Below are 144,179 nucleotides of genomic sequence, written 5' to 3' on the forward strand. Positions count from 1 at the left end.
CATAGGAAAGCACCTGCTGCAGAAGGGAGTTGTATTGGCCAGGTGTTTCTTTTGTAAATGATGATATCTGTTAAGCACATTGCTCTTCCTTCATCCTCCCCCTGCTACCCTTTGCCTGGGACTCTTTTTCTTCCTGAGCTCAGCTCCTTGCATTTCTGTCAGCAGGATGGAGCATTTTAGGCTCAACAGAGGTGCACCAGGAAGCCCTTGTAAAGTGCTTCTGCCAGCAAAGACAGCAATAAGCAGTAAGTGGCAGAAAAGTCTTCAAACAGCCCAGTGTAGCATGGGAGATGATGTCTACTGTGTGCTGAGTTGAGTTAGCTAATGGTGTACACACACAGCAATGTGAGCACTGATTTTGAGGAATTAAGAGTGAGTGAGGGTTTAGTGTGATTTGGGCTGGATTTAAGATTAGCCAGAAATTAAAAGCATGCATTGGGATCTGTGTAGTTTTATCTGTAGTGCCTGAACATCATAGGCTTCCTCCTGCTCATGTGTATGTGACCTTGGCTGACAGTGCTGTTCCAGCAAAAGCCCATTGTACAGGCGCAGTCAAAAGTATAAAACTTTTGTTTTACTACTTGAGTCAAATTTATTTACATAGTGGCCTTACTGCCACGGTACAAAGCTCAGTTTTACTGACAAAGCTGTGCCCCCTGAAGGAGTACTTCAAGCTCAGTATGAATATACCATTGCTCTTACATTAGTGCCACTCTCATAGCGTGAATGTGGCTGGAAGCTTTTCAAGGACCAGACTGTTGTTTGGGTTTTTCAGATGAGAACTGTAAAAACTGACAAGTGTAAACCACGTGGTTAGCGTCCTATTGAGCATGATCAGATAAGCTCTCTCAGTATACTCCAGGGATGCAGATACTGCACACCATTAGACATGTCTTGGATGGCCAGAAGGATATGATACTACAACCAGGCTCCTCTACCACTTGAAAACACAGTTAGCAGTGAGAATAGGCCCCCCACAGTGTTAATAACAAACCGTCAGTCTGGAGCTGGTCGGATGGCAGCTGTATGCAGAGATACGGACAGTCCAGCACAAGGGGGAGCTCCACAGTGGCTCATCATCAGCAGCTGGCACTTGGAGCATTTGTCTGTGGCTGGATCAGAAGCTGCTTTCCCCTCACATAGCCTTTTTGGTGATGGTGACATCTCTTGTGCATTCCAAACTGGAAAAAAAAGAAAAAAAAAAAAGAAAAACAAAAGAAGGCAAACACTGAAAAAAAAAGCCAATACAATGTTCAGCCCAGTTAACAATGACGTAATAAATCAACTTGGACTACTGGAAACATTTTGAGATATGTTAAAACTTTTGCTCTAGTTTCTAGTTGAATGAATGATTTCTTTGAAAGTTGTTTCAATGCAAAAGGTCTAGGACTGTTTACTTATACATACATGTAAGCAAATGGGGACTTTTAATACTTTTTCAGCAAATTTCCCAGCTTAGAAGACAATATTTGAAAAAACATGCCAAATGTGCTTCTTTTACCAGCAGTTTCAGTGTTGTCAATGCAGCCTTTTTTTTTGAAGTTTACTTTTATTTTATTTTTCCAGCAGAGAAGCTGTTTTATTGGAAAATTCCTGCTAAGGTGCAGTAATGCGATTTGTCTGCATCAGTAGGTTTTTGGGCCAGAATTCCAGCTGGTATTTTGATATTTGATCCTGCTTGGTTTATGTTAGGGCCCATCTGGTTGCTAAGGTAAGAAGTTTACTGTTAGTAGGATCAGTGCTGGGGCCAGTTATGCTGCTGGGTTGGAGTGTTGGGGCTGATCCTGTTGCCAGAAGAAGTGTTTGTTGTCTCAGGGTGATAATGCAGAGGTTTCAAGAAGTGAGAGCATTAAGCAAAGGGCTTCTCCATCTCCCTTTACAGTCCAATCTGGCCCAGCCTGAGGGACTGCTCAGGACTCACCAACTGCACAATCTTTAGCAAGAGGAGTCTATGTGAGGGCTACCACTCTCTCTTCCAGCAGGAAAGATGGAGGTGTTGGGGCATTCCAGGTACACTGCCAGTGTGTGCAGGAGTATGGGAAGAGGCAAACATTTGTTTCCCCAGGCAAGTGGAACATGCCAAGAGTATATGGGAGGCCCAGGGGAAAATGGAGCTCCCTTGGGGCCAACCTGCAAGTAACAGGATATGAAGATTGACAGGTGGGAGATGCAAAGGACAGTTCAAGTGCACCGTTTAGATCACATCCAGACACTTCAGCAGAACATGAATATTTTATCTGTAATTATATGTACACATGCAGAGATACCTAGATACATCTCTATATAGACACACATCCATGTATGAATGTAATACCAGTAACATAGTCTTATATTATAATGCAGTATGACATCTTCCTTTCATTTCTGTCTGATTTTTCCTTTTGGAAAGTTCACAAAGCCACAGCCAATTTTGGTTTGGAATCATTCTGCGATATTTCCGTCCACATTCCAGGGGAAGGGACACAGGCTTGGGAGACCTGATCCAGGCAAGCAGTGCTTGCCAGCAGAAACCAGTTCTGCCAACAGACTTTCATCGACCTCAGTGCCATCAAGAAAGGGTCTCTCCTGGGCCAGATGCACTTCACATCCTCTGCAGCTTATCAGTGTTTGTAATAGAAAGAAGGATTACTATTTATCTCAGAGTCTGTCTGCCACGCGTGGCCTGTCAATGTCAGGAAGATCGTGAAGAAAGCCATGTTAGCTCACGAAATACTTCATGTTGCTGGTGGCAACACTGGCATTTCTGCCATAGCAAAAAAGCATCGTGCCCATTTTTGTGTGCTCTGAATGCTGCAATTCCCTAGGACAGTTTTAAGTAACTGGAGGGGCAGCTGTGCAAAGTTGAGGCTCTGACACTGAATGTCAGTGGTCTTGAGCATGATCACACCAGGGAGCTCCAGGACAAGGGAGTCCAAACCAGAGTAGGGTAGAATTAGCCAGTTAGGCAGCTTGACTTTGGCAAGCCTGGGCTTTTCAAAGTATATCTCTAGCTTTGAACATGTTTTACTTTTTTTCTGGAGTTCAACCTCTTTCAATTGTTAGAAGGATTTTAAAATTTGTCCCTGCTTCTCACAGAGTCTTCCCACTCTTCTTCTTTCTAAGTACCCCACGTCTCAATTTATTCAATATGGACTTCGACATGGGAAAATGCTTATCAAGTTGCTTCCCCAAAGACTTGAGTCAAATCTGCTTTAATAAAAACACAGAGCTTTAGGCAATTGGGACATAAATGATTTCTCTTCCACACTATTGAAACGTTGCTTTCAAAGTATGTTCAATAACATATTAGAAACAAGTCTCTAATTGGTCATAGAGTACCAAGACCTGACTATCTAATGTAAAAAAACCAACATCATGAAAATTTCGAGAATATCAAAAAGCAGCAGGGTAAGAACACAGGTCATTTTCAGCCATTCCCTGCCCATTTAAACCCCATAATTACAATATTGTATTTAACATCAGGAGACAGTGGTGAATGTAAGATCATCATCAGACCAAGATAATAATCCTAAAGACAAAACAAATTAATCATTGGCCTCTGCTGTTATAATGAGCATTTCACAAAAAAAAAAACCAAACAGATTGAAGTTCAATTTACTCAAGTGTTCCATGTTATTTCTATCTCCTATAAGGCTCTGAAGCAGAGTTTCTTTAATAAAAATGACTGATGTACACCACTTGCTCTAAATTACATGTTCGTGTGTATCTCCTAAAGCTCATGTAACCCATCATGTACAGCACCACCTTCTTCTGATGCTGCTTTTGAGTGAGACAGAGGATCAAAGTTGGAATTCTTTAGTTACTCAGAAAATAAACAGAGTATATCCCCCAAATACAGATATGCAAATCTGTCAATGTATTTCTGGTAAAAAACTAGCTAGACAGCTTTTCTGTTTATGATTTGTTATATTCAAATTGCAGCAGCACTTTCGCTGCCAGGAAGAACTGCCTGACTAGTCAGGGATCGAAGTGGAGCACATCTAAATATGATTGCCAGTCTGGATAACTACTGAGCCAAAATCACTTTGAGAAGAGTCTACACTCTGCTTCATAATGCAATAGACAATAAGAGAAACTGAGGAGAAATGCAAAATCATCACTGACAAGACTTTGGAGATTACACAGACTCTGGAGGACTTCTTAGTAAAGAAAAAGACAAGTTACACAAAGGTACACATCTCGTAATTTGCCCCAGGTTGTTGGGGCAATGGGAATGCAAAGGCCCTGATGTCCTCTGGGTGGTGGCAAGAAGATCATCTTCCAGTGCTGCTGGACTGGGTGCTGGCATCACATCCCCAGGGTTCTCTGGCCAGACCGCTGCTCTTGCACACCAAGGAGGGGTGGGAATGATTGCAGGAGTCCTGGGCCAAAGGTGTTTCTGCCCAGCCTCCTGTTCCCTCTCTTTAGGAGGGGTAGGAAGAGGGACAAAGCCCTACATCAAATTACCTCCTAGATCTTTTAATTGTGTACCACACATATGCACACACAAACACACTTCATGTTGTTGACTTTTTCTGCTGGCATAACTGGAGAGAAAATTATAATGGGACATTATTACAATGAAAAAGCTGGCTAGAAGTCATTCCAATATTGTAAAACAAGTCCCATTTATTTTGTTTATGAATTAATAAATAATTACTTATTTGCAAATACAGTTGTGAATGTGCTGATGACATGCATTTTTTTGGACAGATGACTCAGGAAGGCACCAAACACCCAAGGAGTAGTTGATAAAAATCCACTCATGTAGGCCATTTCAATTCAGCTGCATTCTCTAAAACAAATCCAGTATTTTGCACAAGGAAATTTGAGCTCTTGGGACAGAGCCGAGTCTGCTGTGTGACAACCCAACTGGAAGACATTGCAGTTGCCCCAGAAGGAGCAGCAGGTTCAAAGTGAGGTGGTTGTGTCCCTAGACCCGAAGACTAGATAAACCAGGTTCAGCCTTAGGCACATCTGCTGAAATAGAACCACCACTAAATGAGCCTCAGGGCACCAAGAAATGCAACATGCAAGGAAGGGCCTGTGCAGGAGGAGAAGAGAGCAATGAAAGCGATGGCCCTCTGTTCCCTTCAGCGTGCTGTGCTTCTGCGCATGTGAAGAGCCTGCTGTGATCTTTAGTCCCAATCACCAGCTGCTGGCAAGGCAGAATGCAGCTTAGTTTTTCTCAACACCTCTTTAATCTATGATTTAATGTCACTGTACCACGAAACAGTACTTTCCTTCAATTGCTTCCATGACTATTGCACATTTCCCATAGCCATGCCCACCCTTCCCCTGCCCCCCAAAAAAAGGTCAGTTCATAGCTGTCATTTTGTCTAAAAACTTTTTCCATTCTAGTTTCTCACAGCAGCAATGGAAAAACAACAATAACAACAAAACCCCAAACAACAACCAAAAAACTGCACCAATGAACACAAACAGAAAAGGGCAAGGAAAAAAAATATTTGTTATTTGAAAAGGTGTCATTTGGCTTCCTTTTAATACACAAACATTTTGTGTTCACCATCACAGGTATTACTGCTGTCATATAATGATATGCAACTGGACATTTTATAGGTATATTTTATATATATATATAGTATTTTTATAGATAGGGTTGTTTATGCATATGCATGTGTGTGTTTGTACGCACTCCCATGGCCTAGCAAGAAGTTGGTCAACAGTGTGGTCTAGGCTAGAAACAGGTTTGCTGATGGGTTCATACTCTAATGGAGTCAATACCAGGCTGAGACCTGGAGCAACACTTCTATAATGCACTCACTCCCTGTGGCAAAGTGCTCTAAGGAGAGCTCTGGATACGTGATGAGAACCACTTGCATACTTGTTTTCAAAACTCCCCAGTTCTGTTTCACTTACCTACAAATTCTCTCAGTCAAAACTCCCTCTGGACATGTGTCTGTCTAGAGACAGTGGCTTCAGTGAATGCATCTCCCTCAAGCTGGCAGAAAGTATTGGCCGAAACAAAGAAGTCCTACCTGAAATATATTTTATCCAAATTAGGACTGACTCCTTTTCAGATGTCCACATTTCAGTTTGCCTTCACAGTAGAGTGAAAAAATATACTGCACTTTACTTGCATATCTAGAAGTAGTATATTGGAGGATCACATTCTCTACAATAAGAGTTTAAGAAGGACCTCAAGAAAAAGGTGTAGAAGGTGTGCACATCTATAAAACAAATGGCAGTTAATCAAGCAAAAGGGATTATTTTTTTAAATCCAGTTGTAGCTTTTGCTTAGAAAATTACAATTTCTTTTACAGCTGTGCACAGATCCTTTGTATCCACAGTTTCCCCTTGGAAAGCACGTCTTTATCCTGTCCTCTGAGAGCCTGCCTGCTTCTTGACTAGTAAATGTTAAGGGCATTTGATTTCATAATATCAAACAAAAAAATGGCTTGTGCACTCCACTAGGCTTTCAGATTACATAGGTTCTGCCTAAATGTACCATGGAAAACTTTAATAGATCTATTTATCTGTATTTTAGCTTGTAGATGACATTCTGCTTCATACTGGAGAGACATTATGCTGTATACAATGACAGCAACAGAGAAGTGCAACATGAATGGCACCATGCCAATTTAGCAAAATATTTGTGATCACAAAATATTCATAATAGGAGCCATTTCCCTTAATTCAACAACTTGAAAATTGATCCTTGTTCCTGAAACAATCTTCTTTTTTAAATAATTTTTACTTTTTTTGAAACGAGCCCTTTCCCAGGGGAAACTATTTTCTGAGTGTCAATTCAAAGTTGGTTTAAAAAAAATTATGTTTGCAGAATAGGGTCATAGGATAATTCAGGCTACAAGAGATCTCACGAGATCTCTGGATGAACCTCCTGCTCAAGGAGGGTGAGCTCTGAGGCCAGCCTGGGTCATTTAGGGCTTTATCCAGTCAGGTGTTGAAAACCTTCAAGGGTGGAGATTGAACAACAAATGTTTATCCAAATATGGGCAATTTGGCTGAATTTGCTCAAAATCCAAACCAAACCAGTACAAGCTTCTGTATTTCCACCACACACCTCTGCTGCAATTGTCCCTGTCAAAACACAAAATGAAAAATATGACACAACTCTGCATAACAGGTGAAATGAACCTTAGAAAATCATTAAAGGCCAAATACGAACCCCACCAAAATCAATGAAGAAATGCCCTTAGCATCTGTCTAGCCTCTCTGAGTTAAATGTTCTAGTGATTAGTACTGACAAAAGGAAGTTTCTGATGGGATCAAGACAGGTTCTGAATATATGGCTCTTGTCAGGGATGGAGGAAGGCTGGAAGCTGAGTTCAGGTTAGGGAAGGAGCCAAACCACCAGGTTTGGGTCTGTGTCCGGAAAGAACCTCAGTACCGAGAAATTAAGAATTTACTAAAGAAAATTTCTCTTGTAAATATTAAAACTGGTAGAGTGGGGCAGTGCCTGTGTCCCAACTTCACGTAGTATTTATTAGCAAAATGCCTGATTCTTCCCTTTCTTTCCAGCAAGTCAACAGTCACTTCACTGAAAACAATCCTGTACAAATAGCCTGAGATGTGAATCAGCCTGAAAGTAACGGATGTAATTCTTCTTTATAGTTCCTGCATTTCAGTTTTCATTGGGAAAAATTGTATAAAAATGAGACAGAGAAAAAGGAAACCAATACCCAAATACAGATGTTTATAAGCAGGCATATTTCATTCAATTTTCCCGTCTTTTCACCAAGGTTCTCTCATTCTCTATGATGATAGAAAGCTTACACAAGGATGAGTGATATTTTGATACAGATCTTTTAAGGAAGAGTGGCAATTCAAAGAAACACTTTTCTAGAAATGAATACTTTGGATGTTTTAGATCTCTCTCTCTTTTTTTTTTTTCTTTTTTTTTTTTTTCAACAATCACAGAATTCACAAGACCAAAATTAAATATAATGTTTTTCAGGTTTTAAAAGTTAGCACTGTATTTCAGTGGGAGCCTGGAAACAAACCAAAATAATTTCAATTATAATAACCAAAGGTCTCCTCAGCCTAACAAAACAATAAATACAGTTATGAGATTTCATCCAACCTTTCTCTGTACCAAAGTATTTCAGGCCAAGTATCAACATAAGTTGAGGTTTTAAGCTGCATTATAAATAACCCCTGACTCTAAGAGAACTTATTTGGAGATCATGAAGAAAGACAAAGAATTCAGCAGCATGTTGGTGGATACCGCAGAAGTTTATGAGAAGTCTAGAGCAGCTGCCACTGTTTTCTGGTTCTTTAAAGGTTTTTTGACATGGCTGTTGTATTGTCCATCTGGTACACAATCTTCTTATCAATAACATCTGGGCAATCAATTTGTGTAAAAAATGAATCTTGGGTTTGGGATACATTTGTAGCCATATGCTTTCTACCTGTCAATATAGTTCAAAGGCAGTGACTGAGGAGACTTCAGTAGATGTGGCATCTGTCCGAGGTCTCATACGACGGACATGATGGTCTCATAGGTTTTGGTTTTTCTTTGTGTCATTTATCATGCAACACATCTGGGCAAAAGGACACTTGCTTTAGCAATCCCAGCCATCATAATGGCAAAGCAGCAGCAGCAGCAAGCAGTGGCTTCATACTGTTGTATTTGCTCGTTTAGCTGGCATTGCCCCTTCATCTCACTGATAATTTAGTGCTTACTCAGTTTCACACTTCTTCAGAGTGATCATCACCTCACATTTCTCAATGTGGCCAGCTTTCATTTTCCTTCCTAACCGAACCACAATGAGATTCAGACATAAAGTGTTGTACAAACATAAAATATGCGTGTGCTTTTTTGTGTCTGTCCGAATGGTTCTTAAAAACACTAGCTGGTATACTTTGTTATTTCAGTTTTCAAGACACTCCTTCAGCAGCAAAGTCATCTAAACCAGTGAGGGACACTATGTCAGTATCTGGGCTTGGGCTCATGCCCTTTCGTAAGTGAACGTGAGTTTCTTCAGCATCTTGACTGTAGGAGTAAGAGACTGGCTCAATATAAGGCTGAGTATCCACAGTCTCAGCATATCTGTAGTCCTGCTGGCCATCTTCAGGTAGTTCAGCTGGTTCTCCTGGTACAGCTGACATTAACTGAGTAGGTTCGGAGAGCTGAGAAGGTGACTTCAGCACTGCTACAGATGAAGCTGGTAAAGGCAGCACTCTAGGGTAGGAGGAATAGGGCGAATTCATAATTTCTGAAGAAGGGGGCTGGTATAAGTTCCCTTCTGAGGAAGGGACTGAGACTTGAACATATTTTCCAGTTTCTGGGTCATAAAATGTCTTTAAATTTACTTCAGCTGGTAAATCAACTACATAATATTGGCCAGAGTCTGGGTCTTGGAGGAGTTTACGCTGGGTTGAAGAGGGTGAAGGGCTTACTGCTGATGCACCACTGAGTCTTCCTGTACTGGTTTCTGTGGGAGTAAAAGTTGAGTGAGGGGCAGGATGGAGAGGAGAATATCCTAAGGGTGAGGAAGACGCTAGCATCTGTCCAGAATTAGAAGACTTTCTTCCTATAGCATCTGTATGCTCAGTCTGATGTTTTTTCTGCTGCTCTTGAATTTTCTTTCTCCTGCTTGCCAGCTTTTTGGCCCGTCGCAGAGCCTTTTCCGTTTTGGGTGGCACAGCAGGAGGCTTGCCCGCTGCTTTCTCCCCAAGTCCCTTGAGCTCCAGTCTCCCAGCATCTCCTGCAGAATCAGAATGCAGATTGCTCTGCACTGAATCAAGTATCGCTTCTGCAGACGTACCAGCGTGGCTCTTTAGTGCCTTGTTTAGCAAGTCAGGGTTCATAACATCTTCTGTCTCTCTAAGGCCAGAAATCATTGGTTTCTCTGATGATGAACTTGCAGCAAGAGAGTGCATGGTGCTGCCTGATCTGGGGCTTGTAACAGCAGAGCATGCAAGACTGTCTAACACAACTGGTGCACCTTCCATATGCAGGAAATCCTCTAAAGCTTCATAGGCTACAGGAGAAAATGTGTGGTCCTCTGAGATGGAGCCAGTCACAGGGGAAATTGTATTCCTAGTGATTATTTTTTTTGCACAAGAGCCACCTCTGCGATTAGATAGATGAGGTTTCTTGAAGTAATTCATCTTTCTTTCTGCAGGATAGATGGGGTTGTTCTGTGCCCAGTCATTTTCCAGACTTAAATTTGGCTGTGTTAAGCTGTGCCTTGCCTTCCTAATCTTGGGCTTCTCTTCTCTTCTGCAGACACTTTCCTCATTCATTGTTCCAACTTTATTTAACACAGCACAAGTCTCTTCATCATCTTCTGTCACCTTCCCTAATGAAAAGCTCTCTGTATCCTCCAGAAGACTAGGATCCAGTGTTACTGAAGATCCAGGCTCACTGGACTCCTTCCCTCTGTCGGTTGCTCCATTCCTCACATTCTGCTGCTCTCTGTGCCTCAATGCCGACCAGCTTAAATCCTGGGCACGCAACATGTTTTGGTGTTGCTTGTTGTGCTCTGCTGGGGGCACAACCCTACTTTCCATTTCCTTGTAACTGCTGCTCACTGTATCGTCCAGGGAAAAGGACCTCAACAGTGGCAGTTTGACAGCCCTTATTACCTGAGGTGACCTGACTGTGTTATCTTTAATCATAAACAGCTTGGGTTTGGTTGAGCTTGAAGATGGAGGTGTTTGTGGTTCCTCAGATCTGGGGGCAGACGTGTCCCTTATACTATCAGAAGCAGAATCCATGCTGTTGGCTTCTTCCCTTTTCTCACTCTTTAGTTTCTCTTTCACCAGGCTGCTTTGTTCATTCTCAGTAACCTTCCCCTCCCTCTTCTCTGCTGCACTATCACTAGAGCTGATACAAGCATAATATTGCAGTTGATCTTCCTCAACCTCTTTCCCTCTCTCCTTGTGGTTTTTCTTGCTGCCTGCATCCATTTCACTCTTAGTCTTCTGGCTCTCTTGAAGACCTGCCTTTTGCATCAGGGGCACTTGTGGAAAAGGCTCCTCCTGAAGTGGTTGCTCTACCGTGGAGATGAAAGATTGCTCCGAAGAACTAGTGCTTCTTTTGCCTTGTGTTTCATGACCAAGTACCACCACACTGTTTTGTGTGTCATTGTAAGGCACATCCTCTGCTGGTGAGAGCTGGTTTGGGAGTGGTTTGAAGGTAAAATTTTCATTCTGAATAGCAGCCTGTCTATCATCTACCTCACCCTGGACACTGGGATTTTGTACAGGCTGCTCAGCTGGTGCATCTGTATTGTCTCTGCTGAATGGTTTCAGTGCTGGATACTGCACACGTTTTCTTAAATCAGATTTATTTGATTCATGTCTGAAAAATGAGAAGTTTTCATCACCCCTTGTGTTTTTAACCAGACCTTCACATTTTGAATCATCTTGCTGTAAGTTGTCTCCAGTTTGGTAAACTAAAAGATCTGCTGTTGTCTGGGGTGAACTCAAAGTCAGGTAATTGTCTGTAAAGCGTCCAGTTAAATCAGTTTTATTGTCCTTTTCATGCATACTGCCAGACAATATGGAGGTTATATCACTCAATTCATCTTTCTGTGCAATCTTTTTGTTACTTTTTTCTTGTAAAGTCAACAGTGAGGCATTCATTTTTGTACTCTCCTGTATATTTTCCCTAGTTTTATTTCTTTCCTCCAAAGCCCTTAACAGAGGAGAAGGGGTATAAGTACTTTTAACACGTCTACGCACATCCTTCAAGTTGAATAACAGACTCGATGCTTTTGATTTGTAACTATCCCGAGACCTGTAATCACCAAATGCATTCCCCTCATGGTCTATTGCTGTTGTGTTCTCGGTGGGAGGAGGTGTCAGTGGGATCAGCTCACTTTCCACAGGGTCCACCTCCTGTTTTGGTGGTATGATGGGTGTTAAGAGTTCAGTGATGTTGAAGGAGGGACTGATCGATCCAGGGGAGTTTACCTGTTTAGCCAGAGGAGTGGCATCCAAACCAGGTTCAGCACCAGTCAACTTTTCAGACAATGAGCATGTCTCATCGCTGGCTATGAACTTCTCCTTGGAAGTCTGTGTCCTCTGTGCTGCCCCTTTTGTAGCCTTCTGTCTCCTCCAGGGTGGGCAGGTATTGTCCAGTGGGGGACTCAGGGCCTCCTCTTCAGTTAAGGTGGCCAGGGGTCTTCGTGGTGGTGGGCTAGATGCCTGGGACATGGGTGAGGGTGAAACTGTCCTGTAGCACACGGACTGAGGTGAGACAGAAGCTTGGGACATGGGAGGGGGGGAAAGTTGAGCTGGCATTGGGGGTGGTGGCATTGGGGGTGGTGGCACAGGGGGGGCTTCAGGGATGGGAGGTGTTAGAAGATGACCCTCCTGGGTGGGGGATGGAAGAGGAAGTGCCTGTGGGACAGGGGGTGGCCGAGGAGGACCCTGGTGCATGTGGATCCTGGGCGGAGGAGTGGGAGGAAGAGCAGCAGGAAATTTAGTTTCTGAAGAAAGGGAGCCCTGAGGTATATGTACAGCTGGGAGAGGGATGCTGAAATCAACTTCTGGTGGAGCTGGCTCCATCTGAAAATCTTCCTCCTGCTCCTTAACAACAGTGGTCTTGGCAGGTGGCAATTTATGTTCAAGTGTGTAGGATTCCTTAATAAATGGTGCTTCTTCCAGGTATATAAGACCTTCTTTTTTCATTTCCATATCAACAAATTCCTTTGTTTCAGTCAGTTTTTTATGATGAACATTCCATGATTCAAAAGCACTATTCTCACTGTGAAGAAAATTACCTTTTTTTGCTGGCTCATTAACTTTCACATTTCTGCTTTTTAAAGCCTTTTTAGATGAACGGGAAAAATTTGACCTGGCTACTTTCGACATCTCAATCAGCACAGGATAATAACCATCAGAGCCACAGTGACTCAGGTTCATTTTATTAGGTCTTTTCTCTGGCTCATGTTTACCGATGAGACAGTGGCTACCTTGACTAGCCTCAGAAAATTCAGAAAGTTCCTTGTGGATGTTTAGAATGTCTGTGTCATCCCAGAAAGCCATATCATTTCCATGATTTAATTTACATTTTTGAAAGCTATTCTTAATGGGCTGCTTAATGGCTATCAGGGAACCTCCTGACCCCTGGTCTGCAGTCTTATCAAATGTCTTAATCAACGAGGACACTTTTGAAACATGTTTATTGTTCCTTGAACCAGGGACTGGCAAATTCAGCTTTTTCCTTTCTGTGGCAAAAGTGTTATTTTTATCCATCCTTTTCTCCTCTGGAGCATACTTTGGTAACTGCTGGAATGTGGAAGCCCATACTGTATGTTCATTGTTTCTCGCTGTTAGCTTGTTACAGATGTTGCTTTTCTTGATGGCATGATTTAATGTCCCTGGGTGAAATTTAGCAGGGAACTGGAGGGTGAAGTCGGGTGAAATGGCAAGATCCGGTTCACTGTGAGAGTCTTCGAGTTCTGCCACACACAAACTTTTGAAAGCTCTATCTGTGAGGCTGCTCACCTCTCTGTCTGTGTCATCCAGAAGACTCCCGATACTTGAGGAGTCACTGTGTCCTTCTGTATGCTTCTTATTTCCCTGCATTGTTCTTAGGAATCATGAATGAATTATCCAAAGGATTAATTTCAGGTGTCAAATAGGCAGATGACTGTGTTGCGTGGTTCCAGCTGTTTGCAATTCACAAGCACAAAGCGATTCCTCCAAACGGTGCTGCTGCACATCAATTCATCTTATGGAATAGCTGAAGGAAACTTTCTTCTCTGCAAAGCCAAAAATTATAAATTATCATTTTTCTATATTAACACTATTAGAGAGCATTTTCCAGATATATCAGTCACTGACTAATTTGCTCCTACACGTGTTCTAAACACGATGCTAACAACACAATAAACAACATGAAAAATAATTATTATTTTGGTCAATTCAAGTAGCCTATGGTAGATAGTTTAATTTCTAGAAAGTCTTATTAAAAATGTAATTTCACCTCAAATTCCTTAGTTGGTCTCTTAAACAAGCATATAAGAGCCAAATTTCAGGTACCTCTCTTTCCATATCTCCAACCATAAGCACTTTCAGGTGCTGTGCATGTATTTAGCTAAGAAAGCCATTTTTTGGTCACGAAGAATTAGTAATAAAAAGGCAAAAATCTTGAAAAAAAATGACATTGGGTACATCACTTCACACTATGTCAAAAATGAAATAAAAGTTAATAAAACTTACTTGGCAAGACATCATAATTAGAATTTAAAATATTTTGTAAAAAATAAAGTTATTATAGAAGTTTCTATTCTCACTTGTCTGTTAGCTCATGACTGTGGAAAATGAAGTCTACAGAGGTGAACGTGCTTGTATCAGGCTGGAGCTTTGCTGTGACAATTACCCTGAGCAGAACCCTTGTTTAATAAAGCAGAATGGTACCACAGGTAGAGGATTTACAGTGCATTAGCATGTTCCAAGCAAATATTGCTGGGGTAAAATCCTTTAGACACCTATATCCAGATGTGATTGGGTTCGTATTTTGAAACCGAAGAGGCTGCTAATATCAGCTTAGCCAGCAGAAGGCAGGAGTGCCTAGGGGACTCTAGCAGACCCACTAAAGGAGTACAGGGAACGTTCAGTTTCAGTTCTAGGACTGATGAGAGCAAATGGTAACCCATTCAACAGAATTATAAAATATAACAGCCTTACATTAATCCCTGATTACGATGCAAAGTAAGAGACCACAGCATTGTGTTTTTTGTCTGTCTCCACATCAGACTGAAGACAGGATAGGGGAATCCTTGGATGGAATAAGTTTAAGCAAAATACACCTTTCAGCTGTACTTGAAACATATACACTAAAACTCTTTAAATTTTATTCCGTATGCTCTTTAGATATTTACTCTCAAATTCAAGGGCCTGAGCAGGGTATTAACTAAATTACAGTGAGACACAGTTTAAAAGTATATTCAAGAACTAGCTAAACCCACCCCTTAAAGACAGTCTGATGTTTATCTCCAAGTACAATTGCATCACTGACTTGTGATGAGGTGAAACACTACAGTTCACATCTACAGCAGCCTCCAGCTTCTACACAAGCAGAGACTGTCCCCATCTCAAGCTTGGATCCACTCTAGAACTGAGTAATGAAATCCAGATCCAGATTTCAGCCCCACCAGCTGTCCAAATCTATGGTTCTACTTTGGCCCATCTCAGTGAGACTCTTGGAAAAGGCATGTTTTTCCCTATAATGACTCAGTGCTGGTCAAAGTATGAAAAGTCAGAGGAACTGGGCTTAATCAGCTGAGTTACTCAGGCTCAGTTGATTCTTTAAATGAAAACACTCCTCACCTTCCTTTTCTATTTAAAAAAACCTCAGCCAACCTATTTTTAGATTCAAAATGTCACAGGGAATCTTGATTCTGTCCTTCCAGCCATACAATTCCAATGACTTATGCAAAACTACAATAGATTTATACCAGAAATAAACCAAGCTTAATAGAGCTTCTCCTCTTTACTTTGTACAAAGAATTTTCAGAATTGAGTTTCACACTCCCCCCGCCCTCCCCCGCCCCCCCCCCCCCCCATTTTCGTGTGTAATGCAGCAAGAAAAAAAGAGACAAATGAAAAAAAAAAAAAAGACAAATGAAAAGCCATCCCACTCTTGGTTTTGATTCTTAACTGTTATATGAGTGGATATGTCCAGGTACATACTTGCCACGTAATTTTGCTTCTCATCTTTAGAACTTCCTCTCATGCTTGTATTCAGCTCCATTTCTGACCATCTTTAGCGAGAAGATAAAAATAGTCCAATGATGTAGATTTGGCAGAAGTAGCATCCTGGGATGTTTCCGACCTTCAGCATTTTTTGATCTGTGAATTCTGCAATTTCAAAACAAAGACATTTGTTACCATGATATGAAGATTGTCTCATGCTGTATTCATTCATTTATTTGTTAATTCATATCTTTCAACTATGTTAGGAGTAATTTACAGGATTTCTTACCAAAAGAGACAGGTATCCATCCCTGAGTGATAATAACCACATGCCCTGACAATTTGGTAGCTTATGGAGAGCAGTCAGGGTTCTGGCAAGCAACTCTCACAACCTCCACCACTCTCTGGTAGCCCCACCAGGGCTGAGTGAGTAATGGTTTCCTGGCAGTCTGTTCATTGCACAGGCTGGGTGACATCTCCAGGATAAAAGAGGGTTGACTTTTTCCCTGTTGCTCTCTACATCCCTGCTGCACCACCCTTTCAGAGGGACTGCAGAGGAAGATGTGTGTCTCTGCTCCACCTGTATATAACTTTCTACTGCCAATGAGTATAGACAGATGTGTAGACTGGGAACTAATGCAGCTGATGTTTGAAAGTCCAGCCTTTTCACTGTCCCTGTTGTAAAGGAGATGAATGGTGGACAGCTGGGACAGTGAGGGGCAGTAAACAAAACATATTTTTGCTTCCATGCATGAACCAGAGCCAGCACATGCTAAAGGAAAGCTCAGCTATGGTGTACGTGCATTGCTGCTGCTCTTTTGCTGTGGACACCCCGGAGGTTCAGGCTAGTTTGTTTAATCTTTGCAAGAGCATCTCCATTTCCTACAAGGTGAACTGGCCCTGAGGTAATACAAATAGCACATAGGTGTAGATACAGTAGATTTTTCTGAAGCAAGGGTCTCCTCTAAGAAACTTTTGTGTCAGCATGTGGTATTCTAAACATAGTGGCAAAAGTGGCAACAAGGGCTTGCCCACTGGGATGGTCTCCTACATGTTACCTGAGGAAGGACAGTAGTCAGTGTTAGCTTTGGAACAAGCTTGTACCAATCAGCTTTTTGTGGTTTGTTTAAGATGTCTGATTAAAAAAAGGTAAAAGCAAAGATAAAAAACCCCAATACAATGTTTGTTTGCAGCCAGATGTAATAGGGCATCTTCATTGAAGAGATGTATGCTCACTTATCTCTGCTTAAGGGTTAAATTACAATTTTTCTGCTTCCATGGTACTGTGCAAAGCCAACACAGCCATTGGAGATTGTAATTATGCTGTGGTTCATTCATCAGTGGAGTTGTTGACTAAATTCCAGCAACAAATCGGTGGTGATGCCTGAACTAGGAGGAAGCTTGGTTTTCAGATCTCATGGACAGAGGTCTGAGGAAACATCTTGTCCCTTGTAAACTGAGAACATTTACTGAGAAGTGAGTAGGGTAACAATAAACATGGAGGTCATGATGTAATCTCAGCACTTATTTTCCTAGATGGAGTCATTGTTACAAAAACAACCCAGCGCTTCTGATTAAAAAAAGTATACTGATTATCACTGTCTCTGAAACCCTTGTGAAGATCCTTGTCTGTCTTGCCTGGCCATAACACTTGTACTTGAGCAGTGTAATGTTTCAAGTTGTAAAAGCTCTATCTTCACCAGCTGTTCAAGGTGCAGATCACTACTGGGACTGGATGGAAACAGGAGCACTGTATGGATCTAGCTATCCCTTGTATAGCTATGGTGGCAATGTCTGAACTTTAGACAAAGAAATTGCTCATGGTTGGTTTAGTAACCTGGTAAATTCTCATTTCTTCACTTTTTTGGACAAACATGGCAGCCAGCAAGCAAGGTGCAGAGTTTGAGCCTAGGTCAGGATTAAGCTAGTTCAAACATTTAAGGATGTCTGAATTTAGTCTGTTTTCAAGACAGAGGAAAGTAAGGCTGTGTGTTTGGAACTACTTGGGAAATGCCGAGAAACATGTAGAGGTGTTTGCAGTAGGCATCATCTGATATGAGCTACTGAAAAAGCTCGCATGAATGTACAGATTTCAAGGAGCTTAATCAGAAACCAGCCTTCCCTCTCTTTTAAACAGGAGGCTTTTTTTTCAGTGACTCTTTTAAGTGCCTAGCAAGTTGTGATGAGGAGGTTAAATTACAGAGACTATTCCTAGCCTGGCATAGACTGAATGTCAACTTTTCTTCACTAGACAGGAGCTGGGAAATCCAGCAACCTTGGCTGAAGCATGTGACATCACTGCTGCTGGGATATATAAAGGGCTGGTTGGTTCTCCCATCCCCCTTGAGCTGGTATTTGGCTGAAGTGTTGTGCCATGAGACATTGCAGTGGCATTTTGGCAGCGCCCTTGGAAGTTGCATAGCAGTCTGAAGTGAGCAGCACTGCACTCCCCTTGAGGATGGGAAGCGAGAGGGAGTAAATGTTTGTTTGTTTGTTTGTTTTTTAACCTTTGTGAGCTGGTTTCTTCATGTGGTGCTCCATCCGCAACTCCTGCCCAAAACTCAGAGCCCTGTGGTGACTGGTGGCTGATATTCATTCAGCAATGTGCTCTGCTTGCACACACACTGCTGCTTTGAGTTTCCAGGGCCTCATCATGACAACAAATAGTTATTGCTTCTTACCCTGGGAAATCAGTGAATCCCTAATGAATTGATGACTTTTTTACATAGGAGCATGTTTGTTCATGGCACACGTGGGAGCTCATAATCAAATCAAAGGGCTGGATGTAAGCAGGTCCTTCCAGCTATGTGCCACCAGGCTGAGACAGCGCTCCCAGCTGATGGCAGCTCCCCGCTTGCTTGAGCGAGGTGGCTCAGTGAGCTCTCTTGGGTATTGCCAGAAAATCCTGCATTGCAGCAGTGATTAGTACATGACTGGCTGTTGGGTGTGCTGCTCTTGGTCAATGATCACAATACCACTGTTTTCATTGCACTTTTAGGGAAACAGATAAAAAGATGTCAAGGAGTTAAAGGTCACCCTGTGAGTCCTCCTCAGAGACAAGGAGCCAGGAGGATGTCCAGCAGAAACAAAAAACCCCTGTAGTCTAGTATAGAATACCTGAAAATCCCTTGTGCTGGGCTGCTTGGACTGCTAAGGGTGCGCGAGTTGGTCATACTGGGCTACATCAGAGGAACATGGCCTCTCTGATCTGCCCTGCTGCCTGGGCTGCTCCAGGCACGCTGTCTCTCGGGACAACCTTTGTGGCACATGGACTGGAAGAAGGATCACAACACCCTCACCAAAGAGGGGAGGGCTACTTGGCAAGAAAGACAATGGTGCTCCAGCCACATTTCTCTGAAGTGTCAAGAAAGGAAACTTCTTGATTAAGATAGTCATAAGATGAAAGCTATTAGCGTGAGCCTCAATTTCCCTCATCCAACAAGGTCACTTTCACCTAGGCTTTGTGGCCATAAAAGGCAGCCAAATTGAATTCTCCCACTGGAGGAAAGGGGAACCACTTTGCTCAATTACTAATACCTGCTCCAGCTGATGGAGGGTGGAGTACTGGATCTGTCCATCTCAGAGTAAAGATCCCAAACACTGACAGAAATTACTAGCACAGAATAAGGTGGCCTCAGCTATTCCAGAATTGAGTCTTTGCTCATTGTGCTGGAAAGCAAGGTGAAGGCACCTTGTGTCTGAACAAAACCAGCATAGACTGGGTCCATTCCCCTTGAGGATTTGGCCCAGTAATTGTGTCTCGAACAGCTTGTTCTGGGCCAGGGAAGAGGAGAGACTGTTCTTGACTTTGAGCCAACTTCTGTTCTCAGTTACACTGGTATAAATCTAGAGTCACTTTACTGACGTCAGTAGAATAACTGAGAACAGAATTGTTGCCTCTCAATACATCTACTTCCTAAGCTGACATTGATGCACTATCCAGAAGGCTACATAAGCAACTGTAACCACAGTAAAGTGAAATCCAACATCTCTGAAGAGCCAAGCCTTACCCCCATGTGGTAGTAAAACCAACATGCGAAGGAAAGGGATTTGGAACCAATACCACATTGCTATGCCACTAAATCATGTACTCTGGGCAATTCTGATTTTCTAACCTGTATAACTCACCACTAACAATAGCAATGTTTTCTACAATGTTCACTAGAATTCCTAGACCTAAGAGTGGTGTAGTAGATGTTGTACAGTCCCAAACTGGACCAGCAGAGCTGGCTGCCAATCTGAATTGACATCGTGTGGTCAATATCAGCTTTTGGAAATGTGTTTGTCTGTGTGTGTATGTGTGCATGATGGGAGGATGTTCTAATTTAGATTGTTTCTGAAATTTCACATGGAATAAAGATACTGAAGATAAATTAAATTATAAATTTAAAATTTCATTCAGAATTTAAAAATATTTTCATTTTAGATCGTTCAACTATTTTTACACTATAGGCAAAGAGAAGTAGCATGTAATATACACCATAATAGTTAAAATAGTATGTTATTACTGTCCTTAAGTCAGAGAGGGTGTATGTTATTTAACATTAACTGAAACTTTCTATTGTATTTTCTATGTCAAACAGTACTCTGATGGTATTTCAACAGAGAGTGTGATCTTGTTTTGAAATTTCCCCAAGGAAATATTCCAAATGATAAAAAAAATAATTTCCAATTATCTTTCTCACAGAAATGTCATTAAAATGAATATGATTGGGATTTTATTTGTTTAATCAAATGTATTTTTTCTGGAGAAAAGACAGCTGAAGTCTTTTTCTCCCAGTGAGCTCTACTGAAGCTGGTGCATCTGTTGCCATGGGAGCTGGAACCTGGGACTCATCAGACTCACAGCTCAAGAAAGGTCAGTGCAACCTGTTTGAAGCATGAATGCAAGAAGGCAGCGTAACTGATGACCATGTGTAATGCATCCTGCTCTGTGTCCTTTCCCCAAAGGATGTGAACCTCTTCCAGGCCCCAGCTGGAACGCTTACCTCTTCAGCTCAGACCACAAAGCTTCAAGAACTGGGAGGTGAAGACCTCATGTGAAGAAAAATGGGAGGAACAGGGATTGCTTGCGACAGCTATGGAGAATCATGGCAAGTCTCTCTACCTTTCCCTTTCTGGTTCAATGGCAAAGACCCAACAGTTACTTCCAGCTGGTCTCCGGACTGCCTTTCCCAATGTCCTCCAAATGCCTCATCCTGCCAAGAGGCCTGTCAAGTCTGGAAGAAGGAGATGTCTCTCAGAAAGGGTTGTATCTAGACTGAAGCTTTCTTGCAACTCCTGTTCACTCCTTCCATTACCTGAGCCATGCCCACGGCCTTTGGAGAATCAGTTAAAAGCAGATATGATGGAGGATGTCAAAGGCACAGAGCACACGACTAACACAGGCAAAGAGCAGGTGCAGCACTTGACAAACAACACAAGTCTATGAGAACCACAAGGCAAAGGGATGGTGCTCCTCCCATGATCTGCAAGTCAGCTCAGACAAGTGACATTTAAGCAACTGAACCCAAACAGTGCATTTCTTGGCATTATATGTCTGACTGGAAAAGGCCACTGTCTATAACTAGGTCAGTCATTATACACTGAGATATTTATACAGCTCCCCAGTAATATGGTACATGAACACCTCATGGCTATTTATCCTTACAAACTCTCACTGCAAGTGGGATTTCTGTCTCATTTACAGATCAGCAGTTCAGGCCCAGCTTCAATTGAATGATTTGTCCAAGATCAAACAGGACATCTATGTCAGGGAACGGAACCAAGTCTATGTTTTCTGAATCACACAAGAAGAGCTTAACATTCGTCAGTTAAGGCAAAAATGTGCCTTCCCACTGCCCTTCACAGGGCATGGTACTTTACCACGAGCCTCTGCAAAAAAATCCCTTCAGATGAGTGTGGTGCTGTAGCTTGGCACCATATTGTATAGTGAAATCCATCCGGATTTGCCCGTGGCTGACTTACTGCAAAGATCTCCACAGCTCCACCTCAGGCTCGTGATACTTATACCTGTCTTTGGGATCATGAAGACTCAAGCCTTTCTCACTAGTTCAAGGTGACAACTGATATTGCATTGGTACAGCCCCCTCACTGAGCTCTGACAGGATTTTGGCTAATGAAACAGGTATTCATCTCCTTTCATTCAGTCTCAAGCAAGGCTCAGAGGATGAAAGCTTCTGAGTATTCACTTCCTGAGTGGGAGAAAGGAGATTTTGCCACAGTAGAGGGAAAGATGTAGACTACCACAGCATTGCAGTGTCTAGAGACAGGAGATAACAAAGGGGGAATAGAAGAAAAATACATGGACAAAAGCCCAAATCTAATGGTTTGGATGCCATGTAAAGGAGCATGCCAGACAGTCCCTGCTTCTGCCATGGGAAAATTGTAATGATAACAGCAAGTGCACTAGGCACAAGAAGGAAGCAGGTGTACTCTCCTCTGTGACCGACACAAGGAAATCTGCAGCTAGCAACCAGCCATGCCTCATTTCTCTTTCCAGGCTGGGGAATCTGAAACCATCCCCCACTTACACTGCCCTCCAATTCAGCCCCTGCACATTGAAACTGTCAAGTTTACACTTACACCATTTAAGCTTTTTGACAAGGAGAGTCTGACCCACACCCGCTCAACACAGGATACAGTCTCAGGAAATAACAGGCTTGCAGAAAACAAGCATTATTGTTTTACTGATAGTCTCACCTGCTCCTTTTCTTTATATCTTCTGAATGTTTCCAGGGTTTGAACAAGGATTTTGCTGAATCTGTTCTCTATGAAGAAAAGAATTCAAGCCATTTGTACATGCTGGGTTCAAAATTGTTTCAAGTTCTGAGTGGTTTTCTCACTCACTGAATTCCATGGGACTTAGAGACATGCAATATCCTGAAATACCAGTTGTATGTTACCAAAGACAAACAGGTAGCTGTACCAGAGGGGGAAAGAGAAGGTGGAGGATTTGGTTTTCAAGATTTTCTGCCTCAGGCTGCAGAAATAGAGATATTTCTCACTTATACCTTGCTATAGCTTTCAAATGCAGTCAAAAGAGCTCAGATCTTGAGCAAGCAGTGTGATAGGGAGGGAAATACACACTTATGTACATGCCAGAGCATATGACTTAAGCACACAACCATCCATTCACATAACATCTTTCCTCTGATGACAAAGTGCTCCTTAACCATTTGTGATTATAACAGAGCCATTCCAGTTGAAGGACAAAAAGCTGTGGATTGCTTTACTCCTGTCTGCTATCTGGCAGAGGGAGGACTTTAAGAGGGCAGGGTAGAGCCCACCCACCTTTACCCTTCATGTATATTATTATCTCTGGAAGTCATGCTATTTTCCTCCTTTTGAGGAGCAAAAGATAGGCAGTGGTCTTGTGCTGAGCAAGATGGAAGCTCCTTCCGGTTCCCTCTTCACTGTGCAACAGGAGGTTGGTGTTTTTTTGTGGTGTGGTGTTTCCCCAAGGCAATTCCTCATTCTTTCATAGTTAATGCACATGCTAAGGCATTTCTTGTGATTATTCTGTAAAGGACATATGCAAAAAACAGAAAGGAAAATGACAGGAGTTTTAAGCAGAATCCACACTTGCTCCCTAAGACAGGCCAGTAACTCTGGCTGAATCAGGCCCCCAGCAAAATCAGTGATATTGTAATCACAGTGCTTTTCCAGATCACCCAGAACCTCTGAAGAACTCTGCAGGCAAGCAACAGCATCACCCACAGCTCAGTGTTATCACCAGACACTTCTTCCCCGGTCCTTCTCCTCAATTTTCCCCTGCATGCCAAGTGGTGATTCTATCTACTTGTCTATGGTTTCATTCAATTCACAAACCTGAGCAAAGAATGATTTCTCAGTTTTGAAGAAACAAATTAAGTTCTAATGTCACTAATTCAAAGCTGATCAGCTAAAAGAGAGTCTCAGTGAACAACAATATCATGATCAGAAATACTGCCCTGCTGTCCCACTGGACCTGGATGCAGCTTGCAGGGTCCAGGTCTCTCTGAGCATATTGTTGCTTCTGCAACACCCCAAACAGTCCTGAGCACTCACTCCCATTTCTGCACAACAGAGCCCAGTGTTTTGAGACATGCAAATGATGGGGACAGTGACACACCTGAAATACATCTCAACAGAACAGAAGCCATCAGAAGTATGCAGAATCGTACAAGGGCCTATAATGAAGCTGACAGACAAGCCAAGTTGACCTTAGGGTATGACAGCTTATGTCTGATCCAGGTAAAGCTGATGGACAGAGGTACATCTGAGACTGAGGATCTGTAAACTGCCAGATACTGCTGTTTGCTGTCTCTTCATGTTAAGGTATAGCCAAATGTTAACTATTTGCACGGTTTTCAGAGATTTTTCAAAAATATTGCAGGGATTTTCATCTCTATCTTTTCCAAGTAGAAAGTATGAGTTAGGTGGCCTTCATGTACCTGAATGTCATAGGCCTGTCACAGTTCCCAAAACGGCCTCAGACTTAGCATGTAAGTAACAGGGAAAGCATCCCTGAAAATACTGGGATATAGGTATGTGAGAGACTCAAAATAAAGATGCATCACTACTTGACCTGCTTGGCTTGTAAGAAAATTGGTCTGACTGTTACCAGATGATTTAGATTAATCATTACTAGCTAATGCCTTTTTGTATATAATTATTTGCAAACACAGGAGATGGATGATGAAGAAACCTAGGACTATAATTAAGTATCTGCTTTCTATGCCTCTCCAAAGAGGATCGTTTGCCAGGGGAATCCAAAGGGGAGGGGAAATCTCACTTCTGGGGAAGGGTTGTCCTCTTATGGCTCCAATGCTGCCTCAGTTTCTTTGGGACTGCCAAGGATAAGGATCTCAGTGTCAGTCTGTTTCACCATATACAGCAACATGGTCACAAAACACCAAGCTTAATACAAACACACAAATGTATATAAGTATATATACACATATGCATGTATAAGCAATCACTGAGCGACCCCAATAGACATGCAGGCTTGACTGAAGAGGGACAAGCTTTTGTCAAGGATAAAGTTCTCCTATAAGTGCACACATGCAGCCCCCACTGTGTTCCTTTTCCCCACACACCCGTCAGTTGGCTTACAGATCATGGGTCCCAAAATGTGACACCACCTCAAGCAACACATGCTAACACTAAAGGCAATGGACTCACCCAGTTGCTTATAGTAGACAAAGATCTGTGTGACCTGGCACCCCGGCTGCAGGGAAGCCAGCACAGTGAAGCTTGGCAGCTAAAAAACGCTAGCAGAATTTGCCTCTGCCAGCAACTTTCTGCATGTATAAAATCAGCGAGGCTACAGAAATTATACAGGTGAATGGTATTTTCTCCCAACCTGGCTCGTATGGTTAGTTGGCTTTTTTCCTGGTCTTAAAGCAATTTATATTTTCATGGGCCTTTTGCACAGCTCTAGTAACGCAAGCACAGACAAGACAAACATTTCAGAGAAGCAGGCAGGAATAAGAGGCTACAGAGTGAAATTTCCCTGTGCTTTTGGTTTGCAGTGCATAGATGCAATTACACCTGCATACATCTACCCAGCCGTGGCCTTCAGTTTCACTGGTGAGTGTCTGTTACCACTGTTTTGGTTACTGAGCTGTAAATACATATGTAGATACTTTCCTAGTCACAAGTGTGGAAGGATTGAGAAATTCAGTTGTCTGGGGGCTACAGTGCACTGGGAATCTTTTATTTGTTAGCATTTTCCACAGGCCTTATCCTTCAAGCGTTTAGCTAAGGACATTTACTTTTTATATGGTCAGTTCCTTGAGGAAGTAAAGGAAAAGAGCCACGGACTTTGATCCTGTCCAGAAACCTTATTTCTCATTCTTATCTTTTCTCCCTTTTCCTTCTTCCCAGCCTCCCTCCCAGCAATGGCAAAAGACAAGTGAGGAACCCTCTAGCTGACACTGTACAAAGTCAGTGTGAACCAGTGCTGCTGGAAAACTTTTCCTTATTGAGATGTAATCACATTACCTCTTCACGACCAGCTAAAAAAAAAATAGCATAAACAGTTTGGCTTCTCAAGCTCAATTTTAATTACTTCTGTTCTTATTTTGCTGCTGAGTTCTGTAGCAAGGCTAATAAGATGCAGTTCCTTGGGATGGCAGATTAAGTTCTGCAACAACTGGACTTAGAAAAGCTTACACCGTTTAAAAATTTTTCCACTGATTAAAATTGGATACAAGTCATAGTCACAGTCACTTGTGGTGGCCTTTTAGCACTGCCTAGGTATTTGAACTATTTTGCTCTTTTCAGGCTCTGTAGCATACTAATTACTCTCTATAAGATATTTAAGTTATTCTCTTGTTCTGAAAAAGAAATAAAAATACCTTCAACCCCCTATGCAAATCACTAAGGTTTTTAAGGGTATCTTATCTGTAGGTAGGAAATCATCTGGAAAATGAAATCAATGTATATTTACCTAAAGCTGCTTACAGCACAATGCACAGGACAATTAAATGGAGCTTCATAGCAATTTAGTGCACTTTTAAAAAAGTCATACCCCTTTATCAAATAATTCTATGTTATAAACAGTAATCACTGCATACAAATCTATGTGCGTGTCTCTTTCCACACAGAGACTGTCACAGGCAATCCTGCGTTTTTCAGAGTAGAAAAAAAGCTGGACAAAATGAAAGGACTATCCACCTTTAATCACTGGAAAGAAGACATAAATGCTGTTTGATTTCTCTTATTTGATCAATTACACAACTGACCCTTGAGTGCACACACATTCACACACTCAGACACCACCATTCTCCACTGTTTCCCTGCTTTAAAAACACCCACGAAACACCCCCTTACCTTCTGTCCTCCAGCTTCCTGATCAGGGACAGTGCAGTGCTGTGCTTTCTTCCCTTAAGTCAAAGCCCCAGCACATTTTACAGCAGTCTGCTTACTATTAACACTTTCCATTATTCATGTGTTTCAGACTCTCTGAACATGGTTGTCTTAATAGAAACAACCACTGAAAAACAAATAAAACAACAAAAGTGGAGGAGCTAACCCTTGAGCCCTCGCAGACCTGCTCAGCCAGGTGAAGTGAAGTGAACAAGGAATCCAAAGTTAGTAAAATGTATTTAAATAGTTATCAGGCAAGGGGAAACCAAGCGGAGATCATGGTAGGGAAGAGGCAAACATACGTATTGGAATAACCATGCGGTGTCAAGTAACAGACAGATGAAACAAACAGTCATCAGCTATTTTTACATTCAGATTCGCAATTGGTAATGCTTCAGAGATAACTAATACAGAAAGTAATGCTGTGTGATTGGCTTGCTACTGCCAGTGATTCAAACCTTAAAGCACTGCATTTTTGTATCTACAGGTGGGAGTCAAAATGTTTATTAAGGTCACCATTAAAAATATAATGTAAGAAGTATGCACATGAGTAACACATTACTGTCCTACTGGTGCTTTTTCATAAATAGCTCATTTCATCATCAAGGCAGGACAAACGTATCCAGCGTTCTTGGAGTAAGGACCCCATTCCACTGTCCTTCCAAAGCAAACAAGACCAGACCCCCTCCTGGGAGGCACATGCCAGCATTGGATTTCATTTGGCGAACTGCAATAGGATGTCGAATAAAAGGGGAAATATACCATGAAGTCACCCAGCTATGTTTTGTATTGCAGATACAAACAATGGATTGCGTATCCTGTGCCATGATGAGAGCACAGAGCTCCCTACTGAAGTCATGGGGCTCTCTTGGGGCTCAGCATCATGCTGAACTTGAGCCACAGCCTGCAGCAAAATGAAGAGCAGAATCTCCTGCAATTACAGCCCAACTCCTGCTTCCATGGTGAAGCAGGACTCCACGTGAGCCCAGTGCTCATTTGCATTTTAAAAAAGAGCTGCTAATTATGTTGCTACAACATGAGCAAGGCAACAACCATGTGGTATCTGCTGCCTGACAATGTCCAAGCACCAGGAGGCTTGTGATGAACTAATCCCGCCTGTGATCGAAGAACAGTCTAAGCTTACCAGTCCTCGGAGAGACAACGACCCACCTTCTCCAAAACAATCTTCAGCTTTGAATTCCCCACCTGGGAGAGATGTATTATTCACTTTAGATCCCAGCAGGAAGATTTTGCAAAGCCCACTCTCCTGAACTCCTGGTCTGGGCTGCTGTTGCTCAAGTGCTTCTCCTAACTCATCCCAAACTGAATGCTGGTCTTGCCATACATCAGGGCACTTCTGCTAAGTTTGGCCCAAACTACACACTTCCAACAGCTACCCACAGCCTGCACCCATGAGAGCACTTATGCACAAAGATCTGGTGCACCATGAGTCATGGCACCTACAAATTAACACATCAGAGAGAACTGGCACACACTGAGGAAAAAAAATGTTTGGGATGAAAACAGTAGAAAAGTAGTTTTCAGGCACCTGCTGCCACTAATGTGGGCAAAACTGTCTGCATATGTGTTTCTGTCTCTCCCACACATTTCTAAAGAGGGGTGGAACGTATTTCTGGAATACTTGTGCTAAAAATAAACACATCCCTGCTGTCTATGAAGAGAGGCAGGTATAGCCCTGATTTCTGTAAGCTCATGAACTTATGAACTGCTTAGAGGTTGAATTGCAACTAGAAAGAGCCCTACAGAAATTGTAACTGCTAGTGCAGGAAGGGTGGCTGATTGCCTGGAAAACCCAAAACAGGCCTCTCGCATGAAAGCAGCTGGGGTTAACACTATTCATCATGATGAATGTGCTTTACAGGCTCCAGCTTTGAAAGGAGTCATATCTTGGGATAGGCATTATGCTTATTCAAATATGATGATAATAAATACATATATTTGCAAATTCAGTGCTCAGATGAGACTCTGGGATCAGATGGCCTGTCATCAAAATAAAACCACTTCAGGGGAAAATTACCAAATAACACACAACAAACACAACCCAGTGGCACTTAGATGTTGTTATCCTGCTCCCAGGAAATTTAAAAAGCAAAAATTCCTGCTGCTTCCTTTCAGTGAGTGTGGAACAATAACAGATCACATTGAACTTTTCTAGACAGCAATTTGGACTGAAATTCTCAATTTATATGAAAAGAGTGTGCAATTTGCACAAACACGCTAATGGAAAATGAATGTGTTAATGTATAATGAACTCCATCTTTAACACACACAGACGCGTGTGCGCATGCATTGAAACTTTTGTATGCTTAGCAAGGCTGAGAATACAGACATGAGAGCCTTATCCAAGAGCAGTAGTTCTCAGCCTTTTTTTTTTTTTTTTTGACTTGTATCCCACCGCTTGACACTTTTTTCAGGTAAATAAATGGAGTTTTGCCCTACTGAGTGAAATATTTTTTTTCCTTTGTTGCCTGAGTTGCAAATCCCAGAGAAGCAGTATGCAGACTCGAGGGGTCAATGGACCGGTCACATGCAAAAAGTCCCTGGTATCTGGAAATCTAACTGATTATAAACAGAAATGAAAGCATGCCACTCTAGACTAGGAAAATGCAAGCATCAAACTGCTTTGGTTGTAGAAAGTAAATGGTTTATAATTCTCTTGGCATTCGTGAGCACGGGGCCTATTTAATAACCCATGAGAGCAATATGACTATATTGAGCTTTCTGTTGCTTGTTTACAGCATTTTTTTGTCCAGCAGAGCAATTCAGGTTCAGTTCTTACTTGGCAGATCAAATGATTTGTTGACTGTTATCACAGTTAGTGCAATAACTTGATGCCTGGGCACCTGGCAAATAAGTGCAGAGCATCAGCCAAACAGAGCCACCCCAGGGTCATATGAGCTGAACAAAAGCCATGAACCAAGGATTAGATCATGTCCCACAACAGGACAACACCTTCCTACGGTCTGCTTATTGATCCCTACACTTTCAGGTAGATACTGCTGTGCCCCACCTGAAGCCTTGCAAGGCCTGCATTTCTCTGGGTGTGTTTATATCACCTGCATGTTTGCTCCTGGATGAGCCCAGGAGTCCAGCAGCAATATATCGCTGAACAAGGAGTCATAATACAAACCAGATGCTACTCCACCTGCCTCCTTGGAACAGCCCAAGCCCTTCACAGCTTATTTTCCAGCAAAGGGGCTCCACCTCCATGAGACCTGTCTGGATGGGGAAGTGGTTGTCAGTTCTATCTCCTTCATGCAGCATGTTAGCAACCTGGACCCAAATCCCTTTATTCCATTCTCAAGCTGATCTGAATGTACATCTCCTCTGATGATGGAAATGATTCCAGTTTCTGGGGAGGAGGTGTTTCACTTGTTCCTCCTCCCTCAGTCTCTGTATTTCACACCTTGATGAAAGAGAGAGAATGCCTGAAAATGAGTTGAGGTCTCCATTTTTTCCTTCTCCTCCAGGAAGGCATTGGACTTACCTGAACATCAGTATATATTCTACTAATTGTGAGAGCATCACTGCTTCCTCCTGCAGCTGGATTTTGTACAAAAGCTCTGGTCAGACCTAGCTCCCCTGACTTCAGAAGGCAGCAGAGACCTGAGGGTCAGAGGGAGGAAGATGTCCCAGTATTGCTATAGGTATTTTGTTACTCAAAGGTATCAGCGGAAATGACAAGCAGATCTCTGTCATATTCCTCTCTGCCTGTATCCTCTTCTGGGTCCAGCCTCAATACATATCCAAGTTTGAACAAACTTCTGCCCTGACAAACTCAGCTCAGCAGATGTAGGTGAGGACAGAAGGGTTCCCAGCACCTGAGCATCAGTAGCAGCCCTGCAGCCTCTTTCCTTGGGGGCCATTTCTCCATCTTGCTGGAAGGGCTGTTTTATCCACCTCTTGTGCAGATCTTGCGCAATGAGACAGGTGCAGGATTCATTCACAGCATCTCTCCAGGGCTACTCCTTAGGGCTCAGACCTTGCCAGTAGCTGGAGTTTATCAGTCCTAACTCCAGGGACTCCTAGAGCTCTGACAAACAATTGAAATTTCTCTCCTTAAGAGCTTGGAACTTTCTCTATTTGTCCTTATTGCAGCTTTGAATGAAGCCTGGCAAAGTAAAAATCCTCTGCAAAAGAAAGCTCTGGAAGGAATTTCAACATGTTTCAAGAAAAAAAAAAATCCTTGATTTCACCTTTCAGAATTTTAAAATATGGTGCTTCATGTAATACAATATCAAAATTATTTTCATCCTGCCCTCAGAAAGTAGTTAGAGATATTATTTTCCAATAAGCAAAATGCTATGATTCTTCTCTGAAATAAGATTTCTTATTAAACCAACAAACTTTGTTACATTTAATTTTTTGACTGCATTTATGATTTCTGGCAGATGGTTCCACCACCTTTTTTTACCATCTTTTTAGCTCTGCAATTATGACTTTAAATTCAATTTTAAAATAATTTCTACAGCCTGATCTGCTCTCCTTGCTGCTGCCCTGTCAATAGCACCCAGACTCAGCTGACTCAGAGATGACTCTTCCGGATTCCAGACCCAAATACTCATTCTAAACCTCCAAGAGGTGCCCAGCCATAGCACCAAACTGGGGCTCAGCAGCCCTTTTATGGCTTCCAGGGACAGAATGTAGGCTAGAAGGACTCTGAAGACACAGCCTTAATGACAGTTTTGGCAAGGACATCAGTCACAACCACATCCTACTGATTTCCCCCAAATTAAACTGACTCTTCAGTCAGGAGCAGTATTACTTTTACCAGTAAGACAGCCATCTCACATACACCGATCATATCTGCAGAACCTCAAAAATATGCTTTTGTGTAACTGTTTCACTATTAAACACTCTGCCAAGAGCGGAAGACAGATGTGGCAGAAAAGAAACCACAGGAAATGCTAAATATCAGAAGATGCCTAAATTATTCTGCAAGTAAAGCTTTCATCCTGCAAAGCACTGTCCTACCTGGGACAAATTTTCAAAGAGACAGTATTATCTAAAACAGCCAAAAAACATTTTAGGTACCTATGTGCCCACTAGGCACCAATTTACTTTGGAAATCTTTCTCTTCTGAGCCATAAGGAATTGTCAGTAAAATCAGTAGGAACTGACAGCACTCTCCAATTTGCAGGAGAGCTTCAGCCTGTCCCAGGACACACAATGAATCAACCTTTCAACTAAAGGTTAAGAAATTAGTATAGTTGTGACAGGTCAGATGAGGGAAAAATGCCTGTAAATAGTCTGAGTGATCTAAACATTAGTTTTCTTTAAAAACATTGTGTAGAGGTCAGTGACATTTGGAGATATTAGAACAAATGCATTTGGTATTTTACAAACATAGCTATAATCCAACTAATTTAAGGAAAAAGGTTGGCAGAATGTGGCATTACTGGCCTAGCATAAATATTTCCTATTTAAAAATCACAAAGCAAAAACAGGAGACCACAAGCTAATTAAAATAGCTGGACAGCAATGATGGGAAACATAAGGTGCTATTTTTAGGGGATCATATGAGAGCCCAAGCAGCAGAAGTCTAGTCAACCCAGAGGTGTCACATGGCTTCTCTCAGCGTCCTTTGCACTGTATCACCCCACCACAGACAAGGTGAACCAGCCAGTATGATTCTTATTCCAGCCCCCAACACCCTCATCCAGATTTCATGCAATACTTCACATTGTACACAACACCTTGGATGAATTTCCATGGAATTTTCCACAGAACCACTGGCCCTGTCCTGTGCCAGATTCCTTTGCAACTGAGAGATGGGTTCTGGGCAGTGTTTGCAGGGCTGACTTCCCCCAGATGTTGGGGAATACCAATGTTTTACGAGAAGAAATCGTGTTTGCTGCAGTATAGCTGGTACTGCAAAGGTAGCTGCGGTTCAAATGTGGGCTTATCTCTGGGTGGGGAGGGGTGAAGAGAGAAAAGATAAAACATTAAAACTTGTTACAGTTTCAATAAATTTGCCTGAATTACGTGAGTTTTAATTTTGTGGTTTTGCTGTGGGCCAAGAAGAGGAAACAGTGAAGCACAGCAGAAGAAAATATGAGAATTTTATTCCTCAGCAGTCACTGAAGTTTCAAAACATATCTGTATTATTGCAAAAACTCATAGCACTACAGAATGTGTTCAGAAAATACCAAGGTGCAAAATATCTGCTTGGATGGTTTTGTGCTGTAGCACTGGTGGGCAATGAGGGGAAGGCCATCTTCGCTTAGGAAAGAGGTTTCAGCCCAGATGTAAATCAGACAGGGAAGGAATTTAAATTTGCACTTCCTCCTTCTCAAACCAATGCTCTTCCTAGATCAAAACCCTTCCCAGAAAAGAAGCATTGGAAACCACGAAAGGTTTGCAAAAATATTTCATTTTTGCATATCTTGGCAGAAAAATGCCAGCCATTATAATACAAACCACAGCAAACAAAATCGCCTAACTTAATGTCCAGTCCAAGAGCAGATCAGATCACACCAGTTAACTGTGAGAAGCAACACAGCTTTTTGTCTTTTTCCTATTCCAGTAATCCGAAGAATTACAATACTGTATTTATAAAATTATATGACTTTAAGTCACATTTAAGAAGAGTAAGTAATCTAAAATTAGCATTCAGTAAAACAGGAAGCTCTAGAGAGAGAACTAGAAGTTTATGCCCAGCTTTTCAGAAAAAAAAAACCAACAATGTGTAATTGTTTGAGGTTTTGCTGAATGTCAGGAATGGAAGATTAACAAGCCAACGGATGGTGATGCACTAAGATTATCAGGGTTAGCGGGAGAAAATCACACAAACACAGAAAGGCCAAGAACAGCTAAAAACCTGGTCTGAAAGATAGCAAATGTGCTGCTATGCAGAGCAGTGCTAAATAATGACTGAGAAGAAAGGAGACAAATGAGGAAGAGAAAGCAGCCGCTGCAGAAAAGAAAGAAAACAAAAATGTGGCGATCAGAAACAGAGCTCAGTTGTGCAGATTCTCTGCAGAAATCAGGCCCAGCTCCTCCATTTCCAGTACACCTGGCTGCAAGGTCCTTGGCACAACCTGCCTAGGGAACTGGATGGGCAGGAAAATGAGGGACGGATCTTTTTCCTTTCCCTGTAACTGAATTTGGAGAATGGGGTCAGTAAGATATGTGGAGTAGACAGGAAGACAGCATCAGAGAATTCCCTAAGAATCTCCCCAGCCTAAAAACTATGTAACAATGCCTTATTGTGGGTTAACCAGATGACCAGGTAACCAAACACTACTCTTAGCTGTAAAGGGATTCCTGGGACTGAAATCCACTTTCATTGTCAAATATTCGAAAAAAAATACAATGGGAATTAAGATATAAATATTGTCTTAAAAAAAAAAAAAAGTCACAACTGGTTTCCTTTAAACTTTACAAAGTCATTTTAGGCAAAAAAGATAAACATAAAACAAATAATAAAATTATTACTGATGAAAATTCTAATCCTGCAAACACGTATGTGATTAATTATCTTCCTGCAGAGATCAGGGACCCTTATCTTAGGAACAAAACTAAACATGTTCACCAAAACAGCGCTCTAGGCAAATCCATAACATTCCTCATGCAGATATTCTCAGTGATTTCTAAGTGTTTACACACAACGTAGAGCAAAGACTAAAGCATTTAAGCCTTGCATGCTCAAAGTGCATCTTTATTACGATCTTTTTTGCTAGTGACAGAAAGTATTGTTGTTTCAAAACACAGCAGTAATTCCCAAATCCAAGGTGTATCTGAAATCCATTAAGAAAATGACCGTGTATGCAGGCAGCCCAAGGAGGAAAGGTTTGATGTCTCCACTGGTGACACTTTCAACTGTGTCCATGTCATTTGGGATCATGAGTCTCACTGATTTCAATATTCCAACCCTGTCAAGGGACAGTAGCCCCTCAGACATTTCAATGTGATGTATGGAAGTTGAATATTTTGGAAATTGATGTTGACTGCAGAAGCAGCCTGGCAGATGCAGCTGACACAACTCAAATCAACAGAAACCCTTCCAGAAACATGAGTGGGAGCTGGAACATTCTTTGTTTGCTTATTGCTCTGAAGATGGGCTTTGTGCTGTCCTCACAGAAGAGATGCTAATGAGACCTTGGACTAGTCTTTTTCAGCCTAGTTGAGCACAACAAGCATGAAGCATCTCACTAGAAAAAATATCTCTACCGATTCTGAAAGTCTTCAGATTTTTAGGAAAACAATTGAAGAAATAAATACAAAACTTCCATGTTAGTAACGTAAGACCAAAACATATGAAGAAAGCAGCAGACTGGTGGTGTAAATAGAAATGAGTAAAACTTAAATGTTATTTAAGGGGTTTCCACTATGGCCAGTACCAGAGTAAGCAAGCATCTAAACTTGCACTCAGAGAAGGTGTTCTATAAATCCAGGTACCACATACCAAGTCACATTGCTTAATCAAAAAAAACCCAACAAGTGTCAATTTGAATAAATCCACACTGCAAAACACATAGAGATTAATGTCAAATACTTCTATTGGAATGCTTTCCAGATCCCACCTTTAGTTAAACATCTACAACATGCTGTGTGAACATGTTAGATTCAGAGCAACTAAACCATATGCTCAAGGTTATAATGGGAACCAACAGAAAAGACAGGAAGAGATTCCAGTTCTCTCCTCTTCCAGAATAATGGACTATTCATCAGCTGAGTCCTAGATGGGAAAACCTCGAAGGGAGGATTTTTATTAGCACATTCTGCCTTCTGCAAATTACTGTGGTATGATCATAGTGCCTTTGCGCTTTTGTCTACCTACTGGTAGTATTTAGAAAGTGCCTCTTGCTCTTGAGTCTAGAGTTGCATAAACAACAACAATAATAATTAATAACTTTTTCAATTATCTTCTACCAAATGAAATCTCATCTTCAGCTTCAACTGGATACATTCATCTGTCTCAAGTTGTTGTCTAGGGTTGCTATGCACTATCTAACTGTTGGTATGTTCCATCCCAAAGGTGGCTTTTTGGAAACTCTGAAGCTCTATAAATAGAAATATTATTATTATCATTATTGGGAGAGGGCAGGAGTGCAACAATTCACCCTCAGGGATCAGAGACACTCAAGAACACTTGTTTCAGCATTTGAATGCATGGATGGTTCACAATTGGTGATGTGAGTGAAAGAAAAGCTCTAGCACAAACTATCCTGTATGAACAAAAAGATGAGATCCAGTGGAATGAATCCAGCACATCTAGTGCTGGTCTTTTATAAGTGTTAACCGGCCATCACTTTCTCATCAATGGAGGGTAGCAGACACCTCTGGGAGATGTGAAATGCCTTTCTTCCAACAGGAAGAATCGTGGTCTCAGGACATGGCCCTCCCTAGTGGATGAGAGAGGGAGCTTTCCTGGACAGCTGAGTCGGGGCACCAAGTGCTGGGACAGATAAAGAGAGGTGGCAGGACTCTGCCCCCCAGAAAGTGGACTGAAACCCAGCAATGGCTGGGATTCCCAGGGTGAGGAAATATAAATGAAACACGCACAAGAGGAGATGTACAGGGAGCACGGATACTGGGAATGTTCTACAAAAATTAGGAAAGGTTAAAGGAAAAACTAAGAGCAACAAAACAACCAAAGTAATGGTTTTTCTTCTAAACTTTGTTGGTCTGGTCCTATTTCTGTTCACTCTTTGTGAATTTTCCAGCAGAAAATATGAGTAGATTAAGATTTTATAGGATTAGTTCAAAGATGTCTAAATGAATTACACATTCTTCTTTAAATCCCTTCATTTCAGTCTTCCTAAGCAAAAGGCACTAAGCTGTCACTCTGCCTGAGAAGCCCTGTGGACCCTCCTGCTGAGCTCTCAGTGTCAGGCAAGCACCATATCCCCAGGCTGTCTTTGCCATAAGCTTTTGCCTTCAGACACAAGTGTCATTCTTGACCACTGCAATGGGATTTTAGAGTTAGGCTAAAAGAAGAAGAGAGAAGGTGTACACTGGAACCATTGGTAAATCTGAGCAACATGGGGTGTCATCTCTCACCAGTAAGTTCACATAGGGAAAGGGTGTTATATCTCACTTCAAAAGCAGTCAGGAAACAGTGTTTCACCCAGAAAGATGAACTAAAAAGATACGTACCCAGTCATCCTCACAGAGAAAATCTGCCTGTGGCAATGCCCTCCTTCCTTCCCTGTTAGCTAGGAGAGGGTGAAATGCCTGGGCTGCGGTGACATGCTCTGCACGAGTGAGGGCTGCTGAGCAGAGCTGGAGCGGTACCCCTAGGGGTGACACCCAACCTGCCTCCCCTTGCCTACATCCCACCAAGCGCTGAGGGTGTTGCAGCAGGATAACAGCCCTTCTACAAAATCAGCTGCCTGAAGGGCCTTTCAGGCAGAGCCCATGCTGCTGACAGGAGTAACATGCAAAGATTGCCTTTGCCTAAAAAGGCAGGTGCTGTTTTCCAGTTCCTGCTCCGGCAGGCAGATTGGGCTAGATGATCTTTTGAGGTCCCTTCCAATCCCTAACATTCTGTTTTTCTGTGAAATGAACCTTTAAATCTGTTTTCTTTCACTGTTCTCTACTCTACACCTTTTTGAGGTGACAGCAATTACCACAGACAGTATTCAGAATTGATTTACGTGGGAACACAATACTATTCTTGATTGCTTTCCCAGTCTTCTGTTTGCCTTTTTCACTGCTGAGCATGAAGCAGATGTTTAGGAGGCATGATCCTACCCTACCAGCACAGAGAGAAAGCCACCAAAGCCACCACAGTAACATGCTTAGCTTGTCCTTGATCTCCTTAACCACTCCTTTTCCCCATGCAGCTCAGGTGGTGGTGTTCACAGGTGCCTGCACCACACCCTGCACCATAGAGACACATTGCTGACAGCTGGAATCCCATGGGCTCATGAGACCTATGCCCACATATTGTGGCAAGACACCAAGGTAAACCTTTCCCTAGAAGTTCTTGCACATCTGTCATATTGCTAATCATTTTATCCCAAGCATGAGCTGTTTGCCTTGAAGTAAGAAATGTCTTCCATTTGTGGAGTTAATTCACAGTCTTAACAAAACTAGAAGGCAGGTTTTTGTGGTCAAATATATTGCCACATTAATGACTTCAGAATATTACATGAAGCACAAAAAGAAAAGAACAGAATAAATTAACAGAAGAAGCCTGCATGGCACACTAGAGAATTAAAGTGCCATTTTATTACACACACCTTAGAGTTAAAGTTTTAATTTTCTTTTAAAAGATAGCAATATATCATTTTCATCCTCCATGTTCAGAAACACTTAGAGAGGATGATTTGTTTTTCATTGTAATCTGCAGGACAAACAAAGCTGCAGTCAAGTGCTGTTGACCAAATACTTGCAATTTCACGGTGATAACAGAATTATTGTTATTGTTTGAATTAATTATTATTCTAATAAGGGATTTTTCTCTAAGGATCCTGATATACTTTAAATACAAATGAATGAGTCTTCTCTAATCCCTTGTGAGCTATTACACAGCTTTATTTTACAAAGGAGTTACAAAGGAGGACATTGAGGCAGAGAGGCGTTACTGGCTTTATTTTCACAGGAACTGACTTTGAAACAGTTCCTAGTTAGAGTTTTGGCTCAGGTCAAAGCTCTAGCTCTAGGTCAGAGGCACCTCCAGGAATTATTCCCATCCCCATGCTTAGGAGATGCCTCCCTGTCCAGATGTATGGCTGCCTACATTCATACAGTACAAATACAGTAAGCACTGCCATTTGCGGCTTTCATTTGCTCTGCTGAGCCGGCACTGAAGAGCTTTCAAAAGTGGAAAGGCATTCAGAGGCATCTTTTTCTTTTACAAGCTGCAGACATTACCCTCTTAGTGAAGAAGGTCACCAACCAGGCATAGAGATCTCGGTGGATATCACTGCAGCACAGTTTCCAAATGGCTCCTCGATCCAGCAGCTCTCCCCACTGCCTTATATTGCAGACCAGCAGAACTATATTTAGAGACAGATACAGGGGTTATGTTCCCAAGGGCCTCTGATGGAGTAAGTTCAGAGTGTGTTGTCATGATGGACATGCACACATGTGACCTAGCAGAGTAGAGGTCAGCCATCATTCACAAATGTGTGGAGACCACTTACAGTCTAGTTACAGCATATGCTAGTAACACGTGTTCCCCACCCACCCTGCTTTCTCCCTAGTAAGCTGCTACATTTTTAATGACTCCATTAGCTCTTGGAACAATTGACAGCTTCAAGTCTTGCCCTGCAATGAGCTCCAATGTGAAAACACCACACAGCTTTCAATCACAAGCCAAATGGCTAAAGATTTTGAGATGAGATTTCAATTCTAGAGAGGAAGAGTGCCCAGTCAACCCTACACCTCCAATATAATTATTAATTATTCATAAACAACTATAAATGCACCTAGCTCCTGCAGTACCATTTGTCTTTGGAAATGCCCTTGCTGAAATTACAGGTAGGTGCCTGGGCTTTTCTCTTTCAGTGCATCTGCACCTAAGACAAGGTTATTGGCTCTAATGCTTCTATTGAGAGTCAAAAGATTCAGTATGTAATGCAAACACATCAGCCTGTGCCCAGAACATACCCACTTTTACATTTCTTTTAGCATAAGAAATGATTATTTCATTGAAAGAGAGGACAGTGCAGTTAATAGTTTCTACGTAAGTCAGTCAGATCTCAATTCCCCCAAAACCACATAAATTCACATTTACAGCTGCACAAAAAAAGCCTGAAGCTGGCTGTCCTGCAGAGGTTCAAAGTGCCAATCAAATACGAATAATATAAACATCTACTCTTCTGAAATCTTATGTTTTTAAGAGATGATGTCAGCATCACCAGGCAGTGAAAGATGTGCTCTGGTATGAGATAAAACTATTTTTCTCTAAGTGCCATGTGATTTAGTCTGGGAGTAGAAAGTCACTGAAGGCTCTTAACTGAAACATCACTGACATTTACAATTTTGTTATCAAAAGTTGTCTCAGTTTTAGTAGAAATGCCCATCTATGGAGACACAAGCCTGTCCCCTATCAGGTGGTTTAGCTCTGCAGAGTTACCAGAAATAGGAAGAGGTAAAATCATACTTTTGTCACTGAAGGAAGCCATGCACACAGTTTGAAGACCAATTTAAATCAATTTAGAAAACAATTTTGTTAAAACAGATCCGTCCCTTGGTATAGTTACTTTGATTTTATCTTGACAGCACTATTTCAGCTAAGGAACTGACTGAAGAAAGAGCAAAGCAGGTCACTGAAGCTGCAATTACACATGCTGAGCTGATTGATGTCAAGCCAGTTAGGAGGTTAGTGCCCAGCAGTTTTCTGGCTTAACCTTACTGCCCCATCTTCCCACTCCGGATCTTACTGGTCCCTTTGGATTCCCCAGCTTGACTCTGAAGAAACAGTACAGACTGAAACTCCTCCCAGTAAGAACTTAAATGAAACTTCATTTTTCTGATGGAACTTGCTTAGGGAGAAACCACACATAATTATGTTGGCAGACCAGAGAGGACAATAAGCCCCTGGGTAAGTAAGCAGTGATAGGTAGTAACCCAGACACTGTAGGAAATCAGATCTCAATCTGAGCCCTATGTTATACTTACTGCTTAAAACTTTGTGTATTGTTTGACTTGGTTGAATCATTCATGACAAACCTTTGTTTAACATTCTAAACCTGCGGTCAAATGTACTCCTGTGACAAACTAGGTTACAAGTTTATGACTGCCACCACAAATCAGCTGAACCATGCTAACTAGCCACGGGCTCATTGCTGCAGCTCACAGCAAATATGATGTAAATTGTATTGGTTTGAATTCCAGTGAAATGATGACGATAAACTCCTTTAAGTCAAGCCACACTGATCTGTATGGACATGTTCTTATTGCCTGAAACTTTTCTGGTGTGCTTAACCATAAATACCGGTAGAAGCTAGAATACTCTGAGTTCAGTTTTAGCTAACAGACACATCCACCACGCATGCTGGTTTTGGCACACCACTTAATTTATGTGTTTGGTAGGCACCAATATGTTCCCAGAGGGGGAGAGATATTTACTGATAGGGAAAATAAACCAAGTAAGAGATATTTGTGTAGTAAGCTGTGACTAACTGGAAGTATTAAAAGATCTTACTAATTTTAATCTTGAACAACAGTTGCATTTGGAGTAAGAAATGTATCTAAACTGCCCATTTTCATACTGTGGTGCTGTCAGCTGCAGGAAGGCATTACAGGGAACTCTGGCTACGTGAAATCTTGGGGTAGTTATTTCCCTGTTGCTATTACGTTTTTTTTCGTGATCGTCCCCTTCCCAGCTAGGACACAGCCTGACAATAAGCTGTGCTTCCAGACCAGGGAGAGGGTCCTCCATCACGCCACGCATACTTATAGGTGCAGGCTGCATGGGTGTGATTCTGATACTGCTTTCAGTTCATGTGAGGTTTAGTTCGACTTTTTGCAGATGAGCAAGGAGACAGCATCCTTCCTTTCCCTGTCTCCTCCTCTCTCCCTTCTTCTCTCACAATTTCTGAAGCAATAACACATGTTCTTGCTTTTTCCCACTTCAGAGCAAACACGTCATTTACCTACAACTTCCCAGCAGGAGCACTTTGGACAAATAAATTTCAAAATGTTAATAATGTGCTTTTGTAGGTTACCACTCACAGTTCTACTCCAGTTCAACAAATGAATGACAAACTCTTCTTAACATGAAGGAAACTATAATGAAAGCACTACCAAAACCAGCTCACTGATATAAACCTTCAAAAAGCTTCTGCTGCAGAGAAAACGTTCTGGTAAAAAGCCCCACACATTGAAGCCTTTCCCCTGTGAGATCACAAAAGTTAAGAAAATGGCTTATGAATCCCATATCAGTCAAGATGCCCACCAACTTTTCAGTCAGCTAGGTAGACAGAAAAAAAAATATATTTAAACAGCTAGATGGAGTTGGGAAGTTTTATTTTTACAATCCTACGTAGCTGGAGAGAGCCCTGGGATCACTGAGTGAAGTCCTGAGCCTCAGTACCCAATCTGTCTCCTGGATGATTCTCTCAACACCAACAGCAGCCAGGGGAGACCTTGATGATGCAACTTCTTTCCTGCACTTACTGAGTTGCTTCAGTTTGCAAGTAAGTCTACAATACCATAAATGCTTGATTTAAGTATAGCAGCGAGTATTCAGCTCACATCTGACTTGATAACTACATGAAAGAAAATGCTGCATGAGGACACGCTTCTTTGAGAAGGGGTGATTTGGGGGCAGTGCATGAGGCAAGACCATCTACATCAGGATCTCAGGGCAGTGACTCTGGGTAAGACACTTCCAGCTCTCCACTCCCTGGGCCATGTGGCTGGAACTCTGCAATCAAGTCACTCATTGCTCTCTTGAACTTAGACCGTGCAGGCAGTGCCAAAGTAAGCAACCAGACATCCTTTATCGTCATGCTCACACTCCGAAGTCCTATTTTCCAAAACAATGTGATCACTTAGAACAGTACAACCCAATGAAAATGAGTCTTTGCAAGTAGAACTAGATCTCTTTGGCACTTTCAGAGTTGTATCTTGACCTCTGCTTATGCAGTATGGCCAGCAAAACCCTTTTATCCAGCTGCTGACAGCCTCTCTGCAGACCTTCTAGAAAACATTCATTTCTAGACTAGAAAAATACAAAACTGTCCAGATCTAGTGTTAGCAATATACCAGTGCTGAGCAGGAGACTCAGGAAGGAGAAGGTGCTGGCAAGACTCCACAGCAGTCCTTCAGCATGGGATTATCTAGTCCTTTCTAGCGTCCCCAGATTATCTACAACCCAATTTATTTCACTCTCTGCAAATCAGAATGAGTCCAGGAGCTGAAACACACCAGAAGGTGACAAAAAGACCCTCCTCTGAGCCTTACATATCGGGTATTTCAGAGGGAAATGCAAGATGCACCTATTCCATTGTGATGGGAGAAGACTTCGAGATGTATAGTCTTTAGATCTGTTCTGGGAAGGGCAGTGCATACCCTTCTCTTGAGGTAAAGAGAAAGAAGACAGTTTTGAGACATTTCTGCTGTAATACCATGGAGTTAAAGAGAGATTGTATGTGTGCTCAGGGGACAGAGCAAATCTCTGTAAATGTGGATAGACTGTAAATAGATAAATAAATGAAGTATTAATCATTACTGCTATCAAACTCTGCGACAAATCTATCTTTCTGCTATTTGGATGAAGGTCTGTCATTAGCTCAACCATGCCATTTTTAGAAATTATTAGAGTTTTATAGCAGATCTGAAACTCTATGCCAACGAGACTGTGATTCTAACGCATATTAATGGGACAAAGCGGGGAGGGGAAAGGAAGTTGGTGTGATTCCCTTATAGAGCAGAATGCTAAATAAGAAGATTCCAGCTGTGCAACAGGAAAGTTAAAATGGTTTGTTTGGATCATTAATATTGCAATGAAAACTAATTAAACCTGGAGCTACAAGGAGGAGCTCATTAGAGATTTGAATAGAGGCAGCACAGCACTCAGCAGCCTCCAGTTTTAGCAGTTTCTTTTATCACACCAAATGGGATAGCAAGAGTTCACTGAACGGACAGAGGAGAGTCTGAACAGCCAAGGCAAGATGGGTGCCCAGTCCAGGGGATGCAACTGCAAGATGTACCTGACTGCTACAGGCCTTCTTTGGAAAATCCTGTGTAAGTTTTGTAGCTCTGTAGACTGAGTCAAGCCCTTTTAGTGGGTCTGTGCTCAGACTAACATCACTGTGCTCAGACTAACATCACTGTGCTCTCTACCTTCACCTACAACTCCAGTCTTGCCTCCTGCAATGTTACAACTTCGAAGCTTGTGGTTTTACCTAAAATTTCATCAGACCAAGAGCCCCAAAAGCTGCTTTACAAGATATATTTACTTGGATAGCATTGGTCCCTCTATGCTCCACCCCACCAGCCACAGCACTTCATAGTAGTTTTAGTGTGATCCTCAGTTTTGCATTTCCTTTCTTCTTTACCATGTGGTGTGATGCCATGCCACCTTTGTTACAGCCAGAGGTGTAACAGAGTGCCTCTGTACTGTGAACATCAGTATCCTCCTACAGCTATTTAGTTCTTCGGACCTCTGATCCTGTCTTTCCCTTCCCCATGGCCTCTCTACACTCCATCCCTCAACAAAAACCCCCTCAAAGCTCCACGCAGGACCCCAGCGATACAGGACCCTATCAACCTCTTCTTTAGACATACGTCTCAAGAGTGAATAATGATCAGATTGGGCCTCACTAAGTCTTGCACCCTTGCAGTCTCAAGTAAACACAACCTCAACTAAGCTGCAATCAAGTGCTAAGTGCTGGTAAGTCTTTCATTTCACTCCAATAAAGCTGCAAGGATGAAAGGATGACCTCTTAATGCAGAGCATGAAGCACTTTTTGGGTGGAGGGTCCTCACAGATGAAAGACACCTTGAAATCTTCCTAATGTTACCTAAATCTTCCTGTATTTGGCTCTTGCTAGTAACCTGGGAAATTCAGAATAGTTTAGTCATAAAGAAAACAAAATAAGATACTAAAATACTAGGATACTTCTGTGCAGGCATTTAAGAGATGACAGATGCCTCCTGTCTGTTTAGCACTATGTAACAAAACAAGCTGAAATACTTTATAGAAAGGCTGCCAGGCAGAATCAGCCCCAGAGGCTGGAGTAGCAACATCTGTGTGAAGATCTTTCTTCCTGGAATCCCAGGAGTGGATGGTGGCATTTAAGGATACTTATAACCAAAGGCAGATGACTCTGATTTTCTGTGACCAATACGTACATATGTAGGTGTGATCTCTTCCTCAACCCTCACCCTGCAAGCTCTTGCTTTGCTGAACTCATGAAGAGACTTAGCGCCCACAGGCAGGTCTGGTTACAGCAAGTCCACAGAGAGAATAAAAGCCCAAGTGAGGTAAAAGTGTACTTCAGATTGCACTTCAACACGGGAGTCCCAATCTGAATTTAGATGCATGGATGTGCACTGGACCAGATTTATACAAACTGCAAAATTCACACCAAGAAACCTGAGCTAATGTTATCTGTACTGTTTCCACTTCTTCTCTGGGGCAGAAATAGGTGAGTTTGTGATAATGGCACTTCTACCTCCAATAGACTGCAATCCTGAGAACCTACATTGCACTTTCTGTTTTCCCCTCCCTGATGCTCCCCCTTCACCAAAGTCCTTAACAGCATAGTTTTGGAATGACAGATATTGCCCAGGCTTGAGTGACTGCAGTAACCTCACATTCCCTTTTCTGGTGCAGCTTGCATAGTACAAATTCCCATAGTTCAAAGTCAGCCCTTGAATACTTCACATGCTGGTTCTGTTCCTTCCTCTACTGACATCAACACCTTTAAGCAACCCTGTATTGCCCCTGAACTGGTCTGTCTGATATACTTTTGACTGGCAAACAAGGACAGTGACAAACAAGGGAGAAAGAAATCAAGAAACATGTTATGGCCAAGGGCTCGACTTCCACAGAGCAATGAAGATCACAGAATGCATTAACTTCACATAAGTTGTGATGAATAGCCGTCTCACATTTGCTGTACATCACATAAGGCTTTTAAGGACATCTTCAAATAAATCTAATTCAGAAGGTGCTCTCTATAAGGAGAGGCAGAGGAGTGGGAAACTGCAGGCTCAATGGAGATGGACGATGCAGTGAAATGACATCCACCTGAATCTGTGGTGCTTCAAAGATGTAGTGGGAAAAGCAGTCTTGTTTCAGATCCCTCCAATAAGATTAATTTATGTTGTGATGCAGACAGACGTGAGTAACATAGTCTTGGCTGTCACTCGATCATACATAGTGATGATTTTACTAGCAAACTGACTATGCACTGAGATGCTCTTCCTGCTAATTGCCCATCACCAACACCACCCCCCTAGGAGACACCTCAGGCCTGATCTTTCAGAAAGACAAATGTGGTTAGATTTTCTAACCTAAGTATCTTAAACCACAACATAGATGCTCAAATTCCTGCTGAAGGAGCTAACATAGATATTTATGTATCCATATGTAAGTGCTTAAAGAAAGCAGGAAGGTAACTAGAAACATATTTAAGTCTCTAACTTCGGGCATCCAAATTTGGATTTTTGTGTCCTACTTTCACTTCCATCTATTTCACCTATTCAGTCTCCTGACACCAGAATAATTAAAACAGCATAACACACACATGCAGACAAGAGCAAAGGACTAGGTCACCTCCACTACAACAACTGAAAGCAAGAGTGAATCTGTCAACTCTGGCACATTTTCTCCCACCCACCTCCCTTGATTCTTCTCTTCAAAGCCTAAACGATCCATTAAAAATAAATGTAATCACAGGTGGGCAATTTATTTTTACCATATTGTTATTATTCACCCTTAAAAAAAAAGGTTCCTTAGTACCTCTAAGAACTGTTAATATCCCAAATATCTTAAGCAGCTGTACAATTACAAGGCAAACACATCAAAAAAAGACAAAGCTGAAAAACAGGAACTGTGACTACACAGGTGTCCTGTCTTGTTCATTTCGTGTCCTGCTTTAAATTAGATACGTAGTAATCCATAAAAACATAAGTATTTTATAAAAACAACAATAGAAACATTTTGGTTTGGCTATGGTGCCATTACTTTCATATGGTTTGACTTTCTCATTTCTTTCATAAGCACCCTCAGGTTTACCATTATGTTCATATTCTTGTAATTTAACCATGAGCTAAAGATTGTGCTCCATTTCCTGAATTAGCAGTAAGATAAACAGGCTGATTTTCAGACATACAGAGCACCTGCAGCAAAGCAGAAAATGCTGCTGCTCAGTAACCTGACAGCAAGTAGCAGTGGGAGGAATCTAAGGTGAGCACAACACAGCCTGAGCACGGCTTGGATCTGCCTTCCAGTCCCAAACTTCTGCGAATTGCAAAACTCCAAACATCACCTGTGAAAAACAAATCCAACAACAAATCATCTGCCAAAACCCCCACGTATTTGCATTAGAATCACATGCTGTCTGTAGAGGGCTAAGCAAAACCTTGTGCCTTGCAGTAACTTCAAAATTTCTGATGGTTTAACTTCCTCTAAAGTATAACTCTAGCTCCAGATTTTTGGTCTCTGTTTTTTGTTTGTTTGTGGTTTTACTGGTTTTTTTTGGGTTTTTTTTGTTTTTTTCTTCATTGGTCACAATGCCCACGGAATGGATTACTCAATTTTACTGATATAAAATACTCACAGCAGCTTAACTTTGTTAAAGTCCAACATGCTTGTACAGAGTACAGATGGGCAGTGGATGCAGGAATATAAGATGAGAACTGGACATACTTTACTCCTTGTTTCTCTTGTTCTGAATTTTCCTGGGCCTTGCATTTTGCTGCACAACCACACATGTTCCCTTCAAAGAATAAACACCAGCCATTTTCAGAGGCCGCTTAGGAACTTTCTAAGTTATCATCATACACTTCAAAAGTATTTTAAGACACAGCTGAGTGTATCAGAATGTGCAACAATGACAAAGCCAGGCTGCCTGGGATATTTTGTTCATGCCGTATGAAAACATACATAGGAAAAATTCCAGCAGTGCTGCCTCAGTAAAGGAACTTTATCAACACAGAGCCCTCCAGTGACTGAGCCACTCGATAGTCAGAGGAGCAGACAATGTAATCTGGTGAGTATTGGAGCCTGCATTTAGGGTCACCCAGTCCTAAACTCACTGCTCAGATACTAGGATTAGAACAAGCTTGTTCTGTGTTTGGCACAGGGGGTGGGTAATAAATAACGCCTGTTAGTCCCACTGAATGATGGAAATAAAGAGATACATTGAATAACTGCCTTCTTCACTGTCTCAGTCATCATCTATTTCAGATGAGGTAAGGATCTGTTCTTGAAGTCAGCTGGAGACGAGACAGAGAGGACGGTCTACCATGCCATTCAAGCCTGTGCTATCATAGAAATATACAACGGGCTTAATTAACATATCTTATATCTGAAATTTCACATGGTAGCACAAAATAGGATTTCTAAAAACCTCATCCTAGTGCAATACAGTTCTCATAATGTTATTTTGGTAGTGTTTCCTAGGTGTGTGTTTTGGTTTTAAATAAATAAATAGTAATCCAAATTTGTTTCTCTGACGTTGTAACACCTGTTCAGGCATCAGCAGCAGAGTTAGACTACTGAATTTTCCATACTGTAATAGATATTTTCTACTCAGCACAAGAAATCCATCCATGCAATACAGAAGGACATGCAATCAAAACACCAATGAGTTATCAGCATGGGAGTATACACATTCTTCAGACAACCAAGACAAAAAATATGGCTGCATATTTCCAAGAGGCAGCGCAGGTGAGAGACCAGGAACCATAGGTTCTCTATGGCATGTTTCCCTACAGCAAAAAGGCTCATATGATCACACTGTCTTTGTGTGTGTTCCTCAGTCCTCACAAAGGTATATGAACAATTTCAACTAAATTTCCCAGAATGTTAAGAACTTTCCCGGTTGATGAAGTTTTTGTAATTTTAAAAGAAATTTCCCATCTGCTAGTCCTCTGAAAGACATCAGAGTGGAAAAACAATCCCTTTCAGGGATAAAACAAGTCAGATCAGATGGTCTCAATTTCCTACTAAAATCTGACCTGATTCTATTGAAAATAAAACAAGATCAAGCTACAAAATGAAACAGAGCCTCTATCCCTGTTGACTTTTATTTGCAACCTTGCTTTTGGAGGAACACAGGCCTAGTTCTCAGTCTTCTTAATTCCTTTTACTTGTTAAACTTCTGCTCCCACGCTTGCTTTCCCCCACTTTGCTTTACCACACTCATCCGTCCCAGTGACTCATGGACTACTATGTTTAAGGCAGGATATTGACCTTTTTCATGTTTCCTTAGCTCACTGAAACATTTCCCAGTCATTTCAAGCATGAAAACATCCTCCTACTTCTAGACTCTCCCAGCTAACTGACAGGTCAGATGGTGATTTTATGGGAAGCCTGGAAAAGTCTTTACTATTAATCTTTTTAACCTAAATAAACTATTTCATACTAGAAAATTTGTCTCCAACTTTAATAAACATTTAATACAACAGGATACAGATCAAACTATGGTTGTCTAGGACAAGACACGTACAATAAGATTACAAGTTTCTGTAAAACCATTCCTCTGACTGATGTTCTACAAATACATATGAGCCTGAGGTCTATGTTTAAGGGTCAGGAAAGGTAATCCTAAGAACATACCTACAAGCGTAAGTGCTCTAGCTGGAGATTGATTCCTCTCCTAGAAAATTTTAATCTGAAACCAGAAAGGAACTTAAATCCTCTGGTCTTAAAGAAGAGGAAGATGGGGAAAAAATGCTGCTATTGCTGATGCTCTCTGTATGCTATCAGGAATCCCATCCTGTAGGAAATTAACAGTAAAAGAAACAAGGAAAATGCTGGAGAGACACTTGCTGCAGCGGCCATGTAGCTCAAGGTCTCGACAGCAAAGAAAGATTTCCAATGGTTTATCACATGGCTAGCTCTAAACTGATCTCTGTCCCCCCACCAAACACATACACAGAGGAATAGTGAAAAAACACCACCCTGACCCTAAAATCACCTCACTGAAAGCCTTGTTATCCTGTGTGTAGGTGCCAAAGTTCTCCAGTTGAAGGGTATCAGTATGGGAAAGCACAGTGGAGAAGAGGAACCATGAACACTCCCATCATCTGTACTCATGTCTGAGCTATAAACTGTGTCATCAGGAGACCACCAGTAGATTCCCCAGGATCCCAGACCATGCCTATGGCACAGTGGCAAGAGTCTGAAACTCTTAGAATGAATTTGACTGTTTTCGTGCAAATACCAGACATGCAGCTTTCAAGCACACAGATTAGTCACATTTCCTACAAAAATATTTATTTTTCAACCCAAATTTATGTCTGATTACCTGCATTTCATCCCAACACATAATACACTGATTGCTATGTGTTAACCTGAAAGATATGCAGCTTTCTGAAGTGATGTGGAAGTGCTTTCCTTCACTGTGGAATAAATTGCCTCTTGTTATAATACGCTTTTTCTCTGCTGCAGCATAACACAGAATCAGTCTGGTTTAGAAATATAAAAAAATACTCTTCAGTGGGAAGTAAGAAATAATGACACATAGATGCAGACCACCTGAATGAATAATCCAAATACACTCTGTGTGAAAGGAGCTCAGTAAAAGTTGTAATATCCATGAGGGACACCACAGTTTTATAAACCTAAGAACAGAACAAGATCTGGGGTAGGACATCTGCAAATGAATAGATTGCTCAGCTGAATCATGGATTACTTTGGCATTTTCTTTCCTGATGTTGCAAGAAAGAGACTTGAGTACATATGTCCAAAGGCTTTTTTCTTTGCCTTTTTGCACCTAAGTTGGCAATAGAATCAAGCTATAGAGTTCCTCAAGTAAAATCAAGAAAACACATTTTTAAAATGTACCAGCATCTCTGTAAGATAACATACTCCTTCACATTGAAAAGGAAACAGAGATTGAGGTGGGGGTGGGGGGGGGGGATCAGGGGGGGCAGGCGGGGAAGAGCAAGACTGAAATATTGAATAGTTCCATAGTATTGCTTAATGTCAAGGGAGGAAGGTGTTAAATAACTGGTGCAGGCGTGTTTCCCTTTGTTAACATAACTGACATCTGTGATTGTGCTGCTCGCTGAGATGTGGAATCCCTCCCAGTTGTCCCAGCAGCTCAGAGTCCTGACAGAGGAGGAGATGGAGAAAATAGCAAAGGAAGAGCAGCTGTGAGTTTTCAAGCATAGTTTCCATTTGTTCCAGATGCCCATAGCAAAAGAACCTTGATTTTTGGCAGTAACCAGCCTGAACATGTTTTCTTCAATTTATTCCATGATGTTACGTGACATGTTAACAGAAGGCAACACATTCACACATGTCAGACTACCCTGAAGTTGCCTAATCTCTGTCAATATCCATTAAGCCAAGTGCACAAAATCTTTCCATCTTTTTTTCCAATAATATTTTTCAATCAGACTTCAGGACTTGCTTGGTCACACTCTGAAAGCATTTATTTGAACCAAAGGACTGGATTTATGTGATGATGAGCTCTCATCAAGACCTGTTAATGAAATAAAGGAAACGACTCCTTGGATCAGATCAATGACCTGTTTTACTCCATGTCTGCCTGCAGGGGCCAGTACAGGGGATGCTGGCAATAACTACAAAGATCAGCCAATAACACAACATCCTGGTCAGCCTAGATGTTTCCTTCTGTCTTCTCACTTTGGGACTGACATGCATCCCATTGCATTGGAGATGCCTCTTTCTTTTCAAACAGATTGGATTACCATTATTTAAAGAACTTTTTTGTTGTTTAATTTGTTAATGCTTGTTGTTTATAGTGCTGTTATGGTTCCTTATATTGTCAGCATGCTGAAAGTCATCTGAATTTCCTTCTCTCTACCCAGATCCTCAATTTGTTACATGCTTTGTCCTTTAAGGACATACACTCACAAAATCATGTGGATAGTCCTGGTTCAAGCAATTAACCCCAGTGAGAAAAGAGGCATGGCGATTTGGCTAAAGGCTTTGGAGAATGTGCTTCTTAATGTCCAAATCCCTTTTTTACTTAAGCAGTGTAAATCAGGCCATCTCCACAAGTACAAACCATGTTACACCAGTTAAATAAGAAATGGAACAAGAACTTATATATATACTCCCTCGGAATCTTTTAAGAGGATCTCCTTTCTGAACCCGCCACAACTATCCTGGGACCCCAGACAATCATTAGCTGCTGCACTGGTCTTCATTTTGTCCTGTTTAGTGCAGTTTGATTCCATTTTTTGCACATGGGACAAAATCCACAGAGATTCAAAGTTTGCCAGAAGGACAGATTTCTTTTGAACCTCAGATGGAAGATAAGGAAGAGCATTTTAGTGTGTCTCTAATTACAGCCACCATGACAGTTCATATGTGTAGCAATTAAAATAACCATAAACCTACCTAATCATTAAAGTAAAGCAAACAACCCCTCTCTGTATCATCATACACAGGTACTGGAGTTGCTAATAAACCAAGAAGAGCACTAAGGCACTGGAGGAGCATCTTTCCTATCTCCACAGTTTCTTAAACAACTTTAGAGGCATATTTTTATTAAGTACATGCAAGGCAGATGATCTTAAACCTCAAAAAGAGTCTGTATAATAATTGTGTGCTCTTCTAATGCTCTCCAAAGACCTATTCAGAGTCCATTCTGAAAGACAATAATATATCAAGAACTTCTGCAAACTTCCTCCTAATGAACACATGCCAATTTGAGACCAAGAATTCTGGCCTCGGAGGACAAAATAACCACTGCTCTTAGTCTCTGGGTGTTTTGCTACTTTATTTCAGAGTGATTCAAAATCTAATTAAATTTCTAAACTCTAATGAAATTACAGAAGAAAAATCATTTAGGATTATATTATATACAATTACTCACAGCTGAAAATTACAGTTAGCCTCTTTCACCAGGATAGGGTCTCTTGAGAAATCCTTGTTATTCATATAACGTATAAATCTGACATTGCTCCCACTATTTACAGGTCGAAGGTAAAAGCAGAATTAATTAAACATATATATCCTGCCCAGTGGTCAGCTGGTGAAGAGTAGGTAGTAAAGAAAAGGTTGATAATGATGGCTACACTTGAAACCATATTCCCCAGTTTGGTCAAGAATAAGAATAAACTCACTAAAAGCAGGATTTTAGTAAGCCTGTCTTATTCTGGTCAGTGTTTTTCCTCACTCGATGTATGCTGTGAATGTGGAGCATACGTAGTCAGCAGCGTGCGGTCAGCTAGCTGAGCTATCTGCAGTGTTCTTTGGAGAAATAGCAACAGAATAAACCAAGCAGCTTTAGAGAGTTCAGCCAAATACTCGGATGTTTAGTTGCTCCTCTGAAACACAAGATCCCTCTGAGGCCATTGACTTGGGCCAGGAGAAACAAAAAACGAAACAAAAAATCCCAACCCAACCAACCCATAAAACAAACAACCAAAACCCCCAAAACCCAAACAAACAAAAACACGGGGTGGGGGAACTAGAAAAAAAGAGAGACTTAACATTCATGTTATTCCTTCCACAAGAGGTTCTCAGGAATCTTGGAGCATGGGATCATTTGCAGACTGATCACATGAGAGTAGGAAAACATTGTGGGTTTCTTACAAGGATCCTGATCTTTTCTGTCCAGTTGGTGCAGAGATTTCTGTTTGCTGGTTTTAGTGTTTGCAACTCTTATCCCAGAAAGAACCAGGAACAGTGAAAGAGCAAACATGAATTATACACATGTGCATGTGTGCACATGAACACTCAAATAGGTCAAAGCAATAACAAATACTTTCTATCACATCTGCCACACTCAGTCAGTTCTACCTATACTTCATATAGTAAAATAAGCCAGAAGTTAAGGTCATCTCAGAGGGTATATCAGTCATCTTTATTTATATTGTTGGTGCGTCAGGAGTCTTATTTGTTGGCTAACACTGTGTTTTGCTTATCCCTTCGCAAACAGCTGGAAGCCATAAACACAATTTTTCACTCACAGTTTGTCAGAGCAACTAAACTTCTGTGAACATCTTGCTCATCTGCAGTCATTTTTCCACCAAGGTGGCCATACACATGCAGTCATCAGAATTCCTTATGGACTACAATGGTCCCATTAAAAATAGACTTCTGGAAGGAGGCCTTTACAACTATAATTTACCTAGCAAGACAACCTTAAGATGTAAGATTCTGCTGAGACCAAGTTGCTCAGACATTCCCTCACCAAAAGGAAGAAAAAGAGATATCCAAGAGAGCGTTTTGTCTTAAAACTCCTTGCTCAAGATGCATTTCAGGCTGTTTTGATTGGAGTATATAAGCATCTACCTGAGGTGAAGATAACAGACAGCAAAGGACGAACCTAAAGCAGAAAGGTACAACAAGAGTCAAGGGATAAAAGCAATACAGAGACCCTCCAGAGACTTCTGCTGCAAAAAAATTAGGCACATATTCTTGTGCCCTCCATCTCTGAAGGATGAAGCTGAAATGAGCTGAGAGGAATGGGTTCACTCAGCAAAAAGCAATAATATTTACTTGTATATTTTGCAGTCATTCAGTTTTGGAACACATTAACCTGTTTGAAAAGATGATTTTTCCTACAGAATAGAAAAATTTGGTTTTTTCACTGTGGTTCAAAGAATAAGTTTGCCTCCTATCAGAAGCATCATCTGGTAGTAAGTTCCTGCTTTCTAGTTCCTACTATGTCAAGACACTTTTCTTAGGTAAAGTTCCTTTCCAGGAACTGGCTTGCAATGGTTTTGCAGCCATGGTGAGTTCCTTCCACTCTGCTCCTGAAAAAGCTAAGTATGAAAGGAAAATGTAAAAATAAATGTTAGCATTTAAAGGTCCCTTAGAGAGCAAAACAGCTACACTAGGCTGTAACTGTTGGCAGTCCACCTTCTCTACAGAACATTTTCAAGCTGGGAGTTTATTTACGTATTGAACTCAAACCCCAAAAAGAGAACTTCTGTTTGCATATGTAACTACCCAGGATGTGACTGTAGTTTCCCAACATAGTCACATGATCTGCTTTAGCTTTTTTTTTTTCTTTTTAAAAATAAAGACACTCCAGAAGAGCTGAATTAGAAGAAATTTGGTGAAACCACACTGTTGTCAGAAGTTCACAATGACATTACAAACAAGCTGGATATCAGTCCTAATGGCATTTCTTCTTCTATTACGTAAGTCATCTATCATATTTCTTTTTCATCTTTTCTGAGAGATAATTTTTTTATGAGCTTAGTGGCATTATTTATTTCCCAGTCTGATTGTATGGATGTTGTTTAAAACTTTGCTTAGAACTTTGTTCCTTGTAAAAAGAACATTCACTGAGACAGTGGGGTATTTTGCTGAGTTTTCTAGCAAACACCTCCTAGACTGAGTGCTAAGGGGTCAGCTATGCACAATCCAGAAGACATCACGAAGTTAAATACCTGCATCTTTGCAGATATGACGGCAGACTGCTGAGTGTCCTGTTTGGCACTGTATAGAAAACAGAACTTCAGTGGAGTATAAGGAGAAAGTTGATCTGTGTGCACACTATCTGCAAGCTGCTTTTGATGTCTGTGACTCTCACAGGATGACTTTGATGCTCCTGACTCAGGCTGCTTCTCACATTTCCTCCGAGCCCAAAGCAGGGCTTTCTCCTCCTCACAACTTGCCTCTTACTTCACAGTTACCTCCACTTTGTGCAGGGAAAAGGTGAGGCTCACGGATAGAAGTGTCAGCAGGGTCCAATATTAACATTGGGACTAATGGGGAGGCAGCAGCTACTAAGACAGAAGTTTATCTGAGTTACTGTGGTCTCTGAGAGGTTCAGTAAGGGGGCAGACACCCTCTGGTAGCAAAAGCCTCATCCTTATCTGACAAACACTCCCTGCACTACCCTGCTTCATGCAAAAATTAATCGAAAATCATCATCTGCCCTTGGGGAATCCCACAAGGGCAGTTGGCCCCACCTGAGGCATGCAGACTGCTGCTCCAGCTTGCATCTACTGGATATCTACTTCTGCCTCGGATTCTGCAAGCAAAGCTATCCATAGGTCTACAACGGTGCTACATCCTCTTGCAGCTCCTCTCAGAGTATGCATAAGAATTTGTCACTCTCACTGTCCTTTTTTGTTGGCCCTTCAAGCTGTCTGCACCTTTCTATAGAGACTTCCAAGAGTCCAGAGGAAGGACATGGGTAACCAGCCATTCTTACAGATGTGAAGTCAGCAGTGGCTGCTATCTAGTTACTGACTAGTTATTACTCAGCAATTAAATGGCACAAGTCCCATTAATACCGTATAATTTGCTTATAGTGTAGAGATGCAGACTCAAGAGCAGAAAGACATGTTCCACAGCAAAAAAAGACTTTACGATAGATACAAGGAAAATGCATTAACCTGCCTCCAAGTGTCATAAGGAAAGGTGTACGCGATGGCCAATCTATAGGCCTTGGAGAAGAGGTGCCTGGATAGGACTAGAGCTCAAAAAATTCCTGCTGTCAAGTAGAAGTGACTCCTGTCCTCATTTATTAATACAAAGAATGATTTTGCCTCTAATTTGAAGTCTGAGGAATGACCCCATTTGTCTGGATGCCAATAGTGCCTATCTTATGAAATTCATGTATAACTGGGAACTTCGTTACACTAATACCAGACAATATTTTTGTGTGTGTGTTTTTTTTTGTTTTGTTTTTGTTTGTTTGTTTGTTTGTTTTTAATAATGGTTTTCAGGAATAGTTAACGGTAGAATCATTGCTTGTAAATACTTAGTTGTCATGGGCATTCTTTATTTGACTCTAGAGTTGCTCAGACACCCCCTGTGAGCCATTCCTTTTTTTTTTTCTACCTTATCTCTGGGTTTCCCAGATGTTTGCTTCATTTCCCATTTGCTGGCCCGAAGGTGAATGGCACTTAACCCCTGGCTACTTCATCACCACAGGACCAACCACTATCTGCTGCAATCAGAAGGAGAAACCTGAGATGTGGGAGGGAGAAGAAAGTCACATGGAAGCAGGAGGCAAGAGAAGGAAAGGGACTGAGGCAAGTGCTGTGCACTGAGAAAGAAAAGGCACATGTTGCTGTTTATCACTGCAGGTTATGGCTGTGAGTTGTTCACAATATCTCGTAAGATGAGGAAAGTGAGCTATTCCTGATCCCTGGTCTTATGTCCAAATTGCATCCTGCACCACTTTCCTCACCACACTGATGTATGGGCAAGGCACAGCGTGAGCACAGTTATGTAGCAGAGGACATAGGGGAACAGGACGTCCCTCGGTGTGGCTCAGAAGCTGTTTTCTGCTCAGCCCAGCTCTGTACACAGCAGGTCTGAGGGGGGCTAAGCCTGCCCAGAGGTACAGCAAGATCACAGACTGGGGCTCCCAGCCCACTCACAGCCTGGCGTATTGATTTGCAGGTCTGTCAGCTGCTCAGTATCTGTCCCTTGGGGGAAGTAACCACACTGGCAGAGGACTGTAACAGGCAATCAGAACCAAAAGCTTCCTCAGCTGCTGAGCCTGGCTCTTCAGGCTGGCTGCTGCAGCAGATTCACACTCACTCTTTCTCCGTCACCTCCCACCTCTAATGCAAGACCTGTCTAGTCTGCAAATTCATCTCCAGCCTCTCTGCCAACAACACACACATAAAAATGTTCCCCCACCAGTGGGAGGGAGACACAGCCCATGCCTCTCACCAGCCTCCCACTGCTGCTGAAGCCAGAGGGGGCACTTCTGTTACAGCTGCACGTTGCGCCTAAGCCCAGCACACAGGAGAGGTGACAAAGCACCATCAGTTGCTTCAAGACCCTTAGAAAAATTATTCATAAGTCACTGAAGTATAGATAACAAAGTCATTTGCAAGGCTGCTCCACGCAAAAGCAAATTTTTTTTCTCCAAGTCCAGAGGGTTTGTTCAAGACATGGGAGTTAGTCTAAACCTAGTATAGAGAGAGAAGTGGTGAGAAAGCCAGCACTGGGACTGGAGTGCTGCAGAATTTGAGGTGCCATTTCGCACCCCTTTGTATCAGGAGATTTGTGTACAACCCCTAAAGATCCGAAGATGGGATCTAGGTCAAACAGTGACACGTCTGTATTTAACTTGATCAGTTCACTTCCTTCCAGCTGAGGAGAAACCGAGACAAACAGAAGCTGGCTATCTAACACAGTCCTCAAAAGCAATCGGTATTTAAGAAGCATCCAGTAAATGATATTAAACCTTAATTAAAATCATGTTGAAAGTATGAATTGAAAATGTTCTCTCTAGTCCTGTGGGTTTTCAGAGACTTCCCTCCCTTTTTAAAAAGAAACTAATAATTTAATCTTAATATATTAAACTGACCTACATAAAATATTCCATGTAAAATATTATTTCTGCCATAAAACACATAATCTGTCACTGGTTTAATTCCATTAGAAAGCATACATTAGGGTCTATGTATTATGATCATCAGGATAATAAAAGTAATACAATATCACTTTTATTACATTTGAATTTAAAACATTCTTCATATGAGCACAAAATAATTAAGGAGATGGAAGAAAGGTGGGTTTTTTTAATTTATAATGAAATAAATTCACAGGCAAGAGCAAAGAGATTGGTTTTTAATCTGGAAAATCAGGAGCTATGCTTTTCATACCCACTATCTAATCTTAGACTTTTTTTTTTTTTTTAATCCTTTTATTTGTAACTTTTACTTTGGTAATTTAGAATAGCCAGGTTTGTGTTCATATCTACAACTGGATTCCCCACACATCCCAACTCCCTCCTCTGAGTGTCATGGAGGTTTTGGAGAGAAAACATTTCTGCTTTTATAAAATAAGTTTCCAGACATTTTAATAATGAAGAAAAGTTTGTCAAAAAAGGATTTTCAGATCAGATACATTTCCTTTAAAACTCAAGATTTTTTTAAGTTCATCTCCAGATTTTTGAAGCTTGGCTCATAATTTATGAAAAATTGGCATTAGAAGTGCAGTTGAGACCAGGAAATAAAACCAAATCTGTTATGAACTACCCAATATATCGGATTTTTCTGACACAACCACAAAAGCCCCAGAGTGCACACTCAGCTCAAGAGAGAGTTGCAGCCATCTGAAAAGTGGACAGAAGATGGATTTCTGTAAAGGTACCAAAATGACTGGTTTTGCAGTGAAAGGACTATGCCTTAAGTTTAAAAGCAATAATATTCTAGCATTCATTTTACTGGACAAGAAATGAAAGCACAGCCCCCAAAACCTCAACAAGGCAGAATTAGTTCTCCAGAAGAAGTGGAGGAGAGACAGGAGAGGTAAGATGGGACTTATAATGTTGGACACTTTAGCAGTAGGAAAACTGGGTGCATTTAAGACCTTAAAATCCTACTTGAGCTTCAGTCAATAACCCCCCACTGCCTGTGAAAAGACGATGATGTGTGCAAAGCAGCTGTGTTCCCACAAAGTCTCATATATACTGTCGCCCAGGCAGCCGATTGCCAAAGAATAGTAGCTGAAAGAGAGGACTTCACGTTCTGCCTGAGGCATGTACAGCAGGCAGAAATTTCATAGCATGCTTTTTTTAAAATGCAGGAGCCATACCTGCCTTTAAAACCCTCTCATGCTCAAGGCACCTCATGCAGTTATACATCAGTTATGTCATCTGGAGCTGTGTGAAAAGTGGAAATAGCCTTGCAAGTCCATCACCAAAAAAACCCCAGCATTTTGAGCATACATTTTTAGCAATTTTGTACTATAAGCAAGCAGCATTAAAACTAAAGATGACTTCTCTCCTTTTTCTTGACATTTCTTGTTGTTGTTTGGAAAATTTTGAATATGCTGCCTTCAGAAATTATGTGGGAATTAATTGCTTTCTTAAAAGCCACTTCCTTCTGGGGACCTCCATGCTCTGAGCATCAGGCAGCTGAGCTCAGTGTCTTTATAGAAAAGAGAAGGGCCAGCAGGGTGTCCTTTTGATGAACAGGGAACTTGCTGTGGGAGTCTCTGAGCAGGTGACTTCCAGCCTATAATGTTTTCTTGCAAAAGGAAAAGACTCTTTTTTCTTCCATCAATGTCACATTTTGAAGACTACAGACAGAATTGGGATGTGTGTTTTCTGGAGAGGGTGCTGAGGTGTGCCATATCATCTCCTGTTAGTGTGTCTTATAATCTTTACTGCATTTACAACTTTTTCATCTTGCTTACAGCTCACAGACTTGCAGTGAGGAATCTCTAGAATGGAAACAACTGAAAGTTTTAAAATCATAGTTTCCATTTGGTCCAAAACCTGGCATATAGTGGCCATTCCTAGACTGTCCTCATTAACTTGACTGATAATACTTCACTATTCCAGGAAGCCTCAAATCCTTTCTTATGCTTTACCAGCATCAACCATTTCCTTGGAAATAGCCAGATACAGCGTTCTCCTTTAATACAGAGCATTCTCCCTGATGTCCTAATAGGCTAAAATATTTCCTTTCCAGATTTTTGGAGAGCAAAGGTCTATGCTTCTGGAAACCCAGAGGAGGAAATAGGTGAGTTCATGGTGAGATTTTTGCTTCTAGACTGGAAGTTAGGGGCAAAGGAAATATAACATAAATGAATGTTCTTAAAAGAGTGTACATACTTCCAGCATGTAGAAGATAATAGTCTGTTTGTACTTTGCCTGACAGAAGAGTTCTGCTGTATGACTGGGACTATTAAATTACTTCTAAGTAAATACAATGAGCACAGGGAGGACAGAGCCTGGAACACAGATACCCTCCTGTCTGACAGACAAAGATAGACCTTTATGTACACATAGTAATGCAAATCACAATCTGGTTCACAGTTTACACTTTAAAATTATCCTGTTTTCTCTAAGCAAAGCCTTACAGGCAGATTAGTCAAGCAGGGCAGCAGGCTGGGGACTGGGTGGAGATGAAGCTGTGTGTGTGCAGCTATGGGAAGCAGGGACAAGAATTTGGCAGGATGCAGAATAGTGAGGGAGTGGGTATGGGAAATTTCACTTTGGAGGAAAAGTTAGAGGATTAGCTCTAGAACTCAGCTGAGACCTGTACACAGAAGATAAACTTGTTCATTATCATAAAATGGCATTGAGCCCTTAGCCATGGGTTCACATGGTTTCATCATGTGCAGTGTGTTGGGAGCAGTCTAGTATGTGACTCTTCTCACCTGTTCTGTCTCAGCATTATCAGGCCCTTCTGAAGAATAAATATGAAGACTTTTTTAAGGGGGGGTGTATTTTAACTTTGGAAACTTTGCGTTACCACATTTGAAACGCAGAGCTGTGTTTACCACTTAATTGTGTACACTCACTGGTTTGTTTTACATTTTTGCAGATCTCACATATGTTATTATTGGAGTTACTCTGGGAACATTTCTAGCAATCAGTTTTGTAGCAGTAATAATCTGCATGATCAAAAAACAAATGCTTGACAATGTCTTTGGAGGTAAGAAAAAATACTCCTGATTTCTTATCCAGAGATCTAGATCTCCTTAAATTCTGATACAGCAGATTTGAGTTTCAGTGTTAGCAATTGTGTACATATGACAGCTCAGATTTTCCTTTGAAGAACTATTTTTAAAATGTCTGAAGTGCTGGAGTCCCTAGAACTGTATATTTATATTTCACTCTAACCAGCTCTCTTTAGCCTTACAAGAGAAACAGAATTTTCTTCAGCTTACTGCCTGGGTACCCTTTTGAATAATTAATTTTTAAAACAAAATTCTGCCTATTCAACGTAAGTTAAACATCCCATTGAATCTTCAGGATGGGCAGGAGGTTCGTTCACACTTCCTAGCCAAACTTACTATTTATTTCACTGATTCTGGACTACTTCTTTAAGTGCAACTGTCTGACTGCTAGATATGAAGTTTCAATCAGAGTACATAATAAAAACTCCCTATAACTTTTCCATTGTGATTAGTTTTCAGGATGCCACAGGAAAGCACGTTTTTAATCTGAAACAGGCAAAAAAGTTCAGTAGACAGAGGTTAGTGACAGGTAGCCTCATGGACCTGTCCAGAGTTTGTGGCCCTCCATCCTCTGCGCAGAGCCTCTCCTGCCTGACAGGACTCCAAAGTCCTTCACAGAACACTGCACAGAAAATATTGTGATGATTTCTTCCACTGCTGAAATACAACTGTTGTCTGTGGAATGAGAAAACAGCCCACAATAACACTTAACTTCAGTTAAGAGCTAGAAATAAAAAAGCACAGTAAATACAATAATAACAGACAGGGGCAAATAAGGAAATGCAAAGCACTAACAGTTTGACTGGAACATCAGTGTAAGATGTTATTTTTTTTCAAAAAAGAGTCCTGGGACTTTGCAAAGACAATCCTTTGCAACCTAAGTTTTGCTTGTCAAGAGAGGTCTATACTCCTAGTAGCACATGAAAATTTGGCTTGGAAAGAAACCATAGCAGAAATGGAAGTAGTGAGGCAATCTCATGAAATATGTCAGGAAATGATCCTTACTGAAATAATTGCTCTGTATGGCATCTCCATGATGAATTTTAAAAAGCACCTATGCAGCTCTGGTTGCTTACAGAGTGCCAGGTCTCACAGTCCACTTTTAAAAACAAAGAAATTCTCACAAATGTGACCAGTTTCTACCCTGAAAATAAGCCAGACATTATATAAGGAAAATGCAATGAAAGGGCTTAGTCATGTTGCTACAGCTCAGGACTGGGAGCTGCTTGTCCATCTATCGTGTCCAGAACTGCTTGTTTCTGTGGCCAGATCTCTGCATTAACCTGTGTGCAACAAATGAGAGCTGATTTGTCGGCATCCAGAACTGTCTAACCCTACTAATTCAGCAGTGCACCATGACACATAACTTCAACAGTGGTCACAGACTCTTGCTTAGCAAAAGGAGAGCAGAGAGGTCTTAACTATTAAGTTTGGAGTGAAGTAAACTGAGTAATCTGGGCCCACTACTGTTCTGTGAGCTCAACGAATCAGTCATGACCTGATTCCATCCTATTGACAGTTAACACCAGTCTTTTAAAGGGTAATTTTGCAGACTCCCCACCTACCCCACAAAGAAACAAACGACAATGTAATGCCACTTCCTGAAAGACAAAGGGTTGGATGCTTTTGTTAGTAGCACTACACAGAACTCCTAAAGGGAAACTACTTCCATTCTCATCAAGTATCTGGCCTCAAAGTTGTTCCTCATGATGCTCTGGGAATGTGCTGCAATCAAATTCAAAAGAGCCCAAATATTAGCAAAGATACAGCTCTGAGAAAACTGACAGGATATATTTCAGATGAAAAAACCAAGAAAGGCTTTAGAAAGGTTGCATGACACTACTAATATCACAGAGTTTTGCCTCAGAAAGGATGGCTGGATTTTTACTAGCAGTAATTACATTCTCCTGATTGCATTCTCACAACTTCTAAACAGCTCTATCACCACTCTGTTCCTGGTTCCCTAACTAACCACGTTTTCCTGTTCTTTCTTTAGAGTCAGATGGCAAAATGGATAGAAGGTAAGAGTCATTGTCCCATGTGTTTTCTGAGGTGTTGTGATACACAAACTGCAATGTTTAACTCCTCTCTCTATGCATGATGCTTCCCTACAATTGTGATTTGAATGCTATCACGTAACACACAAACTTCTAGAGGACCATGATACACAGCACACCTAGGGAATCTGCATGGAAAAAGGAAATTATTTGTAACAGGGTTTTGACATTTCTGAAATAGGAGAGAAATTCCAGCAGACTGAGATTCTTTTTAAAAGGAAAAATCTTTCAAACAATTAATTAAGCTTTTTTAAAAAAATATTTTAGTTTGTACTACATATTATAATAGCAAACACATTTTTTAAAAGGAGCATTTTTAAAGGGATGAAATCCAAAAGCCTTGTTTCAAAAGTGCTGAAGTTGGATGTTCTTTGACATTGCTAGAACTATTCCATACTTTCTCTGAAACAAAGCTTTTATTATCTTGTCATACAGTCACAAGCCCTTCAGATTTAAAAAACAAACGATAATAGAAAAAAAAAAGAAATATATATATATATGTAAACTAGGGTAAACGGATTCATCAAAACTTTCCCAGTTACTGTGTTTGAACCTCAGTTCTGAGAACTTCCTTCACTCCAGGCTCTTACAGGTCAAAGACATGCAGTGATCATTCCTGCTGGAAGGGATGCATTTCTGCCCTTCACCCTCCTCCTCTTCACCAAGAAACAGTAAGATCATTTTAGATTTTGAGCACCTGACAGGTTCACAGGCAGAAGAGGCAGTGCTAGACTGCTTAAGTCATGACCACTCTGCATCTCCTCCAAGGACAGGAGATGTATGGGAGCAGAGACACCAGACTGCAAGTTGTCTGTTGGCTCAGGACAATCTACAGTATAGACACTATTTTGTGCCCCTTTGAGACATATTATAAGTGACTAAAAAACCCCAAACATTAATTAATCAGAATTCTCATGAACTGGAGGCAACAGCTGTACTCAATGACCTAAGAAGTGGCTTTTGGCCTCTCTCAGAGAGCCAGATAGAAGCATGTCCTCATCACAGTTGTTCGTTATAAAGAGAGTACAGCATATGTAAACACTCAGTCAAAGATGAAAGGAAGGGCACCCCTTGCAGCAAGTACTTCAATGTTTTGCCTGTCCAGCAGAGAAGGGGCCCAACTGTGGAACATCTGTTATTTCTCCAGGGGCACACTTCCAGAGGCTAAGACAGCTAACTGTCATAACATATTTCATTCCTAGTAACGCGCTATTCTCTTACAATACACTCACAATTTCTGTGTATTAATCTAAAATAAATTAGGACTACTATATGGCTAGAAGAACGAACATAGAATACCTGGTAAACCTTCTGGTGTATTAAGGACAGTGTAGACAGAGCAACAAAAGGGAAGGGTATGAAAAAAGAGCTGAAGTGAAACAGAAAAGCCAGAGACCAGAGTCAAGAGAAACGGGAACAAAGAGAGGCGAGGGATAAAGACGAGACGCAGAAGGCAGTGAATTTACTGCCTGGATGAAATTCAGATGGCGTGATCTATGAACTGCTCCACATTGGACTTTTCAACCCTCCACCCCACTTGCTGTTTATTATATGCAATATTTTCCTTCACAGACAGTTTGAATATCAATTATATCATCATCTGATCTTTCTAGGGGAAATGAATGACTTTGTCATGACAGCAAAATTTAACATCTTTAATGATGACCTTATGTTGACCCCTTTGATGATTCTTTTCCCAGTCTACAAGCATTTGATCAAAGGTAGAGTGAAGTTCCCAGTTTCATGTCAAAATTCTGGTCTTAAGGCTGGAAATATGACACAATACACATACTCATTGCCTTAGAGACACTGACCAGTGAGAGAAGCAGTAATTCCACAATATTTGGGGGCAAAACTGGGTATGTTAAAGATTACTTTTTTTGATTAAGCAGAAAACAACTATAAATCCACTGTTGCTTCTTGATCAGTTGTACTTTTCAGTTCTACTGTGGCAGTGAGTAATTTACTAACAAATCTTTGTTCTCATTTACTTCAGGGCATCTATGTATTATTCCTTGGTGGCTCATTAAGGAATCCTATAATGCAATTTTTAATCTGAGGAAGCAAAATAGCATTCTAGTGGTCTTGATGAAATCTTTGGCAGTAAAAATACTACCAGATCCATAGCAAACATTTTAAAATGTCCCTATCAACTAATCCTTAGTAGGATTAGTGAAATGCAGATATCCCTGAGATAGCACCAATTTTTAGCAAGGAAATATATAAGGCAGGTTTTTTTTTATACAAAGCTATACTTTGCCATCTTAGATGGTTGATTCAGGACTAGCTTTGTTGTGTTTGCACCATCATTCTGCAACCCAAGTAATCTACTCACAGGAAAGCAAATGGAAATACAGCATACAGGATGCAATGTACTTTTTCATCTTTTCTCTTAACCTTCTTCAGGGCAGGGCCTTTCCAGATGGCAGAGTTTGTGTTGACACGTTAAACTGGCTTGTGCCTAATGGGAATATCTTAAAAGTTGGAACTGGACTTCTATAGCACAAGTAATGTCTGAAGTATGTGGTAACCTTCCAAAGGACTCTTATCTATGTTGCTATCTCTTTGTTGTAGGACCAAAATTGACCCAAAGAACACAGTTATATGCCATGTTTTGGATTCCTAAATTCTTCATCTAACTCGGATGTTCATTTTAATCTGATTTATTTTTCCCCACAGGTCATAGGGATAGTTTCCCATTTATTCAGGTCACCAGGGACACATGATAATTAAGTCTAAACTGATTATAACTACATGCTTCAGTTCCCTGGGGATTCTAATTCATGGCATTTTTAGGTCAGTGGCAACTCCTGGAAAACTTTTTGATAAAGTCCATTATATGAAATGACCTGGTTCTAGATTTACTCCAGCCAACTATACAGCCATCTTGAATACCTCAGTGATAAGCAAGATATCACCCCGTTAGGATCACAGAGAGCTAGCATATCTTCTGCAGATAATTTCAGTTTCTGCTTGACCAGTGATGATTATTCGTGTTTGTTCAGGGAAAAAAACCCCTTAATCTGACTGATAAGAGTAGTCACTGCATTCACCTCTTGCCAAATTTTGTTTTAGACTTCACATCATTATTCCCACAAGTATCTCAGGCCTTGCAACAATTTCTCTTCCTAGCTGGGACATCCGCTGTGTGGGTGTCACCCAGCACAGGTCCATCATAGTTGATGGAGCTGCTCAGCCTCAATGCTGAGTATCTTCTTTTGTGCCAGAACTCTGACCAGCTGTTACTGAAGGTAACCAACACATTGCAAGAATGGGTTTCCACTAAAATCAGGAAGCATTGGGATGTGTCCCTTTTAGTACTTCCCCAAACACTTAAACCAGAAGTGTTTCTGCATCCACATGGCACTGACAGCTCATTGTGAAATAATTAACAGCATTTACCACTTTATTAAGTCAGGTATATAACACTAAGATTTAAACAGTCAATTCACAATGGGATGCCCTTAAACTCAATGGGATATTTACTAACACTTGAGAAGAGAAAAAGGCTCGAGGCAAGCTGCTGTCAGCTAACAAAACAGTAATTTAGATGTCATCTGACAATTATTTAATGTCCTATTTTTAAATTAATAGCTCACGTCAGTTTCAAATGCCATCTTGGTGTAGCTTGGTAAATTATAATGCCTAAAGTTTCATGCAAGTTTAATGTATTAATAAAAATGTCTGGGCACATTTAATGTTAGCAATATTTTGAGTTAACTACAGTGCATGGCTGACAGATTTATTTTGACAGAAGGAGACAAAGAAAGAGGCATACGGACACAAGGAGAAGGATGGACAGAGAATGTTTACTGAAAAGGCAAAGGTATATACTTTAAACCTGCTGCAACAGCAAAAAGGAATCTGTTGCCTCAACATGTCCTGGGCAACAGAAAACACCAAAATTGCCCATGCCATTCACAGGGGTTCTACAGGCCTCCATGTAGATCACTCAGCAGGAGATCAGATTTTAAATGCAATACACAAGTCATTCTGATGTTTGGTGGAGGAGGAGCTTGGGAGTTGCACATGCCACGTGCCAAGCTTATCAGTGATTTTCTTTTGCTATCCAAAGCAGCATCTAAGTGTTCTTTTGTATTTTCCCACTCCACTACTTCTAAGAGAATGACTTCTCCTCCTTTTGCTAGACTATGGTTGCAAAACACAAGGTACTCTTGAGAATTACATTGTTCCTTATGTGAGTGGAGGTGGGCTTGGAATGTCATTGAATCTTACAAGCCCGCAGTCTTCCCATTGTCTTAAAACAGTGCCATGGATTAGACAGGAGGTGAAATCATCCACTCAGAAAATAAAAACATCAGAGATAGATGGCACAGCATAGACTAGGTTTGAGCAATCATATCCAAGTTTGAATGTGGAGCTGCAGTTTCTTCCAACTAGCAGAACTGTCTCAGCCTAAACATTTGACTTAAGTACCTTCTTCCTACCACTTTGTCATATTTGGGTCTGTAGCCAGCTGCACTGACAAGCAGAAATACTGAATGTAAGAGGACCTGATCGAACAATTTCAGATCCTTTGAATAGGTTTAGAGTCAGAGAGAAAGAAATCCTCCTTTATTTTGAGAGAACAGTTCTTATTTTTCTTCTGATCTAAATAGTACAAATGGGTCTGTAATACTGTGAATTGCAAAATGCATCAGTTACCAAAGAGGAAGCCAATCAAGTAGGTATGAGTCATATCACTGATACTATCAGCTGCAAATAAGAGAGACAACCTGTATAATCACTGGACTCTGAGCTCACAAATAAACTTCACCAAAGATGTAGTTTTGATGCTAGGGTACTTGACAAAGCCACAAATGCGAGTCCCTTGGGAAATGGGCCCCAAATTTACAAATCAAAATGCATAAGTAAATACACATTGAAAGGAAAGAGACCTTGGCATTGCCTGAATGTGTCACTGGAAGTGTGGTGCACAAGGAAAAAGGATCAAGATCTGGAGCACAGTTTGTACAGGATGCTGGGCATTCACACGTAACACTACACATTCAGGCTGCAGCCGGGCAGCAATACTGTCTTAGCCACTCTGCTATCCGTTGAAAACATACCTGCTTAGGATGCAAGCACATACTGCTGCTTTACTATAGGCAAGTCCAATGGCAAAAATACTTGAAACAGCATGATGCCAAAAAATAAAACTGCAAAGGAATTATCTTTATCCAGTTCCTAATTAAAGTGACTAAGATGTCTTCTCCACAAGACATTTTTATACAAAGAGAGCAGGAAACAGGGACTGGTACAAGTTGTTATAAGCCATACTACAGTAACTTTTGTGAATTTTAATTACTTTTCAATGAAGTAATTATCTCCTGTGGAAATACATCAGCCTTGGAGACAGAGGTTTTCCTTGCAATGATCTGACTTTAAGAGGACATGTTTTCCAGTAGTAAGGTGTCTCACTTCTCTGTCTGGAGATACCTGGAATAAGGCTAGTTCATTCGCTACATTTCATTCAAGCTGTGGCCCTTGTCCTAAGACTCCTGTTAAGAAGTTAACATAGGATTTATTCTGACATCTTTACCGAGAGAGATTAAATCAGTGACTCATTACATTGCATATGTGACCACTGAATTGTCTGTCACTACAAAACACTACAAAACTTTGTCAACTGTAAATGGATATGAAGGAGAAAAGGTATTAACAACAAGACAAACTCAAGACTATGAGGAGATGTTCAGTTTAAGTAAAAAATGTATATTTCTCACCATTTGAAGTTAATTCAGACACAGGTCCTACATCTTGGAGTCACTGTGTCAGGGCCTCTTACACATTTTCCTAGGTATAAATCCATGTCTGTCATGTGCCCTTAGGCGACGGGCACTATAGCGTCCCATCTTCACCTGAAGAGTCACAGTCTCCACCTTCCAAGTTTCCTGTTGCTCAAACATGTTCCCTCAGGTGCTTCCAGCTGTCTCTTAACATTCTCATTCATCCAACACATGGGATGCAAGCAAGAAATGCAGGCATAGGAAAGGAATTTGTTAAGCAGAGTCACCGATATTCTGAGGAATGCATTGCAATATTACCAGTCTCACCAGAATAGCAAGTGTTGGTATGGAATGGTTTGAAAACCATTTGCTTAGCCTTTCATACAGAGTCCCAGCTGCTCAGTCTATTCTCACTCTGGCCTTCAGATACGTAATAATGAAGAATCCTTATTTTCAAAAAATGCCTTCTCCTTTAAATGTAACGCAGGGTGTTTCAAAAAGATTGACCCAGTTTCACAGATATAGTGATTTCAAATTTGGTCCATCTTTTTGAAACACCCTGTATATGACTTTGCCTACTATTCACTCAAACTGCAACTCAGACTGCAAACTTACCTCACCAGCCTTACAAAAAAAACCAAAAAACAAGCAGGCCCAAAAAACACACACCAAGCCAACCAAAACAACAACAAAACCAAACACAAACCAACCAAACAAGCCCACAAACAAACAAAACTAAACTGAAAAAAACCCAGTGACTTATGAAATGGGAAAGTTATCAGAAGCCATTCAAAACTCTTGGCACTTGATGGGTCTCTCAGGGGCAGTCCTTCCTGAGGTGTCTCATGTTTCTGCATTAGCAGAACAGTGCCTGGAACAGACCAAATCCTCCAAGATACTTTTCAACAGCAAATATAAAAAACAAGAGCTGCAGCTGTCAACAACCAGAGCTGCCAGACAGACACTTGGCAGACGGCAGCTCAACACTGCCGCACGGATGGGCCTCCGTTGAACAACAATCCTTTCACTTATTCCCACAAAAACCACCCCTATGAAACTGCCTCAGTCCACCAGTTACCTCCCTTTCCCCACTCAGCTCAGTTTTTCCCTTGTGTGCAGCCATGGCATTCCTGCCATAGATGGTCAGCATCCTCTTCTTGGATCTAAAGAAAATCAGTCATGTAGAGTCAGCAGAATCTTTGACACCTCTGGGGTCAAAGACTCAAACGTTTTTCCTTAACATCCCTCAGCTGTATCCGTATCCTAAACTGTTCTTTCACCTGCCACTCTTTTTTCCATGCAGCCCTTCACAAGGTCTTTCATTCTGCCATCTAATGCATTCCACGAACAATCCAATCAGGTCAACATAAAGTTTTCATAAGTTATTAGAGGCTTACAAATAAGGAAAAACAGAGCCAGCAAAAGACACCTGGCCTCCTCTGTGATCTAGATAAGCCTTGCAAAATCAATAAAAAATTATTCCTCTGTGGTGTGCTTTGACTGCAGACCCTCCCTTCACACTGCCACCATGGCCAAATATCAGTAGTGAACAACTATCAGGAGAATGGGAATGGAAGACATCTTGGAGGGCTACAGTCCTCTTAGGCAGAAGTGCATTTGCACTTCACTAAGGAGCAGATACCACCTGCATGAGATGAGTCTGGCACTGCTAATATACCAGAGCAGGCCTGGTTTCTTGCTCAGCATGGTAGGCACTAGTGGGTTGCTGATTGAAAGCTGTATTCACTGCCTTAGGTTTGTTTTCTCAGTATGCATCCTGGGAACTAAGTTTAATGAATAATATTTTTTCAAGTGCACAAACTCCATAATAATGCATGATAATACAAATAAACATAAGTATGAGCAGAGATGGCCTATATAATTCTATGTGTGTTTGTGTAAATGTTAAAAAAATGAGCAAATGATCTCAGCAGAAATGGCTGTCTTGACTCCTTGCACAGACACATTTGCAGAAGCAAAATGTAAATATCCATTCTGTATTTATGCAATGGTCACCAGTGACTAGAGCAATAAACTGACTTTTCTACCTGGTTCTGTCACTGTCCCATTTAGCTGAACTTGTTCTTCTGAACAACCTTGGACAAGTTACTTCAGCTCAGGTTACCTTTTCCATAAAATGAAATTAATCTTTATATCATACACTTCAAAACCAAGGACACTAAGCTTTACACTGTGCTGGGGACACTAGGCTTTTAAAAGCAGTACTAAGACACTCTGTAAGCACTTTCAGATTCTCAGTTCCTCTTAGCACCATTCCTGAATAGAGGGAATACTTCAAATACAGGCACATATACACACAGAGTTTTATATATATAGTCACATATGTATAAGCCGAGACTGTTAGGGTGAGGTTAATTCATTAAACCCCTTTCCAGGATACAGCATACTTCACTGATGCCAGCCTCCAGCCTGACAGGCAGAGCCACACTTCTGGCTATTTTCTGCTCCTCCCTGCCCACTCTCCACATTCCCTGGGAGAGCATCTGGCCCAGGGTGCCTGTGCTCCCCTCAGATCTGGGGGCTGCGTTTGTGGTTGACCTTTTCACAGTTGCCAAACAGGGAGGAATTCTTACTCCTTCCTACCCCTCTGCACAACTGTTTGAGGCTAATCTTGAATAGCTCTAAATCATTTGATTGTAAGAGTTGGTCCCAAACCTGCTGAGTCAGGAGAATACTTTCCTGGTAATATTCAGACACCTGTCGGAGGCAATTCCTTCCACAGCCGTCATGGTCTTTGTTGGCAAACTTGCTGGTGCCACTGATTCCAGCAATAAATGGGTAACTCTACCTTCCTGTGGAGCTGCTGTGAGTCTGGATTGAAAAAAAAATCAGAAATGCTTCTGGAAGAGTACCCTCATCACTGCTGTCAACAGAGACCCAGGGTAACTCAAGCATTAGATGTCACCGAGCAGAGAGCCTCCTGCTCCCAGGCAGCACCCGCCTGCCATCCAGACTGAGTAGCCCTGTGTTGACTAGGGCTTGTCAGAGAGGTGACAACATGGGATTAGCTAGGAATGAAAGCTGCTGTCATAGCTAAAGGATGGCTCAAAACCAAACCAAAATAAAACAAGACCTCCTGACGCAAGAGAGCGAGAGTGTCACAGGTCTTAGCCAGAAGAGAACAACATCAAATCAGAGCTCCAACATATTCCAGCTCACAAAATTTCCTGTATCGCATTGAATTTCTGGACAAGTTCACACTAAGCACATGAAAAAGGGATCACTAATTTCAGATTCAGTCCTAGGAGACTATTTTCAGTGACTTCTCAGAAAATAAGATTATTTATAGATCCTTCCGGATGAGCATGTACATAGTATACCAGATCATTTTATTTCAGTTCCCTGATCTCTTACTCTCCAAGAATTCTGCCTAGAAGGACTTTTAGTAGGTATCAGCAAAGTTAAGTTCATTTTTCTTCTGGTTGTTGCTTATAACCACCCGCCTCCATATTCCATGTTCACTTCACAGCCTGGTGTCAGAGAGAAAAGAGCAAGCTGAAAGAAATAAGCATCACACAAAGTGATGCTGATTCCTGCCTTGTAGGCTACGAATAGTTGGGAATCCATGGAGTATTTCTCATGGATTCACAAAAGGTTATGAGCTTAAATGCTTTCCATATGGGTTTAAATTGGTCTTAAAGACACTCTACAGAGACCCATAGCTTCAATGGAAAATTTATATGGACTTGTAAATGGAAAAAGACAGAATACCACTGGCTGAAATGCTATCAGGTTATTTTTTGTGCCTTAAAAACAACACCCAATCCATTCCAAAATCAGATTTATTACACAGGTGTTGAAATACTTGCACTGGCATGGAATAGGTGGAGGAGGGGACTGGGAGCTGGAGACAAGTGCTGAATAATAACTGTTCCTTTAGGTGGAAATGCTGTTTTTAAAGCATTTGTAAACTCCTTTGAATGAGCTTCCACTATTCCCTGGAGGAAAGGGGGACCATCTCCAAAAAGTGTCCCATCTCCAGAGGCAGTCCTGCTCTGCTTTCCCCTCCATCCCAGCACAGCCACTCTTCTGGTCAGGCAATCACAGATCTCCACCACCTCTGGCTCTGCCAAAATGTCTGTACAGTATAACATAAAAATAATTTTCAGAGAGATCAGGCTGTTCAAGGACATCTGGCACAAAGAAAGTAGTGAAATATTCCAGCTGAGGCAGTGGGCAAGGCTGGACCATCTTTTCCTGTAGCAACTGGTATTGCCAACAGTGGGAAGACCACCTGAGAGCATCATCAAGAAAGCGACTCTCTTTAGGTGACTTACTAATTGCATTGGGCTACATGGAGAAGAGCATTGGCTTCCCAACCAGTCTCTTTGCTCTTTTTGTATGCAGAGAATTGAGCCAGTTAGGATTAGACTGCAGGCAGGCAATCATTTATAAGTGGCAAGAAAAGGCACTACCCCTCCCAGCAGTTCCTGACACTCTCTGACACAGGCAGGGGAAGGGATCAAGTGAGCATCCCTCAACCTAATTCATTAGTGATTCACTCCAGTTAACTTAAATGACTTTGCACTGGCCTTGTTCTGCATTAATCTGTTGTCATAGTCAGAAGAAGGCACAATTGTTGTTTTTAATAACTACAGTTCCAGACAGGCATGAGTTTGTGTAACTTAGTTCACATACTTAAATCTGTGTTATTTTGTGTGAAGAAATTTTGATAAGCTCATAAGTGCATCCTGTATCAGATCCCCTGACTATCTTTTCAGATACCTCTCCTTTCTGGGAAAGAGTTGCCACAAATTCTTTGAAATGAGCTGAAAAAGCTTGCTGCATAACAGTGACATCTTGGGTAATCTCAGAGCTGTGTCACTTATAGAAATTCCTTGTGTCTGCAAAGTGCCAGACCGGTGCAGGCAAAGGAGGGCTGAGAAAACCCCCAGGTACCTCCAGTGTGGTCATCAGCCTGCAAACAAGCAGGCTGGCAGGCAGGTGCTGTCTAGGTGCTGGTGAACTTCCCTTCTTGCACTTCAGCAGACACCTTCTCTGGATGCCCTGGCAGCTCCCCGAGGACTGCGCAAAGCAGGCAGTATGGGAACTTAGCTGTGAAAGAGCTGCAGGACAGTGCAGGCACTGCCACCTTGTAGAGCTCTACAGACTACACCCAGCCCCAAACTAGAGAAGGAAATCAGGGAAGAAATGGAGCAGAGCAGAAAAAAATCCCTCTGTTTCCAGCTTATATATCCCTTGCCATATGGTCTCCTGTGGACTGTACACCCAGTTCAAACTACATAAATGAGAACTAGATTTTAACTCTTTCTTAAAGACACTAACAGTTAGTGCAGTGAATTTCACATGAACAGAAAATTTCAAGTGCATCTTTCTAAAAGACATGTGTGACAAAGTTCCTCTCAGAGAAGGAAAAAAGACTGAGGCAAACTGCACAAAGCAAGTCCTTGCCAGCCAAATCTCCAGTGAGTTATTTCTTTTGCAAAGTCACCAGAAAATGTGTAAGTAGTATTGAAGGAAACGGACTATGATGAATACCATTTCCCAGTGGAGTTATGAGATCTAATATAAACAAGTTGAGGGCTGCAAGGCAAGAGCTTATTTCCAAGTACTGACGCTAGATGGAGTAAAACTGAATGAAAGATTAAGATCAGTGAAGAAAACAGGAAAAAAGTTCCCGCATTTCCCCAGCTCCTAATGTGTCACGTATTTAAATGCTCATCTTTGATTACTGCTCTGAAAGTGAAAATTAATATCTCACTCTCTATATTTTTGCAGGTCAAACATGGGATCGAGCCAGAACAGGTGTGTTCTGGGGGAAGGAGGGAGTCTGGTGGAGCAGGGGAGTGGGGTGGTAGTACCAGGCAGACACACGGAAGTTGTAAAGGCACATCCACCTAGGTAAAGGGAAAGGTCGCATAGCATAAGAGCTGTGGGGTTACCCTGAGCTCCTAATGACAGGCCAGATCTGCCAGACACTCTGCATGGGCTAAGGCAAGTAATTTAACTGCCTTGTTCTCCAGCTTCCCAACTGTATACCTGGAATACCCCAACATAAGGCTGAGGCATACGGCAAGGCTGTCTGCCCTATGCAGCTGCAATGCAGCTGTCCCCACATTAGCAGGTACTCCAAGTAGTAAACTCTTGGAATAATGCAGCCACAATATGAATCCAGGAGCTGCTCAGATGCTCCCCACTCATGTGGCAAAGCAATACTGGGAAGCAGCCCAAATGACAATAATCCAGAGTCTGCAACATAGTGAGCGGTTCTTACGGTAGGATGATGCCCTAAAATGCATTGCTTGCAGCGAGGATGGCATCTGGAAGTCAACACAACAGCCAGAACCAGACATTTGTTGTGTTAATTCACTTAGGAAAAACAGATACGACATGAAGACATGAAGAAACATTTAGGAAAATAACAGTTAAGTGGAAAGAACTTACCGAATGTAATTCTAGCAGTTCTATTAATAATTTTCTAGAATTCCTGCAATTTTTGTCTGGATATCTCCCAACTCAGCATTTACAATGATGCTATGGATCATCTCAGGCAAAAGCAAAGCCAGAAAGTTATTGTTAATCTGTGATTATTTTTTTTTTTCCAGAGATGACATCAATGTACCAGGAAAACAAAGTACAGATGGTCAATAATCCTTTTGCAATCAACAGTTACCTGCCTGAGGATCAATAGAAGTCTCTTGTGCACAGGCAGGAATCTCACCAATACCAATTCTTTTCTTTGTTCTTTAATTGAGAGACTGATTGATTGATTACAGGAAGAGCTTATAATGCATGCTATCGTCAATCACCTGCACACAAAAAACCTGCAATCCCCAACAGCATGCATATGAAGGAAAAGTATGAGGAAAATAAAATAGATGAGCTCTCTTGATTAATAGATTCTGCTTAGTCTGTGATAAGTATGTGGTTGATTTCAAAAATCAATTAAATGTAGGATAATCAAAAAGGTAGCAATATATTTCAGCAGCAGAATTTATGGTCACACCCATGTATCAAGTTAGGTAAGTAATAACTGAAGTAACATTAAAAATCATTAATTTGAGTCTGAAATAAAAAAAGCTTCTCAAGTAATTCAGGAAATACCTGTTTTGTATTAATAATAAGACATTTCATTCACACTAGAGTTGTTTTATGTTTTGTATTTTTTTTTTCTTTAGGATGGATATCTTTTGATTAACTGTAAATGCTAATACTAATTTCAGTCATTTTATATGAATTATGGTCATTTAAAATGAAAAGTCCTTTTAGAAATAATGTTTTCCATGTGTTGTTTTTAGAACATTGAAATGAAAACAGTTTTGTATACTCAAAAAAAGTTTCTGGACATCTGAAAGAAAACATTTCATGTCAACATTCTACAAACAAGTTAATCTGACATTTCCAAAATTCACCCATCCCTATTTTTTTAGTATAAAACAATCACAGAATCACAGAATGGCTGGGGTTGGAAGGGACCTCTGGAGATCATCTAGTCCAACCCACCTGCTAATAAAGGTACCCCTAGAGCAGATTACACAGGAAGGTGTCCAGATGGGTCTCGAATGTCTCCAGAGAAGGAGACTCCACAGCCTCTCTGGGCAGCCTGGTCCAGTGCTCTGGCACCCCCAGAGTAAAGAAGTTTTTCCTCATATTCAGATGGAACCTCTTGTGCTTCAGTCTGTGTCCATTGCCCCTCATCCTATCGTTGGGCACCACTGAGAGGAGTCTGGTCCTCTCCTCTTGACACTCACCATTGAGATATTTATAAACATTCATGAAATCCCCTCCTAGCTTTTCCTCTCCAGGCTGAACAGACCCAGCTCTCTCAGTCTCTCTTCGTAAGAAAGGTGCTCTAGGCCCGTAATCATCTTCATAGCCTGAATGCATCAAGTTCAGTCAGAATCTGGGAATAATTTCAGTCTCCCAGCCCCTTCATTCTTGTTCTAGCCTTACATATTCTGCTGAGTTTGGTTTTTTCATCAAAATCGCTCTGCCTGGCTCTAATTACAAGCTTCTTATAGTGGGAGTGACAACAAGAAATAGTAGAGCTTTGTCTCAGAACATTTACAAATGTTCAAATAATTTTAAATAGTTTAAATTGAAGTTATTCTGTGAACACATCCCAGCTTTTACCAAAACTGTGAGCCTGTGGCTTTGGTCTCAGTTGAGAAAATAATGTCATAGATTCTATTCTGTTTGCTTAAATCCACTTCTTTCAAGAATGTTTTCTTGTAACAGAGGTCATGACAAGGTGCAAGAAAAGCAGGAACATTTTTGTATTGGAAGTCAGGCTTTCCTTTCAGCTTGTGAAGACAGGGCAGCAAATGTCAGCTGTGGGAGCTCTGGCAGGACTTGGATACAGCAATGCCAGGCTGGGCAACCTCTGCTGTTCCTACAGCTCATCTCAGGAAACCCAGCAGGACTCAAAAGCTTGCAAACCTCAGGCAGATGGCATACACAACATTAAATAATATGATATTTCACAGGCAGCTATTTTGTCATAGCATCACCAGGATGACTCCAAGCAGGGCGTTATACTATTTTATTGCAACTTACATATAACCACTAGCCAGATCCAAAGACAAACTGTAAATAGATTGGATCTGCATAAACTTTTAGCTCAGGCCAATGCCTATAGACATATGGATTGTTTAATCTCTCATCTAACATGGATTCCTAAAGATAATTTTTAATCCAGCATCTGCTCTTACTTATGCCACATGGCAGATCATAATCAGTGAAGTTCTTTACAGTTCTTCACTATTGTAATATAGCAGAAGTTATCAAATTTGAAAAAAAAGAAAGACTGGAGTCCAACCTTGAAATTCTGCATATTACTAAGTAATATCACTTAAAAAATAGTGGAAGCCAGGACCGCCCATCCAATAATCAACTTTCAGACTGTGAAGAGCTACAATTAACCTCACACATTAAAGGCAGAGCTGATGTGCTGCGTGAGGGACTTAGAGTCAATGCACTGTCAGAACGTAAGAGAAGATATATATTTCAGAATTTTGTTCCTATGAAGAATAAGCTACTATACTACTTGAAACTGAAATACTTTGAATATGTGAATATTATCTTAGCAAAGCAGGTAATTTTCCAAATGTGCAAAGGAAACTGGATGGTAATTTATCTGCACATTTGAACAACAAAATGTAAGTTTTATGTTCAGAGAAAATTGGTACATTGGAATAATTTCCCTGGATTCCTAGGTGTCTGTTACCCAGTTCAGTAACACTGCAGTTCATTAGCAGCATTTGATAACAGATAGACTAAAGCAGAAATGTGATTATTGTAAGTAATTGTATGTATGTACATGAGTAAGTGAATAAACGATCTTGTAAGGTATCTTAATTGATTTGCCTCCTTTAGTACCATTTTAATTAAGATTTGGAACAGAAGAGAGCATGTGGTCAGGGAGGGAAGCTATTACCTTCCCTCATTTGTGTGAACAAATGTTTCTTTCACATCATTTCAGTACACAATGGGAAATAAAGATGAAAATAAACAAAAAAAAAGAGCTAAGTTACAAGCAGTAGAGGAGAAAGGCCTGGAGAATTAAAGTTAATAATCTTGATCAGGCAAATGCACTGGGCTGAAGAACAGATTCTGAGCTTCTGAACACTTTTGGTGTGCACTTTGGCTCCCTGGGTATGGGAAAAAGACGGGCAGCACTGTGACAGAGAGCTGGAGATAAAGAACCCCCTGAGCTGGTGCTTCTGCTGCACTGTGAGGTCTGGGCACACTTAGCACCCACCACCGCTGCACGGGGCTGCCGTGGCAGCAGCAACCAGTGCCCCATCAAGCTTAACCCTCCCACCCCATAACTGCAGCAGCCAGCCTGGCTCCTCACAGGCAAATCAGGCTGCCACAACTGTTTTGCCACCCCAAGGAGCTGCTGGATTTGCCCATTCCTACAACCAGATTTACCAGCACCACTTGCATCATCAGCAGCTCCTGAATTTGGGCCAAGCTGCACAGCATGTCTTTGAAATCATCAGTGAAGAAAAATTACATGAAAGACGAACATTTTGGAGGCATTCAGTCAAAGGACAAAAGATACTGTTAGCTCCACTAATTCTTGATCAAGGATGCAGCCCAGGCAGCCCAAAATCAACACGACAGGCGTCTGCACTCGCCTGTTTGCCTGTCTGGCACAGGTTACCCCTGCCCATGCTGAGCACCCCAAGCTCTCCCTGATATCATTGGCATTCCGCTGAATAGACAGCAGTGGGAAAGACTTCAGAATCAGGGTTTTGACACATGTCCAGTTACGTCATGCTGGACCTGCAGTCTTCTCACGGCAGATGCACAGCAACATAATGATGCTTTTGAATAGAGTTATTCAGAAGAGGAGGCAGTTGTAGACACAAGAAGTGAGCTAAGAGATGCTCCCACAGCATGCATTTCTAAAGAGGTAATGATGCAGATTTGGCTTTATTTATAATGCATGTATCACAGCAACAGTGTGATCATTCAGGTCAAATCTTGCTGTCAGTTCCATCAGTGTAATTGTGACTAAATGGAGAAGCCACCAAGCTTGATGAAGCCCTTCCTCTTGCAGTAAAAAAATCAGGCAAAAGTCCACTGGACTCAGTAGAGATGCATGGGTAGAAAAGCAATGCCTGTGGGAGGAGTCCCGTAAATCAGACCTCATTGATATAAATCTGCTCTGAGCAGTGTGTGGAAGAGTCTGATTCAGCTCTTTCCAAACTAAAGGGATGAAAGGGATGTCAAATTTCATAACAGTCAAAACAGTTGCAACAGGAATCTTTTTTGATCTCTCTCATGCTTGTAAGTGAAATATCAGGTCATTTTAGTCAAGAATATTCATTTTTCTGTTTCTTACAACTAAACTTAATCAAATACAAAACACAAAGACTGTTAAAATGCTTGACTTAGCAGCCAAAAATGGTAAAACACAAGCAAAGTATCTACCTAGCAAACCTGATAGAAAAAGGATGTTTATACCCACTCTGAAAGAGAAACATAAATAGACTGCGAGTTAAAGAAAGGATAGAGAAGTACGACACTGTATGATGGCATAGATCAGGCCTCAAATACAGAGTGTCTGTAATGGCAAAAGAAGCAAATAAGACTTATGGAGGCTTCAGACTTCTGAAAATAACACTAGTTACACATAGGGAATATCGCAATAGCCAGCCTTGGACTGGCTGAAATCCATCATCTCCAACAGCCTTTTTGGCACAGTGGCTAATAGCAAACATCTAGATGAAGTCTAAAACCAATGCAAGTATGTGCCAGTGCTTACCTAGAAGACCTTACCACCCCACAGCAAACTTCTGCCTAATGTCACTAAAACAAAAGTAGTTCTGTTGAATTTAATATCTTCCAATGCACTTTCCTTCCACAGTCAGTCAGAAGTAGTTGATTCCATAGATACTATATACATATATATATAAAACAAATAACAAAGGCCTTTGCCCTCCCTGTCACTACATCAGCGAACAGTCACTACAAACACAACATGAAAGCAAATCATGTACTCCTAAGAAGGCATGTCCTCTCTTTACAGCGAGGGGAAATGAGACATGGAGCAACCTGAGTGCTGCACCAAAGGCCAATGCAGGATCAGCAGAGCAGAGAATACAGACAATACTTTCCAAGTTCAACATGGGTGACCTAATTATTAAAGCATTGTTCTTCTTTACTGCTGTCTCCAATAAAAATGCTGGTTTTGGAATGGTTAGGTGTTAAGTATTTCACCTCATTGAATATATATGGTCTCAGTTCTCATATTACAGGCTTTAAGTCCTTGGAGAACACTGTGCTTTCACTCACAATTGCATCAAACGGGATGCACTGGGGTTGAACACCATGTGGACTAATAACAAGACCAAATGCTTCATAGGCAGACTGACACAGTGCACAGATCCTGTCTTCTGCATTCAGTTAAAAAATATGCTTCCCCTCTGTAATCCACACAGTGCTTGCAGAAGACATTTTCATCCCTCACTCCACTGCTGATTACACTCTGTCCTGATGCAGACAATCCACAAGGCCTTTCCTTTACAGATCAGATTCTACTCAGTGCTTTCAGAAATCTATCATCTGAGTCAATGGGCAATTAAAACAGTTACCTTTAATCGTATTCTTCAATTACTCCACAGTACTGAGGGAGGACTCACAGGGCTGGGACCAGATGCAACATATTCTGTTGTGATTAAAACTGGCTGAAATACTCCAATGAATATAAAGCACTGACTATTCACCCCCTATTGGGAACAAACCCTGTATGTTTTAAGCTGCTTGATGTTTAAACTGATTAGAGTGACACCAGGGAAGCAATGGAAACCTGTGGTCAGCACACAAGTGTTCCTGCAGGGACCCTTAAAGGAGCTGCCACCTTGAAGAGTATATAAAACACAAACCAGCTACTTAGAAGGAAAGGTTGCTGTGTATTCACATGATGAGCAGTTCTGGCAGCAACTGGCAAAGCAACCATGAAGGCTGGGCAAGCTGCTTGTTGAATATGCACCTCACACCCTAGATATCTCCAACAGCTCTGTGACCTTGCTATTCCAAATTAGGTCCCTCTTTGGGAGGCCATTGGCATCTTCTAGTCCTAAGGGAGGGCCCCTGACCTCAGGTCTCAAAAGCTGCAGGTATCTGGCTGTTTCATTTGGGCCTCTCCCCGCTGGAGGATTCTGCTCCTTCCTGCCAAAGGGATGCAGCGCTCAAAGCAAAGCTGGAGAGGCTCTGAGGTACTTCAGGGGCTCCGGGTGTGAGGACCTGACTGGATGCATTTGCTATGGGACTGGGGACAGGGACAGGTTTGCAGGGACTTGGCTGGGGATGCCTGGGAAATTGCTTTTTCAGATAAGCACACTGATGATATAAAGGAGTACTAAGTATAAGAGAGAACTAACTGATGTAGTGAAGGGGGAAGTAGTGATTGCACAGGAAAAGGCAAGATATGTGAACTTACAGTCACCTCAAATCACTGCTTTAGCAGAGTCAGGAACAACAGAAAAAGCAGAGTGTTGCCAACAGTCACTATTTAACTTGAAGTTTTGTACTATCTGATACTCTACTTGAGACAGTAGCTCATGTGGATGTGGCAACCTCCCTTTAATTTAAAATATATCTTGCTCTTGAGGCTGTAGAGAACAGTTAGAAGCTCTGATCTCTGCTATATCCTAAAGGCAAAGAAACTGGGAGATCAATAGTACTAATTTTAAAAAATAAATAAAATTTTAAAAAACCAACCAACCATAAAAACAAACAAACAAACAAAAAACCCCACAACAAAACAAAAACCACCAAAAAACCAAACACAGTCAAACAAACAAAAAACCCCAACCAGACGAACCAAAAACATCCCCAAAACAACTACAACAACAAACCAAACAACAAACGAACCTCTGAACTGTCAGGATTATTTTGAGCGTGCTTATGGATTTTTGAATGAGTTATGAACACAAACTCAGGAAACAACAGGCCCATACTTGCTTGTTACTGGAGAGTCAGTTCCTTCCCTGTGACACACATTGAGCCCAAGAAGTTCCTGGCTCACTAATGGCAAAAGCCTGGTCCTGAATCCCCTCTCAAAATGACTCCAAGATGTGGCGCAGGAAAATCCAACTGCATATTGCTAGGAACTTGTATACAAATGTTTTCCAATAGAGACTGGCAGAGGTGAGTTAGAGGCATAGAGTAAATGAAAAGTATGCATTTAAATACAAATATCATGTATATCCAACTACCAGGCAGTGCCAATAGTAATGAGTTTACCCATCTCCATTCCCCTTCTCCCCACTATACTGAGACCTCTTTTAAACTTACCTAACAAGACCACTGCCCCAGTCCTGCACCCTCTGCATAGAAATGATCCTATAGTCAGTATCCCTGAATATTATCATGCAGATACCAATGCAGCACATTAACAAATATTATAGATCTAATTCACAGTAATTTACAAATAATGATAATGAGACAATAACTCAAACCTAGTCTCTGTTAAATAGCATGATATACACATACAATAGTGTGCAAAAGAAAAATTATTCTCAAGCCCACATGATATATCATCAACAAAACAAATAAACTTTTCATTCATTTCAACCACCTGCCAGGCTTTTCAGACAAGATGATGAAAGCAGGCAACATTATACACAGAATTCAAACATTAAGATCGAATCTTGACACCCTTGCCCTGTGCTTTTCTAATTAGTCTGAAAGATGCTCAGATCAGATACTTACGAGAGGAAGAGCAAAAGACCTTATTTGGCACCTCAGCACCAGCCTCATCCCTGGTTTGCAGCCAGATGGAGCAGCCTGCAGCTTGGTGCACCCACACACCTGCCACCTTTGGCTCTTCTCTGCTCATTGTTGGATCTTGGAGTTTAAGCCACAACAGCATTATGGCTCAGAAACATGCACTGAAACTGAGCCATCTCAGTGCACATGACAAAACCTTCTCTTAAAGGAGTGTAGATTTTTGTAGTGTAGTCCCTTGGATACCTCACATTGAAAGGTTTAGACACACTTTGCATTCAGAGCTGACCACTGCTTCAACTGATTTTAATTTCTCTGTTGAGTTCAATGGCAACAAGATGAAGCTGTGACTTGTTTCTTCTGTGTGAGCCATAATGCCTTCCCTCCGTGACTAAGGAGAAATAAATTCATCACATGTCCTTGATTACTGAGTAAGTAAAACCCAATCATTGGCCTAGAAGCATGTGGTTTTTCAGGCATCCTTGTTGGGGAGGTGGTACTACTGATGTGAATCTGGCTGAGGCTTAGAGGATGTTGGGGAAAGGAGCAAAGGGCGGGTTTGACTGCTGTGTGGACTGTCTGCAGCAGGAGCAAGGAAAACACGCAAGGGTCAGGGTGAATCCAGAAGCGGCACTGAACTTCAAACCAAAGAGCAGCTGCTAGTCTTCTGCTCCCAAGCCTTCCTACTGACTTATTTATTATCTCCTCCTGCGTCATTTGTCATAATCTCTGACTCGTCAGACCAATTAATCATGCTTCAGAAAAAATGAGATTTCTCACAAGGAGATTATCTGTCTCTGACAAACAAGGGATAATTCAATTAGCTTCCTTTTCTAAACATTTATTAACTGGTTTTGGTAAATTAGTCCTTTTTGTAATTTAGCTATAATTTAGGAAGATTTAATATGTCATTAGGCACACTGAATTCTGTGTTAATATAACATTATGCTGAGAATTTAATTGCCCCAGAGTCAGGAACTGTATACATAAATGGCTTGATTCCCACATGGAAACGGCTGATAGGAAGTACACAGAGCTCTACAGAAATTCTCCTTAAAATCCCTTCTTCCATGAGTTAAGCACATGTCAAGGGCTCTGGGGAATAGGATGCTTTCTCTGTCTTGGGTAAGAACTCTAAGAATTCAGTGAGAAAGGGAAATATTTACATATTTATTTGCAGAATTTCTACATACTACAAAATTTTATAGTATACATGGACTTCCTCACAGCTCTCGAAGTTCCTATTTTCCATACTGCAATTTCCTGGGAAAATCCTTGTATCTAACAGGAGTACCTGATTGTGGGAATTTCTTCTCTGTTTCATTCTGGATTGTGCCTTCTAGTTCTTTTGGACACTGCCAATTGATACTAATGTAATAGCATTAAAGTCATCAATGCAGCTTCATACTGAAGGTAAATACTAGCCTCTATCATGCTTGGGGGAAATAAAGAGAAAATCAAGACAATGAGCTGTGTGATGCAAGGCACAAGAGGAGAAGCAGATCCAGCGTTAAAGCAATATTAATTACTTTACCATAGCAGGGTCATATAGACTTTGTCTAAACTGCAAGTCAAGAGAGCAAAAGCAGACTAATCCTGACACACTGCTGGCTGCAGCCCAACTGTAGTGTGGATTCAGACCATTGTAACTGGAACAGCTGAACTCTAGGTATTACCTGCAACACCTAGTACTAATCTGCCCATGGCAGATCCTTTTGAACTTCATGTTTGATATCACGGATCACCTATAAAGTGATGGAATTTGGGGAATCTTTTCTTTCAAGGAATTTTGGAACTCAGGCCAAGTCACCCTGAGTCAGATTGGCCAGTTTCTATCAGAACTTGACAGAAGGGCAGAAGCCTCCAAGACAGTTACATATCAGTATGTTTCATGAAGACAAACAGCTAGAAGGAGACCTTATCAGTTCTCTCTATGGTATGGATACTAATTCCTAAGAAGACACAAAACCCCATTTGAAGCTTTTCCCAACTCTAGGGCATTCTCTAGATCTCTTTTCACAGATTACCTGACACCTAAGAATAGCCATAGCCTTATTTAGCTAATAAGTCAACCGAAAGCATAACACAAATCTGTTGGGAAGGAGGCTTCATTAGTTCTGTTGCTCACAAGACATATCTGCTTATACTTGAAATACACATCACCCAGCACAAGAAGTAGGAAAATGGCCATGAATTAAAACAAGCCAATTCAGCCCATCAGACTGACACAACCAACACATGCCAACTCTGTGGTAAACCACATTTAAGAAAACAGAAAGGTTTTTTTCACAGGCAGCTGCCTTTCTGACTCTCATCTGGAATGACTGGTAGCTAATTACAGGTAAGCTGACCAAGAAACGCCTCAAAGCAGCAAGATCTGATTCTCTACTTGTCTTGAAAACACTCATTGCTAGCATGACAAGGGAGCTTAAACCTTTGGCAAAAGGCCAGAGATTGTAACCACTCTGGCCATCGCACCTTCATTTAGGGAAAATAAGAACTTTCCTTAATTTTATTTTGTGGTTAAGATACTCCTGGACTCATTCGATGCCACATTGTTCACTAGTTTAAAGACAAAAATTCATATTTGATATCTGCTGTATAAAACTGAGTTTTTTCCATTAGTTATTTCAAGTGTTAATAGGAGTCTTGATTCTGCAATCAGTTATACACAACAAAGACTGGGAGTAACTTGATGGAATTACTGCAGGACAGAGCAGTGAAGATAAGAACAGGGCACAGCCCATGTATTTTTTTAATTTAAAATATTGCTATATTTAACTACAACTCCAAATTCAATCACTATTGCTATTAAGGTATTTATTAGGCAAGGATTGCTCTGGAGAAAGCCCAGATGACCTCAGTGGGAATTTTGCCCAAGTAAACTTCCTATTAGAGTATGCAATACTACTTGCATGCACACACTCATGAGCTTTAGCAGAGGCCAGACCCGTATGTGAAAACTATTTCATTAGCTCTCAAAGGTGTCATTAACAATAGAGGTGAAGCTTTAAAAACTATTGGGACAGATTTCCTCTGTTCCTTTTTGGTCTGTACTGGGTCCATTAACACACTGCAAGCAGCTGGGAGGAATTAACAGCTCTGGGCTGCAGTATAAATTAGGCTCTTAATTTTCCTCCTCCTCAATGCAATTGGGGGGCATAGAAAAGAGGAGTGGAAAGGTAAATGCCCTGGTGAAATGGGAGTGTTCACAGCATGTGTGGAGCTGTGCCTCTAAAAAGTGCTGGTACAAGACACGTAGAAGGAAAAGTTCAGTTTGACGGAGGTTCATGAAGAGCAATGCTGATACGTTTGGATATCACATTTACAGTTTGTCAGACTCCCAGACTTGGCGTTATCTCACGACAAAGTACGTTATCAGGAGAATCAAACTATTCTGCAGGAATGAATAATGGAGTGGGTAAACTCCCTTCTAGTAAAAAAACTCTTAGAGAAGACCAGCACAGTTTCTACAGCTACAAACAACGAATGCTATCAGAAGGATGCTGGGCAGAAAGTCAGTTTATTTCTGATAAAAACTGGATCTCAAATGCTTGAGGTTTTAAATAGTTTTCAATTGAGACAGCCAAGAGACAATGAAAATGGATTGCAGAATCTTAAGGAGGATTGCATTCCATGCAAAAATGAAACAAGATTTCTTTTTAATGAAAGGAGAACAAAAAATATAAAAGGAGTTTGTAGCAGACCTAAGACTTGAAAGATGAACATTTTTTTCTGGAAGGGTGATGTAGGGAATTGGGGAGGATGGGAACTGACTAACCAGGTCCCTGATAAGAGAACAGTTCTTCACTGGCATTAAGGCAGACAAGCACATGGAAATCAGAGACTGGCTCATGAAAGACCGAGGAATAAACTCTGGCAAAACATCTGGAATCTGCCAAATAAAGGAAGTTATCCAGACTCAGCTGAAGTGTACAGAGTGCAGGCTGCTCTGGTTCTGTGACCATGGTAGCATATAAAAGACACTGCAATCAAGACAGGACCTGCCCATGGATCTCAGTGTCCAAAACAACAACATGTGGCTCAGCACTCAAAGTTTAAAACCATGCAAGAGCCATTAATTCTTGACGAGATGGCAAGCAAGGCATGGCAAGTTCAGTGACAGCAACACCGACATTGCTGCTTCTGGGGAAGTGTGAACAGCATGGCTACAACAAATAATGTGGCCACCAGCTGTGGGGTGCTTACTAGTTTTGTCTCTGATGCACAAGTCCGTGTAATGCCAGGAACAGTTGTTCTACACAGAGGATAAAATTGGTCAAAGGCAAAGCCCATTAAAAGAACTATAAGAATTATGATGTATGAACAGTTAAGCTGGAAACAAGAAAATTTTCTAAGACTTAGTGAAGAAGGAAAATCTTATTGCTGATCTTCACATGATAAGTCTGATCAAGACAGAGCACTCGTCAGAGAAGGAGACCGAAACAACTACAGAAGGCTTTAGGGCCACCTTTTGGGAAATAAGGAAGCTGTCAAAGAGTGCTGAACAGTGCTGAAAGGACACAATTACTCGTAGACACAGTCCTGCAGGAAAGCTACCTATGCCCTGAAGAGGAGGCAAGCTTACACCCATTTCCTTGGGAAGGCAGGGAAGAAGTATCAGTCCAATTGCGGAACATCTGTTCTGTTTGCTGTAGAGGGCAAACCAGACAATTCATGAGAAGCCAGAAAGTCCCTGACAACAAATGCTGATATAAGTGAAATCAAAGCACAGCACAGAGTATTATCATTTTTAAATTTAAATTTTAAATGACCTTTTGCACATTTTAGCAATCCACAGAATGTGCAACATTTAAAAATGGAAGTATCATAGCTAGAAAGAACTACAGATGTTAATAATTAGTGGCACATTACTCACATTTCATCATAAAACAGATGTGTGTACTATTTTAATTGTAACGACAAATATAACACATGCCTTTGACATATATACAAGCATAATGTTTTCTGTGAGCCAGTGCTTTAAGTATGGTTTTGATTTTATTTACTTTCCTAAGTTCAGTGTCAGAGAAGGAAAGTGTATTTGTTACATGCTAACAGATCAAAAGAAGCAGAGAAAGTCCCTGTGTATTATTGGAAACCCATGTTTTGAAGGTATGGATTTGCAACTGCTAAGTGCAATGTTATGATCTCCAGCTTCACTCAAATTTCTTCTCTTTAATGACAATATTTCCTTACCCTGAGGCTATACCACAAACAATTACAGAATATTTTGGAGCCTGCACTTTTAAAAGACAGTATCCTGCGTCCCTTTCTTCCCTACAATCTTTTCGTCTTCAAAGCAATGTCCAAATACCCTCCTTTTTGAAAATTACTCGCATATGCCATGGCTTGTTTATGGTCACTTAGCACTGTGATCATTTACTGTATGACTAGCTTCTCTTTTCAGTCAAATTGTTGATTGCCTTTGCACTGACAGTCACAAAGGAGTCTATATTAAAAAAAAAAAAAAAAAATCAGACCTGAAGAGTAAAATCATCATCAGACATTCAACAAGGTACTAAGATACCTTATATGCCATTCAGACAAAATCAAGATGCTTTCACCCACCTATCCCATTTAGTTTTAGAGTTTACCTAGCTTCAGGTACAGACTTCCCTAAAACATCAGCCTGATGTCTATTGTGAGGCCCAGGAAAAGACCTGAGTTCTCCTTTCCATTTTTTTCTCTCCATAGCCACTCAGGCAAACATAAACCATTGAGTGCCTTCATCAACCTGATGAAATCAACCCCAAGCGTGGGATACCCAGTTTACAGTCTTTGGCACTAACCCCCACAACTGGAAGGCCTTTGCTCAGCATCTTCTGAGGGCAACATGTGTTGATAAAATTGCTGCTCCAAGTAACAGCATTGCTTTTCTAAATATAATCCCACAAACCCATAAAATGCAACAGAGAGCTATTGACTATGCCTATGGAGTGATTTTTTCACCAGCTACAGGAGGATTATTTTGGACAACCTGAAGTGCTTCACCTCAAAGTGATGCACTTATCTTAGTAATACAAGTTTCACCCTCTGACATTCCCCTCATCTTGCTCCTTTCCATTTTCTCCTGACAGAACCTAAAAATAAGTATTTTCATGGACCATTTTCTCAAAGATGTGGTAAATCACCATGGTGGCAAATCAGTAAATGACAGCCTTCTTTCCTAGCTGCTGTCCAACAAATCTCAAAGTGGCAGGAAAAGCCTCCATCCTGCTGCAACTACTGAGATTTAGCAGAGACACAAAACCACATATAATTGGCCCATCAGGAAAAGCTGGCTTATGTCAGCTCTGCTGCTGCTCTCAGCACTGCTGTTGTAAACTGCAGTGGAAATTTCCCCAAAGTTTTTCATATCTGGCCTTTTTAAGATTTCACATTTTATTGTTCAGGTTGCTGTACCACCTCCACCATTGCACTCAGCCACTGATCATTGGCACTCTCCATCAGCAATCTCCATCAAAATGCTGCACTCCTATTATTAATAACTTTTGACAGACTTTAACCATCAGAGTAGAAATGTTCTATTCATAGACTCTTCACCAGGAGGTGTTTTTTGTTCTTGTGTGTGGTTTGGGTTTTTTTGTTTGTTTGTTTGTCTTTTCTTCTTGTTGTTGTTTGTTTGTGTTCATGTTTTGTTTTTGTTTTTTGGTTTTTTTTCTAAACTGATCAAATACTAGTCATCTGTTGGGGGAGGAACAAAAAACACCAAACCAAACCAAACCAAAGAACCCCTCAAACAAACAAATAACAAAACCAAAAACCCGGGAGTTTTGCCAACATCTGACTTAAAATCAACACAATAAACTTCAAATACTTTCATAGGTGGGAAAAATAATTTGCCATGTTTCCAGGGGACAATCCTGAATTCAAAGCCATCTTGCTTGAGTCATAGAGTATAATTCATACAGGCTTTCTGTCATTTAGAAAGTGCAGAGGAAAACCCCTTTTTATACTTGCACAGAGGAATTTCATGGACGCTCACTTGTAATTCTGGCCACATCACTGCTGCCCTGCACAGGCCATTGTTCCACATAGCTGTGGAGCCAGCAAATCAGACCGGACACAGCCAAAATGGATCTGGCTGCTACTTCACTGCATCAAAATCACTGATTTTCATGGGTCAGAACCTCCCCTCTTTCATCAAACAGTGCAAATAATGTGGTGCCTTTCTCGGGCTTGCTGTTGAAGTGTTCATCATCTCCCTGCTTTAGGAGATACATGAGGAACTTTGTCAAATTTCTTCTCGTGTAAGAAGAGGAATGCAGGAAAAAAAGATCAGATTCCTTTTTTTGTTTTAATGAGTAGTGTAAATTTGAGTGTTTATACAAGGTAGCTTTTCAGACAGAAAAATACAAGCTAATTTTGTGATATGGCAACCGTACATCTTATCCATATGGCCATAATACTGTTAAGAAAAATGTCTATGTTTGGTTAAAGGATGCATCCAAGCATACGGTATGTACAGTATGCAAGATGTGGTTTTTCTCATATTCTCTGCAAAGAATCCTTTAACAAGTGGCACCTGAACTTCTGTCGTTTAACAAACATAGGCAGCATTTCTTTTGCTCCTTATTTTTACCTTTAAAGAAGATGAACACCACACAATATTTTGGACAGCTACACGAAGGAGATGCCATTAACTTGCTTCAGTATCAGCCCATTTCTCGCTTGAAGGCAAATACTATACCTCCTAACCTACAACATGAAAGAGAACATATCTGAAAATATTCAATATGAAATATTCAATGAAAGCCAAATATTTTGTTTATTCAAAACTGTGCCAAAAAATCTTTGGAGAGATCATCTTAGAAACACAAGTGAGGTAACTTTTTAAGCAGTTCATTTGCCTCCCAGGTATTTGAATGGATATTTGTTCATTATTCCACTGCTCATCAGGAAACATGACCACTTGTCTCATCTATTTCCTGAAGCTCATAGAACCAAGTTCTGCCACTACTCATTCCTATATAGCATACAAAATTTGACTGGAGCTTACTGATTAAATTGTCTCTGCTCTGGTAAAGATCTTCATGAGAGAAAGGTTTTTACTTCTGTTTTTAAATTTAAAGAATCTACTTTAAAGTTAGCAGCTGCCAAAGTCTAGGAATAACCATTCCTGACAACAGAGCAAAAGGCAAGCACATCTTCCAGGGACATTCCTGAGGTTAGGGAAGGATTCCCTGTTTTTCTGACAACAAACTCTTCACTGTGGGTATGTGCGTGGGTACTTTATTTTCAGCCTGGAATGTTTAAAAAAATGCAAAACACAGAGATGCAGGATTTATTATCTGAACTTAAGAAAAGCAGAAACAGAAGAATGTCTTGGGGGACATGGTAGAAAATGCAGATAAGAGAGCAGGATGCTATCTGTGTCTGAATAGGACAAAGTAGGTCAGGGACAAAATTTTTTTATTCCTTGGGATGTGAAGAGCTTAAATGTCTTTTCTGTAGCCTGTTCAAGGATTTTGTATTTGTACTAAGAGAGACATCACAGAGAAAGCATAAAACAGTATCAAAGACAATAATGCTAGAAGAGTTCTTCAGATCTCACTTAATCCAACATCTTTCGGAAAAGCTGATCAGCTATACTTAGACCATTTCTGACGAATATTTGACTAATCTATATTTTAAAAACCTCTCATAATGAAGACCCCTTACCTCCCTATACCAGCCTTTAACTAACTTTGTTGTTAGAAAGCGTTTTCTAATATCTAATCTCATTTCCTGAAATTTAGATCTGTAGTTTCTCATTCTACTGTCAGTGGACACAGATGGTTGTTTATTCCCTGTCTTTGCAAGAGCTTTACAATACCTGGAGATTTTTTATGTTTCCCAAGCCTCGCTGAGCAATCCCAGCTTTTCAGTGTTTCATTACAGGCTATGTTTTCTAGACTTGTGATCTGCCTCTCTGGGGTCTCTCCAGCTGATGCATGTTTTTTTCAAGACTTTAATTGCTTTCCAGCTGTGAACTTTAGCTCTTTCCAAAGGTGAGTTAGCAGTTTCTAAAGTGTAGATAGTAATTTGGTTCCACATGTTAGGTAACAGAACTAGTGCAAGCTCCACAGTCAATTTTTCAAACAGACTTCTGGAAGTCTGTCAGCAGTCAATCACAGTCAGAAAGAGGGCACTGAGCTGGATGGGTCATTATGCTTTCCTGATGGAGTCATTCTTACATCTCCTGTTGACAAAGAGGCAGTGGGATGTCTCTTGGACTGAAGATTTGGAGACAAATTATGGACAGAAGATTTTAAACATGCTGCCAGCACAGTGTGTGTGGAAAGCACAGACCAAATTTCATGAGGCAGGAGACTTCACAGATCACCCACATCCCTGCAGTCTCCAGGGGAGGCTTATGCTTCCTCAAACTCAGTCGCAACACTGCTTTGTGGAGGCAGGTGAGCAAAAACAGGGGGCAGCACATTGCATTGTCAGGATAACTCTCAATGACCGTGTGGTTCTGTAGTCAACGCCCATTCTGAGCCAGGCAGAGTGGGATCAGCAGGCTCACAATGCGTAGCTCAGAGCAAAGTACTGTCAGTAATGTTTCAACTGGGACAGGTGCCTAATGAAAATGCACAGGCCAGAACATATTAATGCACTGAAAAGACTTTCAAATCCATCTTAGCATGACATTTGCACACCTACTGCCAGAAATAAGGATAGCTAAAAATGACATTTTAATATCTTTAGAGAACAGAACAAGAACTGCAATGGACTTTTTTAATCGTGGTCAAATGACACTACTATGTGCCACTGTATGAAGATGAGATAATGTCTTTGTGCATGACAATGCACAGTAAGATGCAGCAAGACTTAATCGGGTTTCAAGATCTTGCACACAATTAAGGATAGAGAGTACACATGACAGAGGCTCTAAATACAAAATATCCACATCCATGTTTTGCAAGACATACACAAATCTCACATTTTCAGGATTAGCAGTGCCCTGTAAGTTCGAATAATGAAATTTGAAGCAAGAGCTAAGAAAAACATAAATCCCCTGTGCTTTTATACAGTTCCAAACATAATCATGGAAGTAGTAACTAAAAAAACATGCTCTCATTTGAAGAAAGAGAAAATGGAACAAACATGAGTTACAGCATCAATGATAAGGTTCTCACCTATCCAGAAAAGTACGGCTGCATCACCAAAAAAAAAGAAAAAAGAAAAAAATCAGATACCTCAGTGTCATTCACAACCCTGAAAAGAAAAGGAGGAAAGAACACCTTACAGTGGGGGAAAGGAAAACTTCAGTAACAACATCACCCTATCTAGCAGCTTATCAATCAGTCAGAAATAAATGGCAACAAGAAAACCAGCATCAAAGCCCCAAACACAGTGTAAACATTGCTTAATATCCAGAGACCTAAAAAGCATGATGCTTACATTTTAGAAGCTTTTATGTAGCATCTGTCCCATTGATGTGGAGCCGGATCCACAAAACAGTATTTTCCACACACCAGTCCACAGAATAGCCATGGAAAAATACCAGGGTAGAGTTTTTAATCCTAAAATGTGCTGTTCAGAAGCTCTGGACTGTTAAAATTCAGAGTTAAAGTGGCCCCATTAAAGTGATGGGAAAGTTTGAATACAGATCCAAACTCCCTCCATGCTTGGCAACACTGAATCAGTTTGGATTTTATCCACCTCTAATCACTGAATATTCATTCGTAATTAGGATTCCTTGTGCCATAGGACTTACAGTTGCTGGATTCTGAAGAAGACCTGGCCATAACTTGTGTCTCCATGATAAGGTTCAGGCAGACAGACAGCATCTTTGCACACTGCCCAGATGAGGTGTGGGAGGACATTAAGCTGCAGCAGCCCTGATCATTACAGATAAAAACCAGAAATTGACAGAGGCAGTTTTTTGCTGCAGCTGGGTAGCAAGATCCCATACATCACCCAGAACAAACAGAAGTCTCCTTAACAACATACTGTACTGCAATGTTGCTGTAAGGGCAAGGCACAGTTCTGCTCACAGGAATCCTGAATGAGTTTTTGGAGACAGATTTGAGGACATTAATAAGACCTTTCAATAGAAGAAAGCAAGTTAAGAATAGCAGCTAAGGAGGGAGGATAGGATAGCAGAAGCCAAGAGGCTGTGGCTACTTCTGTTAGATGTGACTTTGCAAGGATGCAAAGAGAATTTGCGCAGCAGGTCTTACCCAGAATGACTGAGGCTGATAATTTCAATAGCACTGCCCCCAGGGAGAGAGTGGCTCCAAGCTCTGCACGAAAAAGCAGTCTGAACTGTGTCAGCTGCACTGAGTGCTGAGTAGGCACTTTCCTCATCAGAGCAGACCCGTTCTGGCAGGAAATGAGGCCACGTAGGTGCTGCCAAAGCCGAGGCAGCCATATCCCACGGGTCAGAGGCTCCGCTCGCATGCGTCAGCACACTTCCAGAGAAGCTGAGGGAGGTGCACTGGCTTACAGACCCATGTGTCTGTCCTATGGGTGAAAAATGGAATTGTACTGCACTTGCAGTTGTCCTCTGGGAATTTTAATGCACAGGTAAACTGAGACAGCATCAGGTACAAGGCATCAACAAGCTTGAATGACTGTTTTACAAAAGCAGAAACATCTCAGCTGCTACAAATGGGTTGAAGGGATGAAAGATTTTAACAGTAAAACAATGCAAATCACAATTGTAACCTTCCATGCAAGTTGCCCCAGTTCCATTAGCAAACCATTCCAATCCAGGCACAAAAGAAGGTTACAGATCACCCAGCTGCAGCCCAGAGGTTGGAACAGATTTGTGTAAAAGTATCCAACAACTCAGCAGCAAATCTGAGAAGACAGAAAGTCAGTAGTCTATGTTTCTCCACTGTTCACTAAACTGTTGTCTGGCCCATGATTATATCCCAAGAAATTGCAAAATGTAAATAGATACGTTAGGTGTTGTGCTGCCTAACAAATGCTGCTGGCAGAACGCTAGTGGCAAGAGAGAGGCTCATGCATAGAAGCTTACATGTCCCATTCCTAGCTATGCAAAGAAAAGCTCTCCCTTGGTAAAACATAATCTGAAAGGCTGCATCACCTGAGTTTATTTATGCAATGACAAACATAAAAGCACTTCAGCTTAAACCACTTTTAAAAGTACTTTCTGAAATTTAAAAGAAACATCCCCTTAAGAGTAAGAAGCACTTTCATCCCCTTAAGAGTAAGAAGTACTTTGCATGTTCTTATGTTACCAAAGGTCTTTCAGTATGGGAGAAACCAACTAAGGAATTCTGCACAAAAGAAAGAACCCACAATACCTGGAGAAATGTCAAAGGTACAGAAATCACAGGCTGCAAAACAGAAAGAATAGGTTTTCAGTAAACTGGCAGGCACGTGTGACTGGAGAAGCCCAAGTGGGCCTCTGACCCTTGTACCTATCTATCTATCACAAGCAAATATATCATATTAAGCCTTTTCACCAACTAATCAATCCAGCCTTGTCGCAGAGCCCATTAGGGTTCCTGATGCAATTAAAGAAACAGTGCCACCAGTAACTGGGATGGTTTCAAAAGCACAAACATTGATACTGATTCTCATAGTGCATCTTTAAGCTCTGTAGGGTCAAGGCACTCACATGAGAGCTTAGGCAGTCCTTATTGATATCTTTACATCAGCATATTGTACACACCATTAAATGGTTAGTAGACTGAATGAATTTATGAGATACATGGGGTGAGGCAGACTGAGCCTAGCAGAATCATATAAGAAGGTCTAAAACATCCAACCAGCCTAACCTTTTATCCAACAATGGCAAGCAGCAAATGCTTTGGAAAAGAGCAGGCAAATCAGTCTCCCCTGGTTTCCCTCCCAGTCAGCAGTCCAAGGACTGCCTCAGGTGGAGCTTCCATTAGGACCATCAAAGTAAATAATTGCTGTTTGTTTGTTTGTTTCTTTCTTTCAGAATTAGCTTCTCTCTCTGACAGAATTTCCCTTTGCTATGTTCATAGAGTAGTCGCAAATCTTCTGATCTTAATTAGCTCCCCAGTCAGTACAACTTTTAACAGCTGCCTCTTTCCTCAGGTCTGCTGATTGTTCTGGGCATAATCCTGAGATGCTATTCTTTTGCAAGGAGTGTTTGCTGTACCAACACAGAAGTCTGTCCCTAAAGTAAAAGAATTACACGATGGCCCGAAGAAGCCATGTAGCCATCAAGTCACGTTCACACACCTTCTGTTCCATTCCACATCTATTAAAGGCAGTGTTCAGTCTCATAAGGGTCAGACGAAGCAAGTGTTCAATTTTCTGTGATTATTAAAAGCAGAAATTTATTATCCTGCCTCAGGGATTACTAGGACAGGAGTGGAGTAGCTAAAGCAGTAATAATTTTCCTATCCAGGGAAGGGGGAATATCAAAGTGTTTGGATCATCCACAGTACATGAAATGTGAATACTAAAATCAGGTATAATCCATCATACCTGCTAGTAGAAGGATTATGTTCATGACTCTGAAGATTCATGGGATTTCAAATTATAAACACCTCCAAAAGGAGCAAAAGGGAAGAGCAGGAGTAGACTGCCAGATATCAACTTCCCTTGTCCTAGCCTAGAAATAGTACCTATAGTGTCCTTCCCTGGCCTAGAAATAGTACCTATAGTACCATGTGGCAAAACAAGCACAGTAACCTTGGGGTGATGCACCCTAATCTGCTATATCAGTTGATTAAGGACGTTTTTAGAGAGAGGGTGAATGTCCATGGTCAGTAGTTATGCTACCACATCAGAGAGCAAAATTGTCCCAACACCAGAGCATCATGAGTAATATCCTAGCACAAGTGTCCAGCTTACAGCATCCATCCCCATGACTGCCGAAGGGGCAGTCCTACTGCCCAGACCCTCTTGTCCCCATGCTGCCACCAGCAGGGCTCACAGAAAAGGAGACAGACACGAACTAGCTTTGGCTGGAAATAGTGATCCTACTCCAGTTAAGGAGTGGGATGAAGTGAATGAGCGTGAGGGTCTACAAATTTTCAAACACCTCCAGGAAAGCAGAGAGGATGCATAACACAGCCTCCCCCATCCCACCACCCTGTCCTGCCACCCCCCACTGCCAGGCTCCCTCAGCCACTCGCAAAGAGGCTTTCTGTGCTCAGAGAGGTGAGTTTTCTGCTCACCATCTGCACAGCCCCCTAACCTTTGGGCAGAGGATGTGTGCACCGGGCGGATCACACAGACTATAGCTGGAGCAGCCCCATCTAGTCCCAGTGCCACTCCACAGGCCTGAGCTTGGTGGGGAGAAAAAAAAAAAAAAGAGAAAGAAGGCGAGAAAAAGAGGAGAGTTGAGCAAGGGGCAGAACTGTGGGAAGAGCAGAGAAGTAGAGAGGGAAGGAAGAAAGCGGAAAAAAAGGAGGAGAAAGGGGAGGAGATGAAAGGCAAGAGGAGAACGGAGGACAGGGCGGGGAGGAGGCGAAAGGCCGGGGAGGAGAGGAGGGAAGCAGCTCGGCAGAGGGAAGGGACGGGACTCGGCGCCCCGCGGGCCATGCGCCTCCTGGCCACGGCGCTGGCCGCCCTGCTGGCCACGGCCCTGGCCCCAGGTAAGCGGCACCGCGGGCGCGAAGCGGCTGGCGCCCAACCCGGACAGCACCTCCCGGCCGGGACGGGGCAGCCCCCCCGGCCGCCTTCGGGACCCCGGGCTCCGCCTCGGGCTGCCGCCCGCCCCTTCGCGCCGCGGAGCAGGGTCCGGGTCGTTCCCACGCCGCCGGGGAGCGGGTTGGGCAGCGGCTCCGAGCCGCGGCAGCGCCCGGGTCTCGGACACCAGGAGAAGGGGCTTAGCGAGAAGTTGGGGGTGGGGGGAGGTGCCTCCCGGGGCAGCCCAGCAGCACGGCCAGGAGCGGGTACTCCCGCAGCCCCGCGTCCCTTGAGCCGGCCGGGTCGCCCCCAGCCCCGGGCAGGTCCCTCACCCGGCTCTGCCACCGCCTTTCCCGGCTTTTGCAAAGCTACCTGACCCACAACTGTGTTTTCACAAAGAAAACAAATCCCACCAAAACAAACAGAAAAACCTTCCCCTGCAGAAGTTTACAAAACTATTTCCTCTGCCGCCTTCTGTGGGAGGCAGGAAAATATTAAGCTGCACCAAGCAACTGCAGGCAAAGCTGAGGCAGGGAAAGGTTTGGCACTTTTTTCCTCAGGTGCCTAGATGTAACAGACATCTAGTAGAAAGCAAACCAGTTGGTCACATGTAAAAAACCCCTGTTCAAGACCTTATGCCTCCCAATTGAAAGCTGCATTGGCCAGCATTGCATCCTAAACCTGCAAAATGGACACAGAGTCTGGATCTGAACTCCAAGGTGCATTGAGGGTTAGGGGGTGGGGAAGTCTTGCTCATTCAAGGTTAATGAAAGAGATCTCCACTTCAAAAGGGCAGGAGGTGGTGGAGGCAGAGGTTTGGTTCAAGTCCACCTTCAGTCACTGCAGAAGCTTTCTTGGAGAAGGACTTTCTGACTTTTGAAACTTGTAGACAGATCTGTTCAACTGAAAACAGCTGGTTGCTTTTGGTGATCTTGCTAGCCAGCTTATAATTATTTTTATTTAAACAAAGAATTTTGCTTCTTCCTGGCTCATATGCTCTTCTTACTTTTTAATTGTTGAAAAGTCAAAATAGAACAGGCTTTGACACTAAGCATTGTTGCACAGAACAAACTCCAACAGGGATAAAAACCATCTCATATGCTTCTGGTCACGTAAATCTGAGATCAGAAGGAAACTACCCTGATGGCATGCCTCTCTAGTCCCTTAGCTATCAGCAGGGGCTGAGGAAAAAGTTGTCTCAGCCCTGAAGGGTGGGTTGCAGACTTTGCCCACCAGTGTCCATGGGGGAAGGAAGAGGAGCCTGTATGTAACACTAAACCTGGATTGTGAGTAGTAGTGCACAGGAGCAACTCTATGTGTGAGTATCTCCACCGAAGCAGCTGGGATTCTTCCACAAAAACACAGCTACACTGAATCTGCCCACTAAACCTGAGGGCCCAGTAATGACTGTGGGTCCTTTGCTGCTGTTCCAGCACAGACAGAGGGAACAGCCCTGGCATAGACAGGTTTCTAATTGCTAAAAGTATGATTTGTTACTCTTGACAGTTCGATGAAAGAGTTTTGCTATGTAATGTGGCAGACAACAATGTCCAAACCTAGCTAATAATTGGAATTGTAGTGATGCAAGCAGAACTGGGCTGCTTTCAGAACAGGATTTTTCAAAACAGGATTTAGTCAGCAGTAACCTTCAGTTTACTCCCAATAGGCTAGTGAGACATGCAGGTGGAGGGTACCAAAGAAACAAACAGCTAAAACACTGGAATGGGGGCAAGTGAGATGGTTGCAAATAGAAGTGAGAGACATGTTTGGCGATTAAGTACAGTGCAAAGGAATCCTCATCTTTGACTCACTCTCCTCCGCTTTTCTACAAATAGTTTCCAGAAGGAAGACAAACTCTTGTGATGTGCTCCACCTGAGCAGTTACACCATGCTATCTATACTGAGAAGGCAGGAGAAGAAAACCAGTGATTACTCACTTTACTCAGCAATGTGAAGTCTAGAAATTCAGTGCTCTGTTGGCACACAAGCCTGCTCTCAAGTTGTGGAGGAGTCCCCTGTCTTGGCAAGGAACACATTACAAGGGTAAAGCTCACGCTGGGGCTGATCCAGCTCTTGCTAAAGACAGAAGGAACATCTCCTCTAGTGTCTGGGTGCTCTGAATGAGGCTTCTGCTTTCCACATAAGAGGTGAATGACCTCTTTCCTCCAAAATCCATCACTGTTTCTACTCCAATGGCAGCAAGAGGATAGCGTCATACAGGTACTTTTTTTCTGTTTTAAATAAAGCACCACGTGACCCTGTTCAACTTGAGATAAGACCATGGTAAAAGCATCAGGACATTTCCAAAGCGCTCCCCATTGCTGCACTTGTACAGCCACACCAATAGGAGCCACAAAAGGAAGATCAGGAGATGGGTTCCCACTTATCAGACAAGCCTTCAAGCAACTGGCCCTCTGAAGTAAATGAGCTTTCCAACATGAAGGAGGCAAAATTTGATATTTCCTTATAAAAAGGCAGGTCCCCAGGGGAAAACCAGAAGCCCTAGGTATAAAATACCAGTGTTCGTACGAGTATAAACATCTAGAAAGGGATCAGAGGCTCCATGTACAATGCTGCTTTATCTTCTTGCAGAGGCTTCCATCATCACCATATCTGAGTTCCTCTGTATTTTCTCTTGGGTACTTTTTGGCACTATAATCTGCCTAGTTCTGAGTTAAGCAATGCTCCTTTTGCCTTTTATTTTGTGACTCTATTCCACAATTAATCCTAGCCAGCTTTTTTCAAAAAAGATGTTCACATGTCAGGAAAATGACATAATTGTTTTTCTTTACAGTTTTCACAATGTGCATAATTTCAGTAGAAAAACTTTGCTTTTCATTTAACCAAACCACATTTTTACAAATGATTTAATAAACTTTTATAGCCTAAGTGATTATGAGAATCTCCAAAAGTACTGAAATTCTTAAACTTATTCCTTATTTTCTGAGCAGCAAAACCTCAAAAATTTATTCTTATTTCAGTGGCAGAGGAAACCATCCTATCGTCACATCTGCCTGTAAAGCACCCAGTTCGGATAGCTCCAGCAAGTAAAGTTTCATGCTTGGAAAGCTTTTGGTGGTATTAAGCCTTAATTTTAAATTTCAACATCCTGTTCTACTTGTGTGCTTTCTACAATCCAAAATAATTTCTTTCTTTGGCACTTAGAGGAATTTCACACGGAAACATCATGCACAGATAATTACATAAATAATCTAGGCCATACTTAACTGTCTTTTCTTAAAGAAATAATAAATTGTATAAAGAAAGGCACTTTTCAATTATTTTCTTCCTCATAAATAAAAGTAATGTCTGCTTGGAAAAAATACCACTCAATAGAGCTTTCTATTGAAATGACTTTAAACAATTTTTTTACTATTAATTTTCAGAGGGCTCTTCTTAAACAACTGCAACGTAATTTCTTTAATTCAGTGGATTTACTTTAAATAAGGTGATTCAATTCACCACTCCATTTCATGGCTTCACTGGGGACATAAAACCAGTGTCTCTGCCTCCAACAGTCCTTCAGAAATAGAAGGGAAATGCTTTACTTGCTTATTTTGAAGATAAATATATGTTTGTGTTTCAGGAGCTGATGTCAGACAAGAGTCTCTGCCAAAATGCTCATCCCCTTTGTTAAGTTCCTAGCTGATGTGCTAGAAAAGTCTCCAGAAATGAAAAAAATCATTCTTCCAGAGTTGGAATTCTCATTAGTATTTGACTACAGCATATTCACATAACAAGAAGCTTAATATTCACATTTTAGAGGACATTTCAGACTTTGCAGAGTGCATCGCAGGGAGTGCCTGCTTGCTGTTGAAATGTGATTCTCTCTCTAGTGGATGCCATCAGACTGGTAGATTACACATCACAAGTCATTTAGGGAACACATTGCCACAATATACCATTGGTCAAAAATAGATCAGTCTCTGATATGACTAATAAGAACATTCTTAGTGTACATTAGGAAGGAAATAAAATGAGTGTTGATTCCCATGCCTCAAAAATCAGTCCAGTATAGATCATGTCAGGAAAGAAAAATCTACCTCTAGTGAACAGCTATGGACTTCTTTTAACCTTCACCTTTATTGGCTATTGTTGAAAATAAAGGAGAGAGACAAAGAACTGGTCTAAGCTAGATTCATGATGAAGAACAGAAAAACAAGAGTCAGAAATCAATGAAAAAATGTAATAATAATTCGTCCCAATATTATCTTGTGTCGTATTTTGTCATACTAATAATGTCAGATTAAACTGAAGTTGTAGCCAAAAGGACTAATCTGACAGATTTAACCCAGAGTTGAGATGACCATGTACTTACGGCAGGGAGCATGTTATTTAAAACAGAGCACAAAGAGAACTGTAAAGTGAAGAGCTGGTTACAGGCATATAGGGAGGTAAGTAGTCTTTCAGTGATCTTCTAGGGAAGGGTATCAAGTTGGCATAAGATTGGTATAGCATATAGGAAAAACCGAGGACCAAGTAACAAACGTGTAACAGAATTAATTAAAGCTAAGTCATGTATTTATGGATTAATAAGAATTTATTTGATGCACTAGGAACTGAACTGCAAGTGACAAAGAATGGAAAACACACGAAGCGTATTATTTCATTATAAACTGACATATAATCACATATGAAAATTTCATGAAAAAGGACAATGTAATCCTGGGATATACCAGGCACGGATATTTCTAGGCAAATCTGGGAGGTACCGTGACTATTTCACAGGTACCAGTCTAAAATTCCCGTCTCCCACATAAAAATAAATTTTTAAAAAAATTACAACCAAACCCACAATTTAGTTTGGAACAAATGCAGAGAAGGGCTACTAATGTGAATAGGGAAGAGGAGATGCTACTAGAGGAGACCAACAGAGCTTGGCTTCTTTAGCTCAGCAAAGAATGAGGCACCATATAATTGCTTTCTATATGGAGTCAGGAAGTAAGCAGTAGAGAAGAAAACACTATTTAAACTTAAAGTTGGCACAGGAACAAATGGGCGTAAACTAGCTATTGAAACAATTTAGCAAGGACGCAAGTAATTGGAAGAGCTGGTTATGGAACAGCTTTCCAAAAGACATCCCTGGCTTTTGCTCCAAGGTAGCTTTACAGAACGATTGTTCAGACTTACAAAAGATTATGTGACGTTAAGCCTATGACAACAGCAAGGTGTCTGCTTCAGCCCTACCTTGTTAATTAGTATAAGCATTAATACTACAGCAGACTCAGTGAACAAGGACATTGTAACATCTGTAAGGTTCACATATAGACAGGAGGTGTCAGGCTCTAAAAGCTTATTAAATTGCTGCACTGAATGGATGTCATCAATTCACCTGCTATGGACCTGTGTCCTCAGACAGATTATGGTGTCGTTGTGCCAGCATGGTGAATTCTTACCAGCTTCTCTTTCCTTTGCAGATGTTTGTGAAGCTTTAAATGTGACAGTCTCTCCAGGACCAACAGTGCGATACTCTGAGGGAGATAATGCGACTCTTTACTGCCACATTTCTCAAAAGAGAAAGACAGACAACTTGCTGGCTGTGCGGTGGGTCTTTGCTGCATCACCTACTCAGGAGTATCTGATGATCAAAATGACAAAATTTGGGTCTGTCCAGTATTATGGAAATTATACTCATCATTTCCACAAGCAGAGACTTCATCTTTTTAAAGAGAAACATGGAACATTGTACAAATTTCTTATTCTAAGCCTCCAGCAAACAGATCAAGGACATTATATATGCAAAGTCCAGGAAATTGGCAAACACAGGAATAAGTGGACAGCATGGTCAAATGGCACAGCAGCTACTGAAATAAGAGGTGAGAGACTAACAATTTTGATCCTATGATATTTTTTTTTGTCCCATGATCCCTTTTTTCTTTTCTTACAAGTTCATTCTAAAGACATTTTAAGTTAGATCACTTTTAAGTGTTATCTGTGGATACAAGAAAACCTAATCATCGACTTCTTTACTTACATATTACAATTTAGATGTTACTCAGCCTATAATAAAATGAGTGAGAAGTGAGGAGATTGGTAGATTTGTAGGAGATCGTTATTTCTTTTACCTTTTACCAGAATCACAGTAATTAAAGCTCCTTTACATTCAGCTAGTGTGAGTAAACAAATGGCATTATTATTAAAATACAAAGAGACAGAAACAGAGAGAAATTGACTTATTTTCTGAAGAATACACAGTGGGTCAGCCAGAAATAGAAACACTGTATTTTAGATTTATGTTTTGCCTCTCTTAGTGTTTTCATTGCTTTTAAGTCTAGCAGCAGCTGGTATGTAGCATTTCTAGTATCACTTCTGTACTTTTGTTTATACCACTTGTAGCCAGAAAGCAGGGCTAGAAAAGCAGTGACCAGCTGGTATTGAACTTCAGATAAAGAAATTACCACCAATGAGCAAGGGTTTTGGACCAATATGAAAATGAGCCATCTCTTTTAGGATGGGTCAGCTCAAATCTAACACTGCCACTACACCCACACTTTCAGAGATGGGCGAGATCGGATTTAGAGAACAAAATCCTTTGAAGAAGTGGTTGAGCTCAGCAGTTGTGCTGTTAATGCTAGCTGGCAAACTAACTCCCTGCTTGTGGCTTTATAAACAGAAAAGTTAGTTTCCCATCAGGACAACTCTAAAGATAATACTAAAAATCAAGTGTGATTGCTTGGTCTGTGGGTCTGGAAATTCAAGAGGCTCATCCAGCAATCACAGAAAAGCTTGTGGGAAGAGACTGTACTTCATAAAGTTTCTGCTATTCCTTCTCCTGCTAAATTTATCACTGTGTTTAGACCACAAAGGTTATTCCTGTAGCTGGGAAACCCTGGTCCCAATTACCTACCTTGTCTTTTGGCAAACATGACCCTAGCTCTCCTCTGAATGCAATATTCTTCTGAGGGAACTCCACCTACTACAGGTATTTTCAAGATGGATTTGAACAAATTTATGTAGTCTTGATGCAAAACACATTCCCTCAATGCCAGTTTCACTGGTGTAATTCAGGTTTCTGTATTATTTTTCTATTACAAACACACTAGGGAGAGAAATGTGACAGTAAAAAATAATCTGAGTGTATGATCTCCTGTGGATAGCTCTCATGTATCACAAGCTTTCACTTTCATCTATCAGAATTTTGAGAATGATGTGAAAAAATACAGTATAATAAGAGATAAAGATCAGCTTCACATTGACCAGTGATGTTTACATTTGTCTTGAGAGATCATGGCATTAACATACTGTAATTAGCTGATTATTACTAGGAATGATGAAAGACATTGATGATCCAAAGCTGAAGTTCTGTTTGGGTTAGTAGCAAAGACCATGGATCAACTTTAAACAGCAGCAGCAAGAAAATCCTAGTCTAAACTATTTGGTCTTATTGGGCATGCAAAACTTGCCTGGAAATCTTGTAGGACATTCATATGGGATTTTTTCTGTTTCCTGGTTGCAGACAGTCAGAAATATAAGTAATGACAGAGCAGGACCCAGGTCCAAACAGGAACCCCAACCCCTTACCTGTCTCCACCAGGGAAATGCCCACCCGTCCAGCACTCAGGCCCCAGCTTTATACATCAGCCATGCTTGTTTTGCAGACCACAAAACTGGGACTTAAAGTAAAACTTCATTGAAGTTCATTAAACTCTTAAATACAAATCACCAGAGCAATAAGCACCGTGGGTCAGAAATGTAAATCTGCAACCAAATGTCATCTGTAATCCATAATCTTGTATCTTAAAGGAAACAAAAGCTTACATGATCACACTATTAACTAGCCTGCACCCTTTTGAATCCATGGGCTGATTTTAATGAGATAAAAGTCTTAAAAAGATTAATGTACAAGTAAAGTGAAATTGGCTGGGGGTAGGGAGAGAAGATCTGTATGAACTTCCTCCTTGAAGGAAAGTTATAAGAACAAAAAAGTTAATTGTTGTTCTTGAGCTGCCATGTGCCCAGTAACCTTCCACATCACAGTTAGTAGCTGGGTCTCCTGGACATACCACGTGAGAAGGAGTCCAGTCGTAAGGTTGTTGTGGACAGGAGAGCCATTTGGGTGTGGAACACAGAATACATTAGTTTCACAGCTCAAAGAACAGTTTCTTGTTTGATTTTTGTTGCTGTTTTCATTCCTTTGTTTTTAAACAGGGAGGAGTAAAATCACTCGAGCCCATCTCCTGCACTCAGCCATCTTAATCTCTGAAGGGCATTAAGTTTTACAAGCACTGACCCCATGTTGAGTAGCTGGAGCCAAGACACAGTGGTTAGCCTTGTAACCACACAGGGTTATGAAATGAAACTTTATTGCTTACATGATTTAGTCCTACAGACTTCAGGCGTTAGGTTGCTTCATGCTCAGCAGTCGTTTTTCCCTGCTGTTCCTGTGCTTGGCTCTCCTCCTCCTCTCCCTATCTCTCCCTCCTTCACCCCTTTAGATTCAGCTGAAAGGAGAGATTCAGTATCTGTCAAGAAGAAGGACTGAGCATTCCAACAGCCCTAATCTCCTACCAAAATCTGATGTGGGGAGGGAAAGCCAAGGCTCTCATGTCAGTCCACAGAGAACAAGTGGTTGAAATGCTGTGCCAGGAGAGGAGGAGAGGCTGAGAGTAACTACCAGGTGTTGTTACTCTGTTGTTACTCTAACAGAACCTCAAATGGGTGTCTTGCAGGCCTACAAGCCCAGCTAGGAGTCCACCATACAATCACAGAGTCTCCTTGAGAAGAATTTTTGAGGATAACTTGAAGGAAGGGAGTTAGAGGAGGCCAGGTCTGGTGTCAAGAGACAGAGGGAAGCAGTGAAGGGGGAGAGTGCTGTTACAGCTGTGGGCTTACACTATTCTGACCCTTCTCCCCAGATCCTTTGCACCAGACCTGATAGCTGTCTCCAAGAGAAGTACACTGGAGGACAGAATGTATAACAAGTAATGTGTTTCTTCCGTGAAGGACTTGCAAAATAGACCAATAGATGTACCCAAGAAGTGCAGAACAAGTAGCAGGCTTGTGGAAGAAAAAAAAAAAAAATAAGGAGGGAGAAAATCAAATGGAGATTTTTCATTTCATAGGGCAGGTCAGCTGTTTAAAGAGTGTTTTCTCATTCACTGAATGATGGAATTTCTTAAATGCCCATAGTGAAACATATGGATTTGTCAGAAGTGCTTGGAAAGGGAATGACACCTTCCAAGTAAATGGCAGCAGAAGAAAAACAAAATAAATTATTGTTAGACTACCTGTCATACTCTTTCTCACAACAAGAAGCCACTGTGCATCCTTCATAGCTGCTCAGGCTATTGATAACTATAACACAGAAACATGCCATTGCTCTTCCTAGCTAAAGTGTGGGGTTCAGATCTATTTAGTTACTGCCAAGAAGGAAGACTGCAACTTTTCAGTCCAGCCTTTAAACACTGTTTTTCTCCCTGATATTTAGTATGATTTATGAACACAGAATCAGAGTAGGGATTTGAGACTCATGAGTTCATCTTTCTCACGCTGTCTGGTCAGCTGTATTGCTTCTCTCTGCTTCAAACATAACCTGAAGCAGAAGAGGAAACCTGGGGCCAGGGAGGAAGGCGGGCCCACCCAGAGACTGAGCACACCAACAATATGCTCTGCAGGATGCGAGGTAGACATCCCCATCGTGGCCCCCTTGTAAGAGCATTTATTCAAATTCTAAATCCAGAGTAAAGATACTAAAAGACATCTGAAAAATGACATATCTTTAAATACCATAGCAATTTTTCCTGTTAAAAGACTCTTTACAGGAAACAAAGGACTGCTGTAGCTAACATTAATTTATTGCACTGCAAGTTTACAAGACTTACTACACATGGGAGGGATAGCAACTCTTTTCAAAGTGGTGATAAAGTCTCCGATTTCCCCAATGGTAACACTTGGACTTTTCAAGGAAATTTTTTTCCAAGCACATTTTGTATTTTATATTATGATCAGTTACATTTTTTATTGCAAAAGGATTTACTTATATTACAGTTAGATCCAGGACACAACAAAAGAAACAATACAAATTGCCTGAAGCATTTGGATATTTAAACTGTACTGCCTGTGCTTTGTCAAATAAGGTAACAGTATTCAAACAAGTCACAGTTGCTGTCTTGTCTAACATTTTTTTCCAGCTAATGTGTCTGCAGTTACGCCTAAATTCAAAACAGTGTCTTTATGATAAAGTAACAGGCAAATTTGTGCAACTTTGCACATCAAGTAGATGCAGAAATAGCCTTTAGGTCTCTTTTTTTATTTACACAGGAAGAAGAAGAAGTCACTGTATAGGATGAGTTTCTAGAGGGAAAATGGTCATGGTACTTCTTCAAAATCTGACTTGCTTTTGAAGTAAAAAAAAACCTGGGGCAGTTCAGTACATAGCTTTTGTCAGCCACCAAGCATAGCACTATTCAAAGCAAAAACCTTATCAGATGACAGGTGGGTCTGTAGAATCTGCTGCTATTAACTTATATGCAGATTTTGTTATTTGCTGGCAAATTTGCAGGTGTGAATTTATGTAGGCCATTAAGAAATTGCAAATGCATTTTCTTGCAATGCAAATATATACAGATACACATACTGGAGTTCTGGAACAGCAAATGAGTTACAGGCTACTGTTCCTTAATGTGCAATTAAGGTAGTTTAAAGTTTAGCTACATATCTGCCTTCTCCTTTTGGGACAGAATACGTTTATTCAGAAGGGGAGCTCAATCTGATGGGGATGTAGTCTTTATGGTCTTCCATTCATGGACTTATACGTCAACTACAGCAACTTTGTAGTGTTTTCAGAAGGCCCAGCTGAAATTTGAACGGTTGTAGTTTGTCCCTTTAGAGATAGTGAATACAATATATCAAATAGGATTTATGAAAAGGCTGCTGTTAAATCTTGGTAATAACAACAAGGGAAAGCCTTGCCCTAATGTTGCCGAGAAATGTCTCTTCCTCTAGTCACGCAACATCTTCCTCCTAAGTTAAGGTGAACCTTTTCCTCTTCCCCCATGTTTTATCAAATGCATCTGTTTTTTTCCTGGGCTTGTGTGGTCATTGTTAGCATAAAATCAAGTTAGTGATCACCATTATAGTATGGAATACACCAGAAAACAGTTTTTTGGAGTGGGACAAAAGGAAATCAGAAAGATGGTTCTCCCTCTGCCTTCCTATCAGAAAACTCAAAACAGTGAATGGTCTCTGAACGACACGCAGCACTTCCAAACCACCATTTACAGTTGGGTAAGCCCTCAAACCCCTATGCAAGGTACTGCACATCTCTTTAGAAGAGCAATAGGAGTTTCAAATGGTTTACAGTCCAAGAGAATGGACTACATGTAGGAGGACAAACAGAAAATTAGGTAGCCCAATTATAATCCCAGAGACATGGACAATCAAGTGAGATGGTCACAACAGTCTGTCTTCTTGGGAAATATATGTGTCAGAGTTTCCCATAGAACATAATCTGAGCTCTATTAAATCTTAGTCACATGTGACATTTTCTAATGGTAAAAATGTTGCAAGATACAGGAATGCGAGATCACCCCCCCCCGCCCCCAAATGAACAAAAGCCTTTTTTTCAGGGAAGGTATTCTAAAATACTTGCCAAAAATTCACGTGCAGTGCTTTCATGAAACAAACGAGTAGTTTTTTTTTAAATAATAAATATGAGCTTCCCATCACAACTAAACAGAAGATTTCATCAGTCCTGAAAGAAGTTCCATATCCACTGAGTTAGCTCTACACCTCACATCCCTGTAGGACACTCCATAACTAATTATCTTTCCAGTAAGGAGGAGATTCAGACCTCATTGTCAGTCTGGGGGACACTGGACTCCTAATCCATTGCAATGATTGTTAGCAGAAGAAAAAAAAATCATGAATTATCATAAGTGAGATCATCTAATCTGATGTCATCAAAAAATGTCAGCATGCATAAATAATCTCACTGAGGAGAGCAGAGAGGGTTTTGACCAGTGATCCAGCAGTCAGAGCATTTGGATTCTAGTACTAGGCTGTACAACTGTTATGACATTTACATTCACCCATTTGCCCAGAGCTTTGTAGACTGCTCCTCTTCCTGACACAGAGAGTACAGTTTTGTGAAAAACCTGCAGCTATTTTCCCTCCTATATGATTTTGAACAGTCATTCAGTCAGCACTTTTTCTGAGATATAACAGGGAGCTGGTACAACTTATAGTCATGCAGTCTTCCTTCTAGGGGAAAAAACAAACAAACAACAAAAAACCCCACCCATAGGCAGGGGAATTGCTTTAGCTGAGAATTTAAGCTATTCTACACTCAACAGTCTATGGCCACCGATACAGAGGTAACAGAGCTGTTTACATTAATTAGGATGTTCAGACTACTCTGTTCCTACACCTAAGAGCACAAATACAGGCTGGGTGGAGAATGGATTAAGAGAAGCCCTGAGGAGAAGGACGTGGAGATGCTGGTTGATAAGAAGCTTAACATGAGCTGGCAAAGTGTGCTTGCAGCCCAGAAAGCCAACCGTAACCTGGGCTGCATCAAAAGGAGCATGGCCAGCAAGTCAAGGGAGGTGATTCTGCCCCTCTGCTCTGGTGAGACCCCACCTGCAGTACTGTGTGCAGCTCTGGGGCCCCCAGAATAAGAAGGACATGGACCTGCTGGAGCAAGTCCAGAGGAGGGCCACAAAGATGATCAGAGGGCTGGAGAACCTCTCCTATGAAAACAGGCTGAGAGATGGGATTTTTCAGCCTGGAGAAGGCTCCAGGAAGACCTTATTGTGGCCTTTCAGTACCTAAAGGAGATCTATAAGAAAGATGGAGAGGGACTTTTTAAAAGGGCATGTAGTGATAAGACAAGGGGTAATGGCTTTAAACTGAAAGAAAGTAGGTTTAGTTTAGATATAAGGAAGAAATTCTTCACCATAAGGGCGGTGAGGGACTGGAACAGGCTGCCTGGAAAAGTTTTGGATGCCTCATCCCTGGAAGTGTTCAAGGCCAGGTTGAATGGGGCCTTGAGCAACCTGGTTTAGTGAAAGGTGTGCATACCTGTGGGAGGGGGGTTGGAACCAGATGATCTTTAAGATCCTCTGCAACCCAAACCATTCTATGATTCTATGATACTTAGAGTAAGTAGATGCATTCTGCTTCCCAGCTCAGATATGCACTTTCTAAAGCATTTGAACATGCCTCAGGAAGTCTACGGGACAGGAACACTAATGGCAACGCTAGAGGTATGAGTTCCTGGTAACTGTGGACACAGAGTCAGAATAAGACCAGCTACATACAGCATTAATAGCAGCTTTTTTCCTGGGATAATCAGACAATCCCCACAATGCTACTACAGACCATACAAGCACATGGCCACTTTATTCTAAGGCCTAAACTCTTCTAAAGTGCATTTCTATCCTCTCATTGTACTTTACTGCATTTAACTTTCTATTGAAAAACCACACATCCCAGAATAAGATGACAACAGGGAGGCAATCTCACAAGCCATACAGTGCTTGTGAGGGGTGCCAAGCCAGATGTGATTTGCTGGAAGGTATTTTTATAATGCTGTTTTATAACTAAAGTGTTTCATTGAAAGGTAATTATCCTGTGAGATAAGGCAGGATATCTGTGCACTGAAGTCTAAGGCAGAGCTACATTTACTTCAAGAAGTCCCAGCATTTTATGCCACATATTCAATTTTTGTTATGTCTTTTATTTTTTCTTCAGTGATTTCATCAAAATCTTCTGGTGATCCTACTTTCAAGAAAAAACATGAAGCCTGGAAGTTTTTTGAAGGTAAAGACACATCATCTAACTGCTACTGGTTGCATACAAGATGTACTGTAGCACTGAACTGAAGTATACAACTAAAGTACTCCAGTCAGGTCCAGTTTTACTAGTTCCTATGCAAACTCGTGGCTTGCCTGAGAAAGCATCCTACAGAGTACAAGGGGTACTGAAGAAAATATCCAGTTCCATGTTCCCATATGTTTGTTATGGTCAATGGGAAAAAAAGCTATGCTTGGCTAATCATGCAATGCAAATAACCCCCTTATCCAGGAAGGTGCTGACTGTGTCTGAAGAGGTACCAAGCACTCTGCACTCCAAGTAGCCTTAGAAGCTGCTCGCCAGATGTGCTCTGTACTGCAAGAGCAGCCTATAGATCCTTTGAGTTTCAAGGCAAGCAGCATCTTCTGTGTGGGTTAGTGAAAAACTGTTCTAGGAGACTGAAATCCAGAATTTGCAGGCAGTTGGGATTCCCTCCTCCTACCCCAATCCGAAGCATCAGCGCAGAACTAGTAGGGAATTCATAGCCACCCTGCTGTGCTGCGTGCCAGGCAGGAGTGCTCCCTCGCAGGCTGGCCTTGATTCTGTGGGGACACTTACAGTTTAAACCACAATTTACAAACTATTGTTGCACTGTGTAAGGGAAACAAACCACAGAATTGCAGGTCAAGGTGTCTAGTTCCAGCCACGTCATTTTCTACAAGAACACTTGACCTCTAAGGCTTAGTTTCCTCTCTGTGAAGCAGAAAAGAACTCAATATACCTCCCTAGGGACACTTCAAGATATTAATGGGTAGAGCATCCTTGAAGTATCCTATTTAAAGTTCTAGTAAAGGCAGAAATAAGTCATTAAATTTTCTTCTTCTTCTGAACAAAATAGTCCATCTTGATCTGCCATGATACAGTCGCAGTCAGCTGCAGTGGGAATGTGAAACAGCACCTGAATAAAAGCTGTAAATGGAGACTGAGGCAGTAGATTGAGAAATAATAAAAGAAATATCCAAAAATCACAAGCCAGTGCTACCACCAGAAGCAGCAATCAGACTTTCTTCTTCCTCAGCTACTCAGTACTCCTTGCACCACCTTTTTTTTTTTTTAAACCAGTACGTCTGTTTGATGTACTTCCAACTGAAGTTCTTTTATTTTTTGATGGTCCCACTACAAAAAAGAAACAAGAAAAGCGAAAAAACCCCTAACCAGCCATCTCCTCCCCCCTGAAAGGAAGGCCCCTTAACTACACCTATTTGCATTTATGGAGACTTCGACCAGTTTTAAGACTGAGCAGGGTACTGTACGGAAATTTCAAAAGGGTTAAATTACTTCCAAACTGTTACCCTACGTCTTTTGGGTGATATTCTGTTTAGATCTTGTAGACATAACTTTTTTCTATCCTGTAAGCACTAAATACGCAGCTGTAACACTGACCATCATCTGTGCTTGGCTTTCAGATCTGTACGTGTATGCAGTCTTTGTGTGTTCAATAGGGATCATCAGTGTCCTCCTTTTTACACTTGTCATTCTCTGCCAGTCACTCCTGAACAAAAGGAGATCCACAGGTGAGTGAAATGTTATTCTTGCTGACTGCAAGGCCCTTACCGAAGAAGGAGAGTTCAGAAAATGCTGGGAATATAAACATCTCAGTACCTTGACTTTAATAAAAACAAAATAATATATTGGTAGAAAAGACCATCAAAACTAGAACAAGGGCACTTTGCTCCCTTTGAATAGCTATTTCATTTTAAATTTGCTTTGGACTGCTCAAAATTTTTCAGCTTTGCATAAACATAAATTGAAGGTTGTTAGAACTTCTTTCAAAGAAAACCAAGCACTGTTTCATTAAATTGCATTCTGATCAGATCTGGTTAAAATTTTTCAGGAGTGACATTGCTACAGAAAAGTTCAGAGGGCTTTCAGAGCAGTCATCTTCTGATCTGTTTTCTTTTGCCTTTCTGACTAGCTGTCAATTTCTTGGGAAATTAGGTGTTATTAGCACTCTCTTCTTTGTAGCATTCTTCGAAACTAAACCATCACTTTGTCATTCAGACGTGCATTTTCCTAGTAATCTTTCAGGATCAAGGATTACTGTTTTGTTCTTCTCTTCTTTAGGGAGAGTTTCCCAGAGAGGCTAAACCTGCACAAAAGCAGACCTATTTAATCTTTGATTAAGGGCTATTCAGATCTGTGGAGTAGCCAGTGAGGCTCTACTTTCATGTCTGTTTAAGAGTAGTTTATTTGAGACCTCACACAAGTTGTGAGGATGAGATACCAGTGTGCTCAGCAGCCGTAGAGTTAGAGGACAGTGTAAGGGCCACCTCTGAACAGAAGCTTTCAAGAAGAGCTATGTTAGTAATTTGTCCTGTTAATGACAGGAGAGAATCGTTATTTTGCTGCCTCTTCAGCTCTACACATATACCATGAAGGAATGGGTGACTCAGATACACCAGGGAGAAGACATGTAAGCCAAAAATACATGTATACAGAAGTCCTTGCCTGACCACAAACACATTTCAGGCTGTGGCTTCACCTTCCAACAGTGTTCTCAGTGAAGTAACTCTGATTCGAACTGAGACGAACAACTCTGCTTGCCAAGAGGAAGACGCAAGATCAATGTTATTCTTCCTGCCCTGTTAAATGATGACAAAAGTTTTGTGCCAAAGTAGTACCCACACGTAAGTATGTTGGTCATGGTGACTCACCCTGAAGCCACAAGCACTAGACACATCTATGTATCCTGTTTTTTCTTGAGCAGGCATTGGGATAGATTTTGCTTTTGTTTTTAGCAATTTATGTTGGTATAAGCATACAAGCAGCTTGGAGAAAAGGTCTCTTTACATTGAACAAATACTAGTTAAATATAGAAATAATATAGAATACAATAGAGAATAAGCATATACGACAGAGAAAAAGTAATTACTTCTGAGCTGCTAAATCCTTTCTTCACTACCATAATATCTGAATAATTACAGGTTTTGCCAAATTTTTATGCAGATTTTGAATATTATGCAGTAAGCACTAGCAGCATTAAACTTTTGGATTCATGGAAATAGAACAGAGTAAAGCTTTGCATACAGGCAGTCAGTGTACAAGGGTAAGATTTTCAGGCAAGTCTTTCAGGGAGGGCCACGTGATCAGAGTACTTTCCAGAGCCACATTAATTGTCTCAGCACCCAGTCAAGCATCAGGAAATTAAAATTTCTGTACCAGCCCCATCTTGTTTTTTCTCCCCACAGTCTCTGGGCCATGGCAGCAGGCTCAGACCTGAACCTCTGCCCAGAGGAGCAGCAGTTCCCTGGAAGGTGCTGTTTCCACTCAGTCATATGACCATAAAGCACAAAGAGCTCCCTCAACACTCCTCTAGCCCCTCTAGAGACACCTTCCAGGGGCTAAGGTCTGACCACAAGATACCCACTCTGTCAGCCAACAGCACTGCTCTCTCAGACTGTTAGAATAAAGCATTGCTCTTCAAAAATCATTCTTACCTCCTGTCCATCCTTGGCACTCTGTACCTCCATCCTGGGCTGGACTAGGCAGATGTTAGTATTCCCATGAAAAGCACCTGCAACGAGATCATGAAGTCCATCCTTCCTTGAGGACACGATTAAAGACAGGGACAGCAAAGCATTCGTCCTTCTGCATAACCGCAAGCTTCCAACCAGACTCTAGGCACAGCTTCCTTGACTTTCAGTGAGGTGGTTGCCACAACATCTTCCTCAGAGGTCCCTCAAGTGAACCCTGGCTCTGCTCTTCCCCTTAAAACCAAGTCAGTGGCCCAGAACAACCAAAACTATCACCTCACCTTGCTGGAAAAATTTCCACCAGGGCTTCTCCCTGAATCTCTCCAGTCACCCTACTACAGGAACACCAACAGCTTCCTCCACTCTCCCACAGCTCCAGCTTCCTCCTTCAGTTCCTCAGCCTTAGCACCACAAGTAGGATCATCTGATCTGATCTGATCTGATCTACCCCACCCCACCCATCAACAACCCAACCCCACCCAAAGAGTGGAGGCAGACACCCAAGTAAGTGTGTGAAGAGGAAGGGGAAAACTCTGCCCAGCCCTGTACAAGAACAGCCCAGCCTAGGACAAATTGCAGCTCATACCTGAATGAAAAGTTGGGATTTTCTGTAGATGAAGATGGGGATGATCCCTCTGGGGTGTCTGTCTGTGAAACCTGAGCTGATCATGGTTCACCTCAGGCCTCTGACATGAGAAGGGTAATACTGAACCCAATTCCTCACCAAAGGAGCTCCCTTGATTTGATTTGATTGGCACTGCAGCTGGGGCTGGCCCATAGCACAGGGCAGCTATGGGATGCTGTGGGAAGCAGCAATGGTTGAAACCGGCAAATCTTCAGTGGTTTTGATAGAAGTCTATGTCCATTTGTTGCAGGAGTGGTTGCTCTTCCCAGTCTGTGGTTCGAAAGCTTATTAACTGTAGGGCAAACCAGAATAATACATAGCTAGAGATGCTCAAAAGCATGCCAGCTATGTACATGAGCATCCCCTTACTCCTGAAGGGTCAGGCCCACTGTTCTGCACATCAAAAAAAGGCCAGACAGGTAGATGGAACCACTGCCTTGGCTGACTTAGACATAGAATCATAGAACATCCTGAGTTGGAATAGACCCACAAGGATCATCGAGTCCAACTCCTGTCCCTGCATATGACAACCCCACAGTTCACACCATGTCTGAGGGCATTGTCCAGTCTCTTCTTGAACACTGTCAGGCTTGGGGCCGTGACACCTCCCTGGGGAGCCTGTTCCAGTGCTCCAGCACCCTCTGGGTGAAGAACCTTTTCCTAATGTCCAAACTAAACCTCCTCTGGTGCATCTTCCTGCCATTCCCTTGGGTTCTGTCACTGGTCGCCAAAGAGAAGAGGTCAGTGCCTGGCCCTCCTTCTCCCCTTGTGAGGAACCTGTAGATCGCAAGCTGTAGACTGGCTGAAGCTGCAGTCTAGCTTACATTAGGAACAGCAGTGGGTCCTGTGGGTGAATGGTTTATTTCAGGCTTCTGGAAATAAATAGAAGCACCACAAGGGAAATAAAAGTCTTCAAAGTAAAATTACTGGCCTGCTGTGCTTTTCCTTAGCAAGCTGTCTTTTGGCTGGACTGACCACTGGAATGTGTGTTGCCCAGCACTTCCACAGCAGATTTTTGGTGTTGTTTGATACATTCCCCTCTCCCAAGCCTAGCTTTGGCTTTGAGTCAGACAGACTACGTGTTAATGAACAGTGTAATGTATGGTGATGATTAGCAGCTCTCCTGGTGTAATAACCTGGCAACTCCACAGCCTCAGCAGCACAGGTCTATCTGCAGTACCCATCTGTAAATCATAAACTGTGTTGGTGTGAAGCCACTTTTTTTTTTTTTCTTTAACAGTGAAGCACTACCTGGTGAAATGCCCCCAGAACAGGTAGGAGATTACATTTCTCTTTACTATAACCCAAGGCACCAGTTCTGTCTTTGTTTTGCTATGTATGCTGAAGAAGATGAGTAATGTTTTCCAAAATACCTACAGGAGGATAAAGAGTCCTTGGTCCATGAGTCATGAACGTGCCTGCAAGCCAACATCTGCTGTGCGTGATACAGGAGTTCTACCTGGGCTATCTAGCTATAGGTCCTGCAGGTGCTTCAGTGACAAGCCTGTCCTTGAGGCTCTGAATTCCTCTCTGGAGAAGCCTGCTTTCATCCTGTGTGGCTTTCTAGGTTTTCCCAACACTTCACCTGATGGTAATTACTTAAACTATCCATGTACACAAACCACATTATCCAGTGATTCCTGCACCCAGGAACAGAGAATGAGGCTCAAAAGCAGATTTTCTAGGTTTATAGTCTATTCCCAGCTGAAGACTCCAAGTGATGGGAAAAATTCTACTTCTGCTGCAGTCATTAATCACTGTCCATTGAATACCACTGGCTGCTAAAAGTTTTTGATTGTGGGCTGTGACAAAACTGATTTCCATCCCATGATCTTCCTGAGATATAAGTTGTGCTGGAACTTCAGCAAACAAAAAAAATAAATGGTGACAGAAGTATTTTACAAACAAAAAATATTAAAGAGCAATGCCTTATAACAACACACAAGAACAGCTGTTTCCCAGTTTTCAGTGACCAAAACCATGTGTTTCTAGCCTTGTAGTTTAAATCCAGTACCATTTGGTATCACAGATACTATTTCTCTTAGTATCGTTTTTAGATACTATGAGATTCAATGCCAAGCATAGCATATCTTAGATCTTCAACTAGTGCAATTTTTAGTGCATTCTCACGGGATTATCACTGTGTTCAACCTAACCAGTACTTGGATGTAAGTGAAGTCACAACAAAGCAACAGAGTTCAGGAGAGGTCAGTACAAACTGAAATTTTCATGTTATTCATGGAAAGATCTTTGTTCTGTGACCCTGACCAGCTATTGCACCACACCAAAAATTTACAGAGACAGCTCAGCAGTTTTAATTTTTCCATGGATGTTTTCTCTTTCCCCTTTTTTATTAGCTGCTGGGACAAAGCTGGAATTACAACAACAACAACAATAACAACAACAAATGGAGCAGAGCAGTCAGATAAAAAGACTCATAATACACAATATGCCTTTCTGGGCATACATGATGTGGTAGTGATACTACTGCAAACACTAAGTAGGCTGAATAGCAGGGAAAAAAAAGACAAAATTATTTATTCACTGTAAAACAGAATCTCTGAAAGTGGAAGAAATATATGACTATATGGATAAAAATGAAGTTTCTTGTATCTCAGAATGGCAAGTTATGCTAATAAAAGCCCTGATCCCACAAATGCATGTCTAAAGTGCGTTGACTTCAGGGCTTTAAAATTAAACAGCTGTGAGAATGTTACCAGCTTTATAATTTTGGCTGTGTTTCACACTTGGTAGCATTTATTTTCTACCCATTGCTGAAAACACAAACCATTACTTCCTTTGAAATCACTTTTCTTCACCTGTGTATTCCTTGTCTTGCAACTTAGTTCAACACATTTAGACCCAAAACCCAGTGTCTAAATTTCCATTAGGCCAAACTAAAGAACTAATTTGCAGGAGATTCTTGCCAGTCAAAATGACTACACTGTGCAAAACTCAGGCTTGATTAGAGAGGCTCATCTTCAACTCCCTTAGTGATATTTCAAACCCAGAGCAGAATCCAGTTTCAAAATTACATTAATAGTCCAGTCTCTAAGAAACGTCTTGTACCCCCACCGCAGTAATACCTAAGCATCTTACAATTTTTCATGTCTTGGCATCATAATGGTGTTTTTACTTAATTGGAATCTGAAACACAAAGGGCTAAGTGATTTGCCCCAGGTCTTACAAAATGTCTTTGGTAGAAAATGAAATCCAGATTTTCTGAGTAGAGCAAAGCAAATGCTTGGGTTTTGGTTTGCTACTTGACCAATAGAACATTAAGGAAAAAAATGAGTTAACCAAAACCCAGTTCTTTCCCACATTTTTAAAATAAATACCTAAATAAAAAGTACAGTTATTTCGGGTTTTACAAACCACCTAATTCCATTTTCTGGGGTTTTCTTTTCTTTAAATATCCTCCTTCTTATTATCGTCCTTGTTATTAGCTCATTTTGTCTGTTTTCAGATCCAGAAACCCCCAGGAGGTATAGCTTTGAAAACAGGAATTCTTTTTTTCTGTCTTTTATTTATTTGTTTTGGCTTCAACTCTCCAGTCCTTCAGTGACTACTTTTCTGGAGACAAATCATTTGGGATGAAAAAAGTGTTCACCTCAGAAAGCTGTCCATCTCACACCTTGGTTCCATGGTGCAGATCTAATGGTATAGGAGCAAATTTTGCCAGGTTGAGCCAGAGTCAAAAGTACCCAGGCCTCCCTTGGCACCTTCTCACCAGATCCCCTGTTTGGAAAACATCAAAGCAGCTCTCGGTTCACTGGGGTGAATTTTTTGTCATCCCCCTGCTGACAAGAGGGAATAGCTGACCTATGCAATCACAGTAAAAGTCACATATCCTTGACTCTAATAAGGACAGTAAAGCCCAAAATTGCAGCAGTTTGCCAGGTCTTGAGACAGTATGTTCCAGAAATACCACCCACGACCTCCAGGGAAACTGCTGTTCTGGTGCCATGGTTGTTAAACACCTTCCACAGGTTTTAGCCCCAAACTCCTGTCTTTTTATTGCTCTTTAAAAACTCATCAGATCCTTCAAGAAATGCACAATGTGACACTGTTGAAATGGAAGCCAGGAGGCTGGAGGAGGAGCTGGAGTGAGATAAAAAACCAACTTCCCTTTTAGACATTGAACAAGGCAAGCTCACAAAGAGACAGTGTTTGGGAGCCAAGGAGTCCTTTCTGAGCCTCCTTGTTTGGTTTGAGGAGCTCAGTTCTAAGAGAGCAAGTACAGTTATTGTATCTCTCAGAATTAGTTAACCCTGTTTGGCCTTGGCATTTAAAAGAAAATTGTAAACTACGAATACGTTTCTCTGTAGCTTCACTTTTTCAGTGGCAAAGCAAGAGTAATAACTAACGCAATTAATTGACACTAAGCCTTTTCATATATTGTGCGTAAAGTATCTGTATCAGTATGATAGTATTTTTAAGCTATACATCTGCCTTAATGACCCTGGATTATTAAAATGAAACACATTAAATATTCATTCTTGTCCTCATTTTGGTACTCTTTGCTCTTCGCAGTTTGATGTGTTTGGGCACTGGAGCTAGGCAGTGCAGTTTTAAACAATTTAATGGTTTGATTTTAATGTAGAAACAAATGGCTATTGTGGGATAGGTTCACAATAGTGTAGGCATATAATTTTAATAGAAACCTCAGTTTACACAATCGATGTGATTTATTTATAAATCTTGCAAATATTTTACCTTTCAAACACTTTAAAAAAAGTTTGGCTGCAAACATACGTTTTGGACTGAGTACATGGAACCAAACTCAGGAAAATCAGCAAACCAGAGTTTTTTTGTAATCTCCACAAGTGTAAATCCATAGTGATTTTACCAGTGGTAGTGACATTCATTTGGATTAACAACTATGTAAAATTATAATGTCTACTATTTTGTTATTTTGTGTGGGCAATAGCTGAGACATCGTAACTTTCATTAGGACTTTGCCCACTTTGAGTATTTTATTTGATTAATATAACGTTTCACTATGTAAAAGAACCCGGAGAGGAACAATTTGAGACAGTGCAAACACAGAAGCCCTTTAGGACAGGAATCTGTTTATAATGTAATTTGTACTCTTCCATACCTACTAGAGCTTTTCAGCATGGATCTACTGGAGAATGCAAAGCGCTCAAGAGTTTGGGGCACTATTTCTCCATTTTATGCGCACTGACCACACCAGCCTCCTTTATAAAGTTTTTTTTTTTTCAAGTGTGGGTTTGTGAACTGTCTGAAGGCATGCTGCATGTCCTCCTGGCCACGCAGCCAGTCTTAGCCCAGAAATTGCACTGAAGATTTTGCTTTGCCAAGTGCTTCATGAGTGAGCTTATGCAAATCACCTGACCCATCTGTGCCTCTTGCCCTCAAGGACAGAAGGGTACAAGCTCATCCTGGGTGCAGCAGTGGGGTCATACATTTTTTAAGGAACAGCTGCTATGAAATTAGTATTTTTTAAACCCATCACTTTGCATTTTCTGTGCCAGGACAGATCAGAGCATTTCCAACCCCTGTAAGATGTTTTCCATTATATTCCCAGGTCAAAACCCAAGTTTTTGAGCAGGGACTCTCACAAATGCAAGGTGATGTGTTTGCATGAACTCACTGGCACAAACTATCTTTCCCCCCATTGCCTTCAGTTTTTCCTCACCTATGGGTCTCTGCTTTGCAGCTCCGGGGAGACAGTTACCAGTGTAACAAGCATGTCCCCTCTACAGCCCAAGAAGGTAAAGAAAAAGAAAGAGGAGCAGCCACCAGCCATCCCAGCAAAAGGTATGAAAACACAGGTGCAGAGGTATTTCAAATCCTGAGCACAACCACAGAGAGACAGCAGAGCAAGGGATCTCAGGGCTCCTGCACTTCTCTGCTGACTCTGCCTGGGAGGTGACCTGTGCTCGCACCCATCGGTGGAGGCTGCAATGGCCCATGCCTGCTGCTGGGACCAGGCTCTCACCTCCCTGCAGCTTTAGCTGTTGAAAAGCTACTCACCAAGCCCAGGCAAGTGGTCTCAGCTCCCACTAGTCAGAGGAGAGAGAGGAACCTCTGAAGCAATATTCACCCTGCTCAAACAGAAGGTTAAAGTCAGGCAAGATGAAACCATGTTGGGGATAGACTTGACAGAAGACACCACATTGCACTCTTAAAATTGCAGGTGCACTTGAGAACTTGAGCAAGCTGAGCAGATAAAGATCAGCCTCTGGGAAACCTCACTTTTGAAGAGCATTTGCTATTGCTTCCAGGGTCAAGCATGCAAACTCTTGGGCATACTTTCCAAATGCTACTGCCAGTGCTGAGCCACTGGGAGAGAGGAGGGAAAGGAATGGAAAGTTTACTGTGTGTTTGATGACAAGATCTCAAGATGTGTATTTGCCCTGGCTTCTGCACACTAACAGCATGTTTTGCATATCAGATTCTTTAATCTTATGAATTTTTCTAATCCATAAGCCTTATGATTCATTGTAAAATGTGTTACCTGAAATGCAGTTGAAGTCTGGTATAAGCACATGTATTTGCTCCTAATCTGCTATTAATATATAATCTATAAATTCCTAATAAGTATACTAAAAATGCCAGTGAGTTATGATAATATGAAATGATCCCTTAATATTTATTTCCATAGCTCCAATAGCCAACAATTTTCCTAAGCCCAAGCTCTTGAAACCTCAAAGAAAATTAATCCTGGTAAGTAATTTTCTATGACATTATTTTCTCTGCATTCTTCTTTCTCAATACATTTGCTGTAATGTTGCCAGAACTTAAGGTTCAGAAACTATAAATTGCCTTAAAGATCATACAAGTCCTTTTTTTCTAAGTAATACTTTTTCAAGTGATGAATTGTCTTGGCTCTTTTCATTTTGAGCATTAGGTTACACTGGATTATGTTTTCCAGCTTTCTAGCGGTCATCATGTCTACAAATTTAGCCTGTTCTTAAATGAAACCGGCTATTGATTCTCACATGCTCCTGGCAGCTGATGCTTTGGAAAAAAATGCCAGTTACTGACAGAATCACAACCACAGTGGTCACACTGCTTTTGAGACTTTTCAAGTCAGAAATAGGGGACCAGTTTCTGCTGTACAGTGATGTAAGTTCGGAATAACTGAAGCTGCAGGAATGAGATGTATGTAGATAGCTCATACTAAGGAAAAGAAAAACTCACATGGCAATTTCTATTGGATATGAGTTCCTGTATGAAAAAAACTCCTGTGGATATTCTCCAGACAAATCAAATAGATGGAGAGATGTTTCTCTGCTTTAATAACAAAGCCATACCAGGACAAGACATCCAGGCGTAATGGAGTTTTATACCAACTATTTTCAGCTGCCTATATAAAGAGGATGGACTGTTAGGTTCCCTATATATTCAGTAGAAAGAGAGATGAGTTAGAATAGGAACCCGATGCTCCTACTAGTTCGGACTAGATGTTTTGAATTGCCTTTTGGGAATCCTTTCTCCCTTCTCTGGTTATAGAGAGATCCCAGGATGACTAACTCCCTAACTTAGGTAAAGGTGAGTGCCCAAAGTTAGGCTATGTGACTAACCCAAATTCCTCTGTGATGGCTTCACTTTCAGGTAAGGATTAGGACTGGGAATCTTCCCACCAATTGTCAGTAAATATTCCATGCCCTTTTAAATATGGTCAGGGTACAACCAAGGATACCTGGACATAATGCCAGGTGACTTCAGAACAGCTCAGCTTTAGCTTAGGCCAACTACTTCTACATTTATACAGTCCTAAAATTGCATTTGGCCCTTTGGAGGCAACCACAAGGCTGATGTGGCCCCCTGTGAAAATGAGTTTGACACCCCTGTCTTAGGCAACACTGCTGTGTGGGTATGGAGCTCACCACTCCTCTGCTGGTCCTGCAGGGATTGCATCTTGGCCAGGGTCTGCTCATGCAGGCCAGCTTTCAGTAGAGGAGGAAAAGGAGTTTTAAAAGTCTGTGAAGAAAATCTCATATCTGTGTACGTAATTGTGTTCAGCCAAAGCTATAATGAGAGGACAAAAAGAGATGAGACCACTCAGCATCAGGGGATGACAGTCACCTTTTGCCGCACACACTGCGCTACGCACTGTGCCCAGTCACGCAGCTACATCAGAAATAGTCTTCAGCCCTCCAAGGAAAAGCTCTCATCGGTTAAAACACTCAGACTCTTCCTGCAGGTCAATAAAGCACATCAACACATGCTGAACTTGAAGTAAATCTGTCTCCAGATGCTTTTTTTTTCTGGAATAAATCCAAGGATATGGGCCACAAATAGCTGTTGTCTCTTCCCTTCCTGCTACACAAACCCAATCAAGGTTTAAATCCTTTGGAGGTAAACAGGAATAAAGCCTTTCCAAACAATGAAATCAGCTTTGTCTTCCCTAGCATGACAGAGGATCTGCACGCTGTGTGCATCCAGCAGACTCAGTTTTAATGCCTTGCTGTCAGACTCGAGTCTGGCGCTGTTCTTCTGCCTTTCATATTTCACCTCAGAGTGCATCTGGAGAGACATTGCAGCCTGCAGAAAACACACAATCTATGGATGTGAGTTAGTTTTAAGTCAAAAAGTAATCTAACAAATATTATCCAAACAATTTGCAAGACTCAAACTCAACTAGCACTTCTTTAAAGGGCAAAGTAAACTAAAGCTAAGTTGGTCTATAAGCCACATTCAGAAGCTGGGCAAGACACCCCCTAGAACTGTTTCTCATTTCTGCTGCTTTTGCCTCCCTTTATAACACAGTTGGCTAAACTCCTCTATGTTTTAGTATTCTCAGAATTTTTTTTTCTGCTTTTAAATTATTTTCAGTGAGGAAATTAACTGAAGTGAAAGAAGTTTCAACAAAGATACAAAATGATAATAATTACAGAGAAAAAGACATATCCAATTCATCTAAATGAAACATTTCATTGATTCTCAGCGTACTTGCTGTCCCATTTTTTCAATTGTCAAAAATTTCTTGGATTTAAAATTTTCAGTCTGCTTTGGGGCAGAAAAATACTACTGTCATCTTGCCAAATCTCTGCAGGATAAAAGAATTTTTTCTTTCCAACTGTAATTATTGCACAGCTGGTGTCTGCACTGGGTCCTTTTTCACTGGTGGCACATACATAGTTACTAGGTAATTCTCACCACAAAGACAGACTCAGACTTCTTCTGCAGCTTCCCTGTGCAACCCAAGGAAGGTACCACACTGGGGCACCAAGAGAATATTCTAGCAAACCAAAGCAAACAAGCTAGAGTATAAGAAAACATTACAAAACAATTCCAGTGTTTTGGGAAATTTTTTGTAATAACCTAAATACCAGCAAAATGATTTCCAGAGGACATGTGTTTCTGGTTTCTTGAAAGATGTTTATAATAAGCTAGAGATTTTCTTTTGTTAACATGCTAGAGTGGGTTGCAGTATAATTTTACAAGAACACAATAACCTGGATAAAATATGGACATAATCTTGATGAAAATTAAAAAAAAAAAAAAGAGAGAGAAAGCCTAATATCATGTTCAATTGCACAGCCTTGAGTAAAGCCTTAAAAAAACCTCTGCTTAAGTCATATTGCTTTTGCTTTAGCCCGAATAACAATTCTATGCTCCCTTTGTTGCAAAAATATTCCCCGTCAGTGTCATTCTCTATTAGCATCAATGAGAAATGTGTACCGATCAAAGGAAATAGAGATACTGAAATGCAAAAAGGGATGTTTTTTATAGCATGCAAGAAGCACAGAGAGTCATTAAGAAGAAGAAAATTCTGGGGGCCCACAAATTCTGCTCTCTAAGGGCTGTTCTGCTACAGCCTTAAGTACTTAGCCCTTTGAGTTGGTAGACATAAATCTTACACTTCCTCAACCAAATTTTCTGGTAAGCCTTTGATTGCCTCCTAGAGATTAGTTGTCACAGCCCAAGAGTGTCAGTTATAGAACATCATCTAAATGAAAAGGTTTCAATGCCTTTTCATGAAGGTTTGCACCACCAAGCTTATGAGCTCCTGTGTGATTCACTGGAGCAAATGGAAAGGACGTGACTTCAGGCTAGACCAAATTCTGCAGTTTTTACTTACGCGCAATTTTTGTTGACTTCATGGTTTTCACACTAATTTTTAAAGGGAGGAATACCTGCACGGATAAGACAGGAATCTTCTTCATTCTGCTGTTGATTTATACGGCTTCTACTAACATAAGTAACCAGGTAGATACATCCTATATTACAAATTGTACATGTACAGCATGCCATACATAAGAGTTGGCTTCTGCCATTCCTACACTGACTAACTGCTTGACTGGAAAGTATCTGGCTTCTCTTGTTACCCACCACAGGACACATATTGGTCCTGTGTAACTTCTGAAGCAGAGTGACCATAGCTGAGCTATTTAAGAGAAGCATCCTTCTATCTACAGCTCATACAGCATAGACAGCATTTTTTATGCCAGCATGGATTTGATCACTAGTGACTTGGCACCATACAATCGCTGAGATTTTCTTTTGATAATGATGACTACTTGAGAAACAGGCAGGGCTTATGGTTACCCAAGACTGAGGGAAATTTCTGGAAATCATTTTATTAACTTTGAGTGAAAGCATAATCTTATGCACTTGTTCTGCTTGCCTTCCTTTTTCAGGTGCCACTTATATACTTTATACTGAGATTTACAAAGCCAGCTCAGACATCTATATTCCCAGTTTTTACAGATGTAACAGAAATGAGTAGGTCAAGCTTGCTCTGGTGCTTTAAAAATCCCATCCTTACTTATGGTCAGGACAGTCCCTGCACTGAGCGTGCTTACTCTGTAATGAGCAACATGTCTGAAAGTCTGGAATTCACAAGCGTTCAAAGGACAGCTTCCCTGCTTCTGCTGTGTCTAGAAGGCAGAAGGGTGTTGTTTGGAGCAGAAACTTGACATGGGTTTGACACGTATGGAACTGGGAAGGCTGTGACTTGGTCTCATCATCTGTATGTACTCTGCAAAGTCAGACTTTAAGTACATTTAGCTGTTTTCTACATTTACGTGTACTCTTGAATCAAACAATGAAGACAGGCACTCATATAGTTGCCTGGAAGCTTGAGTTTCCTTCACCTGAAAAATCCTTTTGACTTTCAGGTTTCAAGAGTGCATTTCCCATTGTACAACAAACCAACCAGACTCACTGTATATCTGAAGCAGTGACCTTGGTGTCCCTTTACGAAAGGGTCTAGATGTGCAAGTGGATTATCTGCAGTCTAATTACCACATCAGAGCTGTGACATGTAAGGAACTGGTCTGGGTTTTTTTTATGCTGGGGAATTCATGCATTCTAAGTGATGCTCCAGCCTGCTGTCCTGCAGCTTCAGTCTCACATCAACCTGGAACCAAATTTACACATTGCAAGACTGTACCCAATGGACAGATTTTTTTCCATGTCTTCTTTTTCATCTTACAATTAAACACTATATCATTCAAACCAGTCTTATACCATACACATCAAGCTAGCTATAATTGAAAGGTAGGTTAGTCAGTTTTTTGCACAGCTAGTAGGATTCCTCATTAGTCTTAACCTGTCGGTACCATCAGCCCTTTCCTTGAGAAAGAAAAAGGAACTGAAATACATTTGTTCAGCAATTTGTGAATTCTGTATCTAGAAACAATCAAGTCTTCCTTTCTCCTGGATGATTTTAAATGAAAAGCTATGCCACCCTCTGTTAGAAGAGTTGTTTCTTCTACAACCTGTAACAATAGGTGATGATTTAAGTTGCCAGTTTCTTAAGGCATCATTGATCTCCACAGACTTCAAGTAACATTGTTCATATGATAAACAAAGAAATGGTGAACTTTTTTTTTTTCAGTCTCTCCTTAGGATGTGAGATTTTTATAGGATCATGAGTATAATTTACACATTCAGGTTGACACTCGGAACACAACATATTCAGAACTGCTGAGTTATGCCTACTTTCCCATTCAGATCACAGGTTGTTATCTCTACCCCCAAGAAGAAACAGTTTGTATAAATACATACAATCTCTTGCCAAGACCTATGTGCTTACAAAATCCCACAGCAGATGATTTTTCTGTGATGACACATTTGGAGTAATCAAAGTGTCACCGGAAAACTGAAAACCTTTAATTACCTCCTTGGGCCTTTTTGAAGGATAAGAAATCAGCCATATTTCCAGTAATGTTTGTTTTGGATCTAGGAATATCTCTGCAACTGTAAAAGCAATCAAGCATTAGCAAAGGTGAGGATGCTCTTCCCCAAAAGCTGTTAAAACAGGCTGGACAAACCTCTGCCAGATATTTTTAATTTTGTTAGGAAGATGAACTAGTTCAGCCCTTAAAGTCACTACCTGCCCTAGATTTGTGGGATTCTGCTTCTTTATAATAAAATAATTCAACAGGACTTAGTAAATCATCTTTGTCCGTGAGTTAGTTGTCATAACTTCTGTGGGATTCAAGAGCAAAATTTAGATGTAATGCTGAAAGAGACTTCACAAATTGTTGTAGATATTTTTTCCAGGGAGTCTGGGAAGTATTTTTTTACTCTTGGGATGAATAAATAGGCAACTTAGTGGAAAGAACCTGTCAACCTGTCCTTTTTAATTGATAGTGCCACTAAAAGTCATACTTCCTACTGTCTTTTTTTTCCAATGTTGTATTTTTCAGCATTGGCACTGAGAAGACAATGGCTCCCTTGATGTTTCAGCACTCTTACTGGCCAGCAGTTGCATTTCTAGGGGATAACTAACCTTGCAGACGTAGCTTCAATTTTTCACGAAGTTCTGCAGAAGTAATTTTTGAAGTTCCTCTTTTCCAGGGGAATCTCTGGCTTTCTTCCTGCAATCAAGACACTGACATTGGTAAACACCCAAAGCTCTAAAGAGAAAAAAGCATTTTCCTGATTCCTAAGTTACTACCTCAATGAGGGAGCCATCCCACTGAAGTCCGTAGGGTTTGAGTGTGTTACCTATGGCCCTGAGGAACACTACTGATTCCAGCACAAGAAAGACCATACACTCTGGAGAGGGCAGTTTTCTAGTGTATATTAGAAAAATACAGCTATGCTACCTGGACAAGGGAGTTCCAGCCTGTCCGCCATATGTGGTGAATCTTCGCTTCAGCACACTCTTGCCTTCACCTCTGTAGCTGACCCTCCAGTGATAGCCAAGCTGGCAGCCATACTCCATCCCCTCCCAGAGCTTCAAACAAGAGATACTTATGGAAAGGAGATATGCAGAGCAGAAGATGGGCTAGCCCCTTTTCCTTAGGTTGCACACAGTATGCAGTTTCCTGCCTTCTGGGCATTCATTCAGAAAGAAGCAACAATCTGTCCCTGTGGCCAAAGCCCATCCAATTGGCCTGAACAGCCCTTTATAGACACTTCCTGAGTGTGCTCAGGCAGTGACACAGGATGCTCCTGAGATGTGCCATCTGAACAGTATCCACATTTTTCTTGTGGAGCTGAATATAAAACACGATATATCTCAAATATGAAAGGGAAAAGGCCAAAAAGACAAGTTTGGCCTTTGCAAGAGAAAGGAAGAGTAGTTCCAACATGTGCTTGCTAAGAAAGGGCTACATCATGGCATGGGGGCAGGGCTGCTTGCTTTGTGCTGTGGAGTATCCTGAAGAGAAGTGTAATTCCTAGAGACTGGATCAAACTTCGCCACCACCTCTTGACTCTGTTACCTTTCCCATTTGCATTTCCTACAGCATATCCCTGGCACCACCATGTGCACGAAATGGCACAGTGTGGCCAGTTCAGAGGTGGCAATTTGCCATGTACTGGCAATCAGACCAGTAAATGTATGCATAATTGGGAAGGTTTTATTCTTGCTGACCCAGTCCATTCACCCACGAGCACAGGGCATGCCAGTGAGGGTGGGGTTTCATTTTCAAGAGTTGCTGCAGGAAATCTGAGCTACTAAAAATATTACGAAGTTCTGACCTAGAACTTGGGACATATGCTTATTAAATGCAGAAAACTCAGAGACAGAAATTCAGTTCTGTCTATAAACATAATTTTCTTGCCCTAGTTGCATGTTAATGTAATTTTGCATCATATCCCAAACAAAAATTCCATCACATGCTGTCATAGAGATGCTGAATTCCAAATGCAAATGTCTGTAGCAATAGTCACTAAAATACTTAGGACTGATGTGAATTTGGAAGTAAGCCCTTTTCTGCTTGTTTTTTATAGTAAATTAGAATCTGGGGATTTTTTTTTTTTTTTTTTAAATAAGAAATTCACATTCATTTTGTCATCTTCAGGACAACTGGTGCTGTCATGGAACAGTGAGACTGCAGCAGTCTATGAGTGCAAGCTGGCATTAGTTCTTTTTCCAGTCAAGTTAAATTTCTGAGGTTATTATTTGTTTGTTTGCTTCACACCTAATTACAAATTTGGATAAACGTGATCTTAGTTTAAACTTTACGAACGTTCAGTCTGACAGTGCTCACAATAAACACCCTTTACGCTGCCATGAAACAAATCAGCTAAGCCTAGAAAAAGCAAAATTGACATTCTTGGTAATGATGACATAAAAGTCAGAATAATTTTCATTAAAAACCCAACCCTGCTAGGTAATTTCTAGTACATTTACATCCTGGATAAACCAAATAAAAAGAAAACTATGCATATATAAACTTTAGTTTCTTTTAAATATTAAAATGATAGACTTTGCAGATTGTTTATTAAGAAAAATGTTCATATAATGAACTCTTTCATGTAGTCACCCATGGGAAGCCCTGTGACTGGAATAAACTAAAATTAAACTGGAAGAAATCTGGAAGAGGAATCATTTTGCATTTTCCAGAAGATATGCTGGAAAGTGATGAGTCTTCCTAATTTGTATTTCTGCAAAGTGTGTGATCCCAAGATGAGAAAAGAGAAATGCAATATAAAGACTGTACCTAGAAATGTCACTTTGGATCAGAATTCTATTTGAAAAAATAATTTCAGTATTACTTCAGAACAACAATGTAGTTTTGCAGTAAAGGATGTTGTAGTCGTAGAAATCCCAATGGCCTCCTAAATGAAGAGCCAGCATAGAAAGAGAGAGGTGAGTGGCCAGTTATCCATTGTGTCTTCCTCTTCTGCCTTTATATCAATCCCACCTATAATATCAGTTATTATAGTCACACCATTGTTCCAAAAAGGAGGCAGTGGCAGAGTTCCAGGTTTACACTGCCAAAACACTATCCAATCCAAATGAGAGATGAAATTGTAGAATTAGTTTTCTTTCCCTGCATGATATTAAAAAAAAAAAAAAAAAAGAAAGAAGAAAAAGAAAAAAAAACGTTTTTGGATAAACAAACCGGCAAGATTAAATTAAACATATGGTTGACAAATGAAGTACAGAAGAGCAAAAAACCCTGGCTACCATAGGTACTTTGAAGTAGTGTTGGCTTTCATGCACTGTTATTACACATCCTTTGCTGAAAACAGTATACCCTTCACAATTTTGAACCTCCTGTGTGTTTCCTCATATTTTCAATCAAATTATTACATACTAGAAATATGCATAAGGGAAATTATTCTACACATTTTATGGTGTGCTGTTGCTTGTAGCAGTAATTGAAGTACCTTTTCCACTTATGAAAGTACTAATTTTATTTGGTTTTATTGCTTTTCTAGATGCAATTATTTATTTAGTGTGTTTTGGCTTTATTAAATTATGTTTACTATAGGAACATCATAAAAATGTATGAAAGCAACACATCAGCCACTACTGCCCAATGACCTGTTTTGGGGAATCTAGTGTTATTTTTCATATCCAAACATAATAGAATAAAGTAAGAATAAAGAGATAATCTACACTGAAAAACAATGCAATTTTGAGATAATATAATAAAACACCTGGCCAATATGATTTCATAAATCTTAGTTCTAAAATGTACATGAGCTGGGCATTGGGTTGGCTATTTTAGGACATGCAGCATTTTCTAAATGGAAACATAACACGAAATACAAATAAACAGCAAAGGGGAAAGCATATACAGATTTAGTTTGCCCTGAGCATTTGATTTCTACAGAACAATGAAAGTATTTCTGCTTTAAAAGGTGCACTGGGTCAGTCTTAGGAAATGTAGTGCTTTACTCTGGCAGTGACAAACAGATTGTAAATTTCTATCAGATTAATTTTAGGAGGCTTTTCACATGCAGTATATAATTCTGCATTTAGGGTCTGAGGTGACACCCACTGAAGTTGGCAGTGAAACTCCCAACACCTTCAAACAGAGACTAGATGTGCTGTCATACACTGAGAAAAAGATCTTCAACATTAGCTGGTGCTATTGTGATGTCCAGCCCAACTTAGCTCCTGTGTTTAGCCTCTGTACTACCTACTGAAGAGATGGACATATATAGTTTTGAAATCCCAAAATGAAATCCCAAAAAGGCAACTTAACAAACTTAAATATCTAGAAACTGAAGCTAGCACTCTCAGGATAGAAAGAAGAAGGAAATTTTAAAATTTGTTAAGTATCAGAGCAATTGATCAAGAGCTTTTTCTAACAGGATAGGACAGAAGTCTTTCTAAGCACTGTGGTTTAGTTCAGCCCCAATACACGAACAAAGAAATATGTGATTTTATTTCTATTACATGTAAGATCCACAGGAAGTCCATTTACATCATTACACCAGGTAATTCAACAAAAGCAGGTAATCTGTGTAATCAACAGTGCAGCATTTGACAGCAAATGAGGACCAGAAGCTGAGATCAAATAGGACTACCTGTGCAAGAGGGGCGGGGAGGGAAGACTGTGTGTGAATAATCAAATGCAAAGGTTACAGTCCTGCAGTTAGCCCCGCAAAAGGCTTTTACTCACGTGTACAGATCAACTGCCTTCTGTTACATCACTTACAGCAGCAGCAGCTGCACAAAGTATTTCAGGATCAGATCTGCAGAGAAAAAAAGAAGATTAAACTAATGCTGGAAAAGTGTAAACTAATACACCCAGAGGTATACAATCTGAAATGCAGAGTGTGAGCAACTGTCAAGGCAAAGGGGAGGACTTCGGGGCAGTGCAAAAGACAGGAAGCAGGGGAGCACAGGGACTGATTGCAGAGGATGTTAGATGTTTATCTTTTCAGCCAGAGGATAACATATTAATTACTCAAACACATTTCAAGGAAACAGGAATCATTTATGTTGAATCAGAAATGAATAAATAGCAGTAAATAAGGCATAAAGGAAACTCTTGGTATTAGAGAATATTTTTCATTATAACATTTAACTACTGTATGGAAAAATCGTGGTTTATGAACTTAGAGTCAGTTTTCACTTCACAACTGGCAAAGACTTTTCTGGTCTCAGAGGTGCAACCTTCTCTCTTAGGTATAGTCTTGTGACTGCAACAATTTACATGGCTGGAATGGTTTTGGTTTGCTTTGCTTTAATTGTCCCATTTAGGCTTAAATTTGACAACAACTGTTATATTCATGTAGAATGTGGTATCCAAGAAGATCAGCGAACAAATTCCCCAGTTGTTCACTTGCAAAGAGCTTTAGTACTTCATCCTTTTTCAGGGAGCACAGGCTTTAATCTTCCACAGTTGAACTAAAATCCATTTCAAGTACTATAGAATTCCACAGCAACTCTTGAGTTTGTCGCTACATTTTCTGAGGTGAATTTGATATGAACAACCCACACCCAACTAACGAGCCACACACACAAAAGAACAAGAGACAAGAGTTTTGTCCTCCAAGGCACCACTCTGAGTTCTGGATGAAGTCCCCAATAGCAGTAGGCAACTCTTCTGTCACTTGCATTAAATTTGTTCAGTAAATTTTCTTGATAATGTCTCTCTTAGCTAAGCTTTATAGTCTGAACTATAAACCTCAACCAATACAGCAGATGGCTTTGCTGTTATGGCTTTTGTCCTAAACTCTGCACTCATCTATAGCATGAAAAAAATTGACAAAATCCCTTTGGAATTACAGTAACTTAATTCTATCCATTTTTGGTTTCTTCTGCATATCTTTAAGGCATTTTTTGGTTCTGTTAACAAACATAATGAGAGGTATTGTGAGTGGAGAAGTAACTGGTCCAAGGTTTACAGCTGGGAAGAAAATCTGCCATATATATTTAAAATTGTGAAATGTGCAATAACTAAAATTAAATTGCGAAAATTAGGACTGAAGAAGCCAAACATTTTGCTAATGCACATCTTTCAAATTTGCAATATCTGAATTGTCCAATTAAAACATTTGGCATTTAAGAAACAAGAAGAAATTGGAAACAAAGCTGAAAATCCTACTATTTCTTGTTTCTTTTTTAATATTATTTTTATTTCATCTTCTATGAACTAAACTGATTAACAACAGAGTAGAATTACTGTGTGAGAGAAGAAATATACCCTATTCTATAGAATATTTAAGGCATCTTATACATTTAGTGGTAATGATATTATAACTGTAATTTGTTGGTTCTGTTTCCTAGCCGAAAATCGCAGAGGAGAATTTAACGTACGCTGAACTTGAACTTATGAAGCCAATTCAGGAAGCCAAAGGCATTCCCAGTACAACAGTCTATGCGCAGATACTCTTTGAGGAGAACAAGCTGTAGTAGTTCATGCCTGTATAAATGTCCTTTGCCTGTGTTCTGTTTAATTCTTGCTGTGCTGTTTATTTATAAAAATCATGCAAATGTCCTTATTTTTTTACTTCCATTCATGCACTTCTATTTTTCTATGAGAATTTTAAACAAAATGTAGATGAAAGTAATCATAGAAAAAGCAGCTGGTCTACAACTGACATCCCAGGGACACCGTTCATAGTGTTCAGCCCCCCTGTTTAAAATGGACTGAAGTTCTACCTGGGACATTTTCAATACTGAACATTATTCCATCTTTGAAGCCAATGTGACATGTCCAGCTTCAAATATTGACATCTCAGCAAGCCTCAGGAGTACTAGCGGCATGATCCATGCATATCAGTCTGCTTCTGAAGACAAAAACCACCGACCAGAAAATTTATCAAATTAATGTTGTTTTTCCCATCAGGAAAATGTTAACCCAGTAAAGCTGAGACTTTTTCTTCTGTACCAAAAGAAAAGTTAAAATTACTTTTTCTGCTTTCTCTGCCCCCTGCAGAAATAGTTGTCAAAATAGTTGGTTTCTATATTTTAAAATTCTCTTTCTAAATGACATTGTTTTTAAAAACTCATGTTACTATTAGTAAAGTTGTTTGTTAGTGCTTGAAGTCAAACATTTCAGAATAATCCAAAGGAAGAATTCATAGTTAAACCCAAATGATTTGAGGAAGAATATTTATAGCTTAGGAACATTTTCCAGGATTTTCTGGTTTTTGGTGTTTTATTGTTTTGTTTAGTTTGGGTTTTGTTTGTTTGTTTTTTATTGTTGTTGTTTGTTTGTTTTTAATTTTAACTAGGAATAGGAAAAATCTGACATGGAGTAAAAGACTTTGACAGAACCATGATACAGTTTTGGCCTTGACCTAGACTGGTGCTCCCAAATCTGCAAAAGTTTCTTCCTGTGGCCTGTATCATTGAACTGCTGATATACAGGAAACACTCACACAGCTGCTCCTTAGTACAGAGCAGATTCCGTTAACACCCTGCACAAAATACTATTTCTCTTTCCTCACCTTAGTAAATGAGAAGGAATTCTTGCTTTTCCATTGACACACATTCACAGAAAATGGGCTATTCTGTGACATCCATGGTATTTCAGTTATGAAGGATAGCTGGACTGGTGTTTCAAGCTCCTAAATCTCCAATGCCCAAATTCCACCAAAGTTCAGGGAGAGGTGGGTACTCAACATCTTTAAACACTTGGGAAGCTTTAACCCTTGAGTAACTACAGAGTTAATGGAGATGCAAAAGCATGGGCTCTTCACCATTGGGCTCTGGAGATCTGATACTTGGCATGTGCCAGGTCCTCTCCAGGTCGGAGATGGACCCCCTTCACAGTCCACTCATTCAGCAGTATTCAGTGTGGATTTTGGAGTAGCACTTGAAAGCCTTGCGTTTTGCAGTCCTAACCAAGGTGATCTGAGTTGCTTCCTCCTTTACAGGCCAGGCCTTTTTAGTGATACAGCAACTTCTCAGGAGGGCTCAGAGCACAGCTGGGAGCCATCACAGGAACACTCATGCCCTTATTCCTGTTACTTCATGGGAGCAAAGGAGAGGAGGGCAGGGTGACAATGCAGGGATGGGGACAGGCAACAATGGGAAATGGTACGCTGCTGCCTACTGGAGGGTTTCACCATTTTAAGTGGGTCTGTATAAACTGCTTTTTAACTTTCTTGAACAGGAGTAGAGATTAGGCAGCATACATAATCTTCTACTCTAGAGACAGGATGTGCAAAAGTAAAATGCAGTCACCTGCTTCCATGTTAGATAAAAATCTCTTGTATGAAAAAAAAGAAATGTAAGAACAGCTTGTCAGGCTAGCCATTATATGCAGTAATAATTCCAACTCTAGTCCTTCATTAAAACAGTTCTTTCCAAACTAATGCCACTAATCAATACGTTTACTAGTAATTATTTGCATGTTTAATGTTTGCATTTTTGAGCTGTCAAGGAAATGTTTGTTTCACCTTTTCATTATCCCAGGAGATTAATCACCCACCAAAAGAGCATGATATCTTTCTTTGTTCTTGGATGTGGTGATGGACTTCAAGTGACAGCAGCGACCAACTCATTGATCAAAAAGAAATTGGTGCTAAAGACTGATCAAACAATCAGGGATCAATTTTGGAACAGCCAGATTGACTTACTGTTCAGAGAGGACACCTCTTATGCAGACATCTGTAAGGAAGGCCTTAGAAAAGTATATAACTTACTAGTGATTCCTTTGGAATTGAAATAAACCCCTGACACATTGGTTGTGAAAACTTTCTAAAGTTTCTAAAGTTGTTCAGTAAAGTCCTCTACTGTATGTTTATGCCCAGTATTTTAATGAATACCATTCTTTGTGTACTAATACTCTATATATTCTTGTTTATGTTTGATATGTAATTCCCCCAAATAATAGTTAATTGAGCTAAATAAATTACCTTTTTTATTGAGATAGGTTCTCTCAGTCTATGTAGGATTTATTGCTTGCAGGGAAACAATTTAAGGTTATGTGTTTATCTTGTATTCAGCATTTAGACAATCCCAGTGGCTGGGAATTGAATTTTTCATTCTGCAGAAAATTCCATTATTTTAAAATGTTTTCCATTTGTGAATAACTTCAGATGACAGCTGAGTCCTGAAAGGCAGCAGATCAGCTGAGTGAAAGGAAGCCAAAAATACTACTTAGAGAACACCCATCTTCCTGAGCAGACATTCCTATGCATTTTCTTATGCAGTGTCCACCCAGATTTAATAATGTCAAATCATATGACTGGAGAAAGAAAGGCATCGTCATTTACCTTTCAATTAATTGTACATCTTTAAGTATCAAAGCCACTCACTGAGTATAATGTGCTTTAGTGGGAGAAATGCAGTATAAGTTGGATTTAGCTCATTCTAACAGGCAACACAAGGCTGAATTCCTCTCTAGCCTAACTCTTTCTGGCTTCAACAGAACAGCAGTGGAGCTGAATATGGTCCACTGTTCTTTTATGACAGTAGCTCCCATGAAGACTCTTAATACCTTATTAAGTAGCCGTTGAAGTCTGCTGAGTCATACTATTTTGGTTACTCCTTCCATTGTCATTGATAAAACATGGCCTAGTGCTAAAATTTTAACAAATACAGCTCTATTAGTCTCACACCAATTTAGTAGCAGATTGTTAAATGTTAATGTACTGCACTCTATAGCTTTAAATAGAATTAGAGATGTTTACAGCTTTGGTTAAATGCACCTTGTTCCTTCACATTAAATTTTATTACCAGAATCCTCCATCAGCAAATAGGAGTAAATCATATTAGTGTCACGGGCTGTGTGGGGGTTGATTCTGCAGCCCAAGGCAAAGGTGTTTTATTACTCTTTATTACAACTTTCTAATTGGTAGGTGTGGTCAGAATGACATTATCTCTGTAATTACAAGCAAATTATTGGTTTTAGAGTAACTGTAACATAATTGTGGGGTTCTCTTCATTAAGAGGTTCAATCAACTTGTGTCCTCAGCCAAGGCTTGGGCAGGTTCTGGTGGCATAGCAGGACTCAGACCAGGTCAGGTCTCATTTGATATTTGATTTGTAGGTCAAATTCTACTTTTTGAGGACTTATCCTAAACACCTCTGGTGAGTGACATCAGGGTGCAAGGATCTTTTTTGGTTCAGTCTAACCTATCAGGGTAAAGCATAAAATCCCTACATTCCACTGCATAACAATTACTCTTCTGAGTTTCCTGTACCAATCTGAAATATACTCATTTGTTGTGCTTTGTTCCACCACTTGGTTTCACTCCATTTTACTACCTTGGTTAGGAAGTAGAGTGGATTGAAAGACTGCATACCTACAGAAGACTCAGAGTTTGTGTGATTTATCTCAGGAAAAAGAGAAAAGGAGCTGGAAGAGATTTGGGGATATCAGCTAGTCTATCTCTTCATCTCAATGCTGGGCCAACTCAGCCTGACTTACCCTGGTAGTCTCATTGGTCTAACCTCTTAGACACTTACAGTGATAAGGTTCCATGCTTTCCTTACCACCTATTTCCACAGCCCTAAACATTGCCTTTTCTCCAGTAGACATACAGAACATTCCCCCCCTTATCAGCCTTCTCCTTATTTGAAGAGTATTGAAAGGAATACTGAAAAGAGAATTAACCTCAGTTCTGTCTGGTCTTCCTCATGCAAACAACTACTAATTCCCAACACTACTTTGCTGGAAAAGATTAACAGATTATTCCAGACAAAAAGGATGCTAACGCTTTTTGAGCCTCCAGCTGAGACCTGCTCAGGTTTTCATTTTAGTACATAACACAGCTAGTCACTGCAATTGCGTTTCTCCCTGCTGTGCAGGACCTGGGATTCTCCCACATCTTACACCAAGGAAGCAGGAGGTTGTGTGCACAGAGTCCCCAGGCAAACTCACTTGGGTTCCTGTCCTGGCTAGGAAAAAATCTCTGAGGAAAGGGATTTCTTACCTCCCTGTGTGCCTGTTCCCTGTGCCCCACTTCAGTGCAAGCTGTTGAGTCAAACTCAAACTTTATTGGATTTGAGTTGTTAAGCCATGTTAGAATCCTGTCTATCTTGTCTGCAGCAATATTTTTACCATAAGGAATTGAACAAGAACACAACAGTGCATTAGGGCTCTGTACATAGAGCTGCACAAGACAAGATCACCTTTAGGGTCTTTTGCTTTCCTGTTCTGGGCTGGCATGGTCTTGGGCACAGTTAACAGCAGCTACAGTACATAGCTACCTACAGTCCCATGGCTTTCTTTGAGAAATTAGCTGTTGATACTTTTGGATTATCCTCAGAAAATAAAAGGCCTCCAAGAACTTCTCTGACTGCTAACAGTTCTCTCCTGACACTGAGTGGGAGCACACCACAAAACCACATCATGTAACAGGTACAGGGCAAAAACCACATGAGGATGTGGAACAGTTACCACTGCAAACATGGTAACTGGACATGTGTCCTCCACTTACCACAAAAGCAAATAAGGAGTCACTGGGTACTGCTCAGTGTTGCTATACCATTTCCCTTCTCCAATTCTGCCTGCTGTGCATAGTAACTAGATGGGAAATTGCTCAGCACTGTCTGTGGAGGGATTTTTCAGGCAGCCTGTTAAGCAGCTTTACAAATCTCATTCCCCTGCAGTAGTCCTGTGGGAGACAAGTAAGTGGAGAATCCTGGCCTAAGTACTCAGATCAGAGAGGATCAACAAGATTGACAGTCAGTCATTATTATTCTATATGGCACCTCTACACCTTAAATGGTCTTGCCTTGCAACAGTGCTCTGCTCTCACAGGAACATATGCCCTCCAAATCCCTCAGGCAAACACAACTATGCTCACTTCTACCTTTACATCCTCCTTGCTTGCTCTTAATGAGCTACCAGAGGATAGACGAGCTCTTCATGGCCAGGAAACTAACTCAAAAAACAAAATTAGTAAATCACTAGGCACATGACAACAGCGAATGGCAAAGGCCACTCCTATGTATCACTATAAAAAAATAACACTAATTGGGATGCTTTGCAATTTCCTCTACAACCCATAATTAGGTTAGATAAGAAACTAGCAGTGTCTAAGTGCTATAAATGTCTAAATTAAGTTATTTTGAAAGTGCTCAGCACTTTGACATTTGAGAGTTCAGAGTAATTGGGGTATTGAAATAAAATTGCTTCTGTTATTTAAAAGGTCATTATCTTCCTCGGGTAGATATATGAGGACTATTTTCCACTCTGCTGAGCCGTTCTATTTAGTACAATTAGACCTGCTTGAGTAGATTTCTAGTGGGCCTCCTCCCACTTATCACAGTCCAAGCACTGAAAGGCCTGTAAATATGCAGCCCAAATATGGAGTATATATTCAGTTCATAATCGGGCTCTGAAGAGCCAAGGGCTGCCCAGAGCTCCAGACACGTACCATGAACGCCACAGGCTGCTACACCCAGCAAGGTGTCAACCGAGTCCTTATGCAACCAATGTCTACAAGTGCCAGGTTACAGGCAGAAGCCAGCCTGCCACCAGACAAAGGCTTCGGAACAAATCAGGATTTCACCTTCCCAAACGAATTACCTCACAGTCTGGCAGCAACTCTGGTTATTTCAATGACACTACTGGAGTACCTTGTTTCCAACATGCCTGGTCCCACTGCCACAACAAGGATATGATTTCTGCTTGCTTACCAGATTTGGTGCTCTACAACTGTGACAGTCAAAGATAGGAACTTAAATGACACCACCTTGACTGTCTTTTATTTTGGTTAGTTCAGCACTGTCAGTAAAATGAGGGAACATAAAGACATTGACAAAAGACATAGGCGTTGGCAGAGGACATACAACTTGTTACCGCTTCTCCACTTGAGACTGGCACAGCCAGGAGAGATGGTGGGAAATGGGCTGAGCATGGGAGTGGCCAAAGAGCATTTTCACTGTTCACTCCTGTGGCTTAATCCCTGTGCTCCCCCACATGGGAGCTGAGCATGCCACCAAAACTGAAGTAGCCATGGGAGCATGATTCTTCATTGTCCCTCTTGGCTAGGGAACAGATGTACGAGGAAGAAGTAAAGTCCTTAGAACCTCTCACCCAAAGTGAACAAGGAGACAATTTCTGATGTGAAATAGGGAAAGTTTCCACGCTACTGTTGCAGTCAGCCACATAGAAAAGAGATTTCCCTCCATCAGTAACAGCTCACAATGTTCTTTCCACGGCAGAGATTCACCTAACATCCTCAGGTCCAGCCACCCAGCCAGCAACTCACTGTTGCTCCCTCAGTGGCTGCCTTGCACCAACAACCCCCACATGCATAGGGTTGCAACACTGGAGTATGAAACGCATAAAGTGGTCACTGAACATAATGCATCTGTCCTCATCACAAGGCCTACATTTGCTCAGCACTCATTACAGCAAATATTTGTAATGGTCACCAGGATCTCACTGTACTGCTGAAGGCTCGCCTGGTTCTGGATACCAGGTTTCCATAAGGCATTTAACTCCAGTGCAGGGAACAAGGGGGTTCCCTTTTAAAAACTTCATCTGGCATATTTCCAGGAGCCTGCTGACACGTGGGAAGAGCTCTGATGATGACCTGTCTGCCAGGCAAAAAGCATAAGGAAGGCTGGCATTCCTCCACCAGCCCTGTTGCCTCTCACACCTCCCTGGTGTCAGCCTGGCTGACTTCAATGACAGCAATTGCTGTGCACACATCTTAAAAGGGACACTGGTGGTCATGGAATCATAGAACAGTTTGGGTTCAAAGGGATGTTCAAAGGTCATTTTATAACAACTGGTTGATCCCTAGGTGATGTGTGTGACCATAAGCAAATAAATCACTCCAGCTACCTGGCTCAGAGGTACTTAATACTAAGCAGGAGGAGACAAGAGAGCTGGGATCAGGTCCAGAGGTTTTCTGGGATTCTTTTTCAACTTCCTTGGGATGTCACTCCTGAAAAATGAGAGACAAGCATGACAGGCTGCATTTTCATGCAGAAGAGAGCATATTCCTATAAATTATTTTAGCTCATATGGCTCTCAGATAACTTTCTTTGTGACAGCCATAGGTGATGCTGAAGGAGATAATGTTGTTACAATACCCTCTTGTAACAAACTTGAGATCTCTGTCTGAAAAGGATTTGAGAACAGTAGTACACAGTGGCAATCACAGGGGAAAATTTCCTGGGGGAGTTACACATCAGCTTACATTTATTTCTCAAAAAAAGATTTGAGCAAATAATTTTTTATGAGGATGCAAAGGCCATGCAGTGCATAGGCAGCTCTGCAAATATTGCTTCACTAGCATTTATTAGCCAACAGAAAGCTACAGAAATCAGACAGTATTTAATGCTTATTGTAACGTTTATAAGACTTCTGTTGCTGAACAAAGAAGCTAGATAGTCTGTGCAATAACTAAATAAGTGTGATTGAGGCATTTCAGGGTTTGTGGTCCAAGATTAGATTAAACTGATTTTTAAAGTCACATAAAGGTTGTGCTGTTCCACATTTCTCTTCTTGGCTTCCCTACGGGGCAGAGTTAAGACTGTGTCTTATTTCTGCATTTCTTAACCTAATGGGATTGGATTTCTTTTAAGGGTAATTTTCACCCTCAGCTGCTTACCCCTTGCAAAAGATAGTTCTGAGATAATTATGATACTCTGTTGATGTTCATACTGTGCCACTTACAGCAGCAATGGAGTTATGCTGAAAGTATTTGCTGTGGAATTGCTCTACTTGCTTAATTTTTCAAGCATGTTCTAGATCCACTACCCCTACATCCCAGGTGGCCATTAGAGAACTGGTACCACATCAGGATACCCACCAAGTAGGCACCACTACTGCCCCTGAGTTAGCACCAAGCCTTGTCTACACATCAGTGAAAGCTGCCTCCATATCTAGAGCTGACAGAATTTCATGGATGTTCATCATTTACCAAATACACAAGAGACCAATACAACAGCACCTGCTGGTTTCATAGCTAATTGCTCAATCATATATTACAAATTTCTAGCAAAAAACTTAATGTCACAGAGGATTGCCTGAAAAAAATGACCAAGTGGCATTCTATCCCTGTCACGCACACTGGCTGAGTCAGACCTAGGAAATTTGATGACTGCAACATGCTTACATTTATGCCTTAATTCTGCAAGCAAGGAGTGGTGCTTTTGCTACTCACAGTATACATTTCTCTCCATGACTTACTACTCTGGGGAAAAATCCTCTAGAGCTAGAGAAGAAAGAAAAACTTTCTTAACCACACAATGTTGTACAGCAAATCAGTCCCAATCAAAATTTTCACCAGGAGGAAATTTCAACCCATTTCTATCCATACGTCTTTTATATTCTCCCAAATACAACTCCCAAGCTTGACTCAGGAAGACATCAATTCTTAACCTGCTAACTTCCATTCACACATGCACACTCTGGATTTGTTCTCTATGATCCAAAACAACAGCTGATGCACCTTGTCCTTCTCTTGAAGATGTAAGAGAATGGATGGCAGGAACAAGGAGATGAGCCTGTAAAACCCATGCATAGTTGGCCTACAGGTGGCCTTTTCTTATACCAAACAATGTCAAGTTAATGTCTAGAGCACTGGCGCCACTAGTGCTGCTGTCCAGACTGCAAAGTAGGTACCAGTCCCAGCTCTAGGAAAGGGAGTATCTGCTACTGGCAAAAACAGCCTGCATGATAAGGCTGAAGGAGGAAACAGCAAGCTATCAAGATTCCTACTAGGTAAATGAAAACACAGGTAGTGAGCTTCTTTCATAGCTCTTAGCTACCTTTACCATGGTTCAGTAAAGCTGTATCCACAGTTGACAGGAGTCCAAGTTTTGCTGTACGTGTATCCAAATCACAGCTTATTTTTAAAGAACATGCAGAGGGAAAAGGAAAAGAGCAGTGTACTTAATTTTGTTGAATTCTGTGACAATTGACCTTTCCCCAGATCTCAGGAAAAGGAAAGATGGACATGGTTCACCTTTGCTCCATAAGTTTACTTTGATTGCAAAACCCTTAGTGCATTTTGGCCTGTTTTCATTGTATGTTTCACTGAGCACAGAAAGGACACTATTTGAGTCATCAAGTCATGCATTTGGGGGTTAGAAAGGAAAACCAGCCACGTCATCTGTGTAGAAGCAAGGCAGCCTTCCTTGTATGTCTGTGTCATGAGCTAGCCTCTAATTGCTACATTTTCCACAGGCAAGTATCTCACTCACTGTGGAGGTTAGAGCAGGCTGTGGGGTAAGTTGGTGGGAGGACGTCTCAGCAGTCTGTAAGGAAGTTGTTTGCCATAGGAATTCTTGCTTATTCAGTAGCAGAATTCGAAAAAAAGTCACAAGCAAAACAATGCCCTACTGGGAGAATAATACCAATGTAGTTAGAGGAAAACTGGTAACAACTCACCTTCTACTCCAGGTTCTTCATAACAATGCTGTCAAGTCTCTAGCACCAAGATTTTGGCATGTAGCAGTTCCTCACGTTCCTCAGTCTCTGGCTGTCCAGTGTAGCACACACAGGGCTTCAGTCCTGCAGTGCTAACCAGTCCCATTGCAGTGGAAATCAGAGAACTCTCCTGGCTCCGCCTGTTCATGGCTGTGTTTGGTGGTATGAATATAAGGGCCTTCACAGCTATAATGTCCTTCGTGTTTTTCCTGGCTCTGCCCTTACCCAGTCTGTGGTGTTCAGGAACCTACTCTGCCTAACTGGCTACTCAATCCTTCTGTGTGTTAGATAAGATACTCAGGTCAAGAAGGGGCAGAGTAGAGAGCAAGTTAAGTTGGAGAGAGGAGTTATCAGTTTAGCTCCTTTGAATTCTCATAACATGTTAATGAGTTTGATTTTTCACACTTTCTCCATCCCCACTAGAGACACAAATGGCACTTAAACTTACCATACCAGGGCCTCAGCCTTCCTATTCTACAAATACCTGCTTCTACCCTGCAGGGTGATTGTGAGGTAAATCCAGAAGTATGTCTCATATACTGATATTCCAGAGAACATAATGACAAGGCTAGGAAAGAAGGCAGTGAAGGAAAAGAATAAAGGAATATGTTGACCAGCTGTGTCAGATCTTCATCCTCACGCATTCCATGTATTTTTGCCTGCCTTGGCTCACTATGAAAAAAAACAGAGATTAGGAAACTAAAGACTGCACCATAACACACGTTCACAATGGGGCTGGATAAAGGCGTCGCTGTCAACCTCAGAATTCCTACCTTCACTTTGG

At 41.1% G+C, this 144,179-nt stretch overlaps 3 protein-coding genes across 14 annotated transcripts; 2 read left to right on the top strand and 1 right to left on the bottom strand.

The window, feature by feature from the left end:
* Positions 1-567: 567 nt before the first annotated feature.
* On the bottom strand, positions 568-93,652 carry C8H10orf71 (chromosome 8 C10orf71 homolog). 11 transcript variants are annotated; one of them, XR_011740301.1, is made up of 7 exons: positions 26,437-26,774; positions 22,912-23,139; positions 22,321-22,388; positions 20,607-20,837; positions 15,616-15,783; positions 5,860-13,682; positions 568-1,181 (listed from the first exon to the last, which is right to left on the bottom strand). XR_011740301.1 is itself a non-coding variant. In XM_071811947.1 (6 exons), exon 6 carries the CDS (start codon positions 13,504-13,506, stop codon positions 8,842-8,844), a length of 4,665 nt encoding a protein of 1,554 aa, XP_071668048.1. In that variant the 5' UTR covers positions 13,507-13,682; positions 15,616-15,783; positions 20,607-20,837; positions 22,321-22,388; positions 22,918-23,139; positions 26,437-26,774; the 3' UTR covers positions 5,432-8,841. The 11 variants fall into 11 exon arrangements, 10 of the variants coding, with proteins under 10 accessions (XP_071668048.1, XP_071668046.1, XP_071668047.1 ...); XM_071811947.1 differs by lacking the exon at positions 568-1,181 and having other exon boundaries at positions 5,432-13,682; positions 22,918-23,139; XM_071811945.1 differs by lacking the exon at positions 568-1,181 and having other exon boundaries at positions 5,432-13,682.
* On the top strand, positions 54,093-77,567 carry TMEM273 (transmembrane protein 273). Its single transcript, XM_071811944.1, has 6 exons — positions 54,093-54,201; positions 59,455-59,505; positions 60,313-60,423; positions 62,445-62,469; positions 73,995-74,021; positions 74,822-77,567. Exons 1-6 carry the CDS (start codon positions 54,147-54,149, stop codon positions 74,865-74,867), a joined length of 315 nt encoding a protein of 104 aa, XP_071668045.1. The 5' UTR covers positions 54,093-54,146; the 3' UTR covers positions 74,868-77,567.
* Positions 93,653-96,813: 3,161 nt separating the features above from the next.
* VSTM4 (V-set and transmembrane domain containing 4) lies at positions 96,814-135,927 on the top strand. Of its 2 annotated transcripts, none has more exons than XR_011740302.1 (8): positions 96,814-96,997; positions 102,449-102,847; positions 110,724-110,792; positions 112,232-112,339; positions 116,164-116,197; positions 116,303-116,514; positions 120,607-120,707; positions 121,555-121,616. XR_011740302.1 is itself a non-coding variant. In XM_065843959.2 (8 exons), exons 1-8 carry the CDS (start codon positions 96,829-96,831, stop codon positions 133,456-133,458), a joined length of 1,068 nt encoding a protein of 355 aa, XP_065700031.2. In that variant the 5' UTR covers positions 96,822-96,828; the 3' UTR covers positions 133,459-135,927. The 2 variants fall into 2 exon arrangements, 1 of the variants encoding a protein (XP_065700031.2); XM_065843959.2 differs by lacking the exon at positions 116,303-116,514 and adding an exon at positions 133,333-135,927 and having other exon boundaries at positions 96,822-96,997.
* Positions 135,928-144,179: the final 8,252 nt, after the last annotated feature.

The sequence above is a fragment of the Patagioenas fasciata genome, chromosome 8 (genome assembly GCF_037038585.1).
Source record: "Patagioenas fasciata isolate bPatFas1 chromosome 8, bPatFas1.hap1, whole genome shotgun sequence".
NCBI lineage: Eukaryota > Metazoa > Chordata > Aves > Columbiformes > Columbidae > Patagioenas > Patagioenas fasciata.

Bases quoted from the DNA above. Each gene is read 5' to 3' on its own strand.
- TMEM273 (XM_071811944.1), top strand. From the start codon at position 54,147: ATGACATTACAAACAAGCTGGATATCAGTCCTAATGGCATTTCTTCTT. The intron at 59,506-60,312 runs GTGAGTTCATGG...ACATTTTTGCAG, and splicing joins AAACCCAGAGGAGGAAATAG to ATCTCACATATGTTATTATT. The intron at 74,022-74,821 runs GTGTGTTCTGGG...TTTTTTTTCCAG, and splicing joins ATGGGATCGAGCCAGAACAG to AGATGACATCAATGTACCAG.
- VSTM4 (XM_065843959.2), top strand. From the start codon at position 96,829: ATGAAAGGCAAGAGGAGAACGGAGGACAGGGCGGGGAGGAGGCGAAAG. The intron at 102,848-110,723 runs GTGAGAGACTAA...TTTTTTCTTCAG, and splicing joins AGCAGCTACTGAAATAAGAG to TGATTTCATCAAAATCTTCT. The intron at 121,617-133,332 runs GTAAGTAATTTT...TCTGTTTCCTAG, and splicing joins CTCAAAGAAAATTAATCCTG to CCGAAAATCGCAGAGGAGAA.
- C8H10orf71 (XM_071811950.1), bottom strand. From the start codon at position 13,506: ATGCAGGGAAATAAGAAGCATACAGAAGGACACAGTGACTCCTCAAGT.